This window comes from Macaca nemestrina, chromosome 15, assembly GCF_043159975.1.
Source record: "Macaca nemestrina isolate mMacNem1 chromosome 15, mMacNem.hap1, whole genome shotgun sequence".
Classification (NCBI taxonomy): Eukaryota; Metazoa; Chordata; class Mammalia; order Primates; family Cercopithecidae; genus Macaca; species Macaca nemestrina.
Genome location: NC_092139.1, coordinates 33,152,891 through 33,285,564, shown reverse-complemented (window position 1 = coordinate 33,285,564; position 132,674 = coordinate 33,152,891). Strand labels below are relative to the sequence as shown.

General features: G+C 49.5%; 3 protein-coding genes across 14 annotated transcripts; 2 read left to right on the top strand and 1 right to left on the bottom strand.

Annotated features, from left to right (window-relative positions):
• The first annotated feature begins 11,640 nt into the window (after positions 1-11,640).
• Positions 11,641-12,854, top strand: LOC105496159 (inhibitor of DNA binding 1). The gene is made up of 2 exons (XM_011766287.3): positions 11,641-12,175; positions 12,419-12,854. The coding sequence occupies exons 1-2, from the start codon at positions 11,753-11,755 to the stop codon at positions 12,458-12,460; spliced, it is 465 nt and encodes a 154-aa protein (XP_011764589.1). The 5' UTR covers positions 11,641-11,752; the 3' UTR covers positions 12,461-12,854.
• Positions 12,855-36,365: 23,511 nt separating this feature from the next.
• On the top strand, positions 36,366-45,623 carry LOC105496160 (cytochrome c oxidase subunit 4I2). 2 transcript variants are annotated; one of them, XM_071079543.1, is made up of 6 exons: positions 36,366-36,519; positions 37,569-37,650; positions 38,460-38,624; positions 41,760-41,891; positions 44,902-44,955; positions 45,375-45,501. In XM_071079543.1, exons 2-5 carry the CDS (start codon positions 37,569-37,571, stop codon positions 44,937-44,939), a joined length of 417 nt encoding a protein of 138 aa, XP_070935644.1. In that variant the 5' UTR covers positions 36,366-36,519; the 3' UTR covers positions 44,940-44,955; positions 45,375-45,501. The 2 variants fall into 2 exon arrangements, with proteins under 2 accessions (XP_070935644.1, XP_011764591.1); XM_011766289.3 differs by lacking the exon at positions 44,902-44,955 and having other exon boundaries at positions 45,375-45,623.
• A 22,783-nt stretch (positions 45,624-68,406) lies between these two features.
• Positions 68,407-130,512, bottom strand: LOC105496162 (BCL2 like 1). 11 transcript variants are annotated; one of them, XM_011766299.3, is made up of 3 exons: positions 130,396-130,512; positions 128,186-128,861; positions 68,407-70,026 (listed from the first exon to the last, which is right to left on the bottom strand). In XM_011766299.3, exons 2-3 carry the CDS (start codon positions 128,747-128,749, stop codon positions 69,889-69,891), a joined length of 702 nt encoding a protein of 233 aa, XP_011764601.1. In that variant the 5' UTR covers positions 128,750-128,861; positions 130,396-130,512; the 3' UTR covers positions 68,407-69,888. The 11 variants fall into 11 exon arrangements, with proteins under 11 accessions (XP_011764601.1, XP_011764598.1, XP_011764599.1 ...); XM_011766296.3 differs by having other exon boundaries at positions 128,186-128,879; positions 130,396-130,498; XM_011766297.3 differs by having other exon boundaries at positions 128,186-128,879; positions 130,267-130,496.
• Between the last annotated feature and the right edge of the window lie 2,162 nt (positions 130,513-132,674).

Below are 132,674 nucleotides of genomic sequence, written 5' to 3'. Positions count from 1 at the left end.
GTGGTGCGGGTGGGTGTTGGTTGGGTCTGCACACGGTGGGGATGGGTGCCTGCAGGAAGCCAGTTTATCCTTTTTCAGGTGGTGGATTTCTCTAAGGCTGCGGGCATGTGTGTTGGCATCTTGGAGTCCCAGGTGTTTTGGCGTGAGCAGGACTGTAAAGGTGTGTGTGTTGTGTTTGCAATGTTGTAGTGTGGGTGCACGTGTCTGTGTGTCCTGTTTGTTGAGGGGATTGATTGCATGTGGTTCTGTTAGGAGTGATAATGGGGTGTTTTTTTTTGTTTTTTTTGTTTTTTTTTGAGAGAGTCTTGCTCTGTCACCCAGGCTGGGGTGCAGTGGCCGGATCTCAGCTCACTGCAAGCTCCGCCTCCCAGGTTTTAGGCCATTCTCCTGCCTCAGCCTCCCGAGTAGCTGGGACTACAGGCGCCCGCCACCTCGCCCGGCCAGTTTTTTGTATTTTTTAGTAGAGACGGGTTTTCACCGTGTTAGCCAGGATGGTCTCGATCTCCTGACCTCGTGATCCGCCCGTCTCGGCCTCCCAAAGTGCTGGGATTACAGGCTTGAGCCACCGCGCCCGGCCTGATAATGGGGTGTTTTAAGACATTGCTTCCTTGTTCTCTATTTTTTGGTGTGTTGGTTGTGCAGATTTGGTGTTTCAGTAGTGTGCGCTGAGGTCAGTGTGTTGGTTGCATATTATGGTGTACTGTTGTGCGTTGTGCATTTGGCAGGTTGTGTCTATTGATGTGTGACTGTTGGGTTTGTCTGTTTTGTGAATCGTACATATAAGTGCCACGTTGGGCGTGTAGGTGTGTGCATTTGTATACTGCTCTGTGGGTGTGCGAAGCAGTGTGTTTGTGTAACCCTGCAGGTTTGGCCTGTGCTGAGTAACCTAAGATGGGAGCTCCCTGAGCCTTGGCTCTGCCCCTGCCTTTGGCTGCTGGAGAACCTGGGCAGCAGTGGCCCTTTGTCCAGCCACAGGAAGGCCCCACCCCCCTCCATCGGCAGGGGACCTGGGAGGGGCCCAGACTGGCAGGCTCCAGCCTCCCGTCCATTGTTCTGGGGCCTCTCTGGAAAACAGGATGGGAGGTGAAAGGTGGACACAGGCCTGGACCCCCACACTCCCTGAAACCACCCGGGGTCACAGCACGGAATCCTTAGGAGGGAGGGCCCTGGGGACAGTCCCCATTGTGTGGATGAGAAAACTGAGGGGTTTCATGCCTGTTAAAGGGGAGGGAGCCTGAAGCCCCACACCCTTTATGTGCCCCCTCACAGCCTCCTGCCGGGTTTGGGGGATGGAAAAATGACACCCCGGGATGGAAGCAGAACGGTCTCTTGTGGTTTCCATTTCTGAATGCTTACCATGTGCTAAGTGCTGAAGTGTCATAACTCTGCGGGTTAAGTTCATATTTTGTGCCCATTTTGCACAGGAGGACACTGAACCATAACGCAACAATTTATTCTTCAACGGACACTACTCTAAACATTACTGTATTTCAAGTAGTGTGCTGTGTGACCTTGAGCAAGTTGCTTAACTTCTCTGGGCCAGACCCTAGTTCAGCGCTGGGACACAGCAGTGACCAAAGGAGCCACGTTTCCTGCTCTCTTAGAGCGCATAGCCTGGGCAGGGAAGAGGAGGCAAGGAATGGAAAATATACAAGAAAACAAAGATCATTTCCTATGGTAATGAATTCAGTGAATAAGAGCAGGAGAATGTGAAAGAAAGTAGCCGAGGGGGGGGGGTCTAAGAAGGCCTCTGGGGAGGCGACATTTGACCTAAGACTTGAAGAATGAGGAGTCTGGCAAAGACCTGGGGTTGATCAGTGTTCTAGGAACAAGGAACAGCAAGGGCAAGGGCGCTGAGGCAGGACGGAGCTATTAATAGTTTCAGGAGGGAGGCCTCGGGGCTGGTGAGAGAAAGGGAAGGGGCCCAGCTGGGTAGTGGGCAGGGGAGGAGTTTGGATCTTATTCTCCGTGCGATGTGCTGGGCTCACAGACATGGTGGTAGTAGGGGGTGGGCCGTAGTCTCCTGTTACAAGGGTTGGGGGTGTTGGGCCAGCCAGAGCCAAAGGTCTCTCCCCCGCAGCTCCGGCAGTCCCAGCCCAGAGGCGCCGGCCTGGCGGCTGGAAGACTGCACTGTGGGCACATCTGGGGAGCAGCTGCCGAGCCAGGGCCAGAGTGGGTCACGTGGCACAGGGCAGCACCGCCCTGGAGCCTACAAGGCCAAGACTCCTAGGAGGGGCAGTGGAGAACACTCTGGACCAGAACATGCGTCAACAAAGAGGAACTGTGCACTGTAGACGTCCAGGCACACGGCCCCCTGCAGCCCCACACAGCCCCTGCCTCAGGAGAGAGTGCCCGGGTTCAATGCCACCTCCCAGCTTTGTGATCTGAAACAAATCACGCAATCACGCAAACTCTCTAGGTCTCATGTCCTCAGCTCAGCTGTGAAGGGGACATGATATTACTACTTTTCCACAGGCTGTTCCTTTTTTTTTTTTTTTGAGACACAGTCTCACTCTGTTACCCAAGCCTCAGTGCAGTGGCACCATCTCAGCTCACTGCAACCTCTGCCTCCAGGTTTCAAGCCATTCTCCTGCCTCAGCCTCCCTAGTAGCTGGGATTACAGGCGCCCACCACCATGCCTGGCTAGTATTTTTGTATTTTTAGTGGAGACAGAGTTTCACCATGTTGGTCAGGCTGGTCTCGAACTCTTGACCTCAGGTGAGTCACCCACCTCGGCCTCCCAAAGTGCTCCCAGGCTGTTTATTTCTAATTCAACAAATATTCATTGAGCACTTCCCACATGCCAGGCGCTGCATGAGGCTCTGCCTGACAGCAGGGAACAGGACCCCCGTGGTCCCTTCCCTTCTAAGCACACAATACTTTAGAACCAGGCCTGGCATTGAGGAAACTCTTAGTAAATGTGAGCCATTTGCCTGGAGCCCTGGAAGCCAGAGGAGGCACCCTGGAAGGCAGAGAGGAGGCGTGGAAAAAATACTCCCTTTTATCACCAGGTGCTGCGGTCGGCTCCTGGTATGGCTCATTTCACTCTCACAACCACCTTACGACCAGGGATGATGAGCATTAGCTCCAATTTATGGATGAGGAAATTGTGCCCCAGTTTGTCAATGGCACAGCCAGGACAGGAAACAGTGAAGGACTGGTCCCTTTTTCTCTCTGGGGCTCAACTGTCCCATCTGTGAAATGGGGCATTACAATAATACAGCTGCACCAGCTCCAGGGAGCAGTTGTGAAATCAGATGTGCCAGGTATGTGAAAAGGGCTTCCTAAGGGACTATGACCATGAATGTTGGATTGGGAATATGGCGGTTCATTTAAGGAGCCCTCCAAACTTCCTGGCCACCAGAAGAAGTGTCTGTTTTCTTAAGGTGACTCAGAGAAGGAGGACTGGGAAGAAAACGCACACTCAATTCAAACTACCAAGACCAGAAGAATGCCCATCTGACAACAAGATAAGCAGGCAATCTTTATTTAAACTCCTTGTCAGGCCTTAAAAAGGTAAAAGATAAGGCCAGGTGTGGTGGCTCATGCCTGTAAATCCCAGCACTTTGGGAGACCAAGGTGGAAGGATCACTTGAGTCCAGGAGTTCTAAACCAGCCTGGGGCAACATAGTAAGACCCCATCTCTACAAAAAAATAAAAAATTAGCCAGGTGTGGTGGTACATGCCTGTAGTCCCAGATACTTGGGAGGCTGAATAGGGACAATCACTTGACCCAGGTCAAGGCTGCGGTGAGCCGTGATTGCACTTCTGTACTCAGCCTGGTGGACAGAGAAAGATCCTGTCTCCAAGAAAAAAAAAAAAATTGCGTAGAACTTAAAACACACAAAAACTAGTGCATATAAATCAGGCGAAAACTGAATTTCATGCCATGTGCGGTGGTTCATGCCTGTAATCCCAGCACCTTGGGAGGCCAAGGCGGGTAGATCACCTAAAGTCAGGAGTTCGAGACCAGCCTGGCCAACATGGTAAAACCCCAGTTCTACTGAAGATACAAAAAATTAACCAGGCGTGGTAGCATGTGCCTGTAATCCCAGCTACTCGGGAGGCTGAGACAGGACAATTGCTTGAATCTGGGAGGCAGAGGTGGCCGTGAGCCGAGATCGCACCACTGCACTCCAGCCTGGGTGACACAGCAAGACTCTGTCTCCAGAAAAAAAAAAAAAAAAAAGGCCAGATGTAGTTGTAGTAGCTCTTGCCTGTAATCCAGCACTTTGGGAGGCTGAGGCGGGTGGATCATCTGAGATCAGGAGTTCAAGACCCTCCTGATCAACATGGTAAAACCCTCTCTCTACTAAATGCAAAAAATTAGCCAGGCGTGGTGACGCATGCCAGTAATCCCAGCTACTTGGGAGGCTGAGGCAGGAGAATTGTTTGAACCCGGGAGGCAGAGGTTGCAGTGAGCCGAGATGGCGCCATTGCACTCAAGCCTGGACAACAAGAACGAAACTCCATCTCAAGAAAAAAAAGAAAAGAAAACTGAATTTCACCTGAATTCTGGTTGCAATATTGTATTTTAGTTATGCAACATACCAACTGTTGGAGTGTTAGAAACGATATGGAAGAACTGGACCTCTCAAATACTGTTGATAGGAATATAAAACGGTACAACCACCTTTGGAAAACAGTTTGGCTGGGTTTTTTTGTTTTGTTTGGAGGCAGGGTTTTACTCTGTTGCCCATGGTGGAGTGTAGTGGCACCATGATCTTGGCTTACTGTAGCCTCAACCTCCTGGGCTCAAGCAATCCTCCCACATCAGCCTCCCAAATAGCTGGGACTAGAGACATGCACCATCACATCTGGCTAATTTTTGTATTTTTTGTAGAGATGGGGTTTCACCATCTTACCCATGCTGGTCTTGAACACCCGAGCTCAGGCATTCTGCCCACCTCAGCCACACAAGTTCATAGCAGTTTTATTTTACTAACCAGAAACTACGAGCAATCCAAATGCCCCTCCCAAGTGTCTGGATAAACAAATGGTGGTATATTCATATAATGGAACACTACTTAGCAGTAAGAAGGAATGACCGCTGGCCCGGTGGCTCATGCCTGTAATCCTAGCACTTTGGGAGGCTGAGGCAGGTGGATCACCACCTGAGGTCAGGAGTTGGAGATGATCAGCCTGGCCAACGTGGCAAAACCCCATCTCTACTAAAATTACAAAAAGTAGCCAGGTGTGGTGGCGGTCCCCTGTAATCCCAGCTACTCAGAAGGCTGACACAGGAGAATCACTTGAACCTGGAAGGCGGAGATTGCAGTGAGCCGAGATCGCGCCACTGTACTCTGGCCTGACAACAGCGCGAGACTCCGTCTCAAAGAAAAAAAAAAAAGAAAGAAAGAAAGGAAAAAAAGAAAAAAGGCCGGGCTCAGTGGCTCACGCCTGTAATCCCAGCATTTTGGGAGGCTGAGGCAGGCGGATCACGCGGTCAGGAGATGGAGACCATCCTGGCTAACACGGTGAAACCCCGTCTCTACTGAAAATACGAAAAATTAACCAGGCGTGGTAGCAGGCACCTGTAGTCCCAGCTACTCACTCGAGGCTGAGGCAGGAGAATGGCGTGAACCCAGGAGGCGGAGGTTGCAGTGAGCCAAGATCACACCACTGCACTCCAGCCTGGGGGACAGAGTGAGACTCTGTCTCAAAAACAAAAACAAGCCGGGCGCGGTGGCTCAAGCCTGTAATCCCAGCACTTTGGGAGGCCGAGACGGGCAGATCACGAGGTCAGGAGATCGAGACCAGCCTGGCTAACACGGTGAAACCCCGTCTCTACTAAAAAATACAAAAAAACTAGCCAGGCGAGGTGGCGGCGCCTGTAGCCCCAGCTACTCGGGAGGCTGAGGCAGGAGAATGGCGTGAACCCGGGAGGCGGAGCTTGCAGTGAGCTGAGATCCGGCCACTGCACTCCAGCCTGGGCGACAGAGCGAGACTCCGTCTCAAAAAAAAACAAAAACAAAAACAAAACACAAAAACAAAAACAAAGGCCAGGCGTGGTGGCTCATGCCTGCAAGCCTAGCACTTTGGAAAGCAGAGAAGGGCGGATCACCTGAGGTCAGGAGTTCGAGACCAGCCTGGCTAATGTGGCGAAATCCTGTCTCTACTAAAAACACAAAAATTAGCCGGGGGTGGTAGTGGGTGCCTGTAATGCCAGCTACTCGGGAGGCTGAGGCAGGAGAATCGCTTGAACCCGGGAGGTAGAGGCTGCAGTGAGCCGAGATCATGCCATTGCACTCCAGCCTGGGTGACAGAACAAAATTCCATCTACAAAAAAAAAAAAGTGTATAGAAGGATATGCATAGGTTTCACACAAATATTATGTCATTTTATTTTATGTATTTATTTTGAGACAGGGTCTTTCTCTGTCACCCAGGCTGGAGTGCAGCAGTGGGATCTTGGCTCACTGCAATCTCCAATTCCTAGGTTCAAGAGATTCTCTTGCCTCAGCCTCCTGAGTAGCTGGGATTACAGGCGTGTACCACCAGGCCCTGCTAATTTTTATATTTTTAGTAGAGATGAGGTTTCACCATGTTGGCCAGATTGATCTCGAACTCCTGACCTCAGATTATCCACCTGGTTTAGCCTCGAACTCCTGACCTCAGATTATCCACCTGGTTTAGCCTCACAAACTGCTGGGATTACAGGCATGAGCCACCGCGCCCGGCCCTGAATTAATTTCTACAGCATAATTTTTTCTCTCATTTTTATCTATTTTTATGTTTTTGAATCAGAGTCTCACTCTGTCGCCCAGGCTGGAGTGCAGTGACTTGATCTTGGCTCTCTGCAACCTCCACCTCCTGGGTTCAAATGATTCTCCTGCCTCAGCCTCCCGAGTACTTGGGACTACAGGTGCCCACCACCACACCCAGCTAATTTTTGTATTTTTAGTAGAGACTGGGTTTCCCTATGTTGGCCAGGCTGTTTTCTCTAGAATTCATTGCAGTAAACAGGATTGCTGGTCAATTAATTCACAGTTGAAGGCCAGGCACCGTGGCTCACGCCTGTAATCCCAGCATTTTGGGAGGCTGAAGAGGACAGATCACAAGGTCAGGAGTTTGAGACCAGCCTGGCCAACATAGTGAAACCCTGTCTCTACTAAAAAGACAAAAAAATTAGCCTGGCATGGTGGTGGGTGCCTGTAATCCCAGCTACTCGGGAGGCTGAAGCAGGAGAATCGCTTGAACCCAGGAGGCAGAGGTTGCAGTGAGCCGAGATTGCGCCATTGCACTCCAGCCCGGGCAACAATCTGAGACTCCATCTCAAAAAAAATAAATAGGCCGGGCGCGGTGGCTCACGCCTGTAATGCCAGCACTTTGGGAGACCGAGGCAGGCGGATCATGAGGTCAGGAGATCAAGACCTTCCTGGCTAACACACGGTGAAACCCCGTCTCTACTAAAAATACAAAAAAATTAGCTGGGCATGGTGGCGGGCGTCTGTAGTCCCAGCTACTCGGGAGGCTGAGGCAGGAGAATCACTTGAACCCAGGAGGCAGAGCTTGCAGTGAGCCGAGATCCCACCACTGCACTGCACTCCAGGCTGTCACTCCAGCCTGTGTGACAGAGCGAGACTCCGTATCAAAATAAATAAATAAATAAAAATAAAATAAAAATAAATAAAATAAACAGTTGGTGATGGCCGGGCACAGTGGCTCATGCCTGTAATCCCAGCAGTTTGGGAGGCCAAGCCAAGGCGGGTGGATCATCTGAGGTCAGGAGTTTGAGACCACCCTAGCCAACATGGCGAAACCTCGTCTCTACTAAAAATACAAAAATTAGCTGGGCGTGGTGGTGGGTGCCTGTAATCCCAGCTACTGGGGAGCCTGAGGCAGGAGAATTGCTTGAACTCAGGAGGTGGTGATTGCAGTGAACTGAGATCGCGCCACTGCACTCCAGTCTAGGCAACAGAGCGAGACTTTGTCTCAAAAATAAATAAATAAAAATAAACACTTAGTGATGGATTAATACTCTAATTTCCTCTGGTTGACCATTGTTCTTCCAATTATTTGGCAGTTCTTTTTTTTTTTTTTTTTTTTTTTTTTTTTTTTTTTTTTTTTTTTTTTTGAGACGGAGTCCTGCTGTGTCTCCCAGGCTGGAGTGCAGTGGCGCGATCTCGGCTCACTGCAAGCTCCGCCTCCCGGGTTCACGCCATTCTCCCGCCTCAGCCTCCGAGTAGCTGGGACTACAGGCGCCCGCCACCACGCCCGGCTAATTTTTTGTATTTTTAGTAGAGACGGGGTTTCACCGTGTTAGCCAGGATGGTCTTGATCTCCTGACCTCGTGATCCGCCCGTCTCGGCCTCCCAAAGTGCTGGGATTACAGGCTTGAGCCACCGCGCCCGGCTTGGCAGTTCTTTGAGCAGCAAACTATTCCCTGCCATCATTAATTTAGGATTGCTAAACAAGGCATAGGGAGTTTAGAGAGTTTTGGTGTGTGTGGTAAGGGGATGAGGAGTCTAGCTAATTAATTGATGATGTCTCTCTCTTTTGAAGCTGGTCTCACTGATTGGTTTGGTTTTCCTGGTTTCCTGATGTGGAGACAGAAGGCTCCTTTACTTTTCCCTCCTCCCCCAAACTTCTGTGGGAAAACGGAACCTGCTGATAACTCAGTGAATTCATTGCTGCGGGATAGTGGGGCGGAGGGGAGCAGGGAGGGACCATAATATCATCCTTCACTGGTGGGCACAGATTTTTACCCCTGCTAATGTTGTATGGCTTTAGGTGACTAACCTGAGCTTCAGTTTCCCCACCTGTGGCATGTCCAGAACTTTGCAATCAGACTGCCTGCTCTCAACAGGAAGCGATTGCATTGCAATACTGTACCCTCCTTATAATAACGCAACTATGATTATAACTCTCAGACGTCTTCTGGAGCCTCAGTTTCCTCCTTTGTATAAAGACACCAAATAGCTCCTCTCCTTAGAGTTGTGAAAAAGACTACAGAACTTGATCAAGCTGGGTGACAGAGTGAGACCCTGTATCATTATTATTTTATTTTGAGACAGAGTCTCGCTCTGTTGCCCAGGCTGTTGTGCAGTAGTGTGATCTCGGCTCACTGCAACCTCCGCCTCCTGGGCTCAAGCGAGTCTCCTGCCTCAGCCTCCTGAGTAGCTGGGGGATTACAGGCGCGCGCCACCACGCCCGGCTAATTTTTTATTTTCAGGCACATGCCACCATGCCCGGCTAATTTTTTATTTTCAGTAGAGACGAGGTTTCACCATGTTGGTCAGGCTGGTCTCGAACTCGTGACCTAGTAATCCGCCCGCCTCGGCCTCCCCAAGTGCTGGGAGCCACTGCGTGAGCCACTGCGCCCGGACCCCGGTATCCTTTTTTTTTTTTTTTTTTTTTGAGACGAAGTCTGCTCTGTTGCCCAGGCTGGACTGCAGTGGCGCAGTCTCGGCTCACTGCAAGCTCCGCCTCCTGGGTTCACACCATTCTCGTGCCTCAGCCTCCCGAGTAGCTGGGACTACAGACGCCCGCCACCTCGCCCGACTAATTTTTTCTTTTTTTTTTTTTTTTTTTTTGAGACGGAGTCTCACGCTGTTGCCCAGGCTGGAGTGCAGTGGCGCGATCTCGGCTCACTGCAAGCTCCGCCTCCCGGGTTCCCGCCATTCTCCTGCCTCAGCCTCCTGAGTAGCTGGGACTACAGGCGCCCGCCACCGCGCTCGGCTAATTTTTTGTATTTTTAGTAGAGACGGGGTTTCACTGTGGTCTCGATCTCCTGACCTTGTGATCCGCCCGCCTCGGCCTCCCAAAGTGCTGGGATTACAGGCTTGAGCCACCGCGCCCGGCCAATTTTTTCTATTTTTAGTAGAGACGGGGTTTCACCGTGTTAGCCAGGATGGTCTAGATCTCCTGATCTCGTGATCCGCCAGCCTCGGCCTCCCAAAGTGCTGGGGTTACAGGTGTGAGCCACTGCGCCCCGTTTTTTGTTTTTGTTTTTGTTTTTTTTTGAGATGGAATCCCACCCTGTGGCCAGGCTGGAGTGCAGTGGCTCTATCTCGGCTCACTGCAACCTCCGCCTCCCAGGTTCAAGCAATTCTGTCTCTGCCTCCCGAGTAGCTGGGATTACAGGCGCACGCTACTATGCCGGGCTAATTTTTGTATTTTTAGTAGAGGTGGGGTTTCACCATATTGGTCAGGCTGGTCTCGAACTTATGACCTCAGGCAATCCACCCGCCTCAGCCTCCCAAAGTGCTGGGATTACAGGCCTGAGCCATCGCGCAGGCCTTCATTTTTTAAGATAAGAAATAAATGAAAAAAGATGATCAAGACAAACTCTTCACACAGTGCCCGGTGTACAAAGTAATGGTCACGTTTGTGATTATTAAAATACCAGGCAAATATTAAATATTAGGGCTCAGAGAGGGCATGCGACCCGCCTGAATCCACCCAGCTGCAGAGCTGGAAAGGGAACTCAGGCCTTTTTCCCCACGCTGGAGCGGGTAGCTGGGGCGGGGAGGTGGGGGGAGCAGTGAGGAAACCTCCCAAGCGGCCCAGGCTGTGCTGTGGGTCTGGGTGGGGAGATTCGCAGGTGTGGGGCGGGGAGGTAAGGTGACCCTTGCTCAGCGACCGCGCCCGCGAGGAACGCATTCCCAGGCCTCCCGCCCTTGGTCTGCAGGTGACGGGCTGTGGGGAGCGAGGGAACTAGCTAGCTCAGTTTGTCGTCTCCATGGCGACCGCCCGCGCGGCGCCAGCCTGACAGTCCGTCCGGGTTTTATGAATGGGTGACGTCACAGGCCTGGCGTCTAACGGTCTGAGCCGCTTGTTCAGACGCTGACACAGACCGGCCCGGGAAGGAGAGGGGGGAGACTAGCTCCGCAGCTGCTGCGCCGTGGGAGGGAGACCCTGCTCTGAGGTCTTTGAGAAAAAAATTTTAAAATGTAGCCAAAAATGGGAAAAAACATTTAAAAGTCACGAGTTGTTGCAGGTTTAGGAAATTTTTGCAAGGGGCTGCAAGTTCAAGGTGGAATCGAATGCAGCCTCACTCCACTGCACTCTATCTAGTTCACTTCCCAGCCATCCAGCCTCAAACTTACTAGACCTTCCCGAATTAATTGCTCCGACCTGGGGGGGATCTGGGTAGGCCCTGCGGGTCTCAGGAACACGAACAGCAACATTATCTAGAAATTGAGAAACCCCAGGGGAGCAGATGTAAAGGAGCGCCGGCTTTAAGTTTCGGTCCTGATATTTGTAGATCAAGGTCCCACAGGTATCATCCAAGAGGGTCCGGAAACCCAGGCTCTCTGGGCTATCCAGAGCCAGCCGCTTCTCCGTTTGGGCCTCAACTTCTCTCATCTGTGAAATGGAGCTGGAGAAGTGAGAAATGAATATGGGAAAAACTGATTCCTGAGGTCTTTTCATTATAAGGCAATGCCGGCTTAGCTTCCTTGCCTCCTTCACGAGGAGCCCAGTGCAGCCCTCGCCTCCACCCGCTGCCCTTACCACCCACCCACCCTAGCTGTTCTTGAAACTCGGGTAGTCTTTCCAGATTGAGAGGGTGCACTAGAAAAGCATAAGGCGGGACCTAGGAGCGCGGGCCACGCCCCCATACCGCCCATTGGCTGCTTTTGAACGTTCTGAGCCCGCCCCTCCGGGGGCCGTGGCATGTTTATAAAAGACCTGCGGTGGCTACGCGCTTTCATTCCACGTTCCTAACTGTTCCGTTTTCCACCTCTGCTTCGGGCTCCCGCCTTCTCCGTTCGCTTTGCCCATTCCGTTTCAGCCAGTTGCCGGAAATCATGAAAGTAGCCAGTGGCAGCACCGCCGCCGCCGCAGGCCCCAGCTGCGCGCTGAAGGCCGGCAAGACAGCGGGCGGCGCGGGCGAGGTGGTGCGCTGCCTGTCTGAGCAGAGCGTGGCCATCTCGCGCTGCGCCGGGGGCGCCGGGGCGCGCCTGCCTGCCCTGCTTGACGAGCAGCAGGTGAACGTGCTGCTCTACGACATGAACGGCTGCTACTCACGCCTCAAGGAGCTGGTGCCCACCCTGCCCCAGAACCGCAAAGTGAGCAAGGTGGAGATCCTCCAGCACGTCATTGACTACATCAGGGACCTGCAGTTGGAGCTGAATTCGGAATCCGAAGTCGGGACCCCCGGGGGCCGAGGGTTGCCGGTCCGGGCTCCACTAAGCACCCTCAACGGCGAGATCAGCGCCCTGACGGCCGAGGTGAGATCCAGATCCGACCACTAGATTATCCTTATACCTACGGGGAAACTGAGGCCAGAGAGGGTGTGGGCGCTTGCACCAGTTCCGTCCCATCTTTGCGGGTAGCTGGCTATGCCGGGGGTGCCTAAGGACCCTGGAAAAAGCGCTCTCCCGTCGTGTACTCCTGGGGAAGGGGGCGTCCGCTGCGCTCGGAGCGGCGTCCCTCCCAACGCTTCGGTCTCACCTCTTCTCTCGTTTTCACAGGCGGCATGCGTTCCTACGGACGATCGCATCTTGTGTCGCTGAAGCGCATTCCCCAGGGATCGGCGCACCCCAGCCATCCGGGGGCAAGAGGAATTAAGTGCTCTCCCCAACGCGCCTCGCCGGATCTGGGGGCGAACTAGACAGATCGGCGGCCACTGCGCCCTTACAGCATCCAGCCTAGGGCTGAGGGACTGGAGAGGAGAGAGCGACCCTCTCTCCACACCTACTAGTCACCGGAGACTTTAGGGGGTGGGATTCCACTCGTGTGTTTCTATTTTTTGAAAAGCAGACATTTTAAAAAATGGTCACGTTTGGTGCTTCTCAGATTTCTGAGGAAATTGCTTTGTATTGTATATTACAATGATCACCGACTGAGAATATTGTTTTACAATAGTTATGTGGGGCTGTTTCTTTGTTATTAAACAAATAATTTAGATGGTGGCAGTGACTTCTTGGATTGAGGGGAGGGTCCTCGGCTGGGGGTTGACCCCTGACCCTCTTCACAGCTGGTTCTGGGAGGAGAACTGGAGGGCTACATCTGGATTGTTGCTCTTACCGGCCTGAATGAGTGTTTCCGGTGTCTTTAAAGTCTATTCTTCCCCCCACCATCCCCGGCCATTTCCCTGCTCCCTAGTGTTATAAAACTAAATACTCTAGACCTCTGGGGTTTCTCAAGGTGATCATTGGGCCATCTGGATCACCTGGGGAGGTTGTTAAAATGCAGATGAACCTGCCAGGGCCCCCTCTGTGTTGGAGTATTGAGCAAGCCATTTAAGTTGGAGAACGTGGTAGCTGGACCACCCACTTCCTTGCCAAGATGTGGATAAAATGAGACCCAGTGGAAAAGGACTTGCTTAGGGCCATAGCTTGTGAGAGGCAGTGATTCTATCACCCCATTCCCCAGTAGGAGGTGCCTCCCCCAACAGCCTACCTCTGGGTTCCAGCAGGCCGCCCTGGGGCTCCTGGCTCATCCAAGTGGGTGAGCAAGTTGGCAGGGCCAGGTTGGGCACAGCTGCTGGGACACCTGCTCTAGGTCCAGACTCAGCCACATCACCCTGGCCTGGCTCTGTTGGCAGCTCAAACAAATCTCCCCCCAACCCCAGGGTTCCTGGGTAGGATCTGAGGAGTGGAATCTCATTCCCCAGCTCCTGAGCAGGATAAATACGTCATTGGCAACGGCCTATCTGCCTGGACATGTATGTGGATTTCTACTCAGGGAAGCGTGTATGGGTGTCTACTCCTGTGTACCTAACAGGAGTAAGCTGGTCTCCCCCTGCTACTCCACGGTGGGGATGGGCCAACTATTCACATATAGGCCTGGGGGTGTAAGTAGGGGTATGCTCGGGGCCGTGTGCAGAAGGGCAAATAGAGCACATGTGTTCTGCAGATAAGTGTGGAACCTCCAGCTGTTTGGGCTTGTGTGTTCTGCCTAAATGCATTGTGGGCATCTCTGCATGGGTCTGGGATGATGGATGGGTTTGAATGTCTGGGGGCCACAGAACCACACTGTGGGTTTCTGTGTATATAATTGTTCTATAGATTGGTTGGCATTCCTGGGCCTCTGCGGGTCTGGAGTGAAGGTGGGGACAGCTATGTTTGGGCAAATCCTTCCTCAAAAGTTCACGTGGCAACTCCCTGGGCTATCATTAGGTCCTGGGGGCACCAACCCTCAAGAATAGATGCCAGGTAAATCCCCATGTGTTACATATGGAGAAACTGAGTCCCAGGAATGGCAAAGAACTTGTCCCAGAAAGGTAAGGGCTATTCATACATTTTGTCAATAAACGATAGAATAAAATAAATAGCCCCTAGCACCGGAAGCCTGGCTCTGCTCAACTCAACCCTTTACAAAAACGGTTTCGTGGATACCTGTGGGGCTAAAGGCAGGATTGTGGTCCCCGTTTTACAGCAGAAGACACAAGCTCACAGACGGGATGAACAAAAAATCAAATGAAAGATTATGATTCCTTGAGCACTAACGTTAAGCCAGTTATACCCCCTCCACAAGCAGTTTATGGCTTTTATCAAACACAGTATTTGCAGGCGAATTATGTTCTTTGCTACCCCCTCTCCACCGGCTGCTGTATCAATAGTACTAACCTCACGGAAAGTAGTACAGAATAAATGAAAGTAAGTGGTTAAAACGTTTAGCACAATGCTTGGCACAATGTTGCATAGTTATATATTATCATGATTAATTGTCGCCTGTGCATCCTTGGAGTGTCCTCGGAGGCACACGTGTGCACGCACTCCCTCTCACGTGTGGGCCCTGGCCTGCAAGCCCACCCACGGGAACGTAAGCAGGTTCCTCCTCGCGTACTCCGACATGCAGGGCCTTTCTTCCAGGGGAGGAAGGGGCTGCGGCAGGGGCCTGGGCCACCTCCCCCGCCATTCAGGCACACTCTGGATTCCACGTTCCCCTCTTTACCCCTTTGGCCCAGGCCCAGCCCATCTGGAGGCCGGCTCGGCGGCGGCCTGGGAGCGTTTCCATCAGCTGGGCCCGAGGAATGCGGAGCTATTTAACCTGAGCATCCCCAGGTGTACGGAGGCGCCTGGCTGTCTGGGGCCCGCAGTCTTTGGCACGGCCGCGCTAGACAAACAGCGCGCCGCCCCCGCCCTGCCCCTCCGCCCGCAGCTGCAGCCGGGCCTGGGAACCGGCGGGCGCCGGCGGCTTGCATAAGAGGCTCCCGGCCTCGCAAAGGGAGGGAGGGAGGGAGGGGGACAGAGGCCACCGGTGTGTGTGCGTGTAGCACACAAAACCCTGCTCCTTTGGAAATCATTAACTCCTTAACCTCTCCTGGACAGGACGCAGCCAGGAGCTGGGGTGGAAGATGCCGAGAAACCCCAGGACCAAGTTTCTTGAGCACTGAACTCTGCCTTTCCGGGGATGTAATGTTAATATTATTTAAGAAATACGGAAGGGCCGGGCGCGGTGGCTCAAGCCTGTAATCCCAGCACTTTGGGAGGCCGAGACGGGCGGATCACAAGGTCAGGAGATCGAGACCATCCTGGCTAACCCGGTGAAACCCCGTCTCTACTAAAAAATACAAAAAACTAGCCGGGCGAGGTGGCGGGCGCCTGTAGTCCCAGCTACTGGGGAGGCTGAGGCAGGAGAATGGCGTGAACCCGGGAGGCGGAGCTTGCAGTGAGCTGAGATCCGGCCACTGCACTCCAGCCTGGGCGACAGAGCGAGACTCCGTCTCAAAAAAAAAGAAAAAAAAGAAAAAAAAAAAAAGAAATACGGAGAGCTTATTATGTGCTAGGCACCATACTAAACTCTTTACAATATCAATTCATTTAATCGTCAGAACTTTAACGAGGCCAGTGCTATCATCATACGGTCATTTGAATAACAGTAACAACCACCACTACCACAAGAGTAGTAGGCTAACATTTTAGTAGGGAGGCAGGTAGAACCCAAGCCCAGAATCAGCGTTGATGCTCATCACTTCACCTGTCAGAGCCTCTTTTCTTTTTTGGAAAATGGGCTTCAGAACCTGGGCCTCAAGGACTAATTGAACCAATGCACCTAAAAAGCATAGCACAGCCGGGCGCGGTGGCTCACGCCTGTAATCCCAGCACTTTGGGAGGCCGAGGCGGGCGGATCACAAGGTCAGGAGATCGAGACCACGGTGAAACCCCGTCTCTACTAAAAATACAAAAAATTAGCCGGGCGCGGTTGTGGGCGCCTGTAGTCCCAGCTACTCGGGAGGCTGAGGCAGGAGAATGGCGTGAACACGGGAGGCGGAGCTTGCAGTGAGCCGAGATCGCGCCACTGCACTCCAGCCTGGGAGACTGAGCGAGACTCCGTCTCAAAAAAAAAAAAAAAAAAAAAAATACAAAAAATTAGCCGGGCGCGGTTGTGGGCGCGGCGACAGAGCGAGACTCCGTCTCAAAAAAAAAAAAAAAAAAAAAAAAGCATAGCACAGGCTCACAGTAGTGCATGTTGCAATAACGTGTTTTGAGTGGATTGTCTCAACAGCCCTACCAGGTGTGGGCCTACTGCTATATCCACTTTTTTTTGTTTGTTTGTTTTTCTTGAGACAGAGTCTTCCTCTATTCCCCAGGCTGGGGTGCAGTGGCACCATCTTGGCTCACTGCAGCCTCCACCTCCCAGGTTCAAGTGGTCCTCCTGCCTCAGCCTCCTGAGTCACCGAGATTACAGGCAAGTGCCACCATGCCCAGCTAATTGTATGTTTTTATAGAAAAGAGTTTTCACCATGTTGGCCAGGCTGGTCTCAAACTCCTGACCTCAAGGGATCTGCCTGCCTCAGCTTCCCAAAGAGCTGAGATTACAGACGTGAGCCACCGTGCCCAGCCTATATTCACTTTTCAGATGACAAAACGGAGGCATCAAACAAGTGTGGTGACCTGCCCAAGGCCACATTGCACATTGACTTAGAGGACTTTCCAGAAATCAGACTTGTCCAAATCAGGCTTATGAGGGGCCTCATGTTCCCAGAGTATGTCTAGTTCATGAAGCCTTTCATCTTATTTCCAACTGAAATAATACCTGGTCATTATGTTTATTTGTTTTAAAAGCATACATCAGATAAATGCAAGAAATATACACATTTCAGGCCGGGCGCGGCGGCTCAAGCCTGTAATCCCAGCACTTTGGGAGGCCGAGGCGGGCGGATCACAAGGTCAGGAGATCGAGACCACAGTGAAACCCCGTCTCTACTAAAAATACAAAAAATTAGCCGGGCGCGGTGGCGGGCGCCTGTAGTCCTAGCTACTCAGGAGGCTGAGGCAGGAGAATGGCGTGAACCCAGGAGGCGGAGCTTGCAGTGAGCCGAGATCGCGCCACTGCACTCCAGCCTGGGCAACAGCGTGAGACTCCGTCTCAAAAAAAAAAAAAAAAAAAAAAAAAAAAAAGAAATATACACATTTCACAACTTTTGCAACCCACATTGGGGAATGTCTTTTTTTTTTTTTAGACAGAGTTTTCCTCTTGTCACCCAGACTGGAGTGCAATGGGGCGATCTTGACTCATTGCAACCTCCACTTCCCAGATGCAAGCAATTCTTCTGCCTCAGCTTCCCAAGAAGCTGGAATTACAGGCATCTGCCAACACACCCAGCTAATTTTTGTATTTTTAGTAGAGACGGGGTTTTACAATGTTGGCCAGGCTGCTCTCAAACTCCTGACCTCAGGTGATCCACCTGCCTCAGCCTCCCAAAGTGCTGGGATTATAGGCATGAGCCACCGTGCCCAGGTTTTTTTTTTTTGTTTGTTTGTTTGTTTGTTTTTTTTTGTGAGACGGAGTCTCGCTGTGTCACCCAGGCTGGAGTGCAGTGGCGTGATCTTGGCTTACTGCAACCTCCGCCTCCTGAGTTCAAGCAATTCTCGTACCTCAGCCTTCTGAGTAGCTGGAATTACAGACGTGCACCACCACATCTGGCTAATTTTTGTATATTTAGTAGAGACGAGGTTTCACCATGTCGCCCAGGCCAGTCCTGAACTCCTGACCTCAGGTGATCTGCCCGCCTCAACCTCCCAAAGTACTGGGGTTACAGGCGTGAGCCACCACACCTGACCCATGCCAGTCACTCTTATTGAGCACCAGGAACTGCCAGCCAGAGAGAGCTCCCTGCTGCCCAGGGTCACACACAGCAGGCCTTCCTGGTGGCAGGCAGGCCTCACATCCCAGCACAGCTGCCAGAAAGAAAGGAGGTGAGTCACAGGGCCAGGCCAGGAGCTGGGTGAGGCTGGGGCCAGGGTCCAGGCGGGCGCCACTTTCCAGGAAAGGGAAGGGAAGGGAAGAGGAAACCAGAAGGCCAGGAGGAGCACAGGGAAGGGCGAGGGTGCCCTTATCTCCCTGGACCCGCCCTGGCTGGTGCTGCTTCCTGCTGCAACTCTTGCAAAACCTCCTTCCCAACACTGTCCTCAAGCAGGGTGCCCCAGGCCAGTACCAGGTTGCATCAAGGCCTTGTGCAAGGGGAGTGAAGAGGGGGACAGTGGCTGGGAGCAAGGCAGGGCGAGAGGTAAGGCAAATGTGGGTTCTAGGCCCAGTGCCACTTCTGGTTGGGCAGCTGCTTCACCTCCTGGGCTCTCAGGATCCCCAGCATTTTTTTTTTTTTTTTTTTGAGATGGAGTCTCACTCTGTTGCCAACCTCCGCCTCCTGGGTTCAAGCAATTTTGGGGGGGCATATTTTTTAGTAGAGAGACGGGGTTTCTACATGTTGGCCAGGTTGGTCTCGAACTACTGACTTCAGGTGATCCACGTGCCTCGGCCTCCCAAATTGTTGGGATTACAGGCATGAGCCACTGTACCCTGCCATCCCCAGCTTTGTTTTGTTTTGTTTTGTTTTGTTTTGTTTTTGAGATGGAGTCTCCCTCTGTTGCTAGGCTGGAGTGCAGTGGCATGATCTCGGCTCACTATAACCTCTGCCTCCCAGGTTCAAGTAATTCTCCTGCCTCAGCCTCCCAACTAGCTGGGATTACAGGTGTGCGCCACCACGCCCAGCTAATTTTTGTGTTTTTAGTAGAGACGGGGTTTCACCATGTTGCCCAGGATGGTCTCAACCTCCTGACCTCGTGATCCGCCCGCCTCGGCCTCCTGAAGTGCTGGGATTACAGGCGTCAGCCACCACGCCTAGCCTCATTCCCAGCTTTTAAATGGGTGTTATACTCACTGTTTTGAGGTTTCAGTGATAGCATCCCAAACCTTTGCACTCCTTAAGCCTCAGGCTAGGCCATTGTACTTCTACCTGGAAAACTACTAGCCCCAACTGGTTCTTTCAACAAATAGTTTATAAAGCTTTTACAATATACTAGGAACAGGGCCCCAGGAGTTAACAATTCAGATACAAATTCTTGCTGTCTTGGAACTTACATTCTTAGTGGGAGACATGCAGTAGATAAATATGCATATGTGTAATCAGAGGTGCATTTACCTGGAAATTACTGAAGCTTAAACTTCAAGCCTCCTCACCTGGAAAGAGTATCAGCCATGTGTTCACATGATTTCTGTGTGTTTTGCAAGATCTGCCCAATGTTGTATTCTTTTCTTTGGAGGCTGTACAAACCTAGATCCTCTCCTTTAGAGGAGACAGAGCAGGGCCCAACTTTGAAGGCACAGCTGTAGAAGACAGGAAGAATCGTGTCTGTGGGTGCTGTTCATTTCTTGGGTTTGTTTTGTTATTTTATTATTTTATTTGATTGATTTATTTTTATTTATTTATATATATTTTTGAGACGGAGTTTCCTTCTTGTCGCCCAGGCTGGAGTGCAATGGTGCCGTCTCAGCTTACTGCAACCCCCGCCTCCTGGGTTCAAGCGATTCTCCTGCCTCAGCCTCCCCAGTAGCTGGAATTACGGCGTGCAACACCACCTCCAGCTAATTTTTTGTATTTTTAGTAGAGACGGGGTTTCATCATGTTGGCCAGGATGGTTTCCATCTGTTGACCTCATAATACGCCCGCCTCGGACTCCCAAAGTGCTGGGATTACAGGTGTGAGCCACTGCGGCCTGCCTATGTTATTTTATTTTTTGAGACGGAGTTTCCCTTTCCCAAGCTGGAGTGCAATGGTGCGATCTCGGCTCGCTGCACCCTCTGCCTCCTGAGTAGCTGGGATTACAGGCATCTGCCACCACGCCTGGCTAATTTTTGAATTTTTAGTACAGATGGGGTTTCACCATATTGGCCAACATGGTCTCCAACTCCTGACCTCAGGTGATCCACCTGCCTCGGCCTCCCAAAGTGCTGAGATTACAGGCGTGAGCCACCGCGCCAGGCCTGTTGTTGTTTTAATAGAGACGGGGTGTTGCATGGTTGCCTAGGCTGGCCTCAAAATCCTGGGCTCAAACAGTCCTCCCGCCTCGGCCTCCCGAAGCGCTGGGATTACAGGCGTGAGCCACCCTGTCCGGCCCGGTTTTTGGGTTTGAGACTCTAAAATATCTGGGCGGCAGAGAAGAGCTGGGAGGCGGGCCAGCGCTCTCCAGAGCAGCTGGTCTCATCCATGCAGCTGCAAACGCAGGCGCTGTGCCCGCTCCCGTCTTCCTCTGGCCACCAGCGCCCCCTCCCGAGCAGAGCCTGGGCTGCGCCACCGTGGGCGAGAAAGGCTGCGAGAGGCGGAGGCTGATGCCTTGGTGACCTCTAGTGGGCGCCTTGGGAACTGCAGCCAGAGCTGTAAGCATATTAGGAGAGTGAAGAGTTGTGCCCACAAGAGAGTTCAGCCCCCTCTCCCAGGGCCCCCTTCGCTACCGTTTCCCCCATTCTCTCATCCTCTTTCCTCTTCCTTTCTTGTGACAACCCCCTATAAGCCTCATTCCCTCCCTTTTAAAGGAGGGGATCTTGGGCTAATCTTGGAAATTTCTTTTTTCTTTTCTTTTTTTTTTTTTGGTAGCCCAGGCTGGAGTGCAGTGGCGCGATCTCAGCTCATTGCAAACTCCCTCTCCTGGGCTCAAGCGATTCTCCTGCCTCAGCCTCCCGAGTAGTAGGATTACAGGCGCCCGCCACCACGCCCTAATTTTGTATTTTTGTTAGAGACGGGTTTCTCCATGTTGGTCAGGCTGGTCTCGAACTCCCAACCTCAGGTCATCCGCCCGCCTCAGCCTCCCAAAGTGCTGGGATTATAGGCGTGAGCCACGGCGCCCAGGCTAGTTTTTTTTTTTTTGGCGGGGGGAGACAGCTTCACTCACCCAGGCCGGAGTGCAGTGGCGCAATCTGGGCTCGCCACCATGCCTGGCTCACTTTTTGTATTTTTAGCAGAGATGGGGTTTCACCATGTTGGCCAGGCTGGTCTTGAACTCCTGACCTCAGGTGATCCACCTACCTTGGCCTCCCAAAGTGCTGGGATTACAGGTGTGAGGCATCACGCCTGGCCTAATCTTGGAAATTTCTTTTTTTCAATTGTGAAATGTATCATACCTACAATAGAGCAGATATCACATGTCTGCAGTTTAAAAAAGATAGTAATAGGCCGGGCGCGGTGGCTCAAGCCTGTAGTCCCAGCACTTTGGGAGGCCGAGACGGGCGGATCACGAGGTCAGGAGATCGAGACCATCCTGGCTAACACGGTGAAACCCCGTCTCTATTAAGAAATACAAAAAACTAGCCAGGCGAGGTGGCGGGCGCCTGTAGTCCCAGCTACTCGGGAGGCTGAGGCCGGAGAATGGCGTGAACCCGGGAGGCGGAGCTTGCAGTGAGCTGAGATCCGGCCATTGCACTCCAGCCTGGGCTACAGAGCGAGACTCCGTCTCAAAAAAAAAAAAAAAAAAAGATAGTAATAAAACCGGCCGGGTGCGGGTGCAGTGGCTCACGCCTTTAATCCCAGCACTTTGGGAGGCTGAGATGGCACCATTGCACTCCAGCCTGAGCAACAAAGACTCCATCTCAAAAAAATATATATATATATATTTAATATCTATATTAAATATATAATATATAATTATATATATTATTATATATATATCACACACTTAAGTACCAGCCACTCTGCTTAAAATAGAATATTAGTTCATTTGAAGCCTGTGTGCCCTTCAGGATAAAATCCCCATAAGATTTTACCTCTTATCCAGAACTTTGTGTTAATCGATTGCTTGTTGTTTTTTTTCCACATATGTACCAGTATGCATCCTTAAACAATGTATTACTTAATATTACCTGGTTTTGCCTTTTATATAAATAAAATCATACTATATGCAATTTTCTGCAACCTAATTTTCTCATGCAACATGAATTACATGAGAGTCATCCATGTTTGATTTCTTGCCTTCATTCATTCATTTTCACCATTTTGTAGTATCCTCTTTTTTTTTTTTTTTTTTTGTGATGGAGTTTTGCTCGTGTTGCCCAACCTGGAGTGCAATGGTGCGATCTCAGCTCACTGCAACCTCTGCCCCCTGGGTTCAAGTGATTCTCCTGTCTCAGCCTCCTGAGTAGCTGGGATTAATACAGGCGTGCACCACCATGCCCGGCTAATTTTGTGTTTTTGGTAAGGACGAGGTTTCTGCATGTTGGTCAGGCTGGTCTCGAACTCCCGACCTCAGGTCATCCGCCCACCTCGGCCTCCCAATGTGCAGGGATTACAGGCGTGAGCCACCGCGCCCAGCCCACTTTGTAGTATTCTATTATGTGATTTATTGCCCCAAGCTCCTGTGATGGACCTTTGGATTGTTTCATGGGCTTAGCTGTTATCAACAGTGCTGCTCTGAATGCCTTGGCACATATCTCCAGTGAATCTGTGTTAAAAGGAGTAGGATGGCTGCATCCTAGGTGATGCACAATTTAAACATTACTAGGTTGGATTTTTTTTGTTGTTGAGATGGAGTCTTGCTCTGTCGTCCAGGCTGGAGTGCAGTGGTGCGTCTTTGCTCACTGCAAGCTCCGCCTCCCGGGTTCACGCCATTCTCCTGCCTCAGCCTCCCAAGTAGCTGGGACTACAGGTGCCCGCCACCACGTCTGGCTAATTTTTTGTATTTTTTTAATAGAGACGAAGTTTCACCGTGTTAGCCAGGATGGTCTCGATCTTCTGACCTTGTGATCTGCCCGCCTTGGCCTCCCAAAGTGCTGGGATTACAAGCATGAGCCACTGCGCCTGGTCTGGAGTCTATTTTGATTAAACAGAATAATCAGAGGTCCCTTACATACAGCTTAACGCAGTGCACTCATTGTAGAGATAGGAAAAGGAAAGCCTGGAGAAGTTCAGTGACTTGCCCAGAATCCCTCAGACCTGGCCTCTTGGGCTAAGGTCATAGCCTTAGAAGTGATTCTGGGAGTGAGGCATGAGAATATATTTCCTTCTCATTTTGAAGATTAACAAGATATATTTTACCCTTAAAATTGTCTTCTAGGCTGGTTTTAGAATCTGGGCAGCCAGGCGCGCTGGCTCACACCTGTCATCTCAGCACTTTGGGAGGCCGAGGTGGGTGATCACGAGGTCAGGAGTTCGAGCCTGACCAACATGGTGCCACCCTGTCTCTACTGAAAATACAAAAATTAGCTGGGCGTGGTGGTGCACGCCTGTAATTCTAGCTACTTATGAGGCTGAGGCAGGAGAATTGCTTGAATCCAGGAGGCAGAAGAAAAAGAAAGAGAGAGAGAAAAGAAGAAGAAAGAAGAAGAAGAAGGAAGAAGCAGAAGGAAGAAGAAGGAGGAGGAGGAGGAGGAAGAAGAAAGAAAGAAGAAGGAAGAAGGAGAAAGAAGAAGAAAAAACAGGGAGGGGGCACATCGAGATCTGGCCACTGCACTCCATCCTGGGCAACAGAGCAAGACTCCGTCAAAAACAAAAAACAAACAAACAAACAAACAAAAGAATCTGGGCAAACTAGAAACCCAGGATGCTCTTTGAAAACCATCCCACTGGGCACGGTGGCTCACGCCTGTAATCCCAGCACTTTGGGAGGCCAAGGCGGGCGGATCACCAGGTCAGGAGATCGAGATCATCCTTTCTAACATGGTGAAACCCTGTCTCTACTAAAAATACAAAAAATTAGCTGGGCGTGGTGGCAGGCACCTGTAGTCCCAGCTACTTGGGAGGCTGAGGCAGGAGAATGGCATAGACCTGAGAGGCAGAGCTTGTAGTGAGCCAAGATTGTGCCACTGCATTCCAGCCTGGGCCACAGAGCAAGACTACATCTCAAAAAAAAAAAAAGAAAGAAAAAGAAAAAAAAAAAAAGAAAACCACCCCAAGACAAATACACATTCATACTCATTGCATCTCCAAGTCCTGCCAACTCTAACTCTTCCCCTCCACCCCACCAAAGACAAAGTCTCACTCTGTGGCCCAGGCTGGAATGCAGTGGTGCAGTCTTGGCTCACTGCAACCTCTGTCTCCTGGGCTCAAGTGATCCTCCCACCTCAGCCTCCCAAGTAGCTGAGACTACAGGTGTGTACCACCACACCCAGCTAATTTTTGTATTTTTTGTTTCGTCATGTTGCCCAGACTGGTCTCAAACTTCTGGGCTCAATTGACCTACCTGCCTCGGCCTCCCAAAATGCTGGGATTACAGACGTCAGCCAGTGCGCCTGGTCTTACCACTTTTTTTGAGACGGAGTCTTGCTCTCTTGCCCAGGCTAGAGTGTAGTGGCAGGATCTTGGCTCACTGCAACCTCTGCCTCCCAAGTTCAGGCAATTCTACTGCCTCAGCCTCCTGAGTAGCTGGGATTACAGGCATGTGCCACTATGCTCGGCTACTTTTTTTATTTTTAGTGGAGATGGGGTTTTACCATGTTGTCCAGGGTGGTCTCGAACTCCTGGGCTCCAGCAGTCCTTCCAACTAGGGCCTCTCAAAGTGCTAAAGTGATCCTCCCACCTCAGCCTCCCAAGTAACTGGGACTACAGGTGTATGCCACCATGCCCAGCTCATTTTTGCATTTTTTGTTTCATCATGTTGCCCAGGCTGGTCTCAAACTCCCGGGCTCAATTGATGCACCTGGCGCGGCCTCCCAAAGTGCTGGGATTACAGCATCATTTCACTGTAATCTGTTGGTTCAAGCAGTCACAGAAGCCCTCGCAGGTTCATGGGGAGTAGACATACACCCGCGTTTTCACAGGAAGAGTGTCAAAAATTTGAGGCCATTAAGAAATAAAATGGCCGGGTGCAGTGGCTCACACCTGTAATCCCAGCACTTTGGGAGGCCGAGGCAGGCGGATCACCTGAGGTCGGTGTCATGTGTGTCTGTGTGAAGAGACCACCAAACAGGCTTTGTGTGAGCAACATGGCTGTTTATTTCACCTGGGTGCTGGCAGGCTGAGTCCGAAAAGTGAGTCAGCAAAGGGAGATAAGGGTGGGGCCGTTTTATAGGATTTGGGTAGGTAAAGGAAAATTACAGTCAAAGGGGGGTTGTTCTCTGGCAGGCAGGAGTGGGGGGTCACAAGGTGCTCAGTGGGGGAGCTTTTTGAGCCAGGAAAAGGAATTTCACAAGATAATATCATTGCTTAAGGCAAGGACCGGCCATTTTCACTTATTTTGTGGTGGAATGTCATCGGTTAAGGCAAGGCAGGGCATTTGCACTTCTTTTGTGATTCTTCAGTTACTTCAGGCCATCTGGGCACATATGTGCAAGTCACAGGGGATGCGATGGCTTGGCTTGGGCTCAGAGGCCTGACAGTCGGGAGTTTGAGACCAGCCTGACCAACATGGAGAAACTCCGTCTCTACTAAAAAAAAAATACAAAAAAATTAGCTGGGCGTGGTGGCACATGCCTGTAATCCCAGCTACTCGGGAGGCTGAGGCAGGAGAATCGCTTGAATCCGGGAGGCAGAGGTTTTGGTGAGCTAAGATGGCACCATTGCACTCCAGCCTGGGCAACAAGAACGAAACTTGGTCTCAAAAAAAAGAAAGAACAATAAAAGAAAAAGAAATAAAATAAGGCTGGACGCAGTGGCTCAGGCTTGTAATCCCAGCACTTTGCGAGACTGAGATGGGTGGATCATTTGAGGACAGGAGTTCGAGACTAGCTTGGCCAACGTGGTGAAACCCCATCTCTACTGAAAATACAAAAATTTGCCAGGCATGGTGGCACACACCTGTAATTCCAGCTACTCAGGAGACTAAGGCACGAGAATTGCTTCAACCCGGGAGGTGGAGATTTCAGTCAGCTGTGATCGTCCCACTGCACTCCAGCCTGGGCGACAGAGCAAGACCCTGTCTCAAAAAAAAGAAAGAAACAAAAGAAAAGAAACTGAGCCAGGGGTGCCAGTGTGCATCTGTAGTCCCAGCTACTTTGGAGGCTGAGGCGAGAGGATCACTCGAGCCCAGGAGTGGGTAACATAATGAGACCCTGTCTCTAATTATAAAAACAAACAAACAAAAACTGTCATGAGGACAATAAGCTATTCTAACTGCAGTATGTTCAGAGAGATTCAGTTCCTTGCCCAGAGGACAATTACAGATGTGAATGGTGATAACAACAAAAACCAGGTTGAAAGGAGATCGGGCCGGGCCTGGTGGCTCACGCCTTTAATAGCAGCACTTTGGGAGGCTGAGGTGGGTGGAACACCTGAGGTCAGAAGTTGGAGACCAGCCTGGCCAACATGGTGAAACCCCATCTCTACTAAAAATACAGAAAAACTTAGCTGGCTGGGCACGTGGCTCTTACCTGCAAAAATACAAAAAAATTAGCCAGGCATGGTGGCAGATGTCTGTAATCCCAGCTACCTACTCAGGAGGCTGAGGCAGGAGAATCGCTTGAACCCGGGAAGGGGAGGTTGCAGTGAGGCGAGATCGTGCCACTGCACTCCAGCCTGGGTGACAAGAGCAAAACTCCATCTAAAAAAAAAAAAAAAATTAGCCAGGCATGTTGGTGCATGCCTGTAATCCCAGCTAATTGGGAGGCTGAGGTAAGAGAATTGCTTGAACTCAGGAAGGTGGAGGTTGCAGTGAGCCAAGCGCATGCCACTGCACTCTGTCTTGGGCAACAGAGTGAGACTCTAACTCAAAAAGAAAAACAAAAACAAAAACAGGGAACAGAAGAATTATTCAACTATGCTCCACCTTGATCCCTGACTCACAGAATCTGTGAGATACAGTAAAATGGTTGTTGTTTTAAGCCACTAAGTTTTGGGGTAATTTGTTATGGAGCATTTGTTATGGTAATTTGTTGTAGCCAGAGCCATCATGTTTATTTGATTGCTTACCATGTTTTCTGCCTCTAGAATGGGTGTTCCATGAACTGCTTTGTTCCCTGCCATGTGCTCACTGTCCAGCCCAGAGCCTGGCACATAGTTGGTGCTTAATAAATATTTGCTGAATAAATGAGAGAGTGGATGAATAGATGTATGCCCACCACACTTGGGTTCAACTCCGTGCATCCAGCTGGGTAGAGTTTCTGGGATAATCCTGCATATGTCTTGGCATTGGGAAGAGAGGCATTCAGGCACCTGCCATCCCCTGGCAGCCTAGTCCCCAGTCCTGGAAGGGGGTACTGAGAGTGGCTTTGGTTACCAAAACCTATTGTTGCATGAGGGCTCAGTTAGTGCCTACCTGCCATGACCTCTCTTTTCTGTTCCAGCCTCCAGACTTTGCACAAATGACTTCTGGTGATGTCTTCCAAGCCTCGTTTGTCTGAATTCACCTCCTCCAGAAAGCCGGTCTAGTTTGGAAACTCTCAGGTTCCCTTCCCGACCTCCAGAGACAACCTTCCTCCCGCTTGTTGACAGTTGCAGGGATTGCTTTAGGATCATTCCCACCCAGAGCCCCCAGGTGCCCCACACGGCCACCTCCCACCCTGCACAATTCAGTCCCCTAGCAATGACATTCCCAACCCAATATACCTGCTATGTGTCAAATCCTGTGCTGGGTGTTTTGCTGCCGGTATCTCAGTTCAACACACTTCCACAACTCAGTGAGGTCAGATCCGTGATTGTCCCATTTTATGAATGAGAAAGGTGAGGCTCCAAGAGGAAACACTAGTTCCAGGTACCTGGCTGGCAGGTGCTCTTCTGGGATCCAGTTCATCATTATCATCATCGTCATCATCACCATTATCATCATCATGACTGTAACTTACTAAGCACTGACTGTGACGATAATGATCTACCAAAGGATGCCCAATTCAAGGGGTTAAACTTCAAGCAGAAAAAGGATATTTTCCTGGTTTCAAAGTATCTCACTAAGTACATTTAATAACTACACAGAGTAAAATAATAATTTTTTTTTTTTGAGATGGAGTCTCTCTTTATCACCCAGGATGGAGTGCAGTGGCACAATCTCGGCTCACCACAACCTCCACCTCCCGGGTTCAAGCAATTCTCCTGCGTCAGCCTCCTGAGTAGCTGGGATTATGGGTGCACACCACCATGCCCGGCTAATTTTTGTATTTTTAGTAGAGACGAGGTTTCACCATGTGGGCCAGGCTTGTTTTGAACTCCTGACCTCGTGATCCACCCGCCTCGGCCTCCCAAAGTACTGGGATTACAGGCGTGAGCCATTGCGCCCGGCCTAAGATAATAATTTTACAGTGGAGAAGTCCAGTAGATACTGCCCTAGATAACTGATCAAGGTTAACGTCATTCGTCATACATGTCAACATCAGGTGCTTCTGCAAGGATGCACTGAGGAAGGCATGACACCACTTCTGTGACATTTTCCCCATAATTCATGACTTCAATTTGATCACAAGAAAATTTCAGACAAATCCAACTTGAAAGACATTCTACTAAGCAGCTGAATAGGACTCTTCAAAAGTGTCAAGGTCGCAAAAAAGACGGAAAGACTGAGGAACTGTCACAGATTGAAAAAGACTGCCAGTGCCAGGTGTGGTGGCTCACACCTGTAATCCCAGCACTTTGAAAGCCTGAGCCGGGGAGGATCACTTGAGCGCAGGAGTTTGAGACCAGTCTGGGCAACATGGTGAAACCATCTCTGCAAAAAAATACAAGAAGTTAGCTGGGTGTGGTGGGCTCACACCTGTAGTCCCGGTTACTCAGAAGGTTGAGATGGGAGGATCGCTGGAGCCTCGGGGGCGGAGGTTGCAATGAGCTGAGATCACACCACTGCACTCCAGCCTGGGCCATAGAGTGAGACTCTGTCTGAAAAGAAAAAACAAACAAACAAAAAAACCTGGTTTAGGCCGGGCGCGGTGGCTCACGCCTGTGATCCCAGCACTTTGGGAGGCCAAGGTGGGCAGATTGCGGGGTCAGGAGATCGAGACCATCCTGGCTAACATGGTGAAACCCCGTCTCTACTAAAAATAAAAATAAAAATAAAAATAAAAATAAAAATAAAAATATTAGCCAGGCGTGGTTGCTTGAACCCAGGAGGTTGAGGCTGCAGTGAGTCGAGAGCGAACCACCGCACTCCAGTCTGGGTGACCATAAGAGACGCTGTTTTTTTTTGTTTTTGAGACAGAGTCTCACTTAGTCGCCCAGGCTGGAGTGCAGTGGCGCCATCTCGGCTCACTGCAAGCTCCGCCTCCCGGGTTCACGCCATTCTCCTGCCTCAGCCTCCCGAGTAGCTGGGACTACAGGCGCTCGCCGCCTCGCCCGGCTAATTTTTTGCATTTTTAGTAGAGACGGGGTTTCACAGTGTTAGCCAGGATGGTCTCGATCTCCTGACCTTGTGATCCGCCCGCCTCGGCCTCCCAAAGTGCTGGGATTACAGGCATGAGCCACCGCGCCCGGCCTTTTTTTTAAAAAAAAAAAAAAAAAAAACAGCGTCTCGGCCGGGCGCGGTGGCTCATGCCTGTAATCCCAGCACTTTGGGAGGCCGAGGCGGGCGGATCACAAGGTCAGGAGATCGAGACCACAGTGAAACCCCGTCTCTACTAAAAATACAAAAAATTAGCCGGGCGCGGTGGCGGGCGCCTGTAGTCCCAGCTACTCAGGAGGCTGAGGCAGGAGAATGGCGGGAACCCGGGAGGCGGAGCTTGCAGTGAGCCGAGATCACGCCACTGCACTCCAGCCTGGGCAACAGCGTGAGACTCCGTCTCAAAAAAAAAAAAAAAAAAGAAAAGAAATCTAAACTGTATAGGGATCTTAGGGAAAGTCTCTCTGAGATGACGTTTGAGCTGCAAATTGAAGGACATTGGTTGGGGTTTGGGTGTCAATACATAACAACCTCTTCTTTGTCTAAGTTCTGACACAACAGACAGCCAGATGAGGAATCAGGTATATTGAAATCAAAATAACACTTCCTTATTGTTCCAGTCACTGTTCCTGCATGACAAGCCAACTGGTGTTTAGTGCGTAAAATAACTGATGCTGATGGTTTCTGTGGGCCAGGAGGTCAGAGAGGGCACGGCAGGGATGACTTGTCTCTGCCCCATGAAGTCTGGGGCCTCAGCTGGAAAGACTCAATGGCTACGAGGGCCTTGATGGCTGGGGCTGGAATCATCTGGAGTTGTACATGTCTGGAAATGGATGCTGGCTGTAGGCTGGCACCTCAGCAGGGCCCTGAGCCAGCACATCTACACATGACCTCTCCATATGGTCTCTCCACCTGGGCTGGCTTGGCTCCCTCATAGCATGATGGCTGGGTTCCCAGAGAGAGTGTCCCAACCACGTGGCTTTTTTTTTTCTTTTCTTTTCTTTTTTTTTTTTCTGAGCTGGAGTCATGTTCTGTCGCCCAGGCTGGAGTGCAGTGACACAATCTCAGCTCACTGCAACCTCCGCCTCCCGGGTTCAAGCAGTTCTCTGCCTCAGCCTCCCAAGTAGCTGGGATTACAGGCGCCTGCCACCATGCTTGGCTAATTTTTTTTTCTTTTTTTGAGACAGAGTCTTGCTTGTCGCCCAGGCTGGAGTGCAGTGGTGCAATCTCGGCTCTGCCTCCCAGGTTCAAGCAATTTTCCTGCCTCAGGCTCCTGAGTAGCTGAGGTTACAGGCGCCCACCACCACGCCCGGCTAATTTTTTTATTTTTAGCAGAGACAGGGTTTCATCATATTGGTCAGGCTGGTCTCGAACTCCTGACCTCAGGTGATCCACCTGCCTCGGCCTCCCAAAGTGCTGGGATTACAGGAATGAGCCACGGCGTCGACCCTTTTTTTTTTTTTTTTTTTTTTTGTATTTTTAGTAGAGACAGGGTTTCACCATTTTGGCCAGGCTGGTCTTGAACTCCTGATCTCATGATCCACCCACCTCAGCCTCCCAAAGTGCTGGGATTACAGGCGTGAGCCACCGCACCTGGGCCCACATGGCATTTTTATGATCCAGAAGTCACATAGCAAGTTTCACCATATTCTGCTGTTTAATGCTGTCACAAAGGTACATCCAGGCTGAAGGAAGAGGGACATAGATCCCACCACTGCAGGGCAGGAGTGTCAAGGTCACAATGGTCCAACGAGCATGTGGAATTGGAGATACTGATGAGGCTATCTTCTTTGAAAATACAACTTGCCACAATTCCTGATGAACTACTTAGTAAAGCATAGCTTTGGTCTGTGAGCGAGAGGCCAGGTGTGTTGCTCCAGTAGAGCTTTCTCAGATGGAAACAGGTGGTGGGAATAAGACTTGCCCTTGAGAGAAGAGCATTTTAGCAGAGGGAAGAGCAATGACAAAGGCCCTGCCATGGTCAAGGTTGGGTGTGTTCTAGGAACTGAAGCCCAGCGTGGCTGGGGCGTGGTGGGAGAGCAGGAGAGGCTGATGAAGAAGCTGTGTTTGGAAGGTTTGGTAGTGGGGACCTTGAACGTCAGGCTAAGGAGTTTATTGGGAAGCCAGCGGTGCCAAGAAAGGCTCAAGGATGCCATGAGGCTGTCCCCGCATAGGCTGTCCCCACATCTGGGGGCCAAATACCCATGCCCATGTGCAGGCCAATTGTGTCTCAGCGAAGACAGAGGCCCTGGCCTCCAGGATGTGAAGGGACTAGTGCCTACCCTAGGGCACTCCCAGATCTCACCACCTCAGCCCCTTTGCCAGGTTGGCCCCCCTCCTCTAGTGTGTCTGCCCTGGTCGGGAGGAGGGAACAGGAATAGTATGAAGCGATCTGACCTGCCCCCAGGAGGTTTCCATCTCTAGGCCACCTGTCATGTCCTGTCCCGGTGAAATCTAGTTAGGGGCATTCATCTACCCCTGATCACACTATGGGCTCTGTGGCAGGCCAGGAAACCTGCCATTAGTGGCATCCACCTCTATGGCAGTCCCAGCTCAATGTCAGTTTCTGTTGTTGTTTTTGAGACGGAGTCTCACTCTGTCACCCAGGCTGGAGTGCAGTGGCATGATCTCGGCTCACTGCAAGCTCCGCCTCCCAGGTTCACGCCATTCTCCTGCCTCAGCCTCCCGAATAACTGAGATTACAGGTGCCTGCCACCACGCCCGGCTAATTTTTTTGTATTTTTAGTAGAGACAGGGTTTCACTATGTTAGCCAGGATGGTCTCAATCTCCTACCTCGTGATCTGCCCGCCTCAGCCTCCCAAAGTGCTGGCATTACAGGCGTGAGCCACCACGCCCAGCAGTTTATTTTTTTGAGACAGGATCTTGCTCTGTTGCCCAGGCTGGAATGTAGTGGTGCAATCACAGCTCACTGCAGCGTAGAGCTCCTGGGCTCATGCAATCCTCCCACCTCAGCCTCCTTAGTTGGGACTGCAGGTGTGCACCACCACATCCTGCTAATTTATTTATTTATTTTTTGTAGAGGCAAGGTCTCGCCATTTTGCCCAGGCTGGTCTTGAACTACTGATCTCAAGCAATCCTCCGTCCTCAGCCTCCCAAAGTGCTGGGATTACAGGGGCAAGCCACCATGCCCAGCTCTCAGTGTCGGTTCTGACCTGGCTTGCCTGTCCAGGGTTTTAGAAGCACTTGCTGGACGGGCCACCGGAGCTGCGGGTCTTCCCGCGACGTCCTCCGAGCCTGAGCTGCTGCTGGGACACTCTCAGTGTTCAGTGACTCCCACGGCTCCGCAGAGCCTCCGCTCTCACGGGTGAGCTGGGTGGGCCTTGCTCTCCGCTCCTGGCCACGGCCCTCGGCTCACTGACCACGCCCATCGGCTCTCTGGCCCTGCCCCCTCAGCTCCTGGTTTCCTTGCTGTCCCCTGGCCTCACTCCTCGTGGTTAGCTCTGCCCATTCCCGCCTCTCCCTGCTCCTTCTGTACTAGACCTCCTCCTTGGGTTCAAGGGGCCCTCGGGCCTCCCAAAGGGCTGGGAGTCCAGGTCTGTGATGTTTTGTCCAGCACCTCTTCCTATTTTCACCTTAGGGTCCTGCGTGAGGCCTAGCTCTTCCGCAGTATCCCCTCTAGGCTGGCAGGCTGGAGGTGGGTCCTCTGTGAAACCTAGAGCCTGGGTGGGGGTCTTGTTGGCAGGGGGATGCTGAGGCTGTGGCTCAGGTCTTAGCGTCTGGGCAGAATCTGGGGGTCTCCCTGGAGCCGACCAAGTGAGTATGAGCTGCCATCCCTCCTGTTGGCAGGTCTTAACCTGTCCCAGAGCTCTCGGCATGTCGGCCCTGTTGTGGCAAGTGGCCTGAATGCCCTCTCTGGAGCCCTCTCCACCCTTGGACCCACCAGGGTTCCAGAAGACCCTTATTCCTTGGCTTTGGGACCCCGAGTGGCCTGCCTTAAGGGACAGTCCATCTCTTCCCAGGTTCAGGACCTCGAAAGGAGGCTCCGCAATCGTCCTGCAGGCTGTATTCCCTGTGAGCTGCTCAGGGCCTGCCTCTACCCCATGGCTCTCAGCCCAAGGGTGGGCTTCTCCCACAGATGTTCCTTATCACAGCATCACTCAACTTCTGGAACTTGATGTTCCCACAGAGGCTGGGGCGGAAGAGCGCAGGGAAGAACAGAGGGACGCCTTTCCCAAATGCCTTCCCTTGGGAGACCCTGTGAAACTGAGGGTGGTGGGGGGGAAGATTAGACCCAGAAATGGTGCCGCTTGGCCACTCAGAGTGGCTGTAGTAGAGCCATGCATAGACACAGGCCACTCATTCCAGTGCAGCCACCACCCTCCCAGCCACCCTGAAAAAGGTCTGGCAAGACTCATCAGCTTCTGCCTGGCGTGGTGGCTCATGCCTATAATCCCAAGCACTTTGGAAGACCAAGGCAGGAGGATCCCTTGAGCTCAGGAGTTCAAGACTAGCCTGGGCAACATAATAAGACCCTGTCTCTACAAAGCTTTAAAAAAAAAAAAAAAAAGCCATGGTTTTTCCTCCAGATTCTTGAAGAAGCGTCTTCCCCTGTCCTCTGTCCATAGGACTACTCTATAGAACACCCTGCTCAGCAACCAAGAGGTAAGGGGTGGTCCTTTTTTTTTTTTTTGGAAAGGGAGTCTCACTCCGCGGGCCAGGCTGCAGTGCAGTGGTGTGATCTCGGCTCACTGCCACCTCTGCCTCCGGGGTGCAAGCGATTCTCCTGCCTCAGCCTCCCGAGTAGCTGAGATTACAGGTGCCCACCACGCCTGGCTAATTTTTGTCTTTTTAGTAGAGACAGGGTTTCGCCATGTTGGCCAGGCTGGTCTCGAGCTCCTGACCTCAGATGATCCACCCTTCTCGGTCTCTCAAAGTGCTGGGAGTACAGGCATGAACCACCACGCCCGGCCAAGATGGTCCTTTTGGGGGTCTCACATTTGGAATTACTTTGGTTGGGGAAGGGGAGGAGCAGCTCCCAGAGTGACCAGCAGTGGGCCCAACCTGGCCAGTTCTGGGAGCTGGACGTCTCATGGAACTCTGGAAGACTCCCAAGCTGCCTTCTCAAAGATTTGTCTCTGGCACCGTCCAGAATGGAGGTGATGTGCACTCTAGGGTCCCTCTAACACCTTCCCTTGAACCCCTCGCCTTCTAGGCTCATCTGCCCCCAGGACTAAGCCCCCTCCATTGATTGATTGATTGATTGATTGATTGAGATGGAGTCTCGCTCTGTCGCCCAGGCTGGAGTGCAGTGGTGCAATCTCGGGTCACTGCGACCTCCACCTCGGCCTCCCTAGTAGCTGGGACTACAGGCATATGCCATGACGCTTGGCTAATTTTTGTATTTTTAGTAGAGATAGGTTTTATTTTATTTTTTATATATATATATATATATATATATATTTATTTTTGAGATGGAGTCTTGCTCTGTCGCCCAGGCTGGAGTGCGGTGGCTCGATCTCGGCTCACTGCAACCTCCGCCTCCCGGGTTCATGCCATTCTCCCGCCTCAGCCTCCCAAGTAGCTGGGAATACAGGCGCTTGCCACCATGCCCGGCTAATTTTTTATGTTTTTAGTAGAGACGGAGTTTCACCATGTTAGCCAGGATGGTCTTGATCTCCTGACGTTGTGTGTGATCCGCCTACCTCGGCCTCCTGAAGTGCTGGGATTACAGGCATGAGCCACCACGCCCAGCAAGATAGGTTTTCTTCATATTGGCCAGGCTAGTCTCGAACTTCTGACCTCAAGTGATCTGCCCGCCTTGGCCTCCCAAAGTACTGAGATTACAGGCGTGAGCCACCACACCTGGCCAGTCTTTAGAGACTGTCTGGAGCAGGCCGCTATGGCCTCGTTAGGGTATAGGAACCCTGATGGAAGGCATGGGGGCTGGGCATACCTCAGGGACCTAGAGCAGGGAGACCTGGAAAGCTCTTGTCTCCAGGCCACCGAGGGGACCCCCAGCCCTCGCCCATTCATCTGCCATCCATATACTGACAGTCCCGGGACACATTTACTGAACTCGTGCTCTGCTCCATTCGAACACATCGCTCCTTTTCTTAACTTTGGTTGCCTCCCACCTTCTTTTTATTTTATTTTATTTTGTTTATTTATTGAGACAGGGTCTCATTCTGTTGCCCAGGTTGGAGAGCAGTGGTGTGATCTCAGCTCACTGCAACCTCCACCTCCCACCCCAGCCTCCTGAGTAGCTGGGACTACACAGGTGTGCCACCACACCAGTTTAATCACCTTCTTTAAATAAAATCCAAGCTCCTTACCATGACCTACAGGTCCTTCTTGGTGGTCCAGCCCACCTCTCCCTCCATCCAGCCTCCCCTTTAACCATGACACTCTGGCCAAGATGACCTCTCTTCTTTTATTGTTGGTTTTGTTGTTGTTTTGAGATGGAGTTTTACTCTTGTTGCCCAGGCTGGAGTGCAATGGTGGGATCTCGGCTCACTGCAACCTCTGCCTCCCGGGTTTGAGCGATTCTCCTGCCTCAGCCTCCCGAGTAGCTGGGACTACAGGCGCATGCCACCACACCCGGCTAATTTTTGTATTTTTAGTAGAGATGGGGTTTTGCCACGTTGGCCAGGGTGGTCTCGAACTCCTGACCTTAGATGATCCGCCCGCCTCGGCCTCCCAAAGTGCTAGGATTACAGGCGTGAGCCACAACGCTTGGCCTAAAAGATGTTTCTGGAGTAGGAGGCTTTGGGCCTAGCTGAAAGGTTTGTGTCTTCAAAGGCCTGAAGAGAACATCCCAGGTGGGAGAAACAGCAAGGAGGGAACGTGTGGAGGAGGCAGGGAGACCCTGCTCTTGGGACTACTGTCTGCAGAGGGTCTCCAGAGGCAGGACCCCAGGGGTAGGGACACTGATGCAGGAGTCGCTCTGCAGTCCCTCCCCCCAAGCTGTGGGCCGGGGTGCCCCCAGGGACGCGGGCTGTGCGCTCCCACGCCCAGCCGAAGCAGGACGTTCCCACGCGGGGGCGGCCCTGAAAGGCTGTGGGGCGGGCCGGGGGCGGGCGCCCGCGCTCAGGTCCCTCCGCAGCGGGTTCTCAGTTGCTCTCTGGGCAGACCCAGGTCGCACTCCCGCTGCCGAGCCCGCGAGGTGAGTGAGTTGGCGGAGGACCCCGCAACCCAAGCCCGCGCGTCAGGGGCGCGGCTCGGTCTCCTGCCTTCGCCGCTGGGTCGCGCCCCGAGTGGTCCCTGTCTTAGAGGGTTGGGGGGCTTCATGCAGGTTAGAGTTGAGGGTTCCTGGGGAGTCCTCTGTCTGCATATGTATGCCATCTTTTTCCCCAAATACAGATTACACCCTCCCTCTCTGGATATGTGGAGCTCTCCCACCCACTAATCATAATCACTGGCCGGAGCTCCTCTTTTCTAGAAGTGCGGGCCGCCCCCTCCCACTTATCACCTGTAATGTGCCCCCTCCCTCACTCTATTTGTTGGGTGTCCCTCTCTCCCCCTAGATGTGGGATCCCCTTCTTTTCCCCAGATGTGTGTCTCCCTCCCTCTGACCCAGTTAAGTCCCTATCCTCTAAAGCCCCTCCCCACCCCCGTGGATGCCAAACCCTGAGTCTTCCCTGGGGGTGGGGGACTGGGCTTAGCCGGTCTGGCTGAGCCCAGTCCCCCACCCCCAACCAGATCCAGCAGAGCAGGGCTGTGTGCACGTAGGCGGCCAATTATGGGGGAAGAGGTGGGGGCCAGACGGTCTGTCTGTTCTGCCTGTGCTGGGCAGGGAAGAGAGCCTGGGGACCTGCTCCCTCTCAACCTGGACCCCCACCCAGCTTCCTCTGGGGAGCAAACAACTGAGCAGAGTTCTCTAGTCTGGCCAGACTGAGCTGGGGCTGGCACTAGAACCCAAGCCCTCAGCCTCAAACTCTTCAGACCCTGGCCCAAGACTTAGGCCTCCTCCCACTTCTCAGATGGTGAATTGAGGTCCCAAGAAGGGGCTCCAAAGGTCTAGGACCCCCATTGCCCCCCCTTCCCAGGGATATCAGACAAAATTAGAAGGGTCAAGGGCATGAGGGCGACCTTGAAACCCTGGGATCCCTACCACTACCATACCAGTGGAAAAGGGTTTCTCCGTCTGGCCCTAAGGTTTGGGGGCAGAGGGTGATGTGGGGGCAGAATTCATCTTTACCTTCATGCCCCCAGATGCTGCCCAAAGCTGCCTGGAGCTTGGTGCTGGGGAAAGGTGGACGTGGAAGACGAGGGATGCACAGCTCAGAAGGCACCGGTGAGACCTGGAGTCCTTCCTCCCAGCCTAACTCCAGAGATAGGGGCAGGGGTCCCCTCTGCCCCCTTTGCCCTTCCATGCCACCCTGGGCCTGTTCCTACCACACTTCCTATGATCCCACTCCTTGGTCCCAGGCCAAGTTTCTCCAGGAAATGGAGTCCGTGGGGTGAGCAGACAGTGGCCATCTCCATTCCAAGCTTCCTTAGGAGCCCGCCCCCAAGCCTCAGGTCCCTAGGTCTTTTGTCCTGAGGTGGAGGATGCTGACAGAACCTTGGACCCTGATTCCTCCTTTCCAGACCCCAGTTTGAATGCTAGTAAGAAGAGACCTAAAGCAGGAGAGACTTCAGCCAGATAGCAGAAGGGCCTTGCTGACCCATGGAGAATAACAAAGAAACATTTATTGAGCCCTTGCTAGTACCCCAAGCTATTATAAACCATTTTTTTTTTTTTGAGACAGAGTCTTGCTCTGTCGCCGAGGCTAGAGTGTTCAGTGGCGTGATCTCAGCTCACTGCAACCTCCGCCTCCTGGGTTCAAACGATTCTTCTGACTCAGCCTCCCGAGTAGTTGGGATTATAGGTGCCCACCACTGCGCCTGGCTAATTTTTGTATTTTTAGTAGAGGCGGGGTTTCACCATCTTGGCCAGGCTGGTCTCGAACTCCTGACCTTGCAATCCACCCGCCTCAGCCTCCCAAAGTGCTGGGATTACAGGCGTGAGCCACCAAGCCTGGCCACTTTCTTTATTAATATAGTTAGAGATAGGGTGTCCAAGGGGCAGCCTGGACTCAGCTCCCTCCATTGTGTCTGCAGCCCGTGGTGGGGGGAAGACGCCCCGCTACACCAACTGCTATGCCCAGCGCCACTACCCCATGCCAGAAGAGCCCTTCTGCACAGAACTCAACGCTGAGCAGCAGGCCCTGAAGGAGAAAGAGAAGGGAAGCTGGACCCTGCTGACCCACGCCGAAAAGGTGGCCCGTAGGTGTCAGGGTGGGGCTGGCTGGAGAGAGTGGGTTGGGGCCTAACTTTGGAAAGAAGGGCCTGTCAGGGATCAGAGGGCAGAGAGAGGCCCCCAAGACAGCCAGAAACCTCCAAACACCTGAGGGGTGAAGTTTATGCCTTTGTTCATTTCTTTATTCACTCACCTATTTGTGCATAGCCTGATGTTAGGCAATGCTGGGGACAAGAGGTGAATCACCTGGATAGTTCCTGTCCCCATGGTGCTCCCAGTCCCGTGGGGAAAACCAGTACAGACCCCAAAAATTGTAATACAGAATATGTGACTAGGGTGAGGTGTGTTCAAGGACTGTGAGATGAAATCTTGGTGGACCTCCCAGAGGAGGGCACATTCCAGCTGGCCTTTAAGGGTGAAGAGGAGGGCACTGCCAGGGAGTGGGAACTGCATGGGGAAGGGTGTCCAGAGCAGGAGACTGTGGAGGCTCCTGGAATTGAGTGATGTGGGAGAGATGGAACAGAGAGAGGCAGGTGAGGTGGTTGGGGAGGAGCCCTCTGACCCTGGGAGACTGGAGGGATGTGTGGTCCCTTGTCATGTCCACCAGAGCATCCCTGAGCTGACCCTTTGATATTTGGAGCACTTTATTCTCATTCCATGAATGGGAACACTCAGCCTGACTTCCAAGATTTCAAAGGATTCCTAGTGGGGAAAGGTTCATGCTTCTCAAATTCATTCATTCAGTCAACATCTTATTGAGCACCTACTGCAATACCATGCACTGGGAATGCAGCTGTGAGCCAGCCAGGCTCCCTTTCTGCCTGTGAGCTTGCATTTCCAGCCCTCTCTCAACACCTTTCCTCTCTCCCTCTCTCTCTCTCTGTCTCTCTTTCTCTCTCTCTCTCTCTCTCTCTCACACACACACACACACATATCTTGGTTTTCTCTTCATTTCAGAAATTGACACTCTTTATCTGAGCGTGGTGGCACATGCCTGTGGTCCCAGCTATTCAGGAGGCTGAGGCAGGAGGATCGCTTGAGCCCAGGGGAGTTGAGGCTGCAGTGAGCTGTGATTGTGCCACTGCATTGCACTCCAGCCTGGGTAACAAAGTGAGACCCTGTCTGGGGGAAAAAAGAAAAAAAAAGAGAGAGAGAGAGAAAAATAAATGACGGACATTCGCCAGGCAAGATGGTCATGAGCACCACCCCTAATATGTACTGCACGCTTACAGGTAGCAGGCACCGCTGTGGAGGTAGGTGCTCTCATTAGCTCACATTTGAGAGCCTCAACTCAGTGAAGTGCAGTCACTTGCAATGGTCGCACGGCTAGAGAGTGGTGGAGGCAAGATTTGAAACCACACAGACAGGCACCAGGGGTTTCACCCTTAGCTGCTATACCACATTAGCTACACTGAAGATTTGGTGGGATGCTTGGTGCATTGCAGTGTAGCCTCACAGATCAGTTAAACAACTTTTTTTTTCTTTTTTTTCTTTTGAGACAGGGTCTCTGTCACCCAGGCTGGAGTACAGTGGCCCCATGTCAGCTCACTGCAACCTCTGCCACTTGGGTTCAAGCGATCCTCCTGCTTTGGCCTCCTGCGTAGCTGAGACTACAGGCGGGCACCACCACACCTGGCTATTTTTTTTGTATTTTTTGTAGAGACAGGGTTTCACCATGTTGGCCAGACTGGTCTCGAACTCCTGATCTCATGATCCACCTGCCTCAGCCTAAAGTGCTGGGATTACAGGTGTGAGCTACCACGCCGGCTGTTTATTTATTTATTTATGTATTTATTTATTTATTTATATTTCTGTAGAGACAGAGCAGTCTCACTATGGTTGCTTAGGCTGCTCTTGAACTCCTGGGCTCAAGCAATTCTCCTGCCTCGGCCTCCCAAAGCACTGGGATTACAGGCATGAGCCATCATGCCAGGCCAAATGCCTTGAGTCTTGTCAGACCTCTTCCAGGGCAGGCGGGCATGAGATCACATACTCCAACCTCAGCAGCAGAGTGAGACTGTCTCAAAAAAGAAAAAAGAAACGGTCTCACCCTGTTGCCCTGGCTAAGACAGCACTGTATGAGATCCTTGCTCACTGTAGCCTCAAACTCCTAGGGTCAAGCAGTCCTTCTGCCTCAGCCTCTCGAGTGGCTGGGACCACAGGCACATGCCACTGTACCTGGCTAATTTTTTATTATTTATTTATTTATTTATTATTTATTTTTTTGAGATGGAGTCTTGCTCTGTCTCCCAGGCTGGAGTGCAGTGGTGCAATCTCGGCTCACTGCAAGCTCCGTCTCCCTGGTTCACGCCATTCTCCTGCCTCCGCCTCCCGAGGAGCTGGGATTACAGGTGCCTGCCACTATGCCCGGTTAATTTTTTGTATTTTTAGTAGAGACGGGTTTTCACCATGTTAGCCAGGATGGTCTCGATCTCCTGACCTTGTGATCCACGCGCCTCAGCCTTCCAAAGTGCTGAGATTACAGGCATGAGCCACCGCGCCCAGCCTTACCTGGCTAATTTTAAAATTTTTTGTAGGAACAGGATCTCGCTATATTGCCTAGGATTGTCTCGAACTCTTGGACTCAAGCAGTCCACCTGTCTTGGTCTCCCAAAATTCTGGGATTACAGGCATGAGCCACCATGCCTGGCCCCCTCCCTAATTCTGTTGAAATGAAATCCAGATTCTTCTCCATGGATTCTGACAAGGTCCTGTGTGAACCGGCTCTGGCCAGCCTCTCGTTTGCTAAATTCCCTCTCTTTTGCTCATTTCACTCCAGCCACAGTGGTCCTCACTTCACTCTTTTCCTACCCACTTCCTGCTTCTGGGTCTTTGCATTTCCTTCCGGTTTTCACCAATTTTCTCCCATTGATTTTTCAAGCCTCAGTTCCAATGTCACCTCCTCTGAGACACCTTCCCTGGCCACCCAACTGTTTGCCTGAAGCATTTGCCACGGTCTCCCCTCTTAACTCGACAAGGGCAGGGATTTTCATCTGGCTTACTCACTGCTGTCACCAGTTCTTGGTCATGCTGTGCATATAGTACATGCTCCGTAAGAATTTGCTGAATGAACAGCATCTGCTGCAGGGAGGCGGAAGCCAGGGATCACTTAGAGTGGATGCACCTGAGGCCCTTCCCCCCTCCCCCCCAATTGCCTCCAGTGTACCGGCTCCAGTTCAATGAGACCTTTGCGGAGATGAACCGTCGCTCCAATGAGTGGAAGACAGTGATGGGTTACGTCTTCTTCTTCTTTGGATTCGCAGCTCTGGTGATTTGGTGGCAGCGGGTCTACAGTGAGTAGCAACACCTCATCTAGATGCAATCCTGGGCCGTGACCTTGTGGTCACGGCCACCAGATGGTTTCTTAAAGGAACCATGCTGGCACTCATCTGAAGAGTTGAAAATGTCTGAAGAGGTGTAGTGTGAAGGGCAGAGCATGGCTGTCTAGGTTTGAATGTAGGAACTTTACCTCTCTGGGCCTCAGTTTCCTCATCTGTAAAATGGAAATAGTAATGTTCCATTTCAGGGTACTTAAGAGGATTTTAATGAGAGAGGGCTATAGGCCAGTGTTTGGCTCATAGTCATGAATGGTGTTGTAACTGATTGTTGTGTATGAACTATGTGTTTTTCGGTGTATATATATATATATATATACATACACGGAACCTCTGCCTCCACAGTTCAAGTGATTTCCCTGCCTCAGCCTCCCAAGTAGCTGGGACTACAGGAGTGTACCACCATGCCTGACTAATTTATATATTTTTAGTAGAGACAGGGTTCGCCATGTTCGCCAGGCTGGTCTCAAACTCCTGGCCTCAAGTGATCTGCCTGCTTGGAACTCCCAAAGTGCTAGGATTACAAGCATGAGCCACCACGCCTGGCCTATTTTTCAATATATTGCTTCAGCTACTGTAACAAAGAGTCCCCAACTTACAAGAGCTTAAATTAGATAATGGTTTATTCCTTTCTCACAACAAGGGCAGAGAAGCAATCCAGACAAATGTGGGGACTCCACAATGCAGGCTCCTTCTGTCTTGTTGCTCTGCATCCTTGACATGCAAGATGGCTGCTCCAGCTCCTGCCATCAAGCCTACATTCCAGCCAAGGAAAAAAGGGAAAGGGAGAATAGGCTCCTCTTTGAGGCCTAGAAGTTGCTCAAACCACTTCTCCTCACATGATATAGGCTGAGAAATGATCATGTGATCATCTGGCTACAAGGGAAGCTGGGAAATATAGTCTTTAGCTGGGTAGTCACATGTACAGCTGAGCTTTTATTACCTCTGAAGAGTGGTTCTCAAAAGTGTTCTCTGTGTACCAATAGCACCATCTAGGAACTTGCTAGAAATGCATATTCTCAGCTCCACTGGTCAGACACTCTGGGGGTAGACCCCAACCCCAACAATTTTTTTTTTTTTTTGAGAGAGAGTTTTGTAGTGGTGCGGTCTCGGCTCACTGTAACCTCCGCCTTCTGGTTTCAAGCGATTCTCCTGCCTCAGCCTACCAAGTAGCTGGGATTACAGGCGCCCGCCACCACGCCCAGCTAAGTTTTGTATTTTTAGTAGAGATGGGGTTTCACCATGTTGGCCAGACTGATCTCGAACTTCTGACCTTGTGATCCGCCTGTCTTGGCCTCCCAAAGTGCTGGGGTTATAGGCATGAGCCACCGTACCCAGTCTGACTCCAATAATTATTTAATTAAATTAATTTATTTATTTATTTGAGATGGAGTCTTGCTCTGTCACCCAGGCTAGAATGCAGTGGCGTGATCCTGGCTCACTGCAACCTCCGCCTCCTGGGTTCAAGCGATTCTTCTGCCTCAGCCTCCTGAGCAGCTGGGACTACAGGTGCATGCCACCACATCCAGCTAATTTTTATATTTTTAGTAGAGATGGGGTTTCACCATATTGGCCAGGCTGGTCTTGAACTCCTAACCTTGTGATCCACCCACTTTGGCCTACCAAAGTGCTGGGATTACAGGCGTGAGCCACCACATCGGCCCAGCAATTTTTATTTTAACTGCCCATCCCTCTGGTAGACCAGTGAAAGGCTCAGCACCTCCCATGCATCCTGGAAGGGCTAGTCTAGCCTAGTGCTTGGCACATAGTCGATGCTCATAAAGGTTGTTCCCTTCCTGCTCCGCTCCTGGGATAGAATGTACCAGGGATGGAGGTCAGGAAGGCTGAGTCAGCCTCAGGACCAGGTGGACCAGAAAGTAAGGTATGAGAGCTATTGGGAGCTCGGACCTCCAGGCCTTTCCTGTCCCCATCCACACATCAAGGTGCCTAAAATGCCTCTATGAGTGCTTTCAGCTTTTAGGTTAAGTATTGCCTCTCCCACCAGATTTTTTTCTTTTTTTTTTTTTTTTAAAAAAAAGACAGGGGTTTTTCTATGTTGCCCAGGATAGACTAGAATTCCTCAGTTTAAGTAATCCTCCCATCTTGGCCTCCTGAGTAACTGAGACCATAGGCACACGCCATTGCACCTGGCTCTCCCCATTTTTTTTTTTCTTCTTTTTTTTTTTTTTGAGATGGAGTCTCGCTCTGTGGCCCAGGCTGGAGTGCAGTGGCCGGATCTCAGCTCACTGCAAGCTCCGCCTCCCGGGTTTACGCCATTCTCCTGCCTCAGCCTCCCGAGTAACTGGGACTATAGGCGCTCGCCACCTCGCCCGGCTAGTTTTTTGTATATATATATATTTTTTTAGTAGAGACGGGGTTTCACTGTGTTAGCCAGGATGGTCTCGATCTCCTGACCTCGTGATCCGCCCGTCTCGGCCTCCCAAAGTGCTGGGATTACAGGCTTGAGCCACCGCGCCCGGCCTTTTTTATTTTTATTTTTTTTTTTATTTTTAGAAAGAGTCTTGCTTTGCCACCAAGGCTGGAGTATAGTGGCATGATCTTGGCTCAGTGCAACCTGTGCCTCCCAGACTAAACCAATTATCCTGCCTCAGCCTCCTGAGCAGCTGGGATACCGGGGATACACTACTACGCCCAGCTAATTTTTTGTATTTTTAGTAGAGACAGGGTTTGACTAGGCCAGGCTAGTCTCGAACTCCTGACCTCAAGTGATCTGCCCACCTCGGCCTGGGCGTGATTAAAGGCATGAGCCACCGCGCCCTGCTGCCTGTCCCCATATTTTTAAAGTGAACACTCTTACCTACTTCCTACTCTCAACCCCCTTAGAAAGTAAAAGGAATTATTTCATCCTTTACCCTGCCCAGCAAGTGGGAACAAACTCAGTAATTACATAATTATAGTAGATAACATGTATCAGGTGCTTAATATTTGTCTAACATTGTGCCAACAGCTTTGGAAATACTCAGTTCCCACAATCCTAGTGGATAGGACCTGCTTTTGACAGGTAAGGAAACTGAGGCTCAGAGAGGTGAAGTAACTTGTTGAAAGTCACAGGGCAAGGGAGTGGTGGAGCTGGGATTTGGATTCAGGCAGTCTTCAAATCAGTGCTCTTATTACCACAGGCCACAGAAGTAGGTAAGGCGACTGAGTTGGGAAGGACCTTGGCCTGGCTCCCACGGTCCTTGGAGTCTAAGGCAAAGCTGGGATCAGAACCGAGAGGTGCCTGGGGCGATGCTTTAGGAGAAAGTCTGGGGTGCTGGGCTAGACAGGGTGGAGGGAGTGCCTCAGTGCAGGATACCCCAACCCCGGAGTAACTTGTACCGTCAGCCTTGGGAGTAGCTGGGAGGCTACAGGGTGGCTGGAGACCCTGGCTGGTGGAGGAAGACTGGCCGGATCCTGAGCTCCCCCATGCACTCCCTGCAGTGTTTCCTCCAAAGCCCATCACCTTGACGGACGAATGGAAAGCCAAGCAGCTGCAGCGCATGCTGGACATGAAGGTCAATCCTGTGCAGGGCCTGGCCTCCCGCTGGGACTATGAGAAGAAGCAGTGGAAGAAGTGACTTGCATCCCCAGCTGTCTCCCTGCGGCTCCACCCTGGCTGGGAGCCTCTGCCAGCACCTCCCCTCCCCTCCCCTGCCCTTAACCCCAATAAAGCTGATTGGTTCTCTTCTGCCTCTCACCTCCACTTCAGACTTTACTTGGCATCTAAAATTAAGCATTTTACCAGGCAAAGTGCAAGAAGGGCTCAGAACTCATCTGGTCAGTGAGGGCTTCCTGGAGGAGTGGGGGCTAGAGCCAGGGCTTAGGTGGGATTAGGAAAGGCAAGAAGAAGGGAAGGCATCGGGGTGGAGCAAGTGGCTTAATCAAAGGTGAGGACACTCTTTTGTTCAGCTAATTAACAAATACTTGGCCGGGCATGATGGCTCACACCTGTAATCCCAGCACTTTGGGAGGCCAAGGAGGGCGGATCACTTGAGGTCAGGAGTTCAAGACCAGCCTGGCCAATATGGTGAAACCCCGTCTCTACTAAAAAATATAAAAATTAGCCTGATGTGGTGGTGCATGCCTGTAGTCCCAGCTGGTCAGGAGCCTGAAGCAGGAGAATCGCTTGAACTCAGGAGGCAGAGGTTGCAGTGAGCCGAGGTCATACCATTGCACTACAGCCTGGGCGACAGAGAGAGACTCCATCTCAAAAAACAAAACAAAAAACAAATACTGAGCACCTACTATGTTCCAGGTTCTAATCCAGGCCCTGGGGATGCAGCAGTGAACAAGCAGGCAAAGACCTTGGCCTCACGGAGGAGACATTCCTCTATGCGGGGAGATAGAAAAATGAAAAAATAATGCAATAACTTGTAGGTTACATGGTAATAAGTGCCATGAAGAAACACAACAAAGCAGCATGAGGGGACAGGATAAAGGGGATTGGGGGTTGGTAGTGAAGGCCTTTAGGAAGAAGTGGTATTTCATTTCTTTTTTTTTTTGGTAGGGTCTCATTCTGTCACCCAGGCTGGAGTGCAGTGGCATGATCATGGCTCACTGCATCCTTGAATTCTCGAGCTCATGTGATACTCCCACCTCAGCCTCCCAAGTAGTGGTACAGGTATACATCACCATGTCCAGCTAATTTTTTTTTTTTTTTTTTTTGAGACAGAGTTTCACTCTTGTTGCCCAGGCTGGAGTGCAATCTCAGCTCACCGCAACTTCTGCCTCCCAGGTTCAGCCGATTCTCCTGCCTGCCTCAGCCTCGCTGGTAGCTGGGATTACAAGCATGTGCCACCATGCCCAGCTAATTTTGTATTTTTAGTAGAGACGGAGTTTCTCCATGTTGGTCAGGGTGGTCTTGAACTCCCGACCTCAGGTGATCCACCTCCCTTGGCCTCCCACAGTGCTGGGATTACAGGCGTGAGCCACCGCACGTGGTCATTGGTATTTTATTTTATTTTATTTTATTTTATTTTATTTTATTTTTTGGAGATGGAGTCTCGCTCTGTCCCCCAGGCTGGAGTGCAGTGGCACAATCTCTGCTCACTGCAAGCTCAGCCCCCTGGGTTCACGCCATTCTCCTGCCTCAGCCTCCCGAGTAGCTGCAACTACAGGCGTCTGCCCCCATGCCCAGCTAATTTTTTCTATTTTTAGTAGAGACAGGGTTTCACCATGCTGGCCAGGCTCGTCTCAAACTCCTGACCTCATGATCTGCCCACCTTGGCCTCCCAAAGTGCTGGGATTACAGGCATGAGCCACCACGCTCGGCTTTTTTTGGTAGAGACAGGGCTCCGCTATGTTGTCCAGGATGGTCTCGAACTGGCCTCAAGTGATCCTCCTGCCTCAGCCTCTCAAAGTGCTGGGGGATTTTATTCTAAGTGTGATGGGAAGTTGTGTCCATTTGGGTTCTTTGAGAAGCAAATGCCAAGAAGGAATTAACCATGTGAAGAGATTTACTGTGGTAATGCCTGTGAGAGATAAAGGAGAGAGGAAGCAGGAGTAGGTTGGGAGAATCTTCAGACTGCGGTGCAGATCTGACACCTGTGGAAGAAGAGAAGGGAAGAAAGGAGAATTGCATAGGAACAGCCTCAGACTTCAGGGCCTCTGGATCATTCTGAGTCCCATCAGGAGATAAAAACCACAAAGCAATTTAAACAGGGGTTGTTTAATATGAAAACATTATTAATCTTACCCAGGAGAGTAACCATAAAGATGCAAAAGCCGGCTGCGGTGGCTCACCCTGTAATCCCAGCACTTTGGGAGGCTGAGGTGGGCAAATCACCTGAGATCAGGAGTTGAAGACCAACCTGGCCAACATGGAAACCCCATCTCTACTAAAAATACAAAAATTAGCCAGGCGTGCTGGTGCACGCTTGTAATCCCAGCTACTGTGGAGGCTGAGGCAGGAGAATCGCTTGAACCTGGGAGGTGGAGGTTGCAGTGAGCCAAGATCACGACATTGCACTCCAGCGTGGGCAACAAGAAGGAGACTCCGTCTCAAAAAAAAAAAAAAAAAAGAGACCTTTAAAAGATATCCAAGGAGAGTCCCCAAGGAAAGATAAACTTGGAAGGGGGTGCCCTCCCCAAGTGAGGTTCAGACCTCACTGGAGAAGGTGTGGTTGGTTGCAGCCCACTGGATGGCGAGAAGTTGGGTGGGTTGCCTACGGCCAGAGCTGGTCCACAGTTCCCTGGGTAAGCAGGAATAACCCTCAGAGGGCTAAGGGAGCTAAGACTGGTGGGCGGGTGGAATTGGGGCACATTTGCAGTTGTGAGGCCTAAAGCTTGAGGTGTCTGCATCAGGAGGTTTGCTGGAAGATGGTCCCCAGGCCTGAGGGCTGCAGTGTTGCTATAGGCTATGCACACTGGGCTCATGGCTGGGACAGATCACCACTAAATGTCCTCACACACACTGCTAAGCAACCAAAAAACAGGAGCAAGAACAGCGCGCACACAGAAACCTCCTCTCCTGAAAGTCGCTTCTAGCACTGACTACTTGCAAAGCTCAGCATCTCACTATAAAGGAGTTCAGTTCATCTCCATTGTGCAGAGTGGAGTGAATTTGGAGCTGAGCGGTAATACATTGATAACTGGCCCAGCATCTTTCAGAAAGTCTTGGCTAGGCCAGTGGGAAGTCCCAGAGCAAGGAATGCCCACTAGTGGAGTCCTGTATTGGGCAAAATTAATGCATCCCTAGTGTATTAGTCAGGGTTCTCTAGAGGGATAGGACTAATAGGATAGACATATATATGAAAGGGAGTTCATTAAGGAGAACTGACTCACACGATCACAAGGGGAAGGAAGTTCCACAATAGGCCATCTGCAAGCTGAGGAGAAGCCAGCCTTAGTCCCAAAACCTCAAAAGGAGGGAAGACAATAGTGCAGCCTTTAGTCTGTGGCTGAAGGCCTGAGAGCCCCTGGCAAAATCACTGGTGTAAGTCTAAGATTCCAAAAGCTGAAGAACAAACTTGGAGTCTGATGTTCGAGGGCAGGAAGCACCCAGCACGGAAGAAAGATGAGGCCAGAAGACTCAGCCAGTCTAGTATTTCCACGTTTTTCTGTCTTATTTATTTATTTATTTGAGTTGGAGTTGCTCTCTGTCTCCCAGGCTGGAGTGCAGTGGTGTTAGCTCACTGCAACCTCTGCCCCCCAGGTTCAAGCAATTCTCCTGTCTCAGCTTCCTGAGTAGCTAGGATTACAGGTATGGGCCACCACGCCTGGCTAAGTTTTGTGTTTTTAATAGAGATGGAGTTTCACCATGCTGGCCAGGCTGGTCTTGAACTCCTGACCTAGGGTGATCTGCCCATCTTGGCCTCCTAAAGCCACCACACCTGGCCCCTCTGTCTACTTTCTTTCTTTCTTTTTTTTTTTGAGATGGAGTCTCGGTCTGTTGCCCAGGCTGGAGTGCAGTGGCACCATCTCGGCTCGCTGCAAGCTCCGTCCCCCGGGTTCATGCCATTCTCCTGCCTCAGCCTCCTGAGTAGCTGGGACTACAGGCGCCCGCACCATGCCCAGCTAACTTTTTTGTATTTTTTAGGCGAGACGGGGTTTCACCGTGTTAGCTAGCATGGTCTCGATCTCCTGACTTCGTGATCCGCCTGCCTCGGCCTCCCAAAGTGCTGGGATTACAGGCATGAGCCACTGCGCCCAGCCCCCTCTGTCTACTTTTAACCTAGCTGTGCTGGCAGCTGATTAGATGGTACCCACCCAGCTTGAGGGTGAGTCTGCTTCTCCCAGTCCACTGACTCAAACGTTAATCTCCTTTGGCAACACCCTCGAAGACACACCCAGGAACAATACTTTGCATCCTTTAATCCAATCAAGTTGACACTCAGTGTTAACCATCACACCTAGTAACCCCATTGTGCTCAGTCCCTGGTTGGGAGCGGCCCAGAAAGATCATGGCCTCGGCATGAACACTACAGCAGGTCTGAAAGTGTGGCAGCTGGAGGTGGTCACACATCTACCCTCTTCATAGCAGGTTCTCTTGAAGAGTCTGAGTAGCACATCTCCATAGATACCCTAGGTGCCAAGGGAAGAATTTAGTAGAGCAGTTGTGACAAGTCATTCAACCAACAAACATTTATTGTGCATTTTAACTTAATGACTTTATTTGTTTGTTTATTTATTTATTTATTTTGAGATGGAGTTTCTCTCTTGTTGCCCAGGCTAGAGTGCAATGGCACCATCTCCGCTCACTGCAAGTTCTGCCCCTCGGGTTCAAGCAGTGCTCCTGCCTCAGCTTCCTGAGTAGCTGGGATTACAGGTGCTCACCACCACACCTGACTAATTTTTTGTATGTTTAGTAGAGACAGGATTTCACTATGTTGACCAGGCTGGTCTTGAACTCCTGACCTCATGATCCACCTGCCTCAGCCTCCCAAAGTGCTGGGATTACAGGCGTGAGCCACCGTGCCTGGCTTAGTCACCTCTTTTAAAAGGTCTTATCTCCAAATGCAGTCCCATTCTGAGGTGCTGGGGGTTAAAAGATCCACATATGAATTTGGAGGAGATACAATTGAGACCTTAATAGTTGGGCTCAGGGCTGGGCATGGTGGCTCACGCTTGTACTCCCAGGACTTGGGAGGCTGAGGGGGGCAGATCACTTGAGGCCAGGAGTTCGAGACCAGCCCGGCCAACATGGAGAAACCCTGTCTCTACTAAAAATACAAAAATTAGCTGGATGTGTTGGTGCACGCTTGTAATCCCAGCTACTTGGGAGGCTGAGACACAAGAGTCAGTTGAACCAGGAAGTGAATGTTGCAGTAAGCAGAGATTGTGCCACTCCACTCCAGCCTGAGCAACAGAGCAAGACTCTGTTTCAGAAAAAAAAAATGTTGGACTGAGGTTTATTCTGGTGTCTCTTTGTTCTGGGACCAGTGGACATCTAGGGCATGTTCTTCTCATGGCAGAAGTCTGAGACTTTGGCAGGGCAGAGGAATGGGTGGGAACACTCTTAAAGTCCAGGCCCAAAACAAGCACACACAAAACTGCACCACATTCCACTGGCCAAGGTGTTCCAATTATGATTGCTGCATTAGAAACCAGCCTGAAACTGAGTGGCATAAAACAACTACTTTATTAGGCTCAGAGACTCTGTGGGTCAGGGATTCGGGTCAGGTGTGGTGGAAACCACTTGCCTCTGCTCCAGAACATCTGGGGCCTCAGCTGGAAACATTCAAGGGCTGTGGCCAGGATTGGCTGGAGGTGTTTTCACTCATATATGTAGTGCTTGATGCTGGGACCACAGTTGGACCTGAGATCAACTGGAACACCACTCTGTGGCCTCCCTCCATGGTCCATCTGTGTGGACTAGTTTATTCTCCCTTAAAACATGGTGGCTAGAGGCCAGGCGTGGTGGCTCACGCCTGGAATCCCAGCACTTTGAGGAGGCCAGGTAGCCAGATCATGAGGTCAATAGATGGAGACCATCCTGGCCAACACGGTGAAACCCCATCTCTACTAAAAACACAAACATTAGCTGGGCATGGTGGCAAGCACTTGTAGTCCCAGCTACTTGGGAGGCCGAGGCAGGAGAATCGCTTGAACCCGAGAGGCTGAGGTTACAGTGAGTCGAGATTACACCACTGCACTCCAGCCTGGAGACCCAGCAAGACTCTGTCTCCAAAACAAAAATAAAAATACAGTGGCTGGGTCCCAAGAGAGCGGTGGGGAAGTGCTTTGTCTTTTTTTTTTTTTTCTTTTTGAGACAGAGTCTTGCTCTGTCGCCCAGGCTGGAGTGCAATGGCGCGATCTCGGCTCACTGCAACCTCTGCCTCCTGGGTTCAAGCGATTCTTGTGCCTCAGCCACTCAAGTGGCTGGGATTAGAGGTGTGCGCCAGCATACCCAGCTTTTTTGTGTGTATTTTTAGTAGAGATGGGGCTTCACCATATTGACCAGGCTGGTCTCGAACTCCTGACCTCAGGTGATCTGCCCGCCTTGCTCTCCCAAAGTGCTGGGATTACAGATGTGAACCACCACGCCTGGCCTGCATGGTCTTTTTATGATTCAGCTTCAGAAGACAAAAAGCATCACTTCTGCTGGAGCCCAATGGTCAAGTCACTACCAAAGGTACACCCAGGTTCAAGAGGGAGAGGACATGGACTCCACCACTCAGTGGGAGGTCATTGTAAAATGTGGGGTGCATGTGAGAGGGGAAATTTCTTCTTTTTTTCTTTTAAATTTTATTTTACTTTAAGTTCCAGGATACATGTGCAAAATGTGCAGGTTTGTTACATAGGTAAACGTGTGCCCCGGTGGTTTGTTGTACCTATCAACTCATCACCTAGGTATTAAGCCCCACATGCATTAGCTATTTGTCCTAATGCTCTCCCTCCCCTCACCCCCACAGACCCCGGTGTATGTTGTTCCCTCCCTGTGTCCATGTGTTCTCACTGTTCAGCTCCCACTTATGAGTGAGAACATGTGATGTTTGGTTTTCTGTTCCTGTGTTAGTTTGCTGAGGATGATAGCTTCCAGCTTCATCCATGTTCCCACAAAGGATATGATCTCATTCCTCTCTTTTTGAGACCAAGTCTCACTCTGTCACCCAGGCTGGAGTGCAGTGGAACGATCCTAGCTCACCGCAGACTCAAATTCCTGGGCTCAAGCAATCCTCCCGCCTCAGCCTCCCAAAGTGCTGGGATTACAGGCATGAGCCAAGAGGCATCTGGCCAAGAAGGAAAATTTTTGAGATCATTTTTCGAAAATACAGTCTACCACCCAAGGTCAAGCCCAATGTTGATGGAGAGAGAAATATCCTACAGCCAGGGTGTGCATGGAGGCATGAGGAGAGAAGGCAGAATTGTGAGCAGATAATAAAATATTCTACGGATGTGGAGAAACGACCAACACAAAATCAAGTTGAAGGCCAGGTATGGTGGCTCACACCTGAAGTCCCAACACTTTTGGAGGTTGAGGCAGGAGGATAGCTTGAGGTCAGGAGTTTGAGATTAGCCTGGGCAACATAATGAGACCTGTCTCATTATGGTTTTTTTGTTTTGTTTTGTTTTGTTTGAGACGGAGTCTTGCTCTGTAGCCCAGGCTGGAATTCAGTGGCGCAATCAGCTCACTGACGCTTCTGCCTCCTGGGTTGAAGCGATTCTCCTGCCTCAGCCTCCTGAATAGCTGAGATTACAGGTGTGTGCCACCACACCCGGGTAATTTTTGTATTTATAGTAGAGACAGGGTTTCACCATGTTGGCTAGGATGGTCTCCATCTCTTGACCTTATAATCCCCCCTCCTTGTTCTCCCAAAGTGCTGGGATTACAGGCATGAGCCGCTACGCCTGGCCATGTCTCAGGTCTTAAGATCCCTAGCTGGTCAGCCATCCTTCCACTTCTCAGAGTTTTCTTTTCTTTTTTCTTTCTTTCTTTCTTTTTTTTTTTTTTTGAGATGGAGTCTCACTCTGTCGCCCAGACTGGAGTGCAATGGCATGATCTCGGCTCACTGCAACCTCTACCTCCTGGGTTCAAGCAATTCTCGTGCCTCAGCCTCCTGAGCAGCTGGGATCACAGGCATGAGCCACCATGCCTGGGTAATTTTTGTATTTTTGGTAGATACAGTTTTTGTCATGTTGGGCAGGGTGGTCTCAAACTCCTGGCCTCAAGTGATCCATCTGCTTCAGCCTCCCAAAGTGCTGGGATTACAGGCATGAGCCACGGCGCCCAGCCTGAGTTTTCTTATTCTTATTTTATATACAGTGTCAAAGGTTCTTAGTTTTACTTAGCAGAAGAAATAGGGAAAAGTACATCTGCTCCATCTTCCTAGATGTGGAAGTCCTGTGGTTCATCCTACTATATATTACAATCTCTTTTAATATATAATCTCTCTGTTTCTCCCTACCCCTCCTTCCCCTTCCGTTTCATTTGTTGAAAAAAATGGAGTCATTTGTCCCGAGGATTTCCCCCAGTCTGTATTTTGGTAATTGCAATCCCGTGTGTCACTTATTATGCCCCTCTGTCCCCTGTGTTTTCTATAAACGGTGATTACATTTAGAAGCTTGGTCAGACTCGCACTTGATGTTTTTGGCAAGAATATTTGATGGGTGTGCTGTGTTCTCTTGGCAGGCAGCACGTGACGCCTGGTTGTCTCTGTGTACCATTAGCAGCTTTCATTGGTCATTGTGTAGATTCATTAATGTATTAGGAGTACAGATGGCTTTCAAATACATGAAAAGATGCCAACCTCAATTAGATTTTTAAAAATGAAATTTTAAAGGATGAGTACTATTTTTTCATCTACCAGATTGACAAGGATCAGAGTGTTAACATGAATGTTGGCAAGAGTGCAGAGGACAGGCGACTTCACAGGCTGCCTGATTTGACTGTATCCATCAAAATGACAAATGTATACACCCTTTGGCCCAGCAGTTCTACTTTTAGGAATGTACCCTGTGGATACACGGGCACATATGCAAAATGATGGATTGCAGTATTGTTTGGATTAGCAGGAGTTGAAGCCTGGGCAACATAGTGAGATCTTCTATTAAAAATAAAAAATAGGCCGGGCGCGGTGGCTCAAGCCTGTAATCCCAGCACTTTGGGAGGCTGAGACGGGCGGATCACTAGGTCAGGAGATCGAGACCATCCTGGCTAACACGGTGAAACCCCGTCTCTACTAAAAAATACAAAAAACTAGCCGGGCGAGGTGGCGGGAGCCTGTAGTCCCAGCTACTAGGAGGCTGAGACAGGAGAATGGCCCGAACCCGGGAGGCGGAGCTTGCAGTGAGCTGAGATCCGGCCACTGCACTCCAGCCTGGGCGACAGAGCGAGACTCCGTCTCAAAAAAAAAATAAAATAAAATAAATAAAAAAATAAGAAAATAAAAAATAAAAAGTAGCCAGGCATGGTGGTGCATGCCTGTGGTCCCAGCTACTTGGGAGGCTGAGGTGGGAGGATCCTCAAATTTGGGAGGTCAAGGCTTCAATGAGTCGTGATCACGCCACTGCGCTCCAGCCTGGGCAATAGAACAGACCCCATCTCCAAAAACAAAAACAAAAACAGTAACAACAAAAGTTGAGAACTACCAAATTGTTCCACCTGGAGTGCTACAAAGTTATCACAACTTGTGGCAGACCCTGTGGGCAATGTGCCTGCAGGATGCTCTCCGAAGCTTTGGTGGACAGTTCTCATTAAAGGGAACAGCCACCTGTGTGTTTTTGACCAAGCATGGGGCAGGCAGGAAATGCCAAATGTCAAGGAGAAAATCTTGAAGCAGCCCTCAGCCAATGAGGGATGAGTTGGTAGATAAACACCTTGGTGGTCTTGTCTCTCAGTGACAGGATTTTTTTTTTTTTTTTTTTTTTTTTGAGACAGAGTCTCACTCTGTCGCCCAGGCTGGAGTGCTGTGGCCGGATCTCAGCTCACTGCAAGCTCCGCCTCCCAGGTTCCCGCCATTCTCCTGCCTCAGCCTCCCGAGTAGCTGGGACTACAGGCACCCGCCACCTTGCCCGGCTAGTTTTTTTTTTTTTGTATTTTTTTTTTTTTTTTAGTAGAGACGGGGTTTCACCGTGTTAGCCAGGATGGTCTTGATCTCCTGACCTCGTGATCCGCCCGTCTCGGCCTCCCAAAGGGCTGGGATTACAGGCTTGAGCCACCGCGCCCGGCCAGTGACGGAATTTTGAGCAGTGTTCCACGGGTTTTTCAAAGGATGCCCTGTGGAGGAGCCCCATTGCCTGCAGCGGCAGCTTACTCAGCATCACACCCTATATTAGCTCCCTGTCCTTCCTTGTGTCACTTCCCCACTTAAACCATTTGCCCCTGAATCTTTATTCTAGGCTTTGCTTTTGGGGGAAATCTACACTAAGGCAGAGCTTGGTGGTGGTATGGCAGTACAGTCTGATACAATTGATAGTAGTTACTATAAAAAATAGTACTTACAGTGCCAGACACCATCCTTAAGCACTTTACAAGCATTAAATCTGTGTAACTACCCCATGAAGTAGGCATGATTAACACCGCTATTTTTCAGGCAAAGAAACTCGGGCACAGAGAGGTTAAGTCACTTGTCCAAGGGCACCTACCTCCCCTGGGCAGTCTTGTTTCACTGTCCTGCTCCAAACCACCACACTATCCTTTCTCTGGTCCCCTGCTGCTTCACCAGCGTGAGCTGAGCTTGGCCAAGGTTGGCCTCTTCCTTTCTGGACATCGACTGTAGTGGTCAGCTGTGGAGAGTGGCCATCCACGTACACACTACAGTTGGTTTTCCAGGTGCCCAGAGAGCTTGGCACAAAGTCCAGGTAAGATTGATATACCCGGCCGGGCGCGGTGGCTCAAGCCTGTAATCCCAGCACTTTGGGAGGCCGAGAGGGGTGGATCATGAGGTCAGGAGTTCGAGACCATCCTGGCTAACACGGTGAAACCCCGTCTCTATTAAAAAAATACAAAAAAATTAGCCGGGCGTGGTGGCGGGCGCCTGTAGTCCCAGCTACATGGGAGGCTGAGGCAGGAGAATGGCGGGAACCCGGGAGGCGGAGCTTGCAGTGAGCCGAGATCGCACCACTGCACTCCAGCCTGGGCGACAGAGCGAGACTCTGTCTCAATAAAAAAAAAAAAAAAAGATTGATATACCCTTTTAGGGACAGCCAACCAGCTGCAGAGGGATGTTGCACTTCACAAATGGTTTGTAACCTACAGCCCTATCATTTTATTATTATTTTTATAATGCAATCATAACAGTTATTTCTGGGGGAGGTTTGTTTGTTTTTTAAGTTTTTTGTTTTGTTTTGTTTTTTGTAGAGATGGAGTCTTGCTGTGTTGCCCAGGCTGGTCTCAAACTCCCGGGCTGAAGCAATCCTCCTGTGTCACTCTCCCAAAGTGGGATTACAGGCGTGAGCCACCACGTCCAGCTTTTTGTTTGTTTGTTTGTTTGTTTTGAGATGGAGTTTCGCTCTTGTTGCCTAGGCTGGAGTACAGTGGTGTGATCTTGGCTCACGGCAACCTCCACCTCCTGGGTTCAAGTGATTCTCATGCCTCAGCCTCCTGAGTAGCTGGGACTACAGGCACCCGCCACCACGGCCGACTAATTTTTGTATTTTTAGTAGAGACGGGGTTTCACCATGTTGGCCAGGCTGGTCTGAAACTCCTCACCTCAGGTGATCCGCCCACCTTGGCCTCCAAAAGTGCTGGGATTACAGGCATGAGCCTCCATGCCTGGCTTGTTTTTTACATCAGTGTAATTAGAGCCTGATGTGGGTACTTGCTGACATGGGTACTGGTCATTTCCTATTCAGCAACAAGTTTACAAACCATCTCATTGGCCAGGCCACTATGTTATATTTATATTATTTTCTATTTTATATTCAGAAAAACTTTTTCTTGTTTTATATCCACATTCTTGGTATCTTAGTGTTGTATTATTATTTTTATTTATTTATTTATTTATTTATTTATTTATTTATTTATTGAGACGGAGTCTCACTCTGTCGCCCAGGCTGGAGTGCAATGACGCGATCTCGGCTCACTGCAAGCTCCGCCTCCCGGGTTCACGCCTACCTCCTGCCTCAGCCTCCTGAGTAGCTGGGACTACAGGCACCCACCACTGCACCTGGCTAATTTTTTGTATTTTTAGTAGAGACAGGGTTTCACCGTGGTCTCAATCTCCTGACCTCGTGATCCGCCCGCCTAGGCCTCCCAAAGTGCTGGGATTACAGGCATGAGCCACTGCACCTGGCAATATCTTAGTGTTTTTTTGTTTTTTGTTTTTTGTTTTTTTTGAGACGGAGTCTTCCTCTGTCACCCAGGCTGGAGTACAGTGGCATAATCTTGGCTCACTACAACCTCTGCCTCCTAGGTTCAAGCCATTCTCTTGTCTCAGCTTCCCCAGTAGCTGGGATTACAGGCACGCACCACCATGCCCAACTAATTTTTGTATTTTCTTTTTTTTTTTTTTTTTTTTTTTTTGAGACGGAGTCTCGCTGTGTCACCCAGGCTGGAGTGCAGTGGCGCGATCTCGGCTCACTGCAAGCTCCGCCTCCCGGGTTCACGCCATTCTCCTGCCTCAGCCTCCGAGTAGCTGGGACTACAGGCGCCCGCCACCACGCCCGGCTAGTTTTTTGTATTTTTAGTAGAGACGGGGTTTCACCATGTTAGCCAGGATGGTCTCGATCTCCTGACCTCGTGATCCACCCGCCTCGGCCTCCCAAAGTGCTGGGATTACAGGCTTGAGCCACCGCGCCCGGCCAATTTTTGTATTTTCAGTAGAGACAGGGTTTCACCATTTTGACCAGGCTGGTCTCGAACTCCTGACCTCGTGATCTGCCCGCCTCGGCCTCCCAAAGTGCTGGGATTACAGGCGTGAGTCATCGTGCCCGGCCTATCTTGGTGTTTTAAAAATGACTTCCTCAAGTTTTAACATTGACGTGTTAACAGTTCATAATATGGCCATTTATTTATTTATTTATTTATTTTATTTATTTATTTTTTGAGACGGAGTCTCGCTCTGTCGCCCAGACTGGAGTGCAGTGGCGCGATCTCGGCTCACTGCAAGCTCCGCCTCCCGGGTTCACGCCATTCTCCTGCCTCAGCCTCCGGACTAGCTGGGACTACAGTCGCCCGCCACCACGCCCGGCTAATTTCTTTTTGTATTTTTAGTAGAGATGGGGTTTCACCGTGTTAGCCAGGATGGTCTCGATCTCCTGACCTCGTGATCCGCCCGCCTCGGCCTCCCAAAGTGCTGGGATTACAGGCTTGAGCCACCGCGCCCGGCCAATATGGCCATTTAAATTTCATTTAAGAACTTCAAGAATTCACAAGACTCCCTATAATGAAATTATTAAAATCAATTATTTATATGTGAATTTATTGAAATAAGATGGCTTAAATAATTTAGGAGAGAATACTCAACATGGTCAGAATTCTTACATGAGTGTATGCATATTAATTAAAAATCAGGCTGGGGCTGGGTGTGGTGGCTCACGCCTGTAATCCCAGCACTTTGGTAGGCTGAGGAGGGTGGATCATGAGGTCAGGAGATTGAGACCATCCTGGCTAACACGGTGAAACCCCGTCTCTACTAAAAATACAAAAAATTAGCTGGGCGAGGTGGCGGACGCCTGTAGATCCAGCTACTCGGAAGGCTGAGGCAGGAGAATGGCGTGAACCCGGGAGGCGGAGCTTGCAGTGAGCCGAGATCGCGCCACTGCACTCCAGCCTGGGCGACAGAGCGAGACTCTGTCTCAAAAAAAAAAAAAAAAAAAAAAAAAAAAAAAAAATCAGGCTGGGTGCAGTGGCTCACGCTTGTAATACCAGCACTTTGGTAGGCCAAGGCTGGCAGATTGCCTGAGGTCAGGAGTTCGAGACCAGCCTGGCCAACATGGTGAAACCCTGTCTCTAATAAAAATACAAATGTAGCTGGGCATGGTGGTGGGCACCGATAGTCCCACCTACTTGGGAGGCTGAGGAAGGAGAATCACTTGAATCCAGGGGACAGAGGTTGCAGTGAGCCAAGATGGCACCACTGCACTCCAGCCTGGGTGACAGAGTGAGACTTAAAAAAAGAAAGAAAGAAATGAACATATATGATCTATATAAATGTATGTCTTCTTTGATTTTTATTTATTTATTATTACTATTTTTTTCGAGATGGAGTTTCGCTCTTGTTGCCCAGGCTGGAGTGCAATGGCATGATCTCTGCTCACTGCAACCTCCACCTCCCGGGTTCAAGCGATTCTCCTGCCTCAGCCTCCCGAGTAGCTGGAATTACAGGCATGAGCCACCACACCTGGCTAATTTTGTATTTTTAGTAGAGACGAGGTTTCTCCATGTTGGTTAGGCTGGTCTCGAACTCCTGACCTCAGGTGATCCGCCCGCCTCAGCCTCCCAAAGTGCTGGGATCACAGGTGTGAGCCACCGCACTTGGCTGTGCCCAGTCATTTCTATTATTTTCTTTTTCTTTTTTTGAGATGGAGTTTTGCTATTGTTGCCCAGGCTAGAGGGCAATGGCACCATCTCAGCTTACTGCAACCTCTGCCTCCCAGGTTCAAGTGATTCTCCTGCCTCAGCCTCCTGAGTAGCTGTGATTACAGATGCCCGCCACCATGCCCAGCTAATTTTTTTGTATTTTTAGTAGAGATGGGGTTTTACCATGTTGCCATGTTGGCCAGGCTGGTCTTGAACTCTTGACCTCAGGTGATCTGCGCGCCTCGGCCTTCCAAAGTGCTGAGATTACAGGCGCGAGCCAGCATGCATGGCCCATTTCTATTATTTTCTTTTCTTTTCTTTTTTTTTTTTTTTTGAGACGGAGTCTCGCTCTGTCACCCGGGCTGGAGTGCAGTGGCCGGATCTCAGCTCACTGCGAGTTCCGCCTCCCGGGTTTACGCCATTCTCCTGCCTCAGCCTCCCGAGTAGCTGGGACTACAGGCGCCTGCCACCTCGCCCGGCTAGTTTTTTTTTTGTATTTTTTAGTAGAGATGGGGTTTCACCGTGTTAGCCAGGATGGTCTTGATCTCCTGACCTCGTGATCCGCCCTTCTCAGCCTCCCAAAGTGCTGGGATTACAGGCTTGAGCCACTGCGCCCGGCCTATTATTTTCAATATAGTAAGAAATAGTTCTTGTTATTTTTGCCTCATGACCAAGACTATGATGGTAGAGATAGAAAAATAGAAAGCTGGGCATTATGTAATAAATTATTTTATTTTATTGTTCTTATCTTTTTTTTTTTTTTTTTTTGAGACAGCCTCTCACTGCGTCACCCAGGCTGGAATACAATGGTGTGATCTCAGCTCACTGCAACCTCCACCTCCTGGGTTCAAGCGATTCTCCTGCCTCAGCCTCCAGAGCAGCTGGGATTATAGGTGCGCACCACCACATCTAGCTAAAATTTTTTTTGTATTTTTAGTAGAAATGAGGTTTCACCATGTTGGCCAGGCTGGTCTCAAACTCCTGACCTCAAGTGATCTGCCTGCCTCAGCCTCTCGAAGTGCTGGAATTACAGGTGAGAGCCACCGCGGCCAGCCCATTTTATTTTATTTTCTGAGTCAGGGTCTTACTCTGTTGTCCAGGCTGGAGTTCAGTGGTGTGATCACAGCTCACTGCAGCCTCAACCTTCTGGGCTTAAGTGACTATCCCACCTCAGACTCCTTATTAGTGGGGAATACAGGCATGTGCCACCCAGCCCAGCTAATTTTTGTATTTTTTTTGTAAAGATGGGGTTTTGCCATGTTGCCTAGGCTGGTCTGGAACTCCTGGGTTCAAGCAATCCGCCCACCTCAGCCTCCCAAACTGCTGGAATTACAGGTGTGAGCCACCACACCTGGCCTATGTAATAAATTTGATCATGACATAAGTTGCCGGGTTTTCTGCATGATTTGTTTATTTTATTTATTATTTTTTTTTTTTTGAGACGGAGTCTCGCTCTGTCGCTCAGGCTGGAGTGCAGTGGCCGGATCTCAGCTCACTGCAAGCTCCGCCTCCCGGGTTTACGCCATTCTCCTGCCTCAGCCTCCTGAGTAGCTGGGACTACAAGCGCCCACCACCTCACCCGGCTAGTTTTTTGTATTTTTAGTAGAGACGGGGTTTCACCGTGTTAGCCAGGATGGTCTAGATCTCCTGACCTCGTGATCCGCCCGTCTCAGCCTCCCAAAGTGCTGGGATTACAGGCTTGAGCCACCGGGCCCGGCCGATTTGTTAATTTTTAAAAATTGCACAAGTGAGCCAGGCATGGTAGTTCACATCTGTAATCCCTGCACTTTGTAGGGGTCGAGGCAGGGAGATCACTTGAGCCCAGGAGTTCCAGACCAGCCTAGGCAACATAAGGAAACTATGTCTTCATTAAAAAAAAAACATTGCACAAGCAATATACAAAATTATTATCTTAAACTTCTACAGACCCAGAAGACAAGAAGTGAAAGCTGGCTAAAAAGCTTTTTTTTTTTTTTTTTTTTTTTAATTTAATAAATCACGAACAGGTGTTGGCTGGGCACTGTGGCTCATGCCTGTAACCCCAGCACTTTGGGAGGCTGAGGCGGGCAGATCACCTGAGGTCAGGAGTTTAAGACCAGCCTCGCCAACATAGCAAAATCCCGTTGCTACTAAAAATACAAAAATTAGCTGGATGTGGTGGCAAGCACCTGTAATCCCAGATACTCAGGAGGCTGAGGCAGGAGAATTGCTTGAACCCGGGAGGCTGAGGCAGGAGAATTGCTTGAACCCGGGAGGCAGAGACTGTGGCAAGCAATTCAGATGGCACCACTGCACTCCAGCCTGGGCAACAGAGTGAGACTCCATCTCAAACAAAACAAAACAAAACAAAACAAAACCATGAACAGGTGTTGAATTTTAGAAAATACTATTTTGATATCTCCTGAAATAATCATAAGCATTTTCTTTGTTAATTTTTCAACACAATAAATTACATAGATAAATTTCTTGGCTGGGTGCGGTGGCTCATGTCTGTAATTTCAGCACTTTGGGAGGCCAAGGCAGACAGATCACTTGAGGTCAAGAGTCCAAGACCAGCCTGGCCAACATGGTGAAACTCTGTCTCTATTAAAAATACAAAAATTAGCCTGGCATGGTGGTGCACGCTTGTAATTCCAGCTACTTGGGAGGGTGAGGCAGGAGAATCACTTGAACTTTGGAGGTGGAGGGTTGCAGTGAGCTGAGATGGCGCCACTGCACTCCGTCTCAAAAAAAAAAAAAAAAAAGAAAAAAGAAAAAATTCCTATATGTAGTCAATCTTGTTTACCTGGAATAATTCCTACTAGGTTGTGATATATTATTCTTTTAATATGTTGTTAGGTTTGATTTGTTAATATTATAACTTTGGCACACATGTTCATAAGTAATAGGGACCTATAATTCCCTTTCTTTTCCTTCCTTTCTTCCTTCTTTCCTTCTGTGTTTCCCTCCCTCCCTCTCTCCCTTCTTTTCTTCCTTCCTCTCTCTTTCTTGGTGTTGTACAGCCTTGCCCAGTTTTTTCTTTCTTTTTTTTTTTTTGAGACGGAGTCTGGCTCTGTCACCCAGGCTGGAGTGCAGTGGCACGATCTCAGCTCACTGCAAGCTCCATCTCCTGGGTTCACGCCATTCTTCTGCCTCAGTCTCCTGAGTAGCTGGGACTACAGGCACCTGCCACCAGGCCCGGCTAATTTTTTTCGTATTTTTAGTAGAGATGGGGTTTCACCGTGTTAGCCAGGATGGTCTCGATCTGCTGACCTTGTGATCTGCCCATCTCAGCTTCCCAAAGTGCTGGGATTACAGGCGTGAGCCACCTCGCCTGGCAGCCTTGCCCAGTTTTAATAACAGTTATAATGGTAAAGAAAGAAAGAAGAGTTTGAAAGATTTGTATCTTTTCCTGTGTTCTGAAGTCATTATTTTAAAATATTCAAAACGAAAATGTACATTTGGATTGATTTCAAATCCAACTGAATACAAGAAATATTAACATTAATTTGTCAATTAAAGAAAGGAAGAGCTATTAGAATGTTTAAATATAATTTCAATAGTAAGCTTTGGAATGGTTTACATTTTTATTTTATTTCCTACTTGAGATTACGAAGTCTCTTTTTTTTTTTTTGAGACAGAGTCTTGCTCTGTGACCTAGGCTGGAGTGCAGTGGTACAATCTCAGCTCACTGCAACCTCTGCTTCCCCGTTTCAAGCATTTCTCCTGCCTCAGCCTCTCGAGTAGCTGGGACTATAGATGTGGGCCACCACGCACAGCTAATTTTTGTATTTTTAGTAGAGACAGGGTTTCACCCAGGTTCAAGTGATCTCACCATGTTGCCCAGGTTGGTCTCCAACTCCTGGGCTAAAGCGATCCTCCCACCTCGGCATCTCAAAGTGCTGGGATTACAGGCATGAGCCACCATGCTGAGCCCTGTGTGAGCCCTTCCTTCCTTCCTTATGAGCCACCATACTGAGCCCTGTGTGAGTCTTTCCTTTCCTTTTCCTCCCCTCCCCTCCCCTCCCCTCCCCTCCCCTCCTCTCCCCTCCCCTCCCCTTTCCTTTCCTTTCCTCCCTCCCTTTTTTTGACGGAGTTGTGCTCTGTCACCCAGGCTGGAGTGCAGTGGTGCAATCTCCGCTCACTGCAACCTCCGCCTCCTGGGTTCAAGCTATTGTCCTGCCTCAGCCTTCAGAGTAGCTGGGATTACAGGCACATGCCACTATTCCCGGCTAATTTTTTGTATTTTTTTTTAGTAGAGACGGGGTTTCACCATGCTAGCCAGGCTGGTCTCAAACTCCTGATCTCCTGATCCGCCCACCTCAGCCTCCCAAAGTGCTGGGATTATAGGCGTGAGCCGCTGTTCCCGGCCGAGCCATTTCAATAATAAAACCTCATATAAAAAGTTGCAGGCCGGGCGCGGTGACTCAAGCCTGTAATCCCAGCACTTTGGGAGGCCGAGGCGGGTGGATCACGAGGTCAGGAGATCGAGACTATCCTGGCTAACATGGTGAAACCCCGTCTCTACTAAAAATACAAAAAACTAGCCGGGCGTGGTGGCGGGCGCCTGTAGTCTCAGCTACTTGGGAGGCTGAGGCGGGAGAATGGCGGTGAACCCGGGAGGCGGAGCTTGCAGTGAGCCAAGATCACGCCACTGCACTCCAGCCTGGGAGACACAGCGAGACTCCGTCTCAAACAAACAAACAAACAAACAAACAAACAAACAAAAAAACTATTTGAAAAAAAAAAATTTGCATTTACAGGACCAAAGTCAAGTTTTTAAAGAAAAAATTTAAAAATATCTCATGTATTTAGATGTTTTAATTAAAGTTAATACTTCATATTTTCTCTATGAAATATATTGTATTTCATTTCTTTCATCATAAATATGTAATATATGGAAATTGAATGAGTTTTTCCCCAGGAACCACATAGAGAGTCCCAAATCCCCTCCAGCTTTCCGTCTGTGCAATTCCAAGCATGTTCCATGGCAATATATAAAGTTGGGAATCACGGAGAGGTCTGGTTTAAAACTTGTGGAATACCACACAGCTAGAAAAAAAGAATAAAGGTGACATCAGTTGGTAATTGTTGAAACTGCCTGGTGAGTACATGGGGATTCATGTCTGAATATGGAAACGTCTACAGGGCTGAGCTAGGTGGCTCAAGCCTGTAATCCCAGCACTTTGGGAGGCCGAGGTGGGCGGATCACCTGAGGTCAGGAGTTCAAGACTAACCTGACCAATATGGTGAAACCCCCGTCTCTACTACAATCACAAAAATTAGCTGGGCGTGGTGGTGTGCGCCTGTATTCCCAGTTACTTGGGAGGCTGAGACAGGAGAATTGCTTGTACCCGGATGGCGGAGATTGCAATTCTCAAACCTGGAAGGTGGAGGTTGTAGTGAGCCGAGATCATGCCACTGCACTTTCTGCTTGGGAGACAGAACGAGACTCCGTCTCAAAGGAAAAAAAAGAAAAAGAAAAGAAAAAAAAAGAAACCTCTACAAGATACAGTATGCAGATGGAAAAAGCAAGGGAAAGTGTGTTTAGTATGTTACCATTTGTGTAAAAAATTAGTGGAGGATCAAAATATATTTATATCTGTGCCAATATGTGAAAAGATGTTTCTGGGCTGGGCGCAGAGGCTCACGCCTGTAATGCCAACACTTTGGGAGGCTGGGGCCAAGTGATGGCTTGAGAACAGGAGTTCGAGACCAGCCTGGGCAACATGGCAAAACCCTGCCTCTACAGAAAATCCAAAAAAATTAGCCAGGTGTGGTGGCGTGCTCCTGTAGTCGTGGCTACCTGGGAGGCTGAGGTGGGAGGATCACCTGAGCCCAGGAAGTCGAGGCTGCAGTGAGCTATGATCACACTACTGCACTCCAGCCTGGGCAACAGAGTGGGGAGCCACTCTCAAAAAAAAAAAAAAAAAAAAAAAAAAAGCAAGCTAGTGAAGACATTTCTGGAAGCACATGGAGAATCTGAAGAAGGGACTTCAAAGGCTATGGCTAGGGGCAGGAGCTAGGGACACATCGTGGGGGAGGGGCGAGTGGGAGCTGGAGGCTTTGGTCTTGAACCAAACAAGATGGCGATTCTGAGCCCCAGAGAGCCCATACAAGCTCTGAATCCAGTACCTAAGGGTTGCAAGTGTAGCTGTCTTTCTGGTGAGTAGGGTAGAGGGTGGAAGGCACTGGGGAAATGTGGCCCAGCCACAGAGGTCGTGCACACTGAGCCGGAGCAGTTTGGGCTGGGGCTGGCTCTCAGGTCGCATCCTGTGGCCACCAGGGGGCAGTCAAGCCCATTCCGAAAAGCGGGCGGGGCGGGGCGCGGTGGGGCGGGGCGCCCAGGGCAGGTCCCACCTCCAGGGCCGCCCTCCGGCTGGAGCTCTTGACAGCTTTTCCCAGATCCCTCCTGGACCGCCGGCCGCGGTCACGCGGGACTCCGAGAGTGCGGCGCCTCCTCTCTTCTCCTGGAGAGCCCGGGGGGATGCCGAGTCCATCCCTGCGGTCACCCTCAACATCCAGTCCTCCTCCACCGCTTCTGGGTTATTGCATTCAATTGCCCATCACACCCATTTTGTAGAGGGGAAAGCTGGGTCACAGAGAGAGTACGTAACTCGCTGGAAGCCACGGCTCAAGGAATGATGACCTGGGACACAAATCTGGCTGTCCATCCTCAAAACCGGAGCATTCATGAAACCATGGCTTCCTCACTGATCTCCGTGTTTCCACTCTGCTCCTCGCTCCGGAACCTTCTCCATCCATCAGCCAGCGTTTTGGGGGCTCTCGGGCTGTATCACTCCCCAACTTACCACCTTTCTCTGGCTCTCACTGCCATTAGGATCAAGTTCAGTCCCCTCACTCCACCCTCTGTCATCATCTTAAACCCAGGAGCGCCCTCTCTCTTAGCTCTGGACACACCAACTTTTCTTCAGCCTGAAGACAATGCCTGCTCATCTGGTGCATTTACTGCTTCTTCCCTGGGCCCACTCTCCTGCCTCCCCACTTAATTGTAAGTTAACCGTGATGCACTCTTCAGGCCCTGGCTCTTATGTTACTTCCTCCAGGGAGCCCTCCCTGACTCCTGACTCCCAGACAAGCTCAGATCAAACTTACTATGAGTCTCTAGGGTTGCACTGGCTTCAGATGTGCACCTCATTTTTTATCTATAATGGCACCGCTATTCTAAAAATCTGTCATCCTTGAGTCTCTCTGAAACTCTCTCTACTCCACCTGAAATCCTGTGGGATCTACCTTAAAAATCTCAAGTCTGATCCCTTCTTACCTCCTTCCCTACTAAGTCCTTCATGTCTTAGTAGAAGACCAAACGGCTTCCTCATGGTTGTTGCTTTTCCTCCTTTGCCCTTATTGGGGCTTAGAAAACAATACCCCCAAGTATGGCACTTTGGCATGCTGAATACTTTGAACTAAAGGAGGCTGGAAGGCCTCAGAAACAAGATCTCTCTTCTCCTGGTTTGCTGTCTCCCATTTCTCTTTCTCCCCTGAAGCAAGTAACAGAAACTAGCATTCATTCCTCTTCCCCAAGGTGGGTTATAGAAACTAGAACTCCTCTCCCCAAAGCAACTCACAAAACACAGAAATACTACTGTAACCTTCCTCTGCTCTACTATGTATAAGCTGGCCACAAATTATTGGCTGGGCGTGGGGATCATTGGAGGCCAGGTGTTTGAGACCAGCCTGGGCAACATAACAAGATCCCCATCTCAACAACAAAAAAAATTTGAACATTAGCCAGGCTTGGTGGCACCCACATGTAATTTCAGCTGCTCAGGAGACTGAGGCAGGAGGATCGCTTGAGCCCAGAATTTGAAGCTGCAGTGATCTATCACACCACTGCATTCCAGCCTGGGTGACAGGATGAGACCCTCTTAAAAAATAAATACTCTGACCTATGTCTTGTCTCCTGTACCGGGGAGGAAGGAATGCTACACAGAGGCCAAGAAGAATCTGGACTGGCCTTGCTGGGTTGGCTAATTTAAAATTTTTTTTGTAGAGACAGGGTCTCACTTTGTTGCCCAGGCTGATCTTGAACTCCTGACCTTAAGCAACCCATCCTCCACCTGCAAAGTATTGAGATTACAGGGTGTGAACTGCCACTTTGTTTTTCTTTTGTTATAGGAATGTCAGTCATAGAATCTTCTGCTGGGTGAGGAAAGGCATCACACCTTTCCCCGACACCCTACAGCAGCCAGAGCCGTGCTTGTGTCTGTCTCCTCCACTAGAATGAATGCTACGTAAAGGCAAAGATTTTGTTTGAAGAAGTCCCCAGTGCCCAGGACTATGTCTGTGTAGAGCAGAGCTCAGTAAACACTTGCCAAGTGGCTGTCTCTCCCACTAGAATGTCAGCTCCTGAGGGCAGAGACTCTCTGTCCCATCACATGCAGCCCCAGTGCCCAGCACACAGCATGTGCTCAATAAAACCCTGTCCTGGTACAGGTGGATACATTCAGGCCCAGAAGGAAGGAAGGACTTGTTCAGGGCCCTCCCCTGCGGTGGCAGAGCCAGGACCAGTACCCAGCTCTCCAGTGGCCCCTCCTTTCCCCATCCCAGAGCACACAAGAGCCCAGGCTCTTTGTTCACTGAGTAAACACAGTTTATTACTGAACTGCACTTTCACCTTCACACAGACTATTTCAAAGAGCTGGAACAAGTGTGGGGTGGGGGTTGGGGGAGGGGCAGGTGCCCCTCAGGAGCCAGGACCCTCGGCCAGCTTCCCTGGACCAGGGCAGGGGAGGGAGCATCAGGCCGTCCAATCTCCGGGCACCAGCTCTCCACGTGCACGCGCACTGCAAGCCAGCAGCTCCTCACACATAAATACAGACACGCTTAACAAAAATAGTATATCATCTTCACAAGGAATAAAAACTAGTCTCGAATATGTACAGCAGAGCGCCCGGGGTGGCTGGGACCCCTGGGGATGAGACAGGCCAAGGGTGGAGAAGAGAGAGGGAGGCCTGAAGAGCTCCTGGCCAGGCCACTCTGACCTTGGTAGCCTGGCTCCCCAGGCTGGACAGGCGTGGGGCACAGATGTGCCTGGCCAGGCAGGACTGGCCCTTCTAGTCAGCCCTACCCCACCCCATGCAGCAGGCTCTCCTTCCTGCCCTTCCTGCCTGAGGTAGGGAAGAGCCTGGGGCTCATAGCTGTTCCTGATAGCTTCCTTTCACCTCAGGACTGAGTCCCCTGAACCCGCCATGAGGAGCAGCCCAAGCCTGTGGTGCCACAGGCTGCTCTTGTAGGAAGTGAGGCAGCTGAGGCCATAAACAGCTCTGGGGCACCTGTCTTGGGCCCAGTTGGTCCCTCAGTCATGGTCATGGGAGCCAGGGAGGGGAAGGGACTAGGGTGGTGCTGAACTGCAAGGGCCACCCTAGCATTGGCATGGGGTGCTTCCTGCAGCTATAGCCCCTCCCTCCTGGGTGGGGCTGGCCTCTAGCCAGAGGCTTCTGGAGGACATGTGGACTGGGAGTGAGGACTCTAGCCGGTCCAGAGGTGAGGAGGGAGTCCTGGTCCTTGCATCTTTATCCCAAGCAGCCTGAATCCCTAGTCAAAAGTGGCCCCTAAATGGCTCTTAGGGGGTAGGGATGGAAGGAACGGGAACCCAGGTTAGTGTGGGGGGGGCGGGGGAATGCTCAATTCTGAGGCCACAAACATCAAAACAAAGGCAATCTAGTCTCCTTTCTGGGGAAGAGGTTCTGAAAACTTTCAAGCTCCCTGGCAGAAAAACATTTTCAGGGAGGCTAAAGGGTAAGGGTTGCACCAATCCGGTAGGGCCCTCCTGCCCCCAGCCACAAACCCTTCCATACCTGCCAGCCTCCTTGGGATAGATTTTGTGGAAATTTTATGAATTCTGAGGCCAAGGGAACTGAGGTGTGGGGGTCTCACAGAAGTGTGATAAATTCTAGAAAACTAACTGCAGGGGACCAGATCTGGGCCCAACCCTGTGGTGGGTAGGTGGGCATGGCCTGCATATAGTGGTTCTCCTGGTGGCAATGGCGGCTGGACGGAGGATGTGGTGGGGCAGAGGGTGGGAGGGTAGAGTGGATAGTCAGTGTCTGGTCATTTCCGACTGAAGAGTGAGCCCAGCAGAACCACGCCGGCCACAGTCATGCCCGTCAGGAACCAGCGGTTGAAGCGCTCCTGGCCCTTTCGGCTCTCGGCTGCTGCATTGTTCCCATAGAGTTCCACAAAAGTGTCCTGCAGGGAGAGAGAAGGAAGGCGCAGTTTGAATTCTCAGAGTAATGTAGGTGGGTGGGGAAAGGGGCCATGTGCATGCTATGGCCTTGGTGACATGAAAAACTGTAGCCATCCGTGCCCACTCTGGGCCAGGTAAAGGGCTAAGGGTGGTCCTCTTTCTTGACCCTCAGTTGGTGATAACCAAACCATGTTACTGCTCAGAAAACAGGTAGAGAGGAGGAAAGTGCCCTGAGGTCAGCAAGTAGCACTTTCTCCAGAATCCAAGGTGGGAACGAGATGGGCAGGGTCAGGGAACTGATGGAAGCCAGGTGACTGGAGCAGAGTGCAGGAGAAGAGGGCATGGGGGAGATGATGGTGCAGGGGTGAGCAGGAGCCAGACCATGTGTGGCCTGGAAGCCGCGAGGAGCCTGGAGTTGAGTCTGAGGGTAGTGTGGAGTGTGGAGACACTAGGCCTCAGACTTTCTACTGCTGCACCAGAGGGAGGGACAAGGAAGCCCAGGGCTAAATCCCCAGGGTGATTTGGGGCCAATTCAGGGGTAGACTGGGTCCTGGGACTTCAGCCAGAGGCTCCTCTCTCTGGAGGGAGTCTCTGGTGGGCAGGTTGGTGATGAGAAGAGCACGGCAGAGAAGAGAGGGTAACAATGACGCAGGACTGAGAGGCCTCCATGATGGGGTCTGTGAGGCCTTGTCCCTGTCCTCCACTGCAGGGAGTGTGACTCTGCGCCCAGGAGGTTGTGATCAACAGCCCTCTGCTCCGAATCTAAGTCAGAAGGGAAGCACATGATAGGGGGAAGGAGGAGCTGTGGGCTAAACTACCCAGCCCAGGGTGCAGCAGCCTGTGGGGCAGGGAGAGGGACACTTAGAACATACTTTTTTATGAGTAAGCATTGTACCCAATTTGTCCTTTAATCCTCCCAACAATTCTGCAATGCAGGCTGTCTCTCCCCATTTACAGGCCAAGAAGCTGTGCCCAAGGGCCAAGGACCCAAGGACTAGATCAAGGTCACCCATCTGTGTCAGTGGTGGAGCCAGAATCCAAAACTGGTGTCTGGCACCTAGAAATATGTAAGAAAGAAGTTCCAGGCTGGGTGTGGTGGCTCATGCCTATAATCCCAGCACTTTGGGAGGCTGAGGTGGGTGGATCGCCTGAGGTCAGGAGTTAAGACAAGTCTGGCCAACATGGTGAAACCCCGTCTCTACTAAAAATACAAAAATTAGCCAGGTGTGGTAGCACGCACCTGTAATCCCAGTTACTCAGGAGGCTGAGGCACGAGAATTGTTTGAACCTGGGAGGTGGAGGTTGCAGGGAGCAGAAATCATACCACTGCACTCCAGCCTGGGTGACAGAGACTCCGTCTCAACAATAACAACAACAACAAAAAAGTAAGTTCCGTGTGTGTGTGTGTAAAATGAATGAGTTACTGGCTGATTCTTGCCTCTCTACCAAGACCTCTGCCACACTGGGCCTACATTTCCAACCGGTCCCAAACAGGCGAGTGGCTGCTCCGTCAGGGCATGCCATCTCCAGTTGGCCTCAGGTCTCACCTACCAATTTGCTCACTTGTGACCCCTGCCTGGGCCCACTTCCAGTCTTGACAACCCCCTCAGTCTATGCTCCACACAGAGATTTCTAAAAACACAGGTCAGATCATAGCACACCTATGCTTGAAGCCCTCCAGCAGCTTTCTCCTGCATTTAGAAGGCCAGCATCATCATTTTTGTATACCTGGTACCTAGCAAAATGCCATATGCACTGAGGTGCTAACTTGACTGAAGGAATCCTCAACATTAAGCCAGTAGAGAGCAGTGACCCATGAATCTCAGCCCTCGCACAAGCACACTCCATTCAGTCACTCCAAGTTCTCAACCTTCCCAGGGCTTCCATCACACCTGAAACAAAGTCCCCACTCCTTACCCTGGTCAGCAAGGTCTAGTGGGATCTGGCTCTAACACTTTCTGGCCTCCTCCCCACCCCTGTCCCCGCACACTTCACTCCAGTCTCACTGGCCTCCCTGCTGTTCCTCCAATGTCTCCTGCCACAGGAGTCTGCTATTCCCACTTGCCTGGAGCACCTGACCCCAGGTCAGCGCCTGCCTCACTCCATCATTTCACAACCATGACTCCCCTCAAATGTCACCTCCTAGGTGAGGCCTTCCCTGACTGCCTTGTCTAAAACAGTATACCACCCCCATCTCTCTCTGCCTGTCCTCCCCTTACCTTCCTTGATTTTTCTTCTTGTTTCTTTTTTTCTTTTTTTAGATACAGTTTTTCTCTGTCCCCCAGGTTGGAGTGCAATGGCACAATCTGGGCTCATAGCAACCTCCGCTTCCTGGGTACAAGCGATTCTCCTGAGTAGCTGGGATTACAGGCATGTGCCACCATGCCCAGCTAATTTTTGTATTTTTAGTAGAGACAGGGTTTTGCCATATTGGCCAGGCTGGTCTTGAACTCCTGACCTCAAGCGATTCGCCAGCCTCGGCCTCCCAAAGTGCTAGGATTACAGGCGTGAGCCACCAAACATATCTGGCCTTTTTTTTTTTTTTGAGACGGAGTTTTGTTCTTGTTGCCCAGGCTGGAGTACAATGGCGCAGTCTCGGCTCACCACGACCTCCGCCTCCCAGGTTCAAGCAATTCTCCTGCCTCAGCTTCCAGAATAGCTGGGATTACAGGCGCGTGCCACCACGCCCGGCTGATTTTGTATTTTTAGTAGAGACGGGGTTTCTCCACATTGGTCAGGCTGGTTTCAAACTCCCAACCTCAGGTGATCCGCTTGCCTCAGCCTCCCAAAGTGCTGGGATTACAGGCATAAGCCACCACGCATGGCTACCATTTTTTTTTCTTGTTTTTAAAAGATGTATCCAGATTGACTTTGAACTCCTGGACTCAAGCAATCTTCCTGCCTCAGCCTCCTGATTACAGGAACTACACTACACAGAATGACCACCGTGCCAGCTTTTCTTCTCGGCGCTTCATTTTCTTATTTTTAAATTTTTGTGACACGGTCTCGCTCTGTTACCCAGACTATAGCGGCGCAATCATGGCTCACTGCAGTCTTGAGCTCCTGGGCTCAAGCGATCCTCCTGCCTCAGCCTCCTGAATAGCTGCCACTATAGGCACACACCACCATGCCTGGCTAAATTTCTAAATTTTTTGTAGAGACAGGGTCTCACTTTGTTGCCTAGGCTGGTCTCAAACTCCTGGGCTCAAGGGATCCTTCTGCCTCAGCCTCCCAAGTGCTGGGATTACAGGTGTGAGCCACCATGCCTGGCCTCACCACCTCACCACTTTTTTACCCCCTTAAGCTGCACCCACTCCCAGCACTTTTCATGACTAGATTCTGTACTTTGTTTTTGTTGTAATGTGTCTTCCATACTAGATGTGTCTTTTTTTTTTTTAAGACAAAGGCTTGCTCTGTCGCCCAGGATGGAGTGCAGTGGTGCAATCTTGGCTCACTGCAACCTAGACCTCCAGGGTTGAAGCCATTCTCCCGCCTCAGCCTCCTGAGTAGCGCCCACCACCACGCCTAGCTAATTTTTGTATTTTTAGTAGAGACGGGGTTTTACCATGTTAACCAGGCTGGTCTCAAACTCCTGACCTCAAGTGATCTGCCCGCCTCAGCCCCAAACTGCTGGGATTATAGGCGTGAGCCACTACCCTCAGCCTATACTAGATATATCTTGATAAGGGCAGAGGTCCTGTCTTGTTCCTATACACCCAGTGCTCAGAACAGTGTCTTGCACATAACTGGTGCTCAGTAAATACATGAGTTAACAAATGTATTGCACGTCTACTACATGTCAGGCATTGGTATCCCACTTCACCTTTATCAGAATCCTGAGATGTAGATTTGAGCCACATTTCACAAATAAGATGCCTGAGGTTTAAAGCAGGGAACACTCAGCAGACAGCAGAGTCAGGATCGAACTGCAAGACTAGCTTCAAAGGGAGTGCTGCTATGGCAGGACACTTCCCTGAAGTCTGAGGCTGGAGGGACGTGTCCTGTCAGTAGTGCTGAAAGGATTTCCAGGAGAAGGAATGTGGGAGCAGGGTTGAGGTGGAGGATCTGGGGAGAGGAGGGCAGTAGGGCCGTGGCTATGCTTCCCTGTCTCCCACTCCATCCTAGCCAGTCTCTGTGGGTCTTGGCAGAGAAAAATATTCTTACAGGAGGTTTGATTTTGTTGCTCCCACGTATGCCCAGGTGGAGTCAAAACAGGATTATCTGTGATGAGGGAGAGTTCCAGACTATGAAGAGCATGGGAGAAGGCCCTGGTTATCCCAAAAGGCCAAATGTCTCTCAAGAAACCAGGGACACTGGGGTTGCAGCCAAAATGGGAGAGGCCTGGCTCCCTTGATGGGAACTTTCCTGAAGTAAAGGGCTGGCAGCCACAGGAAATTTTCAGCTCTGGGGCTGGGTTGGAGTAAACAGGCGCTGTCCCCACAAGCGCACAAAGCATTCACTGTCCAGGAACAGTCATTCCTGGGTGGAGGGAACATTCTCATTTCAGTGCCACACAAACATTCTCATTTCACCTGCCCCAGCTTCCACTCATGTGTTCCTGGTCATGACAACCTTCATCTCCACTTCAGTTTCTTTTCCTGGGGAAAGGGAGTAGGATTTCCAAGGGGTGTGGATTCTAAGGATTGCTTTTGCAGAGAGAGCACGAGCAAAATGGGGCGTGCTGTTCCAGGGCGGGTGCTGGAGAGGCGGTGGCGTGGGTATATTTAGCCCATGGTTCACACGACACACTTGGAAATAAACAGAGCCATTTTCTCAGCGGGCGGCTGCTCTGGATAAATAAACAGGATTGCAGAGCAGCCCTGGTCTGGAAAAGCAGAGATAAGCCCCGACTACTCCTTGGGTGGCTCCCACTGGTTTTAGCCAGGCTGGCATGGTAGGCAGGGGATGATGTTTAAGAGTGGGTTGCAGGGAGGTTTCTAATGTCACAAAGGTTTCTAGGAGACCCAGGCCCAAGGGCCTGTCTGCATCCTCTGCTTGAGTTAGAGGAAAGTAGGGAAAGTTTCTCTTTGTAGCTGACTTCCCTGTGGGGGTTTGTAGGGCCACTGGGGACAGACAATGGCAAATGATCTCCACAGGAGAGTCATGGATTCCTAGCCAGGTAGACCCACGAAGTCAGCAAGGGCAACCCACCTGCCCATTCTACGTTTCCACTGCTGGTTTGTAGTAGAGCCTACACTAGAAAATTGGGTCTCCTGACTTGGCCCCTAGGAGATGCCTAGGCTAGTACCACTTTCAAGGTCCTTCTTCCAATACTTCAGAGGCTTCAACAGTCCTGGCCACCCACTTGGAGTGGCCCCACACTACATACTCCTAAGTGCTTCAGGCCCTGGTGCCTTTGCCAACACTGTCCTTTAACTGGTCATTCCATATCTTCCTCAGTTAACCAACTCCTACTAGGCCTACAGGACTCCATTTTGGAGTCCCCTCTTCCCTGCTCATCCCTCCCTAACCTCTGGGATGAATGTCTCCTTTCCGCTCCTAGGGTCCCTGGACTTCTGTTTATACCAGGGGTATGCATTGAGGCTGGCACTGGAGACTCAGCCATGAGCAAGGCTTCCATGGAACTTATTTTCTAGTCCATTCTCAATGGTAGTAAGATCACCTCCAATGGCATGAAGTGAAGCATTCTTAGACATTACAGTGATTTGTGGCTCTCCACAGGGCCAAAGCACATAAAGAGATATATAGTATATATAGTATAGTATTCAAATTTCATGGGAGAGCAATTAGGACAAAAAAGTCTGAAAAAGACTCCTTGCAGGGGTGGGTGATTAAAAAAAAAAAAGTTGAGAAACCTTGTCTTACTGGGAAGCAGAGAGGATAACAAGAAAAAAAAAGATAATTTTCGAGATGATAGGGTCTTAAGTCCTGGGGAGGTGATAGAGAATATCCGGGGGAGCTGGGCACAGTGGCTCACACCTGTAATCCCAGCACTTTGGGAGGCCGAGGCGGGCATATCACCTGAGGTCAGGAGTTCAAGACCAGCCTGACCAACATGGCGAAACCCTGTCTCTACTAAAAATACAAAATTAGCTGGGTATGGTGGTGGGCACCTGTAATCCCAGCTACTTGGGAGGCTGAGTCAGGAGGATTGCTTGAACCCAGGAGATGGAGGTTGCAGTGAGTCGAGATCATACTGTTGTACTCCAGTCTGGGCAACAAGAGCAAAACTCGGTCTCAAAAAAAAAAAAAAAAAAAAAAAGCATGTTTTAGCAGAGGTAGTAAGTGCAAAGGCCCTGAGGTGGGAGGGAGGGGAGGGATGTTCCTGGGTTAATGGCCTCTGTGTGCCTGGTTTCCCCCAACAGCCTGGGGGCTCAGTGCAGATAGGGACCAAGTCTGGCCCAGGACCTACTCAGACAGGCACAGACTGACTTCAGCTAGATCTCTGCCCAGAGTCAGCCAACTGAATGATGCAGGTCACCTTGTAGGTGCCTGTGACCCTGCAGAAGTCAGGTGAAAAGGTTGGCATGATGCCCTGAGGAAAGGGGCCCAAGTGCCAGGGGACCAGCCAGAGGCTGAAGTATAGTCTCTACTTGAATCTGATCTTTCAGTTCCCATCCTGGTTTCACTGCCCACATTTTCTTCTTTTCTTTTTTCTCTTGTAAATTTTTGGAGAGATGGAGTCTCACTACATTGCTCAGGGTGGTTTCAAACTCCTGGCCTAATCCTCCTACCTTGGTCTTCCAAAGTACTGGGATTATAGGCATGAGCAACTGTGCCTGCCCCTCCCACTTCTTCCAAGTAGTGTGACTTTGAGCAGGTTACTTCACCTCTCTGGCCCATGGTGTCCTTGTTTTTTTTTTTTTTCTTTTAAGACAGTCTCTCGTTCTGTTGCCCAGGCTGGAGTGCAGTGGCATGATCTCGGCTTACTGCAACCTCTGCCTCCCAGGTTCAAGCAATTCTTCTGCCTTAGTCTCCCAAGTAACCTGGGATTACAGGTGCCCGCCACCACACCTAGCTAATTTTTTGTATTTTTAGTAGATGTGGGGTTCCACCATGTTGGCCAGGCTGGTCTGGAACTCCTGACCTCAGGTGATCCACCTGCCTTGGCCTCCCAAAGTGCTAGGATTAAAGGCATGAGCCACCGCACCCAGCCCTTACTTGTTAACAGTAATAAAATACTTTAGGAGCTGAGGCAGGAGGATTGCTTGAGTCCAGGAGTCTGAGACCAGCCTGGGCAACATAGGAGGACCCTGTCTCTACAAAAAAATTAAAAAAAAAGAAAAAAAATTTAGCTGGGTGTGGTGGTATGCATCTATGGTCCCAGCTACTGGGGAGGCTGAGGAGGATCTCTTGAGCCTGGGAGGTCAGGGCTGCAGAGAATCGTGTTTGGGCCACTGCACTCCAGCCTGGGCAACAGAGTGAGACTCTGTTTCAAAAAAACAAAAGATAAACAAACAAAAAACTATTATTATGACAGCTGACCATTACCAAACATTTCAGTGTTCTACCTGTGCTGGGCACTGAGCTGAAGCACTCTATGCACACTAGGCCATATTTCCCAATTACATGTATAATCATCATATTCACTTGAGAGATTATTTTTTGTTCTGTCTCCCCCACTTCACTGTGTGTGGCTTTGTCACCTGTATCTCTAGAACCTGGTGCTATACTTGGAACACAGCAGATGCCATTTTAAGTGAAACTATTTTAGAAGAACAAATGAATGCTTTCATTTGATCCTCATAACACTTATCAATAGCCCCATTTTACAGATGTGAAAATGGAGGCTCCAGAGTTTACCCAAGATCCCTATCTAGGAAGTGGCAAGAGTGGGATCTGTCTGAGTTCTGGCCTCACACCATCCTTTTTTTTTTCTTTTAATCTACCCAAGATAGTACTTCATTCACACTCATTCTGACGTCCAATCTTGCCATCTTAGACCCTGCTATCTCTACCCACAGAAAACCTGACTTCCTTAGTGACTGCAGCAGCAGCGCACACTTCCTGAGCACATACCCTGTAAGGTACTCTTCTTGGTTTTTTTGTAGACTAGTTCATTAGTTGTCTCTACACTCTGTCAGTGGGTACTACCATTAACCCATATAGCTGATGGACATGCGGCCCAGATGATTTGTGAATTGCTCAAGGCCATGTAGTGAGCTGATGACCTAACTGGGATATCTACACCAGCGATCTGGTTCCAGTGCCTTTACTCCTAACATTGATGCAGCACTCTGCTCAGTTTCTAAAGGACGATCATGGGCCAGGTCCATGTACTTCTGTGGCTGAATAAGGCCTTCATTCTAAGTCCAGGTAACCCGAGGCTCAGAGATACTGAGACCTAGCTAAAGTAGGTAAGTGGCAGCCAGGTGTGGTGGCTCACACCTGTAATCCCAGCATCTTTGAGAGGTCAAGGTGGGCAGACTGCTTGAGCTCAGGAGTTCGAGACCAGCCTGGGCAACATGGTGAGACTCCATCTCTATAAGAAAAATCTTAGAAATTTAGCTGAGTGCGTTGGCATGCACCTATAGCCCCAGCTACTCAGGGGACTGAAGTGGGAGAATTGAGGCCGGGAGGTTGAAACTGCAGTAAGCTGTGATCGCCCCATTGCACTCCAGCCAGGGCGATAGAATGAGACCCCGTCTCAAAAAAACAAAAACGGGGGAAGCCATTTTTAAGCCCCAGTATGTTTGGCAGCAAACCCCATATTCTGGGCCAGCGCCATGGCCCTGGGTCTGTCAAGGAGGGTAAAGTAGCCCAAGGCCATCAGCTGAATGAATAAGCACTGGCTCCCGCCAGCTGAGGGGAACTGGTGCCACAGGAAAAGGATGTGACGAAGACCAGGAGGGAAAGTGAAACCCTTCCGTCCTGGCTTCAGTGAGGAACAAGCATGCCTGTGCCAGACGAACCCTTCCTTCCTCTTGGGTGACTCTGGAGGGCCCAGGCCCACTGCTTCCTTCCTGCTTGGTTATTTCAGGAAAGAGGTAGGTGGAGAAGAGGAAGGGGCTACTCTACTAGCAGCCAGGGAAAGTGCCAGAGACACCAGGACTGTACCTTGTCGTGTCCTCCTCACATCCTTGCATTGGCAGGCTGTGGGTCACCTGCAGAGTCACCTTCTGCACCTGGCCTCAGTTTCCCTGAGGGAGAGGCTGATAAATGCATACTGAATAGACAAACATGGCCTTGCTAGATCGCTGGGAGATGGTAGGAAGGGGGTAGGGCAAACGGAGAGGCCTTATCACTCTCGTGGCAGGGAGTTGCAGGCGGAGACTCGAAAGAAGTGAGGTTTGTGGTTGGAATCCACTTCCTCTGGTTTTCCTAGGGGAGCTGTTGGCTCCCGAGATGTGAGAAGAACATGGCCTTTCTCCTCTCCCCCACGGAAACATAGGTCTGGAGGTAGGCAACTTGGAGAAGCAGCTCAGTGGAGGCAGTGGCAAAGAGAGGGGTGGCGAGACTGTGTTGGGGTCAACACCTCAGTCCAGCCGGCCCAGCTATGGGTGTCACAGCAAGCCTTTGGCATCTGAGCCTCAGTTTCTTCTGCCTTGACCTCCCTAGCAGTAGTGGTGAGATCAGGGGGTGTCATAGAGGGCTCAAGCCATCTGGGCTATAGGGAATATTTGGTGCTTTCCTCATAACAAACTTCATGTTTCTCTTCCTCCAACTCTGACCTGTTCAGTTCAGCTGCCAGCCTCTCCTCCTCCACCTCCTCCCCCACCATTAGTTCTAAGAAGCTGTGCCTGACTGATGCACTTGCATTTCTCAGAAAAGGAAGCGGCTGTGCCGGGAGGAGATAACACCTCTGCTGGGGAATCGAGAAAGCTATCAGGCCCAGCAGTGCGAGTGTGGGCTCTCCATCTCTCTAGCTCAGAACCAGGGTGATGGGCCTGGGGGCAAAGAGAGAGAATTCAGAAAAGCATTTATTGGGGGCAGAGATGCTCTTTGGGGGCTCACAACCTCCTTCCCTTGAAGTGACAGTGATAAAACAGCTGATATTTACTAAGTACCAGGCATGGTGCTAAGTGCTTCGTCTGTAAGAATTTGCTTAATCCTCACAATAATCCCAGTGAGTACATGCTGTTATTACTTTCCAGCTTACAGATGAGGAAACAGAGGCAGAGAGGACAAGTCAGCCTCCCAAGGTCATAGAGGCCACAAGTGGTAGAGTTGGGATTTGAATACAGGTAGTCTGTCTCCAGAGTCCAAACATTTAACCGTTCCTGGGTGGCTGCTATGTGCTCATATGGGTTCATCCCCTGGGATTCTGATGCCTCCCCTCATCTCAACCCTTTCATTTCAACCCTGGTGACTCCCTGTTCTTTTGTAAGTAGATGGCCACAGCCCTCCATTCTTCTCCCAATGTCCAGGGTGAGAAAGACCAATACTCATCCTTGGAACAGAGTCGGAGACTCCAGTGACCTTACAGCATGCCCATCCAACATTCCATGTAATACTCAAGCTCACCATCAACACCCCCATTTCAAAGACGGGGTTCAGAAGGGTGGAGTGCTGAAGTCCCACAGTGGGTCTGTTTCATCCTGATGGTCCACACGCATGGGATTTGGTAGTCATCTCTAGGGCATTCTCTCCTTATGCACTTATGGAGAGCTCCCTCCTTCCTGGGTGGGGCATTTCATCTTCGGACAGCCCCATTGGAAAACTCTTCCCTGTTAGGGAGCTGATGCTCATCTCCCTCTATCTCCCTTGACTGGCTGGTCTTAATTCTGCTCTCTCTCCTCTGCTGCTCTCCTCCAAGTATCAGTTTCCTCATTTGTGAAATGGAGGTGCTATCTGGATGAAGGCAATTAATTTCGACTTCTCTATCAAGTTGGGCTGCCGGAGCACAGAGCAGCCAGAGAACCAGTAAAATTTGCAAACTAGATTAAGATATTTTGCTTTTGACCTCATCTGTAAAATGGGGATTAAAAATGTCCTTATTTCTTCCTTTTTTTTTTTTTTCTTGAGACAGAGTCTTACTCTGTCGACCAGGCTGGAGTACAGTGGCACAATCTTGGCTCACTGCAACTTCTGCCTCCCATGTTCAAGTGATTCTCCCACCTCAGCCTCCCAAGTAGTTGGGACTACAGGCATGCGCCACCACGCCTGGCTAATTTTTTTGTATTTTTAGTAGAGACTGGGTTTCACCATGTTGGTCAGGCTGGTCTCGAACTCCTGACCTCAAATGATCCACCCACCTCGGCCCCCTAAAGCGCTGAGATTAAAGGCATGAGCCACTGCGCCTTGCCCAAAATGACCTTATTTCAAAAGAATACCACGAGGATTCAAATTAATACATGTAAAGGTCTTAGACCTGTGTGTGGCACATAGTTAACTTTGAGCAAATGTCTGATTTATTGTTCTTACTAGTAGACCATGGCTCAGCTTGTGTCTCAGAGCCTTCTCTATGGCCTACAAGGGCCTGCAGGGTTTTCTCAGCTTCACCTAGGGCCAGGCTGCTTCATTCCTCACATGCCATGTTCTGTTCAGACTCAGGACCTTTGCCCACACTAGTGGGCTTCTGCCAAGCTCTGTCCCACTTATCTCTGAGGTCTTAATCCACAGGTTACTTTCTCAAGGAGCCTAGCTGCTCACTTCCTCCCCCATCTGACCATGGGCTCTGTCCCCTAGGCCTTGCCCAGTGCTGGGTCCAGAGAAGGTGCTGAAGAGTATGGCTGAGTGGTGGACAGAGAGGAGGGAAGAGAAGAAAGGCCAGTTCCCACTTTCTTCATTCCTTTCCTCACTGCCTGGTAAAACTAGAAAGAGGCCCCAATATAGCAGGTGATTAGGCAGGGTGTCCAGTATTCTCCAGACATTTTCTCTCAGGATAAGAAAGGGGGACAGGAAGCTTATGGGAAAGTTCTAGAAAAGGCATCTTCTGCACTGTGCTGAGGCAATGGGCAGGAATGGGGTAGCAATCTCCAAAGACTAGGACTTCTTTCTGAGGTCTTCGACCCCAAGTGCTCCATGGTCCAAAGCAGCTTCTCCTTCCTCCTCTCCGTCCAAAGCTATGGCGACTACCTCGTCTGGTGCAGATCAGTGCTGGATGCTGCAGGGAAGAGAGTACTAGGCTGACAGTCAGTGGATGTGGGTTTTGTTTCCCAGGTCCATCGCTGATTTGCAGGTGAGTCCTTTCCCCTGTCTGAGACTCTGGGAAAGTCTGGGACTTTCCCCAACTGTCAAATGAAGTAGGAATCATCTCAAAGGGCTCCGTCTAGGGCTGCAGCATAAGGAGAATGAAAGTAACTCATGCAGACAAATGAGTGACTACTGGGGTTCTCTCTCTCAGGGGTATCCAAAAGATCCAGTAATTAGTGTGTAAATTGAGAAGCAACATTCTGAAGTAGGAGGACTTGTTGTCACAAAGGAGTCTGATTCTTCTCCACCTCAAAGCCTGCTGGGCATTGCTCTGAAACCTGCAGGATTCCAGGGGAAGAGAGCAATAGGCACATCTATGACCCAGGGCAGACTCCTGGGCAAGGCTAGATCTTTCCACGCTCTAGCTCCTGTGGCCTCGACCTCTTCACCCCAGCACCGCCTCCAACTAGTCCAGACAAGTCCCGAGTATTTTCAGCTACCTTTATCTGATCGGAAATGTTTGGAATTCCACAGCAGAAGGCAACAGCTCTGGAGGATTTGGGGAAGGGAGCAAATCCCTGCAACACCCTTCCCTTCCGCCTCAGCCTCCCAAGTAGTTGGGACTACTTGTACATTCCCACTGTACAGATGAATGCTCACACCCCACGTAACCAAACACTCAGGGCTGAAGGCACCCACGGGGTTACATTTCCTTCTGTTCTGTGATGTGATGGAACTAGGAAACAAAACCCACATCCACTGACTGTCAGCCTCGTACTCTTCTCCACAGCATCCAGCATTGATCTGCACCAGACAAGGGAGTGGGTTCCTTCTAGTTTTCTGCCCTATTCATTTCTGCCCCAGTTCATTACCCCTTTAAGGTGCAGAACAGTAAGATGCCTGAGATGGTGAGAAGAGGGCTAAGGTACTTTGCCTGATGTCGAGGAAGGGGGCACCCATAGGTGTGCTATTCACAGTCAATACCCAGAGCACCACCACCAGGAGGCCCGGAAGCAACCCACTGTCCCACCTGGTGTGGCCTGTGGACCACCCAGAAATTTCAGAGCGTCACAGAGCTGTGTGGTTCAACCCTCAGCAGGTAAGAAACTGAGGCCCAGAGGAACTGAAGGGATGCCTCCAAGTTTTCATACAGGGACAGAGCAGAGCCTGGCCTCAGGCCTCCTTACCCTGGAGTGAGACAGTGTGGCTTCCAACCCTAGTTCTATGACTACCTGGCTGCAGGACCTGCAGCAAGACACTTTACCCCTCCAAGCCTGGTGTTCCAGCTGGAAAATGAAAACAGCTGTACCTACTTCACAGGCCTAGCAGCAGAGTTAAATGGTCCATGGTAAGCGTTCTGTAAATGTTAGTTGCTGCTGTTGTTGTTATTATCGTTATTATTTGAGACGAAGTCTCACTCTGTCTCTGTAGCCCAGGTTGGAGTGCAGTGGTGTGATCTCTGCTCACTGCAACCTCTGCCTCCTGGGTTCAGGTGATTCTCATGTCTCAGCCTCCCGAGTAGCTGGGATTATAGGCGTGTGCCACCACACAAATTTTTGTACTTTTGTAGGCTAATTTTTGTATTTTCAGTGGAGACGGGGTTTTGCTATGTTGGCCAGGCTGGTCTTGTACTCCTGGCCACAAGTGATCCACCTACCTCAGCCTCCCAAAGTGCTGGGACCATAGGCATGAGCCACTGCACCAGCCCTTTTTTTTTATTGCTGAAAAATGAGTGGCTCCATTTATGCTTCTCATAGTGTCTCTCTTATTTGTAGCTATAAGCAAACAAAAAGTAACAGCTAATATTTGCTGAACTAATATTTACTGTTTGAATTCTTAAAATCTTGCAAGTAGGTGCTGTTCCCATTTTACCAATGAGGAAACTAAAATTCAGAGAGGTGATGAGACTTTGCCTGAGGTCCCTGGTTACTAGTGAGGGCATTCAACTTCACGGCATGCTAAATTTACCAGCGCAACATGATACATGAAAAGATTTTACTAAGACCTTCTTTCCTTCACCCTTTCACCTACTCAATATTTACTGAGAATCTGCTATTCCTAGGCCTTGGGAGTCAGAGATGACTTTAAGTACATGGAAGTAGCATTCCCCCAGGTTCCCTGGGTGCCTCGAGGGGTGAGACAGGGAAGAGTGTGCTGAGGCTACTCAGTGACGAAATCAATTTCCCCCAAGCCAGCTCTGCAAGGACAGTATTTGCAGAGAGAGTTCCTCCCTCTGTCTGATCTTTATCTTGGAAACAAAAGTGATGCCACGTAGCTTTGGTGAACCTATTAGATGAGTTTTCTAAGACGGGACATGGCCTATTTGTAAGCCAGGCTGACCTATGGAGTTGTAGGAAGGCTGCCTAGCTCTGGACACTCATTCATTCACCAAATCTTCATTAAGTGCCCACTAAGATTCAGGCACTGTGCTAAGCGTTGGGGATAAAGCAGTGACTAAATATAATGAAAATTCGTACCTGTATGAGTTTACAACCAAATAGGAAGAGACAGGCAATAAACATGTCAGATGGTGATGCGTTAAGAAAGAATAAATGTGAGAAAGGGGGTACAGAGAAACATGGATGAAAGTAAGATTAGAATCCATGGTCAGGGAAAACTTCTTGAGGAAGTGAATTTGATCAGAGACCTGAGTGAAGTGAGGGAACAGGCATTGCAAAGATCTGAGAAAAGGCCATGGGAATAAGTGCAAAGGCCCAGAGGCAGGAACAAGTGCAAAAAAAAAAAAAAGGCCCAGAGGCAGGAACATGCTTGAGGTGTTCCACGAACAGGAAAAATGCCAGTGTGGCTGAAGTCCAGTGAATGTGAGGAGACCGGTAATGATGAGATCTGGAAGTAGCCAAGGGCCCAATTGTGCAGGGCCTGGTAGGCCATTTGAAGACTTGGGCTTGTCCTGGGAAAGCACTGCAGGGTTTTGAGCAGGGGAAGGACATGACCTGACCTTGGTGTTCAATAGTGTCCCTCTGGCTGCTTGGTGGAGATCTCCAGGAGTCTGGTGAGATAATCAGGAAAATATGACGGTGGCTTAGCCACAATGGTGCCAGAGAAGTTGGTGAGAAGCAGTTTCAGAATTTATTTTTTAAAGTAAAGCTGGGCCAGGTGCAGTGGTTCATGTCTACAATCGCAGCACTTTGGGAGGCCGAGGTGAGAGAACTGCTTGAGTCCAAATGTTTCAGACGAGTCTGGGCAACATGGGAAAATCCTATTTTTACAAAAAAATAACACAGAGTAGCTGGGCGTGATGGCATATTCCAGCTATTCTGGAGGCTGAGATGGGAGGATTGCTGGAGCCCCAGAGGCTGAGGCTGCGCCACTGAACTTCAGCCTGGGTGACACAGCAAGACCCTGTTCTCAATCAATCAATCAATCAATAAAAGTAGAACTGAAAGGATTTGCTGATGAATTAGATGTGGACTGTAGGAGTTGCCTGCCCCTTTGGCCCTCTGTTTCCCATCTATAAAAGACAGGAGAAGAGGTCCTTGGCGATTTCTTTCCAGCTTGATAACTATGAGGACCTATATGAAGAAAGAGATAAAGCAACTATTTCTGTGCTCTCATGGAAGCAAAATCACTTGCTCACCAGGCCTCAAAGTGTGGATGGCAATAAGATGAGAAAGGCAGAGGATGCACAGAGACAGTGCAGCAAAGGGAGGGCAGGGCTCTGCCTAGGCTGTGGCTATCCCACTTTCAGCACACACATCACTGCTAGGCATATGTCAGGCCACAGAGTAGACAGGCTCCAGTGGGAGTGGGGGTCGGGGTAGCTTGCTTTATATTAGGAGGGAAGAGGCATCAGAGCTGTCGTTGTCCAGGGCCTACTAGGCAGTGACTGACTGACTGAATGAATGAATAAATAAATAAGGTAATGCCAGAAGGCCAGTATATGTGCAAGAACTTCCCAAGTCCTTCCAAATTAACAAGAGGTAGGCCTGGCCCAAAGGATTGCTCTCCTGTCACTTTATCTGCTTATTCTAGGCTGAGCTTCAAGTTCTTGTTCTCTGTGAATTGGAGACTATGTGGTCTGAATCACTGAAGCAGGATTTTAGAGCTGGAAGGAAGCACAGACACATTTGGTCCACTCTATCCACAATTTCAGCCATCACTGTTTTGACCTTATCTGTGATTCTGTTATTATTTACTTAACATTTTTCTTTTCTTGTCAAGACAGGGTCTCACTCTGTTGCCCAGGTTGGAGTGCAGTGGTGTGATCAAGGCTCACTGAGGCCTCAACCTCCCAGGCTCAAGCAATCCTCCCGCCTCAGTCTCCCGACTAGGTGGGACTACAGGTGTGCATCACCATGCCTGGCTAATTTATTTTTCTTTTTCTTTTTTGTAGAGATAAGGTCTCACTATGTTGCTCAGTCTGGTCCCTGAACTACTGAGCTCAAGCTATCCTCTCGCTTTGGCCTCCCAAAGTGCTGGGATTACAGCTGTGAGCCACTGTGCCTGGCCTACTTATTATTCTATCAATTTACTTACTTTTTATAAATTTAAATAAATGTACTGAAAATCCTTAATTTCTTCCCAAACCTGTTCTTTCTGCATCTTTCTCATCTTTAAATCCCCTCTAGCACTCATCTGTCAATATATCCTGATTGATCTGTATTCCAAATTTATCTAGAGTTCCACCACTTCCCACCACCTCCACTGCTATCATCTGGTCCAAGCCAGTATCATGTCTTGCCTGTATTGTCCTAATAGCCTCCTTATTGGTCTCCCAGCTTCTTATCGACCCCATGGTTCCTTCACCACATGGCAGCCAGAGGGGTCAGCAAAGTCAGTTTCTTGTCTGCTCAAAACCCTCCACTGCCTTCCCATCTCACCCAGAGGAGAACCAAAGTGTCTCACCACTGCTCACACAAACCTTCCTTTCCAACCACTTCTCCTCTGCTTACTCTGTTCTAGCCACACTCATCTCCCGTGCTCTTCCTCAAACATGCCAGGCACACCATTCCCACCCTTTGGCCTCTGCACTTGTTCTTTACGTTTGGAATGTTTTTTTCCATAGACTGTTACATGGTTTTCTCCCTCAGATCATGCAGATCTCTGCTCACATGCCTCCTCCTCAGAGGCCTTCTTTAATTATCTATTAAAAAGGCAAACACATACCAAAAGCTGCCTACCACAGGCCCCCCAATCACTCTCTGTCCTCTTAGAGTGTAAACTTCATGACGGCTGGGCGCGGTCGCTCACGCCTGTAATCCCAGCACTTTGGGAGATCAAGGTGGGTGGATCACCTGAGGTCAGGAGTTCGAGACTAGCCTGGCCAACATAGTGAAACCCCGTCTTTACTAAAAATACAAAAATTAGCTGGGTGTGGTGGCGGGCACCTGTAATCCCAGTTACTCAGAAGGCTGAGGCAAAAGAATCACTTGAACCCATGAGTCAGAGGTTGCAGTGAGTCGAGGCTGCGCCATTGCACTCCAGCCTGGGCAACAAGAGTGAAATGAAACTCCATCTCAAAAAAAAAAAAAAAAAAAACAACAATGTGACCTTCATGAAGGTAGGTATCCCCAGTAGCTAGAATAGTGGTTGGCAGATAGTAGACACTCAGTAAATATTTGCTAAATAAATAAATGCAATGAAAAGGCAACTTATTATTCTTACTATAAACAGTATCATTTGCCCCAGATGGAAATCAACATAAAATATACTGACTATTAAAATAGACAATGTCCATCTGCATATCACCTCTAAGTTACCTTGACGATCTTGGTCTAACACTTCTACAGAGGAGATATTTGAGACCCAGGGCAGAGTCAGCCAGCTGACTGGAAGCCAGTCCAGAATGGCCCACAGGTACCCCCCAACATGCCTTGGAACCACAGCCTTGTCCCCCAGGGTGTGGACAAAGAGACTGAATCTCAGGAAAGGTATAGCTAGGTTGGACCAATAGAACCTATCTGAGAGGCCAGGTAAGCCCTCCCTAGCAAGGCACAGAGCTAGCAGTTTTGCTGAAGAGAACAAAGGCCAAAGAGGCATGAGTGTGCCAGGCTGGGAGAGCCTCATGGGGCTGCATCGTGGGCGACAGGCACGTACAAACCTGTAAGTGAGGTCCACAGAGACCAGACAGCTGAGAGCAGAAATGAAAACAGGATAGGTCCCAAAGGGTGACAGCTTCAATCCCGTAAACATCAGACAGGCGTGGGGTTCAGGTGTAGGTCTGGGGACCCAGCTGAGCCCAGGGGAAGGATGGGACCTCCCCAGTCTCCTCCATCAGTGATGATGACTCTAAGCTGAGCTGAGCAGAAGCACCACCAATCCAGCTATAGTCACGCCAGACATCAGACATTAAGGAGGGAAGAGCCAGAGCCACCCTTCTCATCTCCACATTCCGGATGGTCTGTCTCCTCCCAAACCCACTCCAGTCCCAGCCAGCTCCACCCATATGAGCCCTTGGGGATACAAACCCTATTTAGAAGGGACCATCCATTTCCCATCTTTGTGGGGCTTAGTGAACATGGCTACAGGTGCAGGGGTGAAGCTAGAGCTGTTGTAACTGCCAGGCCAGCAATGCCTGACCTACATCTCCACGGTTGGTTGCATGCAAAGAAAAATACCAGGGATTTCCGTTGGTGTTCACCACATGCAGCTGCCAAGGGAAGGCTGGGCCTTCTGAAGGCCTGTTGTGAATAGGGCAAGACAAGTGATAAGCTGGCTGGGATAGGCAAGAAGGCTGGCCTCTAAATTATTTACTGGCTCAGGGGACCTCCCTAGATTTTAGAGACTCTATATAATTTTTACCTGCTTTCTACCAAGGTCCTCCATTAAAGCTTTGTTTTTCTTCTTCCAGTATATTTTTATTAAGAATTGAGAAAGACAGCTGGGCGTGGTGGCTTACGTCTGTAATCCCAGCACTTTGGGAGGCCGAGGTGGGTGAATCACGAGGTCAGGAGATGGAGACCCTCCTGGCTAACATGGTGAAACCCCGTCTCTACTAAAAATACAAAAAAATTAGCCGGGCGCGGTGGTAGACGCCTGTAGTCCCAGCTACTTGGGAGGCTGAGGCAGGAGAATGGCGTGAACCTGGGAGGCGGAGCTTGCAGTGAGCCGAGATCGCGCCACTGCACTCCAGCCTGGGTGACAGAGCAAGACTCCATCCCCCCCCCCCAAAAAAAAAAATTGAGAAAGAGAGAGAGAGAAAGAAGATTCTATCTGGAATAAAGTTCCCCAAACTAAACAGTTGTTCTTATTGTAAACCACTGGCATTTGCAGTGAGCCTCTAGTTCCCCAAAGAAAATAGGCAATTTGAAATTCCACATGGTCAGGTTCAAGAAACGTGAGCTTACTCCTGCTTTGTGGTGGCTCTATTTGGCTATGGTCTTGTCAATTAAGCACTATGGGCCTCACTTTTCTCATCTGACCAGTGTGGAGGATGGATCAGATGATCTCTAAGCCTTTCTCTCCAGCTTCAAAGCACTAAGACCCTATCCCCCCGGCCTTTTTTTCCCCCTCAAGGGAGCAGTGGAGTGTAAGGGAAAAGTAAGCTTTTTTGGCAGACAAAAGACTGAGTTCTAATCTCAGCAATGCCATTTATTAACTTACTGTGTAACAATGGCAACTCACTTCCCCTCTGGGGGCACCTTATTTTCTTCATATATAAGCCAAAGACCCAAAAGTGCAGTGAAACAGGGACTCTAGCAAGCCTTTGGCATTATTTTTATGCCTCCATTACATTGTTCATCCATTAGCATATCCTGGCCTCCCAAAGAACCTGTTCTTTACTTGTTGCTCTGACTTGCAAACCCCTGTCCTTGAAAATCAACAGGTTCCAAGAGCTATGCCATAGGAGCCGGAATAGCCTCTGGGTCCCCAACCCCCTTCTGATGTCAATAAAAAGATCACTGCTCTTTATTCAATGTTTTGTATATGCCAGGCCCTCATGTGTGTTTAAAACTCTTATTTTATGAAGACATGGATGTTAATGATCCTACGCTATTATTTTATGACTCCAGCCTGGGTTTCACCATATTTGAAAAAAGAGTGGAAGTAGCAAGCTGTAGTATCTTAGAGATGTTACAGCCCCACTTCTTTGTCTTGTGTCCTACTCAGGCTTTCTTTTGTTCACATCCGGTCCATCCTTCTAGGTTCCCGTTACTTGGAACCTCCAGGCCACCCAGCACGATACCCACAGTGCTCTCCCTGAAAGGTCATGGAGTGGAGGGGTTCAGAGTCCCAACTTTATCACTTATTTGTTGTGCACCTCTGGGATGATGACTTAAACTCTTGAGTCTCAGGATCCATGTTTATAAAATGGACATGGCCGGGCGCGGTGGCTCAAGCCTGTAATCCCAGCACTTTGGGAGGCCGAGGCGGGTGGATCACGGGGTCAGGAGATCGAGACTATCCTGGCTAACATGGTGAAACCCCGTCTCTACTAAAAATACAAAAAACTAGCCGGGCGTGGTGGCGGGCGCCAGTAGTCTCAGCTACTTGGGAGGCTGAGGCAGGAGAATGGCGTGAACCCGGGAGGCGGAGCTTGCAGTGAGCCGAGATCACGCCACTGCACTCCAGCCTGGGAGACACAGCGAGACTCCGTCTCGAAAAAAAAAAAAAATGGACATAAGACCTATCTCATAATGCTCAATGCATGTTTGCTAGCTATTTAAATTATGTTATGCCTCCTTTCTCCTCTGAATTTCTCTAACCCTTATAGTCTTTTCCATTTACTTTGACACCTTCAGTTTCATGATTTAAGTTGTTGAGAGCTAGGCTTGTACTTTAGACTTCTCTCTCACTGCCACAGTGAGCACATGACAGGTGTTCGAAGAGCACCTATTATACGCGTGGGAAATGGGTCCTTTTTGAAGTGGTAACAGTGTGGGCCATATCCGATAATCAGTCACCAATCTTCAGGCATCATGTGGCTGCCCACTCTTTGGCTACTCTGTGCTAAGTACTAGCAGTACAGGTAGGGAGTAAGGGGTAAATGGAAACTACAAGTCTTCTTTAAAACAGTGTGAAGTAGAGAATCCAGACTTACCTTCCAGAAAGGGCCTCAAACAATAAGGAAAAGTAAAAAAAAGGCAGAGAGAGCCAAGGGAAGCCCATGGAGACCATAGTTAAGTGAGGGCTTTTGAGTCCAATATATTGGATTTGTATTCTGTCCTTATTATCATTTGACATTAGGATTATAATTTAACTTACTTTACACTCAGTTTTCTAATCTGGACAATGAGGACAATAACATGTTTCCCAAGAAGGATTATTGTGAATATTAAAAATACCACATTGGCCAAGTATGGTGGCTCACACCTGTAATCCCAGAATTTTGGGAGGCCCAGGAAGGAGGATCATTTGAAGCCAGGAGTTTGAGACCAACCTGGTCAAGACAATAAGATCTCCATCTCTACAAAAACAAAACAAAACAAAACAAACTACAGTGTGCCTTACAGCATCTTGCACATGGCAGGCACTCAATAAATAGCAGCAACTATACTGTCATTAGTAGATTAAGCACAGGAGATGGATCACCCGTAAAGGACCTTCTGATGGCCAGTAGATGCACACTGAGAACCAGTGACTTGAGGCTCTCTATAGCAAGTGAAGCTCTGAATGGAGAAAATCTCGGCTGGGCACGGTGGCTCACGCCTGTAATCCCAGCACTTTGGGAGGCCGAGGCAGGCGGATCATGAGGTCAGGAGATCAAGACCATCCTGGCCAATACGGTGAAACCTTGTCTGTACTAAAAATACAGAAAAATTAGCTGTGTGTGGTGGCACGTGCCTGTAATCCCAGCTACTCGGCAGGCTGAGGCAGGAGAATCGCCTGAACCTGGGAGTCGGAGGTTGCAGTGAGCCAAGATGGCCACTACACTCCAGCTTTTCGACAGAACGAGACTCCATCTCAAAAAAAAAAAGAAGGCCGGGCGCGGTGGCTCACGCCTGTAATCCCAGCACTTTGGGAGGCCGAGGCGGGCGGATCACAAGGTCAGGAGATCGAGACCACGGTGAAACCCCGTCTCTACTAAAAATACAAAAAATTAGCCGGGCGCGGTGGCGGGCGCCTGTAGTCCCAGCTACTCAGGAGGCTGAGGCAGGAGAATGGCGTAAACCCAGGAGGCGGAGCTTGCAGTGAGCCGAGATCGCGCCACTGCACTCCAGCCTGGGCGACAGAGCGAGACTCCGTCTCAAAAAACAAAAAAAAGGGCCGGGCGCGGTGGCTCACGCCTGTAATCCCAGCACTTTGGGAGGCCGAGGCGGGCGGATCACAAGGTCAGGAGATCGAGACCACGGTGAAACCCCGTCTCTACTAAAAATACAAAAAATTAGCCGGGCGCGGTTGTGGGCGCCTGTAGTCCCAGCTACTCAGGAGGCTGAGGCAGGAGAATGGCGTGAACCCGGGAGGCGGCGCTTGCAGTGAGCCGAGATCGCGCCACTGCACTCCAGCCTGGGCGACAGAGCGAGACTCCATCTCAAAAAAAAAAAAAAACAAAAAAAAAAAAAAAAAGAAAAGAAAAAAAGAAAATTCTCAAACTCTTTCCCTGGGAGGGAGGCAGGCAGCTCAGTGTAGACCAGAGGCCTCTGATCAGACATATGTGGGTTCCTCATAGCTTCCACGCTGGGTGTTTTGTGGCCAGTTACCCTTTCTGAGCCTGATTCCTATATTAGACAATAAGACCGTATGTTTTTCCTCCTGAGAGGCAGGTAAGGGTGTACCATAAGAGCACAGGCGTCAGAGGATTGAAACCTGTGCTTAATCCTAGCTCTGCCACTTAATAGCTGGACCATTACCATGGCACCTTGTTTAACCCTTCTGAGCTTCACTTTTCTCATCTAAAAGCCTTCCTCTTTGAGTGGTTATGAGAATTATCATATAATGTGCCTGTGCCTGGCAAACAGTAACAATTTCACTTGATACATGAAAGTGTTTACCTTATATCCAGTGCCAGGTACAGGAAGGCACTCAAGAAATGTGCTGATGGCTGGCGCGGTGGCTCACACCTGTAAATCCCAGCAATTTGATAGGCTGAGGCGGGCGGATCACCTGAGGTCTGGAGTTTGAGACCAGCCTGGCCAACATAGCGAAACCCCGTCTCTACTAAAAATACAAAAATTAGCCCGGCAAGGTGGTGGGCACCTGTAGTCCCAGCTACTTGGGAGGCTGAGGCAGGAGAACTGCCTAAACCCAAGAGGTAGAGGTTGCAGAGAGCCAAGACTGTGCCACTGCACTCTAGCCTGGGTGACAGAGCGAGACTCTGTCTCCAAAAAAGAAAAAAAGAAAAAGAAAAAGAAAAAGAAATGTGCTGAACCAAACTCTATACTTGGGTGGAAGGCTGTTCAGAAAAAAGATACTCCTGTAAACTGGTACCCACTGCTATGGGCCCAGGCTAACTAATCCTACTAAAATCCCAAGTACACATACCCTTTGCCCCAGTAATTCCACTTTTAGGGATTCATCCCCCCCAGATATACTGTATTCATATATGGGCCAAATGACAAATATACAGGGCTAGTCATTGAGTGTCACTATTATAACTGCAAAAGACTGGGGAAAAAAATGTGTCTACCAATCGGAACTGGTTAAATAAAGTATAGAATAGTGCCCTGTGTAGAATACCATGCAGCATTAAAAAGACTGAGAAAGCTTTTATGTACTGACACAGAAAGATCTTAAGAGATACAACTCTGATATTTGCATCCTATGACAACAAAATAACACCACTATTTGTATCGACCACACTAGGGTTGCTGCCATCTCTGACCCCTTGTCTTTGGATGCTGTTAAGCTAAAAGCGGACCAGGATCTATGATGAGGTTCCTCTATCCTCTGGGTTAAGTCTGTCCAGGTAAAACAAAAGGGAAAGAAGAATACCATTAAAATAAAAATTGGCTGGGCACAGTGGCTCATACCTGTAATATCAGCACTTTGGGAGGCCGAGGCAAGAGGATTGCTTGAGGCCAGGAGTTCAGGACTAGCCTGGGCAATACAGCAAGACCCTGTCTCTAAAATTAAAGAAGAAAAGGAAAGGAAGAAATGGGAAGGGGAGGGGAGGGGAGGGGGGGAGGGGAGGGGAGAGGGAGAGGGAGGGAGGTGGAGGAAAGGGGAGGGAAGAGGGAGGAAAGGAAGGAAGAAAGCTGGGTGCAGTGGCTCATGCCTGTAATCCTACTAACACTTTAGGAGGCTGAGGCGGGTGGATTGCTGGAGTCTAGGAGTTCGAAACCAGCCTGGGAGACATAGTGAGATCCTGTCTCTACAAAAAAAAAAAAAAAAAAGAAAGAAAGAAAGAAAGAAAATAAAAATTATCGGCCGGGCGCGGTGGCTCAAGCCTGTAATCCCAGCACTTTGGGAGGCCGAGACAGGCGGATCACGAGGTCAGGAGATCGAGACCATCCTGGCTAACACGGTGAAACCCCGTCTCTACTAAAAAATACAAAAAAAAAACTAGCCGGGCGAGGTGGCGGGCGCCTGTAGTCCCAGCTACCCGGGAGGCTGAGGCAGGAGAATGGTCTAAACCCGGGAGGCGGAGCTTGCAGTGAGCTGAGATCCGGCCACTGCACCCCAGCCTGGGCGACAGAGCAAGACTTTGTCTCAAAAAAAAAAAAAAAAAAAAAAAAAAAAAAGAAAATAAAAATTATCCCATGGTGGTCCTGGAAGAAAAAAGGGAAGGTAGGAAACTTAATCCTAGAGGAAGTAGTAGTAGTCAGGCTCTAGGAGAAGGGCTGGCAATGGCCTGAAAATCCCCTCCCCAGTCTTTCCTTACCAATCCCTCTCCTGTTTTATTTAAAATCAGTCTCTTCCATGCCTGCTAAGACCACTTTATCAGGAACTCCTGAAAGTAGACAGAGACTAAATTGGCTCTGAAAGAATACAAATGGCTAATAAAACGTTACGAAAAGATGTTCTACCTCACAAGTAACCCTGGAAATAGTCCTTGGATATTTTTAACTTTTTCCTCCCCCCGTGACAGGGTCTCACTCTGTCATCCAGGCTGGAGTGCAGTGGCACAATCATGACTCACTGCAGCTTCAACCTCCCGGACTCAAGAGATTCTCCCATTTTAGCTTCCCAAGTAGGTAGGATTACAGATGTGTACCACCACAAACGACTAATTTTTTTTTTGTTTTTTTTTGAGAGAGACAGGGTCTCACTATGTTGTCCAGGCTGATCTCAAACTCCTGGGCTCAAGCAATCATTCCACCTCAGCCTCCCAAACTGCTAGGATTACAGGTGTGAGTTACTGTGCCTGGCCAATTTTAAACTTATTCTTATGAGTATATTTAATCATGTACAAAAGTAGACAGAATAAAACAAACCCATCATTCAACTTCAACAAGTATCAACTTGGTGCCAATCTGATTTCATCTGTTCCCCAACCACTACCTCTCTCACTTGGGTATTATTTTGAAACAAATCCCACACACAGGTCAGTATGAAGTCCTCTGTGTTTTTAGACAGAGTCTCTCTCTGCTGCCCAGCCTGGAGCGCAATGGTATGATCTCAGCTCACTGCAACCTCCATCTCCTGAGTTCAAGCGATTCTCATGTCTCAGCCTCCTAAGAAGCTGGGATTACAGGCGTGCGCCACCATGCCTGGCTAAGATTTGATAAACTCTTTCTCACATGCTGGCTTTGAGAATTGATTGAAAAGTTAAAAAAGAAAAAAGGAAAAAAAGCCCCAACTTTTTCCCAAAGAGGGTACCTTCGTTCATTATGAAATATCAATACAGTAGGCCGGGCACGGTGGCTCACGCCTGTAATCCCAGCACTTTGGAAGGCCGAGGCGGGTGGATCACCTGAGGTCAGGAGTTCGAGACCAGCCTGGCCAATATGGTGAAACCCTGTCTCTACTGAAAATACAAAAATTAGCTGGGTGTGGTGGTGCATGCCTGTAATTCCAGCTTCTCGAAAGGCTGAGGCAGGAGAATCATTTGAACCCGGGAGGCAGAGGTTGCAGTGAGCCAAGACCGTGCCACCGTACTCCAGTCTGGGAGGCAACGAGACTCTGTCTCAAAATAAAAAATAAAATAAAATAAAATAAAAATAAAATAAAATAAACAGGCCAGGTACAGTGATGCCCAGCGAACAAATTAATCCTAGCTACTCAAGAGGCTGAGGCAGGAGAACTGAAAGACTATATTTGTAACATGCAGAGACAAAGTATTAGTATTCAAAATACATTTTAAAAGCCTACAAACCCTAAGAAAAAGTCAAATCAAAAGGAAATGGAGCAAGGACTTGAACATTTTACAAAGAGGAAACATGAATGGCCAACAGATGTAAGAAAAGATTCACAGCCCCACTTGTAATCTGAGAAAAGCAAATTAAAACCACAAGATACCATCTCACACCCACCAGCTCCACAAAAATTTAAGTCTGACCATATCAAGTATTAACAAAGAGGTAAAGTAATGGAAAACCCATATGCTGTTAGTGGCTGTGTAAATTCAAACAAACACAGGAAAACAATCTGCCATTACCTTCTGATCAAGCAATTCCACTTCTGTGTAAACCCTACAAGGATTCTCAGTGAGGTCCCAGGACCAAGAGCGGCAGCATCAGCTGAGAAGTTGTTAGAATTGCAAATTCTGAGGGCCCCAACCCTGACATACATAATCAAACACTTTGGGGGTGGAACCCAGCAATCTGAGGTTTAACAAACCTTCCAGGTGATTCTGATGGGCAGCTAAAGTTTGGGAACCACTGCCTGGGAGAAACTCTTGAACATGTGCATGTGCAGGAGACACAAACAGTTTTCATAACAGCATTGTCTGAAATAGCAAAAACAAGCTATTTGTTATTTGGTTATTTGGGAACAACCCAAATAACCACTGACAGCAGAATGGATACACAGCTTGAGATATAATCATAAAAAAGGGATATGAAAATGAACAAATTATGCTATGCAAGTAACATGGATCTCAACCTTGAATGAAAAAAGGAAAACTGCAGACCATAAACAGAGTAATACCTAAATGAAGTTTAAAAGTATGCAGAGGCTGGGTGCAGTGGCTCACGCCTGTAATCCCAGCACTTTGGGTGGCTGAGGCTGGTGGATCACGAGGTCAGGAGTTCAACACCAGCCTGGCCAAGATGGTGAAACCCCATCTCTACTAAAACTACAAAAATTAGCCAGGCGTGGTGGCAGGCACCTGTAATCCCAGCTACTCGGGAATCTGAGGCAGGAGAATCGCTTGAACCTGGGCTGCAGAGGTTGCAGTAAGCCGAGATAGCGCCACTGCACTATAGCCTGGGCGACAGAGTGAGACTCCGTCTCAAGAAAAAAAAAAAAAATTAGTCAGGCATGGTGGCGTGCACCTGTAGTCCCAGCTACTTGGGAGACTGAGGCAGAAGAATCGCTTGAACCCGGGAGGTGGAGGTTGCAGTGAGCTGAGGTCGTACCACTGCACTCCAGCCTGGGCAAGAAAGTGAGACTGTCTCAAAAACAAAAACAAAAAAAAGCATGTAGAAGAATATCCTATATTGTTCAGAAATATATACCTACATATATATAGTAAAACTTAAGAAAAAAAAAAAAAGGCAGCCAGGTGTGGTGGCTCACACCTGTAATCATCCCAGTGCTTTGAAAGGCTGAGGTAGGAGGATCACTTGAAGCCAGGAGTTCTAGACCAGCCCAGGCAACATAGTCAGACCCCCATCTCTTAAAAAAAAAAAAAAAAAAAGGCCGGGCGCGGTGGCTCAAGCCTGTAATCCCAGCACTTTGGGAGGCCGAGACGGGCGGATCACGAGGTCAGGAGATCGAGACCATCCTGGCTAACACGGTGAAACCCCGTCTCTACTAAAAAAAAAATACAAAAAACTAGCCAGGCGAGGCGGCGGGCGCCTGTAGTCCCAGCTACTCGGGAGGCTGAGGCAGGAGAATGGCGTAAACCCGAATGGCGGAGCTTGCAGTGAGTTGAGATCCAGCCACTGCACTCCAGCCTGGGCGACAGAGCGAGACTCCGTCTCCAAAAAAAAAAAAAAAAAAAAAAAATTCAAAAATGAGCTACTTTGGAGGCTGAGGCAGGAGGCTCACTTGAGCCCAAGGGTTTGAGGCTGAAGTGAGGTATGATCATGCTACTGCACTCTAGCCTAGTTGACATGGTGAGGTATCACAAAACAAAACACAACTCAGGAGTATGGATGGTGGGGTAGCTATGATTGCAGAGGGGTACACAAGGGGGTCTAAGGTACTCACATTTATTTTTGTTTGTTTTTAGAGACGAGGTCTCCCTCTGTTGCCCACACTGGAGTACAGTGGCACGATCATAGCTTACTGCAGCCTTAAACTCCTGGGCTCAGGTGATTCCCAACTCAACCTTCTGAGAAGCTGGAGTTATAGGTGTGCACCACCATGCCTAGCTATTTTTTAATTTTAGTTTTTGTAGAGACAGTGGTCTCACTATGGTGCCCAGGCTGGTCTCAAACTTCTGGCCTCAAGCAATCCTCCTACCCCAGCCTCCCAAGTGCTGGGATTACAGGCATAAGCCATCATGTAAGGCAGACATATGTTTGATTATTTATTAAACTGGGTGATGAGTTTACAGGTGATGATTTTCCTATTTTTGAAATTGTACATATGCATTAGATATTCTCTGTTGTATTTATGATAGATTTCTTAAAAAAAAAAAAAAAGTGTACTGAAACAGTGCAATACTCTGAGCCAGAACTGTAACCACTAACTTAACATACGCAGTGTCCAAAGGGTTAAGCCTGTTTCTCTGCCTGTGGGTGGGAGGGTAGGCAGCAGCTGGGGCACAGTGGGAGTTCCTGGCTCCAGCTGGCTCCAGCCTGGATGGAGCACCACGCCCAGGAACTGGCACCTGTAGGGGGGGCTTCTGGACAGGTGGCACCTGTAGCCCTTGGTGACCTGATACGTGTGAGAGGCTGGGCCCAGTCAGATGGGTGGTGGGCTCCTGTCAGAGCCCCTCCATCTGGTAAGGAAGTTTGCTGGTGGCAGCTTGGAGCTGGTGAGAAGGGGAAGAGGGTCTAGGACACAGGATGGGGGTGGGGAAGGAAGTGGGTGGGCTGGGCTCAGATACCAAGGGAGGGTGGTGGGATTAGCACCTGCTGAGAATGAGATTAAGTTTCTTGGGAAGGGCTCATCTATCTAATGCTCCCCGAAAGCTGTCTCCCTGTGGCTTTTCTCTGCTGGACAGATGGTGTCTGAGCTGCCTCTTGGAGGGTGGGCTCCTTGAAGGGGTGGTGGAGGTGGAGTGCGACCTGCTGCCTGCTTTCCAGAGGACCTTGAGGCCCTGGGACTTCTTGCTTTCCAACAATAGTAATAAGGATTAGAGCTAACTCTTACTGAAGGTTTACCATATGCCAGGCATTGTCCTAACCCCTTCATACAAATTACCCCCATTTAGTTTTCACAGCACCCAACTGCCTATCATCTAGACGGTAGGTTTACATTGAAGGAAACTAAGGCTTGGTAAAGTTAAACACTTACCCAAAGTCAAACAGTAAACAGGGCCTGGTGGTGCACCTATAATCCCAGGAAGACTGAGGCGGGAGGATCACTTGAGCCCAGGAGTTTGAGACAAGCATAGGCAACATAGTGAGACCTCACCTCAAAACAACAACAAAAACAAAACAGTAAGCAAACTAGGACTTGAATGCAGGCAGTTCAACTCCACAGCCCTCGCAGGAAATCACTATTAGTCAAGGCATCTTCCCCTTATTAAATGGCAGTAAGGACTTTCCAGTTTCTTAAGCCAAAAACTTGGACTCTTCTCTCTCTCTTATCTCTTATCCAGCAATCATCAGCAAATCCAGTTGGTCCAACCTTCAAATTATATCCAAGCTCTGACCACTGCTTGCCACTTCCACCACCCCTCTACCCTGGTATAAACTGCTGTTATCACCCACCTGGCTTCTCACTGGTTTCCTGCTCCCGCTCTTACCCATAGAGTTTGTCCTCCACACCAGAGAGATCCTTCTAAAACCTGTCATTTCTTTGCTTAAAAATCCTCCATGCCTTTCCACTGCCCTTAAAGCAAGGTCCCATGTGGCCCTGCAAGACTTGGCCCCTGGTGACATCTCAGACCTGATTCCTACCACTGGCTTACTCTACTCTGGTCACACTGGCCATCTTGCTGTACTTTAATATGTTGGAGAGTCTTTTTCTGTACTTGCTTTTTAAATTTTTTTTCAAACAGGGTCTTGCTCTGTCACCCAGACTAGAGTAGAGTGACAGGATCATAGCTCACTGCAGCCTCAAACTCCTGGATTTAAGCCATCTTCCTGCCTCAGTGTCCCGAGTAGCTAGGACTACAGACATGCACCACTATGCCCAGCTAAACTCTGGCTTTGTCACTCTGGCTGATCTCAAACTCTCAGCATCAAGTGATCCTCCCACCTTGGCCTCCCAAAGTGTTGGGATTACAGGCGTGAGTCACTGCACCTAGTTTTTTGTTTTACAACTTGCTGTTCTCTACGTCTACAACACTATTCCCCAAATATCTGCACAGATCATGCCCTCACTGCATTCAGATCCAATGTCACTGTATCAGAGAAGCCTTCCTAACCACCCTACCCTTCCTTTTCCCATCCCTAATCCCTTTTCCCTGCTTTATTTTTTCCTATAGCCCTAAATACTACCTCACGTGTTATTTATTTTTTAGAGGTGGGGCGTCACTATGTTGCCCAGGTTGGTCTCGAACTCCTGGGCTCAAGCAATACTCCCACCTCAGCTTCCCAAAGTGCTAGAATTACAGGCAAGAGCCACCATGCCTAGCCCTGACATGTTAATTTACTTAGAATCTGTCACCCACATTGTAATGTCCACTGGGTGAGAACAGGGACTTTGGTTTATTCAGACTGTATGTCCAACCTTTAGCTCAGTCCCTGATATATGGCAGGAACTCCATAAATACTTGTTAATGAACAAATGAATGAATGACCACTATTCCTCAGGAAATGACTCAGACTCAAATGGGAGCAAGGCTGCCTGCGTGTCCTTGGCTTTCTCAGCCCTGATGACCTTTGGTACCCCATGGCAGTGGTCAACATCCTTTCCTATTATGAAATGTCCTGGGTGCATAGCATCACCACTGTGTCATCTACTTGTGCATGTACCCATGCACACACACAGGGACACAAAGCTGGAACAGGGCTGGTTTTGAGAAGGAGTAAGCCTGGGCAGTTGAAACCCAGGTTCAGTGAACTCTGGGGCATTTATTTCTAGGTGACTGTGCTTGCCACTGCTGGCCTACCAAGGTCTCCCAGTCGTCTGCCCATGCACTGTATACATTTTGGCATTTATTCTCATGAATAAAGTGTCATTAGAGGCCAGGCACTGCTGGCTAACGCCTGTAATCACAGCACTTTGGGACGTCAAGGTGGGAGCACTGCTTGAGCCCAGGAGTTCAAGACCAGCCTGGACAACACAGTGAGACCTTGTCTCTACTAAAAATTAAAATAAGCTAGTCGGCCAGGCACAGTGGCTCACACCTGTAATCCCAGCACTTTGGGAAGCAGAGGCAGGTGGATTATTTGAGGTCAGGAGTTTGAGACCAGCCTGGCCAACGTGGTCAAACCCCGTTTCTACCAAAAATACAAAAACTAGCTGGGCATGGTGGCGAGTGCCTGTAATCCCAGCTACTCGGGAGGCTGAGGCAGGAGAATCACTTGAATCCAGAAGGCAGAGGCTGCAGTGAGCTGAGATCACGCCACTGCACTCCAGCCTGGGCAACAGAGCAAGACTCTACCTCAAACAACAATAACAACAACAAAAAACTTAGCTAGACATGATGGCACATGCGTATCTTTTAGCTTCACTATTTTCACATGTAAAATGGATGTCACAGGGTATATGGCTCCTTGGAATATCACATGAGATAACATATTTAAATCATTCAGCAGTATACTTAGCACCCATGGAGTGCTCAATGGATGGTAGCTCTGTAGATCAGTTCTCAATAGAGGGACAGGCCATTAGATAAGCTTGGGGAAGCCTTCCTGGAAAAGACTGGCTTGGTACTGGACTTTGGAGCCCGGATAGGACATACATGAATGTTGGCTGGAAGGAGCCTATTCAAATGGAAGTGGGAAGAGGACAGGCTTTGGATGCTGGCAGTTAGCTGTGTAATCTTTTAACAGGTGACCTTTTTTTTTTTTTTTTTTAAAAAGACGGAGTCTTGCTCTGTCACCCAGGCTGGAGTGTAGTGGCACAATCTCGGCTCACCGCAACCTGCAACCAATCCCGGGTTCACGCCATTCTCCTGCCTCAGCCTCCCAAGTAGCTGGGACTACAGGTGCCCACCACCATGCCTGGCTAATTTTTTGCATTTTTAGTAGAGACGGGGTTTCACCGTGTTAACCAGGATGGTCTGAAACTCCTGACCTCATGATCCACTCGCCTCGGCCTCCCAAAATGCTGCAATTACAAGTGTGAGCCACCGCACCCGGCCTAACAGGTGATTTTACCTCTCAAAGTCTCAGTTTTCTTCTCTGTAAAATGTAGATACCACTGCAGCACACCTCAACAAACTGTTGGGAAGATTAATGAGGTGCTATACTGGTAAATGGAAACCACTGAACAGAATCCCCAGCATGTGCTGTTGCTGTTTCTTATTTGGCAGGAGAAATTGCCTGGGCAAAGGCTGGGAAGTAGGATGTAAGAGAGAACAGCTATTACTCATTCCCTCTCTCACATCTGCCATCATCTCTCACCTAGACAACAGTAACTGCCTCCTTCCTGAGCTCCCTGCTTTTGCCCTTGCCCTCCTCTAATCTGTTATCTATCTAGTTACTGGTGATCCTTATTTATTTGTTTGTTTGTTTATTTATTTATTTTGAGATGGAGTCTTACTCTGTTGCCCAGGCTGGAGTGCAGTGGCGCAATCTCATCTCACTGCAACCTTCACCTCCCAGGCTTAAGCAGTTTTCCTGCCTCAGCCTCCCGAGTAACTGGGATGACAGGCACACGCCACCACGCCTGGCTAATTTTTGTATTTTTAGTAGAGATGGGGTTTCACCATGGTGGCCAGGCTAGTCTTAAACTTCTGACCTCAAGTGATTCACCTCCCTCGGCCTCCCAAAGTGCTGGGATTACAGGGGTCAACCATCGTGCCCAGCCTGGTGATCCTTTAAAAATGTATGTCGGACTGTCATTTTTGGTTCAAAACCCTCCAATGACTCTTTTTGCTGAGACAGGATTTCGCTCTGTCACCCAGGTTGGAGTTCTGTGAGATGTGTTCATAGCTCACTGCAGCCATGAACTCCCAGGCTCAAGTGATCCTCCCACCTTAGCCTTCTGAGTAGCTAGGATTATAGGCATGTGCCACCATGCCTGACAAATTTTTTATAGAGATGGAGGTCACACTGTACTGCTCAGGCTGATGTTGAATTCCTGGGCTCAAGTGATCCTCCCACCTCAGACTCCCAAAGTGTTGGGATTACAGGCATGAGCTACTGTACCCAGACAATTTTCATTTTTTTTTTTTTTTTTTTTTTGAAGACGGTCTCACTTTGTCACCTAGGCTGGAGTATAGTAGCATGAACATGGATAACTGCAACCTTGACCTCCTGGACTCAAGTGTTTCTCCCATCTTAGCCTCCCGAGTAGCTGGGAATATAGGTGTGCACCACCACACCTAGCTAATTTTTGTTATTTTTTTTTGTAGAGACAGGGTTTCGCTATGTTGCCCAGGCTGGTCTCAAACTCCTGAGCTCAAGCAATCTGCCTGCCTCAGCCTCCTAAAGTGCTCGGATTACAGGCATGAGCCACCACACCTGCCCTTTTTTGCTTTTCAATTAGTGAGTCAAGGGGAGATCTCCAATAGATATCCAATAGTGTGGTGGCTGGTCTGCTCTGAAATGTAAGCAGTTTTTTTTGTCCCCTTGACCAGACTCTAAAAGTCTTAAGGTCAAAAAGTCCACAAATAATGTTTTGTTTACCCATCCTGCAGTGCTGGGCCTAAGCCTCGGACTTAGGCAAAGGAGATCAGAAGGGTCACATGGCTAAAAGTAGGTGGACGGGAGGGAGTCGGGGAGGGCCTTCCTGTGAATCCTCCTGCCTCTCAAGGACAATCTGTTCCCTTAGCTTGAGAAGACTTGAGGAAAGCTTTTGCCACGAGCAAGCTTTTAAAAACCTTTTAGCTCTTTAAAAGCAGCAAGCACTGTTCCAGCCATGACCCTGCAGACAGGTGGAACACCCATACTCCAGCCTCATTCTGAAGAGACTTGCAGAGCAGGAAGGAAGGGGTAATGACTTTCAGTTCCAGTAATGTATCTAGAAGCAGCAGCTGATTCAGCTAGATGATGTCACCTTCCCAAACCTCCTGACCAGCAGCTGAGATGGTAAAAGCAGGAAACAGGGGATACTCAGCTGGCTAAGTCCGAACATGCCTCTGGCAAAGGCCTACAGTAACCCCAGGCTCTGGAGGCAACCTCCTGAAGATGAGAAGAAAAAGTCCTCTCAGTTGGGAGGACAGTAGGTATCCTTCAAGACCCTCAAACCAACATGCTTCTCCAACTCTCCTTTTGCTAAGCAGCTTTCTGCACATCCAACCAACAACCCTTCATTTATTCCAAGGGTGGAACAGTGGAAAGAAGCCTGGCTTCAGAGCCAGCCCAATCTAGGTTCAAATCCAGGATTCACCATATAAAGCTGCAGGACCCTGGCATGCAACTTCACCTCTCCAAACCTGAGTTTCTTTAGTGGAAAAGAAAGTAGGGCTAATGGATCATTTACCACACAGTCTAGGTGAGGGGATTAAACGAGAAAATGCATGTAGAGTGCTGACATGGGCTAGGTGCTCAATAAATGGTAGTCACCATTATCCCATTGGATCTCTGCAGAGGAGATTTGAAAGATCACCTCCATCTATAACACAAAAGGAAACAAAGGTACCAACTAGACCCAACGGTGTCAAAGCTGAGTATCTGAGTGGGCCCATGCATAGAGTTGCTTCCCCAGATATTCCATTACTCATCTTCATTTTCTGTACAGCAATTAACCCATTCTCTGAAATAATCTTATTTGTTTCTTGGGCTAGCTGTCTCTCTCATTAAAGTAAGAGTTCTATAAGAGCAATGTCCTTGACCTTGTCTTGTTTATCTTAGCATCTTCAGCACATAGCACAGGGCCTGGCACATAGTTGGTGCTCAATAAACATCTGCTGAATCGCCAAATGAATAGCAGCACCTGGGATGGCCAAAAGCTAAACTGATAATGGCCCCACACTTACTCCTCTCCTCACTATTAGTTGAAGGCTCTGGCTCCCATTTCGGAAGCTGCCATTGCCACCTGGGAATCAGCAGCCCAATCAGTGGCCAGGATGGGCATTAGTCCCTAGTCATTGGGATACCAGGGCTGCCAAGGTGGGTCCTGAATCCTCCCCCTGGCACTTGAAGATCCTACAAACCTGGCTCTAGCTGACCTTTTTGGATTTATTACCTAATAAAAGAGTCCCCTCCACATATGCCTAAAACTTGACTGCCACTGCTCACAGGTCTCTTCTTGAGAGTTGGTCTCAGCCTGCAAATCTCAGCTCACGTCGACTCTCCTACTGGGAGTTACAGCCCCTTTGTTCCCTGCTTTGTGGTAAGGCTTGGTGCAAACCTCACCTCTTTTGTGGAGTCCTTCCCTCATTCAGCATTTATTGTTGGCTTTTACAAGATCTCTTTTCATGTATATTATGTCTTTTCTCTCTAATTCAATTGGAAGTATCTTGAGAGCAGAACTGGGCTTCCAATGGCAATATCTCAATTAATAAACCTTCAACGGAAAAGACTCCTTGAAACAAAGTTAGCTAGGTCCCGAGAGGACTGGAGAGGGGTCTAGGCTCTTCCCCGCTGGACCAGGCCCTTTGGCAAAAACAGGAGATCCCGCTGCCTCAATCCAGGAGACCAGCTGATGAGGCAGGAAGGGAGCCAGCAAATCCTAAACTATGATGTGCAGTTTGGGACAATCCCAAGGTCATCTATGTAATTAGATTTTTTTTTTTTTTGAGATGGAGTCTTGCTCTATTGCCAGGCTGGAGTGCAGTGGCGCGATCTCAGCTCACTGAAACCTCCGCCTCCTGGGTTCAAGCGATTCTCCTGCCTCAGCCTCCTGAGTAGCTGGGATTACAGGCACATGCCACCACGCCCGGCTAATTTTTTATATTTTAGTAGAGAGAGTTTTACCATGTTGGCCAAGATGGTCTCGATCTCCTGACCTTGTGATCTGCCTGCCTTGGCCTCCCAAAGTGCTGGGGTTACAGGTGTGAACCACCACGCCCGGCCTGTAATTAGATTTTTAAAAAACCATCATTTTAAATGAATCTGGGCAATATTTAGTTATAAAGAATGGCAGAAAAACTGCTCAGTTCAAAGGACTTTTGTAACATACATTTGTGTGAACTAATTTTAGTTTTGGCTCTTGTCTTCTTACCCATATTTTCCTTTCACCTGACTCCCTTAGCTACATTATCCTTTTGGTTGTATGAATTTTCCTAAGTTGCTTCCAACTCTTTGTAAAACAGAGCAAGGTTCCAATAAAAAATAAGAGTTGGTCCAGTGGTACTCTTTTTCTAAGTGGTACAGTGGTATATATAAAAAATGATGTTCCAAACAACTCATTATAACAGTTAAGAATAAGTGGCAAAAATAATGCATGTAAATCACTGAATACAGTGCTTAGCACTTAATAAGCATTCAAAAGTAGGATGAAAGAACACTATTAATTCTCATTAGCTTCTCTTCTCTGGGCCTCAGTTTTTTCATGTCTTAGGTTTTCTTCATTTGTTTAATCATTTATTCAAAAACTATTCACTGAATGTTTACTACCTGCAAAGAACAGCTGCAGACACTGGAGATACAATGATGAACAAGCCGAACTCCCTATAATCATGGGGTTTATATTCTAATAGAAGAGACAGACAAAAACAAGTAAACAAACAAAAAGAAAATTCCAGGTACAGGTTGTTGCTATGACAAAACTACAAGAAGACTGGAGAGGAATTTAGAAGTAGCATGGCTACTTTAAACTGAAGGCCAAGGAAAGTCTCTCAGAGGAGGTGACCAGCAAGCTGAACCCAATGTAGGACTCAGAAAGGAAATACTAGGGGCAGAACATTCCAGGCAGAGTGAAGAGCAACTACAAAGGCTGTTGGGCAGGAAGAAGTTACGCCAGGATCCAGGAGCAGCAAGGAACCCATATGGTTTGAGTGGAGTAAGGGAGAGACGGAATGATGGAGGGGCAGCCAGGACCAGATCACAAAGGCCTCAGAGGTTGGTAAGAAGTCTGGGTTTTGCTGAGTGCAGTGGATCACAGCTGTAATCCCAACACTTTGGGAGGCTGAGGCGGGCAGATAATGAGGTCAGGAGTTTGAGACCAGCCTGGACATCATGGTGAAACCCTGTCTCTACTAAAAATACAAAAATTAGCTGGGCGTGATGGCAGGTGCCTTTATTTTTTTATTTTTATTTTTTATTCTTTGAGACGGAGTTTTGCTCTTGTTGCCCAGGGTGGAGTGTAATGGTGTGATCTCAGTTCACGGCAACCTCCGCCTCCCAGGTTCAAGCGATTCTCCTGCCTCAGCCTCCTGAGTAGCTGAGATTACAGGCATGTGCCACCAAGCCCGGCTAATTTTGTATTTTTAGTAGAGACGGGTTTCTCCATGTTGGTCAGGCTGGTCTCGAACTCCCAACCTCAGGTGATTTGCCCGCCTCAGCCTCCCAAAGTGCTGAGATTACAGAGGTGAGCCATTGTGCCAGGCCAGTGGGCACCTTTAATCCCAGCTACTCAGGAGGTTGAGGCAGGAGAATCGCTTGAACCCGGAAGGCGGAGTTTGCAGTGAGCCGAAATTACGCCACTACACTCCAGCCTGGGCGACAGGGCGAGACTCCGTCTCAAAAAAAAAAAAAAAAAAAGTCTGGGTTTTATTCTAGCTACAGTGGAAGACCACTTGGAGGGTTGTAAGCAAAAGTGCAGTAAGATCTGAACTTGGTTTTTATTTTATTAAATTTTTTGAGACAGAGTTTCACTCTTGTTGCCCAGGCTGGAGTGCAATGGTGCAATCTTGGCTCACTGCAACCTCCACCTCCTGGGTTCAAGTGATTCTCCTGCCTCAGCCTCCCAGGTAGCTGGGATCACAGGCATGCGCCACCATGCCTGGCTAAATTTGTATTTTTAGTAGAGATGGGGTTTCACCACGTTGGTCAGGCTGGTCTGGAACTCGTTACCTCAGGTGATCACCCGCCTTGGCCTCTCGATACGCTGGGATTACAGGTGTGAGCCACTGCTCCTGGCTAATTTTTTGTATTTTTAGTAGAGATAGAGTTGCATCATGTTGGCCAGGCTGGTCTCGAACTCATTACCTCAGGTGATCCATCTGCCTTGGCCTCCCAAAGTGCTGGGATTACAGGCGAGAGCCATCACGCCTGGCCTGAACTTGGTTTTATTTTTATTTTATTTTTATTTTTGAGACAAGAGTCTCACTCTGTTGCCCAGGCTGGCGTGCAGTGGTGCAATCTCGACTCACTGCAACCTCCGCCTCCTGGATTCAAGTGATACTCCTGCCTCAGCCTCCAGAGTAGCTGAGATCACAGGCATGCACCACCACACCCGGCTAATTTTTTTTTTTATTTTTAGTAGAGACGGGGTTTCACCATGCTGGACAGCCTGGTCTCGAACTCCTGATCTCAGGTGATTTCGCCTGCCTTGGCCTCCCAAAGTGCTGGGATCATAGGCATGAGTCACTGAGCCCAGCCCTGAATTTTTTTTTTTTTTTTTGAGACGAGTCTTGCTCTGTCACCCAGGCTGGAGTGCAGCGGTGTGATCTCGGCTCATTGCAACCTCTGCCTCCCAGGTTCAAGCGATTCTCCTGCCTCGGTCTCCAAGTAGCTGGGTTCTACAGCATCTACAGGCCCATGCCACCACACCTGGCTAAATTTTATAATTTTAGTAGAGATGGGGTTTCACCATATTGGTCAGGCTGGTCTCAAACTCCTGACCTCAGGTGATCCACCCGGCTCAGCCTCCCACTGCACCCGGCCCTAAATTTTTTTTTTTTTGAGACAGAGTCTCTCTCTGTCACCCAGGCTGGAGTGCAGTGGCCTGATCTCAGCTTGCTGCAACCTACGCCTCCCAGGCTCAGCCTCCCACTGCACCCGGCCCTAAATTTTTTTTTTTTTTTTTGAGACAGAGTCTCTCTCTGTCACCCAGGCTGGAGTGCAGTGGCCTGATCTCAGCTCGCTGCAACCTACGCCTCCCACGTTCAAGCGATTCTTCTGCTTCAGCCTCCCGAGTAGCTGGGATTACAGGCACGCACCACACCCGGCTAATTTTTGTATTTTTAACAGAGACAGGGTTTCACTATCTTGGCCAGGCTGGTCTTGAACTCCCCTCATGATCCACCCACCTCGGCCTCCCAAAGTGCTGAGATTACAGGCATGAGCCACCACGCCCGGCCTGAAGTTGCTTTTTAGAAGACCACTTTGGCTGGAGTATTGGGCAAGAATGATTTTCTAAGGTCCCTTCCCAGCTCCAATCTTCTGACTTTTCCCCTGTCATTCTAGGCTCCCATGAACTGGTTGCCTGAGCAATAAAGACACAGATTCTGGATTAGAGTGACTAAAGAGCTTAGAGTGGTTCCTTGCCCTTGGCCAGAGTAGGGAATCTGTGTCACCTTGTTCTGCAGGAGATGGAGGAAGTGACTCCCTCAGGGAGGGGTGGGAATCCCTTCTTGGAAAACATCCTCAAACCACCTGTATTGTTTCTGCCTCCTGTGTGGAAGTTTCTGCCAATGACACAGTGCTCTCTGGAATGCACTCCCCACCCCCAACGCACACACCCAATCTTCCGTTTACAAAGGCATAGCTGTACTTTGCATTCCTCCTAGGATTTAGTTCAAAGCTAGCCTACAGGAAATGGTCGATAAAGAGTTACTGATTGATTACTAAAGAGAATATTCTCAGTCATTAAGCAAATATTAATGAGTTCTATGAGTATTAATGAGTTTTATGTTGGTTTCTAGGGGTGCAAGGTGATTAAACGGGTTTCTAGTCTTCACTGAGCTCAGAATTCAGTGGATAGACCAAAAACCAGAGACGACTACAATGTTGGATACAACAGTTGTAACAGCAACATTTACTATGGCCTTCCTTATCCAGAGGTAGGACAAGTTGGCTTTGGAGCCAGACTACCTGGGTTCAAATCATGGTTTTACCACTTACTGGCTGTGCATCTTTGAACAACTTCCTTAACTTCTCTATAGGAATAATAAGAGAACCTACCTGAGTGGTACTATTTTGAGAATTCAACGAACTATCTCATATAAAACGCTTAAGTGCAAGTGCTCCATAATGTTAACTATTACTAAAATTACCTTAATACCTGTACTGTATGATCTTACATACATCCTTACAAAAGGTTCTTAAATCCTTACAAAAACCCTATGAAGTATTATTATTATCCCCATTTTTCAGATAGGGGGACTGAGACTCAGAAACGGAAAGGAATGCACCCAAGATCTAACAGCTGATATGGAATAGAGACCAGATTCAAACTCAACTCTGTCTGATTCCAGAGCCCATACTTCCAATAACAAAATGATCCCCTTTTCATAAAGACCCCCAGCACAGTGCCTAACACACAGCAGAGACTTTATAAAGGGAGCTATGGTTATTATGTCATTGTCCCTGGAGTTTCCAGCTGTAGATGCTGTAGAACCCAGAGGAGGGGGCCTCTCTTTCACCCTAAAGGGATCTGAGAACGGTTTAAAGGTGCTGGGAGTTCCATAGGTTTCCCTCACTGGGGCCTGGGATACTAATATGGAACCTACACTAGCACCACTAAATCAGACCCAGAAAGTTTCCCCAGGTGTCCAAACACCTGCATGAACAGGCAGGCAGTTTCCTCTAGGTTGACTTCTTGTCTGGTCCTACACATCTCTCAGTTTCATCACTCAGCCACCAGCCACAGAGCCTCATGTGTGCACCTGCTGCTTGACCTAGTCCCAGGAGACACTGAGCCTTAGAATTGGGCTCCCTCTCTGGACCTTGCCCCAAAGGGCTATTGCTGAGTGACTCCCTGGGACTTCCCTGACATGGTAACCCCTAGGGCTCCAATTGAACGTGGGTGCTGTGAGCAAAGGGAAATTCTTTGGAGTAGCAGATGGAGAGTGGGTAGAACAAGAGGCAGTTGTTCTGGATCAGAGATAAGCATGGGTCATCAGAGCTATACTATGGGTCTGGATTTTATGTTTAAGCAGCACTGATCCTGGATAGTTCAGAACCCCCACACTGAAGTCCAGTCTAGGCAGGTAAGGACCTCCTGGAGCTAGGTGTTAATACTCATTTCTATTTCACATCTGAGTCATATTCAGAGTCTGGCCTTGCCTGGTAATTTGACTGCAGAAGGCAACCCATGGCTGCATCAAGGCACCTCAAGCCTCATAGAGAGAGAAAAGGGAAAGACTCAGCATTTGGTGAGCTTTTACTCTGTACTAGGCACTGTGTAAGTGCACTTTACATATACCATTAATTATTAGGAATGTTTATTAACCCAGTCACTAAACACTCAGCCACCAAGTACTAGGCCCAGCAGTAGCTGTTAAGAGTGAATAAGACACAGTTTTTATCCTCAATAAGCTCAGAGCACCTCATTTAGTCTTTCTCCCAACAACCTTCTGAAATGAGTATTACTTCCATTTTATAGATCTTCAGGTTTACAGAGGGAAAGTAACTTGTCTAAATTCATGAAGCCAGTTAAGTGATAAGATATTGCTTCCACGCAAAAAAATCCTTGTTGACTGAATGAATGAATGAATGACACAGCTATGGCTGTGACTTTAGTCAAGGAGTAGCAACAAGACCAAATATTTATAGTTCTCAAAGTGCTTTTTCATCTATCATCTCTTTGGGCCTCCCTGCTAGCCCATGAGGGAGGCAAGGCGGGTGTTATCTTTCTTCAACATGTGAGGCAACAGGCAGAGCTTGGGCAAGAGGCTTGAGGCCACAGAGCAAACAAGGAGTGAGTGGGGCCATCCTGGAAAAACTCCAGAGTTCCCACAGTGCCATGTTTTAGCATTCAAACACATGTCAAACACCTACTGTGTGCCAGGCATGCTCCTACACACTTTAAATATTTAACTCATTAAGTCTTCTACTAAGTCAACAAACAAGGAGGTCCCTGGGAAGATAAAACAAAATATGGCCCATTGCCAAATGCCTAGTCAACAACACTAGCCAAACCTCTACTGTGTACAAGGTATGATTTGGGGTCCTTGTAGAGAAGGTAGGGGACAAGGTTGTCAGCCAAGGCCCCAAGCTTCAGGTACCTTAAAATCTCTAAACACTTGGTCCAAAGATATCCACATATTCTGTCAGCCTGAAAATTCACTCTTGGACAACAGCAATGACAACAATTTGCTTACCAGTGATTGCAATGTGACAATAACAGTAATAATAGTAGCTTGTTATACTAAGTAATTACTATATGCTGGGCTCCTTGGTAAGTGCTCCATGTATCTTTTCAACTGTTTCATGCTCTCAAGAGTGTTTCAAGAAAAGCACTGTAGGCTGGGTACGGTGGCTCACGCCTGTAATCCCAACACTTTGGGAGGCTGAGGCGGAAGAATCACCTGAGGTCAGGAGTTAAAGACCAGCCTGATCAACAAGGAGAAACCCTGTCTCTACTAAAAATACAAAATTAGCTGGGCGTGGTGGCGCATGCCTGTAATCCCAGCTACTCGGGAGGCTGAGGCAGGAGAATCGCTTGAACCTGGGAGGCAAAGGTTGTGGTGAGCCGAGGTCACACCATTGCACTCCAGCCTTGGCAACAAGAGCAAAACTGTCTCAAAAAAAAAAAAAAAAAAAAAAAAAAGAAAGAAAAGCACTGTATATGGTTATCTCTTTTTCTTTTTTTCTTTTTTTTTTTTTTTTGAGACGGAGTCTCGCTGTGTCGCCCAGGCTGGAGTGCAGTGGCCGGATCTCAGCTCACTGCAAGCTCCGCCTCCCGGGTTTTTACGCCATTCTCCTGCCTCAGCCTCCCGAGTAGCCGGGACTACAGGCGCCCGCCACCTCGCCCGGCTATTTTTTTGTATTTTTTAGTAGAGACGGGGTTTCACCGTGTTAGCCAGGATGGTCTCGAACTCCTGACCTCGTGATCCGCCTGTCTCGGCCTCCCAAAGTGCTGGGATTACAGGCTTGAGCCACCGCGCCCGGCCCTCTTTTTCATACATGAGGAAACTAAGGCTGGGAAAGATTAAGTATTTGCCAAGGATAACTATTAAGCAAGTGAGACTCACCAACTCAACACTGGTTTGTCAAATTTCATACCTGACTCTTAACAACGATGGAATTTCTCCCAAGGAGGCAAGGCAGACACCAGGAATACCAGGAGCAGCTGCTGCCTGAGAGAGTGGGGGGCCTCCAGAGCCCCCAGAAGAGTTTTCCTAACCCCTTTCCATCAGGTTTTAACATCACACTGAGATGGGGAGGTAAGGAAAGAATGGTTAGGTGTGCTCAATCTATCCTCAGAACAACAAGGGTCTGGCCCTCTTTGTTGACCCTCAAGGGAAGAAGTTTAAGACCTCCTATTTGTCACTCACTAACCCTCTAGAGAGAAACGGAAGGGGGCAAGGGCATGGGAGTATTTTATCCCTGGGGTTGGGGGCACACACAAGGGAAGAAGCAGCAGCCTTACTGGCTCTTTCCTCCTCTGGGCAAGAAGCCTGTACATGTGATATGGCGTGTGTCATTCACATGGAACCCCCTTGGGGAAATGCCAAGGCACCTTTTGGACCCAAGAAGCCTCAGAGAGGAGAGACTGGCAAAGCCCTGAACTGCAAGCTAAGCTGACAATTTCTAAGCATTGTAACTAGGTCATCAGGTTCCTGGAGAAGCCAGCTGTGGCTGGGGGATGGGGAGGAAAATTTTGCAGCCTACCAAGATCCCTACTTCCCTTTAGGCCCCACCCTCCCTGAAATCTGCACCTGCTCCCAAACTGACCCCTCCCCCCAGCTGAGCCCAGCTGTCAACGGCTCCCAGTGCCCCGCCCCTACCTTCCTTGGGCCAGAACCATGGGGGCCTCTTGGGCAGGAGGTACCTGATTGCCACCTGAGCTTTTCAGAGAAGGAGCTGTGGGGCAGGGAAGGATTGGCCTCTCCTGGAAGATATTTCTTGCTCCACCAGGGCAGCAAGAAAGTTAGGCCCCTTTGGGCCTACCTAGGGTACCCTTCCTGGCACTGTCACTGCAGGTGGCAGGAGACAGGTGATGTTTACCCTGCTGAGGCCAAAGTTGCCAAAAGGCTTCAATCAATCCTTTGAATCTGCACCTGGCCTTGAGTCCCAAAATAACAACCAGGGCAGCTTACCTGATCTGCAGGTTGTAGGTGCCTCTGGCTTTTCTCTCTCTGCAGCTCTGCCTGCTGAGCCCTGGCTGGCAAGAAATTCTTTTTCCCAGGGGTTACTGGAGACCTGACTGTATCCCACAGATGCTCTGGGCCTCTCCCCATTGGGCCCACCTCTACCATCAACCATCCCCATCCCTCTGTCCAGAGGGCTCTGTCATCAGCCACCTGCTTTTTTCCCTGACCAGCTTTTCTGCTGACACAGACTGTCTTCGGCTCTAGCCAGTCTGCCTCCTCATCATCTCCCAAATGCTTCATACATACTCCACCCTGGGTGTTCTGTCTGGGTGGTTCTTACCCATCTGGCCTGCTCGTCTGTGTGTGTGTGTGTGTGCGCGTGACTAGCCTGATCTTTTGTGTTTGTGTGTGTGTGTGTGTGTGTGTGTGTGTGTGGCAGTCTCCCTCTGTCGCCCAAGCTGGAGTGCAATGGCATGAGCTCAGCTCACTGCAACCTCCACCTCCCAGCCTCAAGTGATTCTCCTGCCTCAGCCTCCCAAGTAGCTGGGATTATGGGCGCCGGCCACCACGCCCTGCTAATTTTTGTATTTTTAGAAGACATGAGGCGGGCGCGGTGGCCCACACCTGTAATCTCAGCACTTTGGGAGGCCGAGGTGGGTGGATCACGAGGTCAAGAGATCGAGACCATCCTAGCTAACACAGTGAAACCCCATCTCTACTAAAAATACAAAAAAAATTAGCCGGGTGTGGTGGCGGGCACCTGTAGTCCCAGCTACTTGGGAGGCTGAGGCAGGAGAATGGTGTGAAACCGGGAGGCAGAGCTTGCAGTGAGCCGAGATTGTGCCACTGCCCTCCAGCCTGGGCGACTGAGCAAGAGCAAGACTCCGTCTCAAAAAAAAAAAAAAAAGAAAAAAGAAAAAAAGAAGAGACAAGGTTTTGTCATATTGGCCGGGCTAGGCTTGAACTCCTGATCTCAAGTGATCTACCTGCCTCAGTTTCCCAAAGTGCTGAGGTTACAGGTGTGAGCCACCACGCCCAACCATAGCCTGCTCTTGTTACATTCTTTTCATCTATTTAAACCCATCATGGTCCACATCTTCCTAAGACATGGCAATGCCTAACATTGACTGAGTATGTCAGACACTGTGTGAGGTGGTCTACACAGCCACTTACTCATTCAACAAATATTTGCTGAATGCCTCCTATGTACCAAGCACTCTGCTAGATGCTGGGGATGAAGAAGACAGGATAAAGCCCCTGTACTCTGAGAGCTTATGTTTTACTACAGGAAACAGATGGTAAATGTGTAAACATGGTGGCCTCTAGGGAGGTGATACCTGAGTTGATACCTCAATGATAAAGAGAGAGCTCCGATCAGATCTATAGGATGAGTGATACAGGCAGAGGAAAAACAGCAAGCCTATAAGGAAGAGATTACTATCATCTTCATTAAGAGATTAGTATTATCCCCATTTTACAGACGAGGAAACTGAGGCCTCAGTGGGAACTGTACAAAGCTTGGTGCTGAGAAAGCTATGATTATTCAAGCTGCCAGTGACCTCTCTCCTTCCTAACCCTTTCCACTGTTGGTGCAGAAGAGAGTCTGGATTGGCAATGCAGTTGGCTAGGGAAAGGGTGCAGATTGATGATATAGGCTGAGGGTAGAGGCCTCTGGGTCCAGTAATCAACTGAGTAGTTGATGGTGGAAGTGGGCCCATTTGGCAGAGGCCCAGGGCCCAGCAATGCAGTCAGGTGGACTCAACCTCTTCTGCTTTTGGAGTTTACTCCACAGGTTTGGCACAGTTTGCCTCAAGCCATTCACCAAGTGTTTGGGGTCTATTTCTACTGCTTCAAATGAGTTTGCTTCCTTAAGGGCAGAAACTTTTTTTGTAGCCTAACCTGTATCTAATAATAACAACCCTTCATGTTCATTGAGCAGGCCCTGGCCAAGTCCCCACCCAACCGCAGGCCCTGAGCCAGGTAGTCAGGGTAAAATAAGCCAGTCTGGGCTTGCAAGAACCAATGACGCTTATAGGCTTTTGCATCAGACACATCTGAGTGTAAGACCCAGCTCTGCCTCTTATAAGATCTGTTACCGTGGACACATTAGGGAGCCTCTCTGAACCCTAGATTCTCCATCTTCACAGAAGAGCATTTGTGAGAACCAAGTAAGACGATTATATCAAGGGCATAAACACAGCACCTGGCACAGAGCAAGTAACTACTCAACACATAGTACCTGTTATTATTACCAAAAAACACACTTACATTTCACTTTCTCATTCATGCCTCACTTACTCTGGTGGCTTGGCATTATTTTTTCAGGCTTATGGATGAGAATTTGAAGCTGATTTGCTTTGTGTTATGCCACCAGCAAGGAGTCAAGCTGTCTCAAATGTGAGGCCAGAGTTTTGTCTGTGTATGTGTTGAAGGTGATTAATACATATCAACTATAATGAATCTTGCCTGGTGTGTCTGGGAGCTGAGGAGAAGGATGGATGGCGCATGCAGACTGATTCAGATGGCAGACGACCACCACCAGCAAGACCCAAGGTGTGGAGTATGGGAACAGACCATTGAGGGATGGGACTCAGTTCCAGTTACCGCAATAACCACAGTATCGCTAGCATTTAGCACATTACAAAGCATTTGTCAGTATTTGCTGATTTAACAAAAGAAATGAAACTCCAAGGACAGCTCCAAGCCACATATCCAGCTTTAGGAGAGGCAGACAGTATCGATAATACTGTGTTAAAAGCCAGAACATGAATTCTAAGCCTGATGCTGCTATTTACTGTGGGACAAGACCCCTTATCTTAGTTTCCTCTCTAGAAACAGTGCTGAATGGCCGGGCGCGGTGGCTCAAGCCTGTAATCCCAGCACTTTGGGAGGCCAAGACGGGCGGATCACAAGGTCAGGAGATCGAGACCATCCTGGCTAACACGGTGAAACCCCGTCTCTACTAAAAAATACAAAAACTAGCTGGGCGAGGTGGCGGACGCCTGTAGTCCCAGCTACTCGGGAGGCTGAGGCAGGAGAATGGCCTAAACCCGGGAGGCGGAGCTTGCAGTGAGCTGAGATCCGGCCACTGCACTCCAGTCTGGGCGACACAGGGAGACTCTGTCTCAACAACAACAACAACAACAACAACAAAAAGAAACAGTGCTGAACATACCCACCTCACCTACTTCACTGGGAAATAACTTATAAAAGGAGTTTGGTAAATTAAAAGTATTATCAAGCACATAAAAAGAAAAATCATGACAATACAGACTACTAAGGCAATAGAGTGTGAATCCCAGCTCTTCTTGGTACTAGCCTCTGAAGCTCTGGGCACATCACTTTTCTCCGAGCCTCAATTTTCTCAACCATAAAATGAAGGTAACAACACCTACTTTGCAAGATTTGTAAGGATTGCAGATAAAAGGGACAGGCTTTAGAGTAAGAGAGACCTGGTTTCAAATCCTGACTCTGCCTCTGGCTAACTATAAGCCCTCCCAAATCTCAGTGTCCTATAATGATAAGGTTGTTGGGATAGTAACGGAGATGGTGTCAGTAAAGGCTGTCACATAGTAAGCACTGGATGAATGCCAGCAGTCATCTAGACAATAGTGAACTGGATGAGGGAACACAGTGGAGTGTTTAAAAGGGGGAGGTTGAAAGCTACCCTCCCAGGCTTTGCCACTTACTAACTCTGCTACTTTGCATAAGTTGCTTAACCTCTCTGTACCTCAGTTTCCTCACATGTGAAACAGAGATAATAGAACCCACTTCAGAGTGCTACTGTGAGAATGAAATCTATTAATACATATAAAGCACTTTGAACAATGGCTGGCATAAAGTAAGCACTCAATAAGTGTTAGATACTATTAATAGTAATGTTAACAATAATATTAATCACCAACTGGAGTAAGAGGGAGGAACTGTTTATCCTGGGACATGGGTATCCCACGAAATAATTACAGAGAAGTCTCAGCTGTTTGTAGGCAAGTTCTTAGCCTCCGAGACTCTATGGAAAGGACATGAGGCTGGGGGTTCCTAAGCAAATATCCCAGTCCCACTGACCAGACCAGTCCCTAGGGAAGCGAGTCAGGCTCCTTGGAAGGGACACTGTGTTCCTATCCCTGCCTGACTCGAGGGAACAAAGGCACGTGTGTATGTGTGTGTGTGGCCAGGGAGGAGGGAGGGGAATGTTTCCCTTTCAAGAGAGGAACAAAGGATCTGAGGCATAGTTGAGTGCGTTCCAATCCCCTCCCAGGCCAGCTCCCATTCCTCAGATGATTGTCCAACAAGGTTTTCAACCTTCTAGCTTCCTCCTCAAAGGTGACTGGGGGAGGGGAAGGCAGGCTCTGTTTCACTCCACCCTCTATCATCAATTTCCAAGAGGCAGGATTTATATGTGCCAAACCTCGAGATATATCTTAAGAATCCCATCCTATGCAGGGGTGGGGTGGAAACTCCTATGGGAACTCAGGGTTAATGGATGACACAGGGCACTGCAAGCAACAGGTTTAAAACATCTCCAGGGGAAGTCCAGGACTGAAACTGCTAATGGGTGATGGAGCCAAGGAGACCGAGAACCCAGGAATTCTAACCGACCTCCCTCACAGCCTAGCCTAGGGTAGGGGGAAATGGCCTGGCAGAACCAAGTAGAAAGGCATTTTCTAAATCTTGAAGGGATGATCACAGCTGGAGGGAGAAGCCGGGTGAAGGAGGAAAGGGTAGGGAGCAAAGAAAGTAATTGACAAGAGGAAAGGTAGGGACATGTCCAAAAAAAGTAGTTTTCAGGGGGCGGATCTCTAGGGACATTGCTTTCCAGTTTCCACACTCTTGCCGACAGGGCTGGGACAGGAAGCAGTCCATGGAAGTCATCGCAATGGCATTTCCTGAAGAGCTGGAGAAAAACCTCCAGTTCCGAGGGGAGCACTGGAGGCTGCCCAAAAAGCTGTGTGGCTCAGAGTTTGCTGTAAGGCTCAAGCTTGGCCCGAGAGTCTCATCAGGGATGAAACAAAATAGCACATGGTCCCAAAGGTAGTTTCTTCATACAAAAACACAATTTCAAAAATCAATATGTAATAAAAAAGAAGCCAGATGATGTGAGTGAAGAGCCCTAGGATGACATGAAAGCCCTAAGGCATGAATTAATTCACGGAATCTTCAGAAAAAGGTGCCATTATTACAGCCATTTACAAGTTAAAAGACTTGCCCAAGGTCAAACAGCAAGCTAGTAGTCAACTTCCAATTTGAAAGTCCAAAAACTGCCTCTTCCTCCTGATGTAACCTTGGGCAAGTCAATTCATCTTTCTCACCTGATTTCTCTCCTTTGAAACGGAGATGGCATCCTTCCTGCTCAACTCTCTGGGTGGTTATAAGGATAAAAAAGGCAAGGTTGATCTGAAAGTGCTTTGGAAGCTGTAAGGTGTTATAAATATAGGGTATCACTATTGTGGGCTCAGCGATAAACTAGCCTGCCTTGACACTGGGTTTAGTTAAGGTGCTGACATACCTGTCAACAGGAGAGAGACATTTTAAAATATAACTAATGTGAAATATGCCATAATGGTGGAATCTGCCACAAGGTCTAAGGATAGAGAGAACCAGCATTCCTATACTGTCTACGACCAGTGCTCATACCACCATTGCACACAAACACTATGGAGCTCCCACTACAACAGAAATGCTAGAAGGGCCTGCTCTGAGATGTGCCCATGGGTCACTATGGTGTTTAGAAAAAGGAGAGTGGATGCTCAAGATTCTGTGAATGGGTCTCTGACATGTGTTCTGTGGTAAAGATAATAAGAATAATGATACCAACATGGCTCCAGGCTCTATGCATCTCAGATACACCTCACTGTGTCTTTACCATCACCATCTGTGAGGCAGGTATTATTATTTGTCCCAAGAATCAGAGAGGTAAAAGAAGCTTGCAGGCCGGGCGCGGTGGCTCACGCCTGTAATCCCAGCACTTTGGGAGGCCGAGGCGGGCGGATCACAAGGTCAGGAGATCGAGACCACGGTGAAACCCCGTCTCTACTAAAAATACAAAAAATTAGCCGGGCGCGGTGGCGGGCGCCTGTAGTCCCAGCTACTCAGGAGGCTGAGGCAGGAGAATGGCGTAAACCCAGGAGGCGGAGCTTGCAGTGAGCCGAGATCGCGCCACTGCACTCCAGCCTGGGCGACAGAGCGAGACTCCGTCTCAAAAAAAAAAAAAAAAAAAAAAAAAAGAAGCTTGCATAGGTAGACATGGATGAGTTGGGAACTGAACTCAGACAAATTGCATTTACTCAGACAGAAATACTGTTGGAGTGGAAGAGGACCATTAATCAGGATATCACATTTGGAGAGAACTATTCCCCAAGAACATCTAGCTTACTTAACTTCTAGGACCTCCAAGTAGTTGAAAAATATGGTTTCCAGGGTGGCTGGACCCATCAATATACCATGTGCAAGCCTGGTCTTATTCTCCAGTACCCCTCTCGCTGCACCTCCATCTCTAGGTCCAAGCCACCATTCTTTTTCACCTGGCAATTGCACCAGCCTCTTCACTGGGCTCCCTGTTGCCACCCTTAAGAATACAGACCATATCACCCCCACTCCAAATCTTTTGGCCTCTCATTCCACCAAAGCCAAATCCTCATCATGGTCTGTATTGTTCTACGCGATCTGGCCCCCAACTGCCTCTCCACCCTCTCCTCAACCATTTCCTCCCCACCTTCTACCCTTTTCCCCTTTGCTGTTTCTTCTCCAGCCACATTGACCTTCTTGTTCATCCTTGAAAATGTCAAGCATGCTCCCTCCTGAGTCCATTCCCTCTGCTTTAAACACCCTTTGCTGTAGGGTACCTACATCATCCACCGCCTTACCTCATTCAGCTCTTGGCTCAAACATCACCTTTAGGTAATACTTTTGTTGGGACTCAGGACATACTATCCCAAAATATGACTGTAGGAAAACAGAATATGCGCCGGGCGCGGTGGCTCACGCCTGTAATCCGAGCACTTTGGGAGGCCGAGGCGGGCGGATCACAAGGTCAGGAGATCGAGACCATGGTGAAACCCCGTCTCTACTAAAAATACAAAAAATGAGCCGGGCGCGGTGGCGGGCGCCTGTAGTTCCAGCTACTCGGGAGGCTGAGGCAGGAGAATGGCGTGAACCCAGGAGGCGGAGCTTGCAGTGAGCCAGGATCGCGCCACTGCACTCCAGCTTGGGCGACAGAGCGAGACTCCGTCTCAAAAAAAAAAAAAAAAAAAGAAAACAGAATATGCCACCCCAAAAATACACTTCTTCGGCATATTTTGAGCTGGTTATTCTGAGAAACTGCAGACATAAGAGTAGCTCCGAAAAGCTGTCCTTTTGTAAAAGAAATTCACATCTAAAAAGGAAATCTACACTAGTAAAAATATCTGTATTAGGAAGAGGATTGCTCCAGACAAATTTTATTACCAGATAGACTTTTTATTTATTTATTTATTTTTTGAGACAGAGTCTTGCTCTGTCACCCAGGCTGGAGTGCAGTGGCGTGATCTCGGCTCACTGCAACCTCCGCCTCCCAGGCTCAAGTGATCCTCCCAGTTCAGTATACCCCCTCAACCGTAGCTGGGACCACACCACTACCAACTCTTTCCCTTACCCTGCCATAACTTGGGTTATGGCAGAAGTCCCAAGCCCCACATTCTTTCCTGTAGCTATATAAGCTTCAATTATCTGACCCTTCTTTGAGCCTCATATTTTGTAGGACTCCCGTGTATACCTATGTAATTAAATTTTTTTTTCCTCCAGCTAATCTATGTTAATTTAATTCTCAGCCCAGCCAAAGGACCTAGAAGGGTAGAGGAAAGCCATTTTTTCTCCCTTACACCTTCTTTGATCACTCTTTTAAAACTACAGCCCCACCCTCCCTTGCTAGACATGCTGTATGTCCCAACCTGCTTTATTTTCTTCATAGCATGTACAATCATCTGATATAAACATGTAATTATATATTTATTGCTTATCACTCCTCATTGGAATGTGAGCTCCATGAGGACAGAAACTTAGTTTTGTTTACTTTTGTTTACTGCCATATTCCCAGTATCTTAAGACTGCCTGGTACACAGTAGGAGCTCAGTAAACATTGTTTGACTCAATGAATGAATTATTAGGTAAATAGCCACTCCCATGATTGTTACTCTGGCTTGATAACGGTCTGTTTTTTCAGAAATTTACTGGGTTTCTCTTTCATTCGATATCTGCTATGCCCAAGGCCTCTGCTCAGAGCTGAGGAAACAAGCATGGCCAAGATGTGGCCTCCACCCTGAGGAGCTCCTAAATATAGGAGAGAGTAAATCTGTTAGAAATGTCTTCTCTGCACATAATTTAAGCTCTACCAACTGTTAACTTCTTTTCATTTATCCAAGTTTTGCCAGGTACCACACCAATAAAAAAAGGACTCAGTCCTGGGGCTGGGCACGGCGGTTCACGCCTGTAATTCCAGCAATTTGGGAGGCCAAGGCGGGCGGATCAGGAGGTCAGGAGATCCAGATCATCTGGCTAACACAGTGAAACCCTGTCTCTACTAAAACAAACAAACAAACAAAAAAATTAGCCAGGTGCGGTGGCGGGCGCCTGTAGTCCCAGCTACTCAGGAGGCTGAGGCAGGAGAATGGCATGAACCCGGGAGGCGGAGCTTGTAGTGAGCTGAGATTGCGCCACTGAACTTCAGCCTGGGCGACACAGCAAGACTCTGTCTCAAAAAATAAAAATAAAAAAGACTCAGTCCTTCTTCCTTCAGATATGTGAAGCTGATCATATTCTCCTAGGTCTTCTCTTCCCAGGCTAAACAAAAAGACCCAGTGAGATTGTCTGACTCAGGTCGGCCAACTGGGAACAAGGAAGACAGACTGCTAGATAGAGGGGCTGAAGAGAAGATCCAGGAGCAGAGTGACTCCTTCAAAGAAAAAAGAGGGAGTCCTTAGGGAGGACTCTGTGTAATTAGGTTGGAGGTTGGGATGGGGACAGGGCCCCTGCTTAATTAAGGCAGTAGGAGACTATGCTTCTGTAGAAAAGCAGTACACTGGGAATTACCCCTATGTCTATCCACATTAAACTCAGGCAAAACCACAGTTGCTTAAAGAAAGCCCCATGATGGAAGGTTGAGGGCACTGGCAAAATCAGGGAGGTCGGACACAAAGGAGGACTCTCAAGCCCACTGGCCTCAGGACAGAGATCTGCTGAGGGAAGGGACAGAGATAACAACTGCTGCTTCACGCAGCCCAAACAAATCTGGGGACACCCATACAAAAGTCAAGAAAACTCTCCAGGTTCCATTGGAGCCCCCTGAAAAAATACCCGGGTAATTTTCGACAGAAGCTAAAGGGCTCTGTGGGGCTACTGGGGAAATTATTCCTAGGAAGTCTGGAAAACCCTGTGATGGTAACAGAATTTTAAGAGCAACCTCAAATGTACACTCAGAAGAAGTAGGTGTTTCAAGGGGGAGCCCCTGAGACACTTCTACTTCATTTTGGGACCCGAATGAGATTACTAAAAATTTCCACATTTGGGGTTTCTAATGGGGTTTCCCCAAGAAAACCGCAGAACTGCCACTATCTGCAAAGGGCTGAGGTGCTTCAACTAAGCATACATCCATCTGAAGAAGGCAGATTAGGCAATAAGAGATCTACAGAAACTCAGACTACTGAGCCATACAGCTTAAAAAAGGCCAAGTTATGTTTTCTGCCCCGCTACACTGTTCATTGCTCCCAACAATGACGTTTCTATCAGGCTAAAGGATTTCTTCAGGAACAGCAATCCCAAAGTGGCCAGGCCCACCTGGGTCCCTTCCCACATTCCCATTGGAAAGCACCAGAAACACTTGTGTCCCTTCGGGGAAGGTCATGTATACAACATTCCAGGTGAGTATCACAGGGACTTTGTTTCTTAAGGAGAAACTCTAGGGGGAAGAGTCAGTTCTCTGAGGGAAGCTGCCCATTCATTAAAGGGTTTCCACCCTACAATTATGGCAGGGGAAGGGCTTTTGTGCTAGATCCTTTACTAGAGTCAAGCTATGGAAGCTGGCTATCATTATTCCATTTTACAGGCGGAGGACAAGAAAGCCGAACAGGTTCAGCATTTCATCAGGTGACTCCAGGCAGGCAATAATCTGGCTAAGGGTCTATACTTTCAATCCCTGAAGCATCACTCCACCACTAAGTGGAGATACCTGGGCCAGGCCACCTTCTCCCCATACGCACACAGCTGTCATCTATTGGCAGGGCCTGAGAGGGTTTTAACAATGAAAAAATTGGCCGGAGCCAAGCAAGGTGGTTCATGCCTGTAATCCTGGCACTTTGGGAGGCTGAGGCAGGCGGATTACCTGAGGTCAGGAGATTGAGACCAGCTTGACCAACATGGAGAAACCCCCGTCTCTACTAAAAATACAAAATTAGCCAGGTGTGGTGGCGCACGCCTGTAATCCCAGCTACTTGGGAGGCTGAGGCAGGAGAATTGCTTGAATCGGGGAGGCGGAAGCTGCAGTGAGCCAAGATTGCGCCACTGCACTCCAGCCTAGGCAACAAGAGTGAAACTCCGTCTCAAAAAAATAAGAAAAAAGAAAAGAAAAAGAAAAAATTGGCCTGGCGCGGCGGCTCAAGCCTGTAATCCCAGCACTTTGAGAGGCCAAGGCAGGCAGATCACCTGAGGTCAGGAGTTCGAGACCAGCCTGGCCAACATGGTGAAACCCCATCTCTACTAAAATACAAAAAATAAGCCAGGCATGATGGCACGTGCGTGTAGTGCCAGCTACTGGGGAGGCTGATACAGGGGAATCGCTTGAACCTGGGAGGCGGAGATTGCAGTCAGCCAAGATGGCGCCACTGCACTCCAGCCTGGCGACAGAGCCAGACTCCGTCTCAAAAAAAAAAAGCAATGAAAAAATTAATAAGCAGCTCACTCTGGGCAAAACCCTGATGCCCACTTGAAACCTGCCATGTCTGAGTTTTAGCAGTGCCAGAATCTGAGGCTACCAACACACCTCTGGGAACCTGCTACTGCCAACTATCCTTCCCATAACTACCTGAACAAAGCCAGTTATCAGTCCAGAGTGAGCACCTTGACAGGCATGGTTTGCTTGGCCCAATAGCATCTCTGGCTTTCTGGGTCAGCCTGTCTGGGTCACTTTATTACTCCCTGGACAACTTGATAGGATGAAAAGTGTTTAGGCTTTAGAGTTATGCCAACCTCAGTGTAAATTCTCATTCAGACACTTAACCAGCTGAGGAATACCTGGGGTCAGTCACTTAGCCACAAAGAGCTTCACTGGGAATAAACTCGCCTACCTTGGAAGGTTACTGTAGAATATATGAAACAGCATGCCATTTCCATGAAGGAAGGTACCATGTGTGGCTTATGGCCGGCACCTAGAACACTGCCAGCTTCACAGTAGATGCTCAAGAAATACTGGTTGCATAGAGGACCTAACACAGTGCCTAGTACTTAACAGGTACTCAATAAAGACTAATTTCCTTCCCCTTTCCTGTAGGGATGCTAAATTTAGAACACAGCCCTGAGTAGAACAGCCCATAACTCCTACCCCCAAGGATCTCCCAGCTGCAGCCTCCAGGATAATTACCCGATGCCACCACAGTAGCCAGGTGGTGCAACTTGGAACAGGACAGTACCTGAGAGGAAGGCGGGTACCTTCTACCCAGGCTCAAAGGATCCTGAGTCAAATGTTCTTTACTCCCTGGCCTCAGGGAGAGGATGCATGCTCAGAAATGGTTTTGACATAACTAGCTCTTCCACACACATCCCCTCTGTTCACCAAGAGGAAGTGACATGTGGTATGTTGTCCAACGGGCTCTGACAATTCTTAAGCAAAGAGATGGAAGATGGAATTTCAATCCAATGGAGATCTAATAAACTTGCCCAGAGCTGCTGTGTCTAAGACCTCTTTCATATGCACCACTGGGCAGCTGGCAATTCTCTGGTAGGGGTAGCCCTCTGCAGAGGCTGGCTAGCAGACCAGGCACCTCTCCCAGACTGCCTTTTGTTTATAGCTGGCAACAACCCACCTGGTATTAGGACCACTGGCCAAAGACAATAGTCAGGCAAAGTGGGCAAGTGGCCTCAATCCCCACTTGGAGATGCCTCAGAGGGTGTGTCTGCAGTACTGGAATCCTGTCCCTCCTGTAATCAACTGAACAAATATTTGCCCCAAAAGAGAATTCAAAGCAGGAGGGAACAAGAGAGGTCACCGCACAAACCAACAGGAACTATTTAATCATTTATCCCCCCAGGGAGTTCATTTACAGAATGGCTTTCAAGTCTAGTCAGCCTTAGCTCAAGAGAACCCACCACCTTTACCTCCCCTGACCCCACCCCAGTTATCTGACCTCTATTGACTTGACCCCCTTGCCTTTTAGAAGAGGTGGCACAGAAGAGTTGAAGTTGCAAAGAAATGGGAAATGAGGGGGTGCGGTTCCAGGGCAAATTCTGGTCTCTTGCTCAGTGGTAAAGTGAAGTGCCTGCCACGCCCTAGGCCCAGCCTATAGACAGTGCATTCTTGACATTCCTGAGTCCATGGTGCATGTCCCCTTCCACCTCAGCTCCTTCAATGGATGACTTATTTTCCACAGCTTGTTGCTTTTCTGCATATTCTGAAGGGATAGAATACCTCTCATAAACCTTGCACCTCCCCTAGGTAAGGAAATAAGCAAGAAACCAGGACTGAGTTCACTGAAGAGCAAAACTTGCCCACAGTGACCACTGGTGAAGAAGCTTTCACCACCACCTCATCCTGGCTCAGTGATGAGCAGGAGAACTCTCCCTCCCTGCAAAGGGAATTTGCTGGTGTTGGTCACTGTGCTCACATTATTGCCAAGATTTACAATACTCTGTAAGTCAAGGAGAGCTTGCCACATTTTTAGTGGCAGAAACTAAGCCTTGAGAAAGTAACCCAGCCTGTCCAAAGTCACACAGCTAGTTATATGACGGAGCTAGATACATGACAGAGTTTTAAGACAGGGACTTATACCTGCATCTGAAGTCTGTTACTAAATCTCAATGTCCCACAGAGCCCCAAAGACTGGGTTCTTGCTTTGCCAGCAAACAGTGCTTGGTGAAGAGGCCCCAGGGCTCTGGCCGGAAAGTAACAGGCAGAGCAGCTGGAGCTCCCCAACCGACCCCAGGCAACGAGGTGCAAAGTCCCCGGGCTTAATGTGTGACACAGCAAGTGCTCCACAAACAAGGCAACCATGCAGAAAGTCACACACTTTGGGGGAAATGAACTTAGGGGGCGCAGTGCAAACACAATCTGCACAGCCTACACTGCCCCAAAATCTGACAATTCTCAGCCATTCAACCCAGTGGGAACTCCTGCCTGTGGCCATGCCCTAGTCTGAGAGAAGAGTGCCTTACACGGAAACTTTGAAATAAAGGGAACTTGATTTGGAGAAGAGAAGCCCAGGATAGGACTGAGACCCCTAGGGGGAACAGATGGAGAGGTCTGTGGGTCACTGATACTCATCACCCTTTTGTGTGTGAACCATTGTATACGGTAAGGGAAACACCAAACTAACTTCCTACCCTCACAGGTTTGGGACTTAATGAACACATAGGCTATAGTTTTCTTTGCTAAGAAACTGGAACACAAGTATGGAATAGTGGAGTCATGGGGGTGACCAGGGTAAAAGATGCCTGATCTCTGAAGCACCGGGTCATTTATATTTCCAGGGAGTTAACCTCTTGTCGTGAAATGAGATCAGGTTTCCTCAACTATCAATGTCTCCAACAATCACCCAACCTAACAGAAAGAGATACAGAAGAAGGGCAGTTGGGGATCTCTGACCAGAGGCCAAAGAAAAGGGACACACAAGGGGCTTGGTTCTTACCCAGCCGCCGTTCTCCTGGATCCAAGGCTCTAGGTGGTCATTCAGGTAAGTGGCCATCCAAGCTGCGATCCGACTCACCAATACCTGCATCTCCTTGTCTACGCTTTCCACGCACAGTGCCCCGCCGAAGGAGAAAAAGGCCACAATGCGACCCCAGTTTACCCCATCCCGGAAGAGTTCATTCACTACCTGTTCAAAGCTCTGATATGCTGTCCCTGGGGTGATGTGGAGCTGGGATGTCAGGTCACTGAACGCCCGCCGGTACCGCAGTTCAAACTCGTCGCCTGCCTCCCTCAGCGCTTGCTTTACTGCTGCCATGGGGATCACCTCCCGGGCATCCAAACTGCTGCTGTGACCAGTGGCTCCATTCACCGCGGGGCTGTCCACCAGGTGCCAGGATGGGTTGCCATTGATGGCACTGGGGGTCTCCATCTCCGATTCAGTCCCTTCTGGGGCCTCAGTCCTGTTCTCTTCCACATCACTAAATTGACTCCAGCTGTATCCTTTCTGGGAAAGCTTGTAGGAGAGAAAGTCAACCACCAGCTCCCGGTTGCTCTGAGACATTTTTATAATAGGGATGGGCTCAACCAGTCCATTGTCCAAAACACCTGCTCACTCACTGAGTCTGGTCTCTGGTTAGTGATTCTCTTCTAAGATCCAAAGCCAAGATAAGATTCTGAAGGGAGAGAAAGAGCTTTAGGAAAAAAAAAAAATTAATATGCATGCCACTTACCCTAAACATCCCATTCCCCCTCCAGGTACCAGAACTGGTTTCTTTGTGGGTCTTGCGAAGGTCTGGATCTAGGTTCCAAGATACTTCAATTAAGTCAAATCGAAAGCACCAGTGGACTCTGAATCTCCCACCAGCCTTTTCTACCCCCCTCTTCTCCGAAATGCCTTCCTCGGAAAGTCACCCCTTGGGCAGTCCCCCCCTCACTCCCCCTCCCCCGCACCACCTACATTCAAATCCGCCTTAGGCAAAGGCAGGCAGGTGCAGCCCCCGGAAGATCTTTTGTATCACAGGTCGGGAGAGGAGGTGGCTGCGGGGATGCCGGTAACTCAGCCGGCCTCGCGGCGGCTGGCAAAAAACCCAGCTCCGGCCGGAGGGATCATGCGACCTGGCAGGCTGGGAGCCCAGAAGGCGACACAGGAATTGCGAAGCTCAGGAACCAGCCCCCTCGCTTGCTTCCTCCTCCATCGCCCGGATCGAGGGCGGCCGCTCCGCAGCCGCGGCCTCCTGCCACCCGGGAGCCCAGCCCCCTCGCTCTTGCACGCCCCTTGGCTCTCCGCCTCCTACTGGGAGCCAGGAGAACTCTCCCGGAGGTGGCTGGTATGGATTTAGTTGTTTTTTTTTTTCCTTTCTTTTTTCTATTTAAGTACCAGCCCAGGGTGAGGTGGAGGCGTCCGAAACCCTGAAGGGACTTCTCAATGGGGTTCAAGGTTTCGGTGAGGGACGCAGGGAGGGAGAAACTGCCTCGGATCTGCGATCTGACTTTGGGAAGGCCACCCCCAGGCCTGTCTGGGAGGTTGAAGGCCGGAGACCCCCCACAAATGCCGCTGGTTTTCTTTGAATTCCCCAAAGGCCCTGAACGTGGCGGTGGGGAATTGCCGGGTCCTCCATTCCCCGCCCGGACACAATGGCCGCCGGCGCCCTGCACAAAGACTGGGTGAGGGTGAGGCGCTGGGCCTCTCCTCAGGTCAGGAAGAGGGGTCGAGGCCTGCTCGACGGCCCCACAGCTGAGACCACGTTTTCCTGGGGACAGGCCCAAAGTGGCTTCCTGGCGCCCCCGGGAGGGCTCCGGGGCCGGGGGCTGCACCTCTCCGGAGCCCAGGGTGGGCCGGTTGCGGCCTCGCGGCTTCTCGCGCTCACTAGGCCCGGTACCCGCCGAGCCACCGCCCCGTTGCTAAGCAACCGCCTTCCCCCGGGGGCGCCCCCTAGACCTTTCTAGGAGGAGGGGCCTCGCCCCCGGCGGTCCTCCCCAGCGCCGCCAATCAGCGAGCCTAGCCGGCACGGAAGCGGGACGGCGAAGGCTCCTATTGGGCGCAGCGGCTGTCAGGCACAGGGGAGGCGGCGCTCTCACCTGTGAGCCCCGCGAGCCGTGGGGGGCCACATCCCCCTTCATCGGCCCGGTAGCTTCCAGACGCGAGAGCTCTTCGCGGCCGAGTTCCGCGCCGCGGACCCGGGCCGGCCTACCTGGCTGCCGGCCTACCTGGCTGACTGCTCGCGCCGTCTCTCCCGAACAAGCCGGCCTCAGTTTCCCCTGAAGAGACGGGGGAACTTGCAAGCTCAGTCACTTCCGGTGCTGCGGCAACGCGCGCGAGCCCGAGACGCAAAGGGAGTGCGCGCCTTGAGTGACTGGCATCAGGACCGGGGAGAGATCGCCCCCTCGCGGTAGATCCGGGGAATCGGAAGGCGCAAAAAATCAACATTTATAATCACATTTCCATGTATTCATTAATTCAGTCAGTCAGTCAGTCATCAATCAGCCTATTTCATCCGTCCGTCAGTTTATATATAGAAGAAGCGGCCGGGCGCGGTGGCTCAAGCCTGTAATCCCAGCACTTTGGGAGGCCGAGGTGGGTGGATCACGAGGTCAGGAGATCGAGACCATCCTGGCTAACACGTGAAACCCCGTCTCTACTAAAAAAATACAAAAATTAGCCGGGAGCGGTGGCGGGCGCCTGTAGTCCCAGCTACTCGGGAGGCTGAGGCAGGAGAATGGCGTGAACCCGGGAGGTGGAGCTTGCAGTGAGCTGAGATCCGGCCACTGCACTCCAGCCTGGGGGACAGAGCGAGACTCCGTCTCAAAAAAAAAAAAAAAAAAAAAAAGAAGCAGCATCGCCTTGTGGTTAAGCACTTTGTCTGGATTCTAACTCTGCCAGTTAGGCAAGTTTCTCAACTGCTCTGCGCTTCAATGTCCTCAATTGTAAAATGGGTAATAGTACCAACCTCTCTCGTTGAGCTATTGTGAAGATTTAAAAAGTTATTAATTGTAAAGTCCATAGGACAGGCCGGGCGTGGTGACTCACGCCTGTAATCCCAGCACTTTGGGAGGCCGAGGCGGGCGGATTACCTGAGGTCAGGAATTCAAAACCAGCCTGCCCAACATGGTGAAACCCCGTCTCTACTAAAAATACAAAAAATTAGCTGGGCCTAGTGGCGCATGCTTGTAATCCCAGCTACTCGGGAGGCTGAGGCAGGAGAATCGTTTACAGGAGAATCACAGGCATGAGCCACCGCGCCCGGCCAATTTCCTTACATCCTGAACCACACAGTGTGTTATCAAATGTTTTATCTTTGCCAATTAGATGGGTAAAAACCGAAGGCACTTTCATATTTCTTTTTTTATGAATGAAGTTGAGCAATTTGTCATATTTTTTAGTCTTTCTTTGGAGGGTGGATCTTGTATTGGTGAATTCTCTTCATATTGTTTACCCCCTTTCCAGGTGGTCTTTCTGTTGAACTTTTTCCTCATTTGTTGTTGTTGTTGTTGTTTGTTTGAGACAGAGTCTTGCTCTGTTGCCCAGGCTGGAGTGCAGTGGTGCTATCTTGGCTGACTGTAAACTCTGCCCCCCAGGTTCAAGTGATTGTCCTGCCTCAGCCTCCCTAGTATCTGGGACTACAGGTGCACACCACCACGCCCAGCTAATTTTTGTATTTTTAGTAGAGACAGGGTTTCACCATTTTGGCCAGGCTGGTCTCCAACTGCTGACCTCAGGCGATCTGCCTGCCTCAGCCTCCCAAAGTGCTGGGATTATAGGCCTGAGCCACCGTGCCTGGCCTTTTTTTTTTTTTTTTTTTTGAGACAGGGTCTGTCTGTCACTCAGTGTGCAGTGCAATGGTGTGATCTCAGCTCACAGCAGCCTTGACCTCCCCATCCCAGGTGATCCTCCCACCTCAGCCTCCCCAGTAGTTGTGAATACAGGCTCGCACTTCCACGCCCAGCTAATTTTTGTATTTTCTGTAGAGAATGGAGTTTCCCCATGTTGCCCAGGTTGGTCTCAAACCCCTGGGCTCAAGTGATCCGTCTGTGTCAGCCTCCCAAAGTGCTGGGATTACAGGCATTAGCCACACTTAGCCCTGATTTATTATTATTATTATTTTTTGAGACAGAGTCTCGCTCTGTCGCCCAAGCTGGAGTGCAGTGGTACAATCTCAGCTCACTGCAGCCTCTGCTTCCGGGGTTCAAGTGATTCTCCTGCCTCAGCCTCCTGAGTAGCTGGGATTACAGGCACCTGCCACCACACCTGGCTAATTTTTGTATTTTTAGTAGAGACAGGGTTTCACCAGTTGGTCAGGCTGGTCTCCAACTCCTGACCTCGTGATCCACCCACCTCGGCCTCCCAAAGTGCTGGGATTACAGGTGTGAGCGACCGCACCTGGTCTGGTTTACATTTTTGGACCTGTGGTGTCACAATTATTTCAATATGAAAAGTATCATTATGGAAGCCTCAGTGTGCTTTGGGAGCCTAGCAGAGGGCAGATAAA

What these genes read in the sequence shown, in the direction of transcription:
- LOC105496159 (XM_011766287.3), top strand. Translation starts at nt 11,753, where the DNA reads ATGAAAGTAGCCAGTGGCAGCACCGCCGCCGCCGCAGGCCCCAGCTGC. An exon ending in TCAGCGCCCTGACGGCCGAG is followed by an intron (nt 12,176 to 12,418) that starts GTGAGATCCAGA and finishes TCGTTTTCACAG; the next exon opens with GCGGCATGCGTTCCTACGGA.
- LOC105496160 (XM_011766289.3), top strand. Translation starts at nt 37,569, where the DNA reads ATGCTGCCCAAAGCTGCCTGGAGCTTGGTGCTGGGGAAAGGTGGACGT. An exon ending in GCACAGCTCAGAAGGCACCG is followed by an intron (nt 37,651 to 38,459) that starts GTGAGACCTGGA and finishes TTGTGTCTGCAG; the next exon opens with CCCGTGGTGGGGGGAAGACG. An exon ending in CCACGCCGAAAAGGTGGCCC is followed by an intron (nt 38,625 to 41,759) that starts GTAGGTGTCAGG and finishes AATTGCCTCCAG; the next exon opens with TGTACCGGCTCCAGTTCAAT.
- LOC105496162 (XM_011766299.3), bottom strand. Translation starts at nt 128,749, where the DNA reads ATGTCTCAGAGCAACCGGGAGCTGGTGGTTGACTTTCTCTCCTACAAG. An exon ending in TCCAGGAGAACGGCGGCTGG is followed by an intron (nt 70,027 to 128,185) that starts GTAAGAACCAAG and finishes CTCTCCCTGCAG; the next exon opens with GACACTTTTGTGGAACTCTA.